We start from the raw sequence: 138088 nt of genomic DNA, 5'->3' as shown, positions 1-138088 counted from the left end.
GAGAGACGGTGTGAATGATGTAGAGGCAGGGACGAGGCAGAGAGATGAGTGATGGCGCTGTGCAGCACACAGAGAGAGAGAGAGATGAGAGGGTTTAATAAGCAGCCATACGTAGCTCAATGCCATCTGTAGGTTCCTGCCTCCAGGGCTGTGTGCAGTCTGTGTGTGGGTGGATGGGTTTATATTCTCATCTCGCTCTCTGTGTCTTTCCTCTCTCCCTGCCTTCCCCTCGCTCTTTTTTTTTTCCCCTCTTCTCCCCCCTGCTATGTCCTCATCCCACCCTGGTTTTTATTTTTCTCTTCCCCTCACACATATGCCACCTCCTCCTCCTCCTCCTTACACCCTTCTCTTCTCCTCCTTCCTCCCTCCATCCCATCCAGGCTCCATGGTGCCGTTCTCCATGAGGCTGCTGCACGCCGAGCTCCCTCAGTACCTGGCCAAGCCCCAGGAGGCACTGGACCGCCTGCACATCCTCAAAACCGTCTGCCTCACCGTTAGTAGCACACATACCTGCGCACACGCCTCTGGACAAACATAAAGATATGCACACTCGGTAGTATTCGCACAGTAAAAGCCTCCACACCCAGGGAAAAGCACATTAGCCATACAAATCCTTAAGCCCACCTGTGTAAACAGCCAAATATGGTTGGATTTTAGAGATATTGAATATGCAGATTGCTAATACACACACGCGAAGGATTTCAGTGCTGGCAGTGCACCAACATTACCCCGGTGAAGTTTGAATCCATGCACTCCCCCTCCCCTCCTCCCTCATCAGATTCTGGAGAACTTGGAGAAAGGCTTGGCTGAAGATGGCAGTATGATTACCTTAACGCAAGAGAACCAGCAAGGTAAGCACACACAGGTTTCATTTTCTTTTAAGGACATTTAATTGACTTCTACCTCCAAACTCAACTGTGGCTACTGCCTACCAAACCTCATCACGGTCATTTCCTTCAGTGTGTCCTCCATTATTCTCCCCATGGGTTAGTATGCGATCGGGTGTTGGTCCTCACAAGAATATGAAAACAAGGAAAAACACTTACATGTGATGTATGAATATATGTCCTAATGGCAGGGGGTGCCCAAACACAAAAGAACATACGGAGACCCAGGTTCAAGTGCATCAGCATGTTAAATACAGGACATAAAAATCCGCCATTTTCACAGAGGCTGGTTATGTGAACGGTTCACATGAAAGAATAATAATAATAATAATGAGCACTTCTTTCTGAACGTAATCGTAGTCTCGTCTTAAAAATGTAGTATTTTCCCTCTTAGGGACATCTTTTTTTGTCTCCTAGTGAGATACAGTAAGTCTCCATGGGTTAATGAGCAATCATGTGTATGTCCTCACCAGCATATAAAACCAAGGACACGCATTATATTTCTATTCTTGATGGCAGCATCACATTGACTTATTTCCTGCATACTTTTTCCCAACCTGAGCTGTAACTACTACTTGTCTCACCTTTGAGTCCCCATGGTGATACGAGTCCCCGCGGGTTAGTGTGCAGTCAGGTGTTGGTCTCCACAAGGATATATAAACAAGGACGCGCACACACACACACACACACACACACACACACAAGCCCGCATGCACACAGGCATTTGGCGACAGACCTGGCCGCAGTCCCAGACTGCATCGCACTGTGGGAGGAGAGAGTGAGGTCACGGGCCCCAGTGGGCAATACACAACACAAGGCACACCTGGTGCAGGACTGCAGCACACTTTGGCCACACATCCACACACACACACACACACACACACACACACACACACACACACACACACACACACACACACACACACACACACACACACAGTGGAGCGCATACACCAGTGCGGTGTTGTGAAAGTGTTTAGCACCTCACTGCTTCGGTACTCTCGCTGAATATCAAATGGTCTCTCCAGCCCTTCACGCCAAGCAGATCAATACAGATCAATCCCGTCCAATCCACTCACATCTGCACAAGTGTGCGAGGGAAATAGGCCGGCACCTGCTCCTGAAATTCACCAGGCTTCACCTCGAAGACGCGCCGCCGCGCAATCTGCTCCCCTTCCCCTCCATCCTCTCTCCTCCTCGTTTCCTCTCCTTCGCCCTCCTCCCCCCTTCCAGTCCTCCTCTCCACCTGCTTCGTCTTTTTTTCTTCGACTCCTCTCCTTATTCACTCCCCTTATTCCTATTCTCTCATCTTCCTCCTTCCTCCTTTTCTCTCCTCTGTCCTCCTCCCCATTACCCTGTGTTTCCTCTTTCTTCCCGTCTTCTCTCGCTTCTCTTCGCATCACTCTTCATACTTCCTTCTCACCTCACTCTCCAAACTTCAGTCCTTTTCCCTCCATTTCTCTCCTCTTATCTTTCCCGCTCTGCCTTCATGTCTTCCCTCTTTCTCCACCCATCACAGTCCCCTTGCCCCCTTCTTCTTTATCCTCAAAACTTCAATCCCTCCTTCTCATCCTGTATTCTTTTCTTTCCTCTTCTCTTTTCCTTCATCCTCGCTCCTCTTCTTGTTTACATCGACCCTCATCTTGCCTCCTTCCCTTCTTTTTTTCTAAATTCTCCTCCCTTTAGTCTCCTTTTCTTTTTCCTCCTCTATCTGGTTCTCCTTTCCTGCCCCCTTCTTTCCCTCCCCTGCTCCGCTCTTTTTCTCCTCCTCCTCCTCCTCCTCCTCTTCTCCAGACTTTCACCAACTTTCCCACCGTCCCTCCGAGTCGCTCGGTGTAGTTGAGCTGAACCCACTCAGACGCTTGCATCTAATTGGTAAAATTGGCAGGGTGACGCATGCACTAATGTGTGTGTGTCTGCACGTCCAACCCACCCCACCCCCCACCCCCAAGTGTAAAGACTGTAATAGCTGTGTCCTCTGTCTCTCCCTCCCTCCCTCCCTCTACCCACGCAGACAGTCGACAGTCAAGTCAATAACGCTGGGCCTTGCCGTCACACATCAGACCCCTACTGAGTGATTAGCTGTTCTCCCCAGCACACACACACACACACACACACACACACACACACACACACACACGTGCGCGCGCGCAGCCGTGAATAGCAATAGGCAGCGCGCACAGACTCCTCCACTGTCTGAGAGGAGAGCCGGGCGTATGCCGCAGTGTCTTCCTCACCACCTCGCCTTTAAATAAACCCTGGTGGCAGGTTGGGGGGGGGTGGGGGGGGGGGGGGGGGGGGGTAATGAGAAGGATTGTGTGGTAAAAATATATTTCTTTAGGGGGGGGGTTACAGGGAGGCCTGAGAGAAAAGCAGGTGGAATGAAATCCAAAATCCAAAATAAATAAATAAATAAGTAAATAACGCTCCCCCCAATCCCCCTGTCTTCTTCTTCTCCTGTTCGCAGCGTCTTTAAAGCTGTGGAGGTCTCGTCTCAGCCGGGTCATGTACTCCATGGCCAACTGCCTGCTGCTGATGAAGGTAGGTGTGTGTGTGTGTGTGTGTGTGTGTGTGTGTGTGTGTGTGTGTGTGTGTGTGTGTGTGTGTGTGTGTGTGTGTGTGTGTGTGTGTGTGTGTGTGAGACTCAGAGATCTCTGATGCCAGGCTGGTGGAGGATTCACAGTGAAATCCCCCCAGACTGACCACTAATTGGATTCTTGGTCAGAGAGAGAGAGAGAGAGAAAGCACGAGGAGGAGAGGACAAGGTGTGTGTGTGTGTGTGTGTGTGTGTGTGTGTGTGTGTGTGTGTGTGTGTGTGTGTGTGTGTGTGTGTGTGTGTGTGTGTGTGTGTGTGTGTGTGTGTGTGTGTGTGTGTGTGTGTGTGTGTGTGTGTGTGTGTGTGTGTGTGTGTGTGTGCGGTTCACGTTGAGGCTGGAGAGAGACCCACAGTGCCATCTAGTGGTTAAAACTTAAAATCCAATGTTTTCAAAGCTCATTTTTCTCTCAGTTTTATCGCTCCGATATGACAAAGTCTCACTTTTAATGAATGAAAACAGTCTTTTTGTGTGTATAGCACACTTTTCAACAACATCACAAGTTTCCACATGGACTATATTTCACTTTCATCCATTGTTTACCTTTTATTACGATATACACATAATGCGTTTTTTTTAAGCCTGATATTGAAGCTTTTCTCACCCCAGTCTACCTGGAGGATCAAATTAACAAAGTAAGAGTTACAATTCTATCTTTAAAGATTTGAGAAAAAGTGAATACATATGTACATTTCTTCTTTGTTGTAATCAATGAGCTGAGGCCAGTGGTGGCGTAGAGGCTGGACAAGCGGACTAAAGTTTGATTAATTTATTCTTATTCTATCTTGGCTTTGGCCTTGTAAGCATCATATTTACATCTTATTAACATTTTAACTTTCACTTTGAATTCCCGTCAGCATTCTGAGGTCATCACTCTTTACATGATGATATTTCGTCCCCGTTTATTTAGTTGATTTGGTCCTAATATACTGCCTTGAATAATAAAAGTAAAAATTATTATTAGTCTATTAGCAAAAATGGTCCCCCCCCCCCCCCCCCCCTAATTCATTTTCTGTCTGAGTGATGAATTAATCATGTGATTATTGCAGCTCCGCTCTGAGCAAATGTCAGGTAAAATAGCAGATTGCAGTCTAAACAATTACAATAACGGCGAATACAAAGTGCAGCATTTCATAGTTGTGTTCATCGTATCACGAGGACGCGATATTAAAGCACACACACACACACGCACACGCACACACACACACACACACACACACACACACACACACACACACACACCCTCTCTGGCCTCTCTGTCGCCCCGCTCAGCATTCCAGTCACCATGTGAGCGATGCGGAGGTGGGACAAGGGTCACATCGCCCCACTAATGCTCCATATGTTTGATTAATGCTCTCCCCCCTCTCTCTCTCTCCATCTCTGTCTCTCTCCATGTCCAAACTCTGCTCTCTCTCTTTTTTTTTTTTAATCCCCCCCTCCTTCCCCCGCTTGCCCTCCACCTGTCTCTGCCCTCCCACTGTTTACCTCGCTTCACCTCTCTCGCCATCCATTCTTCACCCCCTCCCTCTCCTTCATCCCGACCCGTCTCCTCCTCCGTCCTCAGGACTACGTTCTGGCCGTGGAGACCTATCACTCCATCATCCAGTATGAACCCCAGCAGAGAGTGCAGCTGCTCAGCGGTATCGGACGGATCTTCTTGCAGGTCTGCACATTAACGGCTGGATGGATTAGATAGAAGACGTTCGGTGTGCCTTGCTCGGCTTATTGATCTGAAGAGGGGAGCGATAAGATGGTTCTCAAATTAGACAGATTTTAGAAAAGTAACGTGCACAATATTTCCCGGGTACGCTCTGGTTTGTACGTGAGAAGTTCATTATTCGCGGAGTTAAATCCTTGAGATGTCGGATTGTTCAATAAGTTAAAAAAAATCAGCCGAAATGCTTCTTAAAGCTCAAGGCGGCTGTGTGGACGCAGCCGATGGTCGATGGACCAGAGCTCCTGCTCCTTTCTCCACCGCGCCGCCAAAACCACCGGGCTGTGATACGCGTTATTAATATTGACTGCGTCTCCATTGGATGTGGAGCCGTGGATCACGGGAGCTCGAGCTTTAAACAAAAGCAAGGCGCGGCGGGAGGCGCTGCTCGGTGTGGATGCTCCTCTGTGCTTTGAATTCTCATTTCAGAGTTTTCTTTGACTTAAAAAAAAAAATTCCTCCGCCGTCGCTAATTTAGAAGCACTACAGGACATTTTAACGTCGTCTTATCGACTCGTGAGATCGTCGGTTGTTTTACCTGCACTGCCGAGTCTCGGTTCGGTTTGGTGGAAGACTATGAATACTTTAAATAATACTACCCATGAGCCTCTCGGGGTAAAGCAATCCGAGTTATTAGTGTGTCATTTGCAGTAGATGATCGCATTACATCTTTTTTAATACACAATCTCGTTCCTTATTTTGTAGATTTTTTTTTTTTGTTTGTTTTTTTTGGTTCGTTTCATTCATTATCCCATTTGTTTGCTCTCGCCCCGAGAACTCATGTTCCGCTCGCCGCTTTTGTTCTTTGCCAGATCGGGGACGTGAAAACGGCGGAGAGGTACTTCCAGGATGTGGAGAGCGCCTGCCAGATGAAAGGCGGCCAGCTCGGTCACACCACGTGCGTGCTAATGAACAGGTACGTCTCGCGCCTCCGTGCAGCGCGCGAACTCGGCGCTGCACGGGATTCTGCTTTTTTTTTTTTTTCTTTCTTCCGGGGCTTTTCGCAGATTCATGTTTCCTCGTGGCGTGTGATGTAGCACAGGAGGTCACACCTCGGCGGCTTTTTGCCTGAGGTGACGTCAAGGATGAGGCACAATCGCAACAGGCGAGTCGATGCTCATTCCAAAAGGCCTCGCTTACAACAGCTGGATACGGCTGTTTTTATTTGTTCTACTTTAAGTACAAAATGGTACAGATGGCAGCAATAAATGTAAACGCACGTCGCCGTGGGAGCCATTACAACTGGACGTGTGTATAGATTATAAACTGAGAAAAGAAATTACAAAATGGCTCAAAACGCCATTTACAAAATAAAAGCTTGTTTATTTTGTAGCTTCGCAAGAAGAGGCATTGACAGCACAGATGATTGCAGTTAAGTCATGTACCTGGTTTTCCGTCGTTGTGGACGTTGTGCTCTGTCGCACTTCCTGCGTCGGTGTCGCATCAAAACAGAGAAGCAGTTCGAACACAATCGCAAGTGGAAGAGACAAAGCGACACAAGTCAGACTCCTGATGTGTTTTGGGTCGTTTATCCTTGATTTTTTTGAGCTTTTTCACTTCTGACTTCTTTTGCGATGGCGTGCATTAAACATGGACATCACACAATAGAAATACATTTGCAATACATTTTTTTGCAGGCTCACCAGAAATATTAGTGTTTTAATCCTGTGCATATAACATGACTGCCTAAAGGGGTCATGTTATATAACTTTTCAACACTTTCACATGGTCCCGAAACCTTCAGTATTCAATGTTTATTGCTTTGTCTTGATTTTCCTCCGTTTGAATATTGGATCATAGGAGCTGCATTCAGAATCTGCTGTGTCTGTGTGAGCTGGACTGGCTCCGCCCACACATGCCCATCTATGGGAAGAGGAGGAAGTACTTCCTCTCGTGGTGCCATGTGCCAGAGCAGAGCTGCCTAATTGTGGGAGGAGTCAAAGGGAGGAGCCTACCTTGATTGGGATTGGCTAAACCCCCGATGACACGATATAGGGTTTGATTTCTGATTGGCTGGTTGGAGCAACACACTTTTTAAAACCTGAAACAAGCCAGGGAGAGAGAGGACAGACTGTCTTCACTTCTGGGGCGTCAGTCCAGGTATGGAGACGATTATTAATATTGGAAAACCTTTAGAAAGGGAATTTTTCATAATATGACCTCTTTAAACAATTTATTCCTTATGAATGAAACATGTCCACAATGTGACCAGAACACAGAGATTTTTTTATTTGAATTTTTTTTTTTAATTGTTCGTGTTTCTCAGGCCAGTAAATCCAGCTTGTGTGTGATGTTTTCCTGTTCCAACGTGAAGCTTCCTGCATGCAAATGGCCTTCTGCATGAATCAATGGCCGCCCGCCCCAGGTCTGCGCGGACAAACCTGACTGGCCTTCAAAAGGTCTCGGCCTCAATCTCATCCCGAAACCTTTTTGGCAGGAATTGGAATCCCGCCTGTGAGGCCGACCTTCACACTGAAGAGGAGCGGGCTGACCTCGGCAATACTGCTGTGGACGGACGGGAGGGAAACTCCTGCACAGAGCCAAAAACTAAAAAGAGAGAGAATTTGATGCTGTTAGAGCTGCAGATTAATTTTAAGTTTAGATTAATAAGCAAAGTTACGCGACATTCAAATTTCCCAGACTTGATTGGTGCATTTATACAAAATTGGCTGTAACCGTGAAGCTCTTTGTCCCGACAAAACTCAGAACTCAGAACCCTGCATCTTTACCAGAATGTGTCTGTGTTCCAGGGCCTTCGTCTACCTCAGTCAGAACAACTACGCCGACGCGCACACGTCCTTCGTCGAGGTGTTGAAAATCGACCCGAAAAACCCCGTCGTGAGTATTACATCCACTGCGCCGTCCTGCTGTTGAGATTATTCATTCCGGACTCACTCCGGCTTTCAAGTATTCACAGAGAGACTGTAAAGTATATCTATATTCCCCAACATGTTGGAAAACTCCATTTTATTCATAAACAACAGTAATCTCATCAAAAGGTTTCCCCTCACTCTAACTTGACCTACAACCGTGTTTCCAGGTTTATTTTTTATCCTCGTCTTTACTTTGGCGCCACACTAGCAATGCGTGTTCTCCTAAACCTTCATACGATCCGCCGTATCGAGATGTAGCAGCAGATGGTTAGTAATGATGCTGGGGTCAAATTACGTGCATCTGCGGCGACACGTCACGAGTTAAGGGAAGCGTTCCGGCTTAAGGATTTATTTGAGCTTTCCTATTATGGTCGTCCGTTCTTCATGCAGGGGGTGAAATTAGGACGAGGCAGGTGTCAAATTACAAGCACCGGAACGCTGCATTGGGAAGGGTTTTCTAGGAGATGGTAAAATGCTGAGCCGTTTTGAAAAGCTTGTATTCATTAAGCCTCTGCGCCCGCTCACTCCCTGTGTGCATCGCCAGGCCAACAACAACGCGGCCGTGTGCCTGCTCTACTTGGGGCGCCTGAAGGAGTCCCTGGGCCAGCTGGAGGGCCTGGTGCAGCAGGACCCCACGCTGTACCTCCACGAGAGCGTCCTCTTCAACCTCACAACCATGTACGAGCTGGAGTCGTCCCGCAGCACGCAGAAGAAGCAGGCGCTGCTGGAGGCCGTGGCCTGTCGGGAGGGCGACAGCTTCAACACGCAGTGCCTCAAACTGGTCTGAGGGGGAGGGGGGGCAGGCAGGCGGTGGGGGGGAGGGGCTGCAGGGAAAAACTACTCAGTGAAGCGAATCTGTGGAGGGAATTAAAACTGTTGAAAGAAAAAGTGAAGGTTAATGGTTAGTTGTCAGAGTGCAGGTTCTTCTGAAGAGTGATCTCCACATTAACAGCTCACACACACACACACACACACACACACACACACACACACACACACACACACACACACACACACACACACACACACGTTTCTATTTAGATTACGAAATTCTTGAAAGAAACTCTCTAGAAAAAAAAAAAAGAGAATTCCAGGTTATCCACACCACTCACAGGCCCAGCTCAGCTTAGCATGACTACTGGAAACACGATGTCTTATTTCAATTCCACCAGGAAAAAACCAAAGTGTGGAGAGTTCCAGTTTCACCGGGGGGGGGGGGGTCACGCCCGCAAAGCTATTTCCTGACCGGGCCCTTCGGTTGTTGCTAGGCAACAAGCAAGGAATCCTCTGAGTCGCTGAACAGAGCCGAGAAAAAAAAAAAGAAATTGAAGAGGCCGAGGGACCTCTGTGACCTGCGGGGCAAAGGTGGTACGATCCAGCGAGAACCACTGCTGCAGAGCTGATCACCTCCAGTGTTCTAATCCAGCGGCGAACCGCCCCGATCACGTGCAGCAGCTCCTCCGATCTCAATCTGAACGGCTCGATGCACTTCCTGTTGCCCCGTGGCACCTTTCCTCTTCATTCTCCCAGATACCTGGGAAGTCTTATAGGATTACAAAACTGTCCAACGGTCAGAAACAAATTGTGAATCGATGATTTGCTCCTTCTTCGGCGTAGAAAACAAAATAAAAAAAAGCTTCACTGCTTCAGTCCACCACGGGGGGGGGAGAGACATTTCTACATATTTTTACTAAATTACAACAGTTTCCTGTTTCTATTGGGGGGGGGGGACCCAGCTCAATATAGTAGAAGATATTTAATGACATATGATGGTAAGATGTTTTTAAAACGGTTCTTTCAGAAAGGTTGTTTTTTTTCTCTCAACATAACAAAAACAAATGCAAGTTTCAAAATAAACCCCTAAAAACTGGATTCTGCCACATCTCGTTTTCAGTATTTGTGCCAAGCTGAGCGAAGCGTTTGTGCTCAAGCTTGCACGAGGACTAGTTTGCGGGCCGCACCACTACTGAGGAATCCAGCCATCCTGGACGTGGGCATTACCCTCTGCGTCAGTGTGCTTAAAGACTTAACAAACCTCCGTCGAGGCACTTTTGTTTTTTTTTTTAAAACTTCCTCCTTCGCAGACCCCGATAATACTGGATTAACTCGTCCAAGACCACTTCGGTCCGCAGGGTTAAAACCGAACGAGCTCAGATCCACTGAACAAAAGCTGTAAAATATTAGTGATCCAAAATTGTACATATCGTTGATTTGTTTTATTTCTTTATGATTAGAAAAAGAATAATAGTCTTTTTATTGATTTGTGTTCTGTTTACATTTTGTTGCTGATCATATTTATGTATCTTCAAGGAAATTGTGTTATATCCTAAATAAAACTGTTCTTTTAAATCAGCCTGTGTGACTCGGTGGTACGTCGTATTTAAAAAAAAACACACACAAGTGAGAGGAGCAGCGGCTTTATTGTCCCAACAGAAATCTGATTCTTTCACACATCAGCAGACGAAGAACGTTTTGCCTACAGATTTATTAAAAACCTATTCAAAACTTAACTGGGCAATGCATCACATCTCAGGAATGGGCACTAGGTGGCAGCAGTGAGTCATTGCAGGACCCAGTTTGCCGCCTAATTTCAGAAGTTAAAAGACAGAGTACATGAACCCCTGAATTTAAAAGGTTTTGGCTTCTTTGTTTTTTTAATAAACAATATTTGCATTTTTCAAGCCACACACATTTTGTTAAATTCAAACGTCTTCAAGCCTCCGCATGTCAAAAATAAAAACTTCAGGCTTCTGTGAGGGTTTGCAGGATCTTAGCAGCAGAACCTTTAAGTCCTGGAAGTTTACCTGGTACAGATACTGAACGCCTCGTAAAAACTTGCTCAAATCCAGACAATTCTCATCTTTCAGCTCCCGACACACCGACCTTCGGGACACTGCTGCAGATCCGTCCCGCACACACTTTAAAAAAAAAAAAAAAAGAAGAAATAGAGAATTTCGATTGGAAGCAACTGCTGCTCGTCTACGTTGATGCTAAAATGCACCAGTGAGTGTCGTTCCAATAAACCGGGTTCTAAACATTAGAGGTGTGAGCAGGCGCCCTCCGGGGGCCGTTAGGACCCCTGCAGTGACGCCACGTACTTCTGGCGGATGTCGTACTCGTCGGCGGGTCTGTTGTGCGCCTTCCACACGGGCTCACCGACAAACAGCCTCATGGCCTTGGTGTAGTTCTGGGAAACAAAAGGGATGAGACTGCACTTCAGATGAAAGACAAAAAAAAAAAAAAAACAGCAGCCTGGAGGTCAAATGAAAATCTAAGTACATTTCCAATCACAGGTTTCATCTGGGAGCGTGAGCAGCGAGCCCTCTGCGGCGACCCGCCGCGTCTCCGGTGCAGAATTTAAGAAGATTTAACTTTTAAACGCGAGAATGTTTTTTTTTTTTTTTTTTAAATCACCGTTTCTTTGCTCCTCTATTATGTAATCAAGTCTGGCATCCAGGGAGCCGGCTGCAGTGTGACGTCGCACGGAATGGAAAATTATGCAATCCCTCTGCAGATTATATAAAGTGTTCTCTTTTTTTGGGGGTTTATTGAAATTTCACAGGTAAAATTGTACGGTTGTACTGGTCAGTTGTAATGGTCTATGGTAAAAAAAAATGTTAAGAACAAAAACAAGGAAAACAAACAAAGCATAAACAAACAAGATTTACAAAAAGATTGAAGAGTAAATAAGTAAAATAAAAAGATCAAAATCCATCGTGAAGACAAACATCACACATATAAATTGTTCTGCCTTTTCAGCATGACTCAGATTTTTTTTATTGATTTTTATGATGCGCTGACGGGTTGGCACTTTTTAATCTCGTTGTACTGGTGACAAAGTTTCTACTCTATTAAAGGATGATTGAATGACGTGTGATAAACCCATGACAGGGTTTCTGAAGCAGTTTCTTAACTTTGTTGTTTTTCATTGATTTCCATGCTTCTTTTTTTTTTTTTTTTTGCATCCGTCTTCTTCTGCACATATTGATGTCACAACAATAATAAATAAATTTGTGACGTATTGTGCAGCCCTACCGTTTGGCACTTTAATCTCTCGTTTTCTAGGAATGCAATAAACTACGGGTGCTTCCTAATAGTACCTCCCACCTCCTTTCCTCTCCACGCTTCCTTCTGTGGATGACGTCACGGGGGTTAAGGAGAGGCGTTGGGAGGCTTCCTCGAGGTGATCGCGTTGTTTTTACAATCACACATACCGTCTCGTCCAGGGTGAAGCGGTGGTAGATGCCGGCTGGCAGGGTGATGAGGTCCCCCTTGGACATGGCGATTCTGATCCAGCGGTCCTTCTTGTCCCGGACGTCAAAGTAGGCCTGGCCGTCCAGGATGTAGCGGATCTCGTCGTCTAAGTGCAGATGCTCCTGAAAGAACATCTTCAGCTGGAGAACACAGAGCAGTTTAATGTCAACAGACGGCGATCTTAATCTTGTTGTGTCTTCGTCTGGAACAGCCGGGTAATAAATGCTTTCTCGTTGCTGTCAAAACTGTGAAAATAAATTGTAATCTGAGCGACAATTCCGGGACGCTGTTCGATCTGTGACTGGATTTGACAGTAAAGTAATAACAGGGAGACGCTGTTTTCATGCAGCTCACCTTGTCCTCGTAGTTTGGCAGCGTGTCCTCCCGAATAGTGATGATGTCCATGTAGGAGTAGCCCTGGTCTTTGCGGATCTTCTCCAGCTCTGGATCGTTCTCATAGACATCGGCATTCAGCTGCAAAAACAAGAACACAAAATAAGCAGTTAAAACGTGAAAAAAAGGCTGGTTTTTTTTTTAAACACTGAGATATCAACAATGCGGAGGAACAGATTTTTTGGCTTAAAATCTCAAAAGTGTAAAGTAAATTAAAGAGGACCCAAATGTGAGCCTTGTGGAACCCCGCGGAGTTTCCAAAGGTGTGCTTTATTTTTTAAAAAAAAAATTTCGGGAGGGGGGGGGGGGGACTTTAAATACACAAAGTAGGACGCACTTGTTTCCAGATTGGCATAAACACCATTGGGATTTCTGTGGAGAAAATTTATCTAATAGTGCCAAAGCACGGTTCTTTCATTCTTTTGTCACTCAATGCACAGGTTATTATTATATACTTATTTTGTAGTTTCCAACACACAGAGTCACTGAGCCGCCCAGTGGAACATGCCCCCCCCTACCTTCCAGTAACAGACCCCGAGCTGCTTCAGCTCCTCCAGGGACGCGGCCTGGTTCGGCTCCAGCCGGTGGGGCTTCCTCTGGTCCTCCTCGGAACTGTCCATGTACCAGGCCTCGATACCCATGGCGGAGATCAACCTTGTTTATTCACTTTATTCAGTTCACACGGTCAGGCTGGTGAGCGCTTTAAGTTTGTTGTCGGTCACGTGGGAGCAGCATGACTTCCTGTGTGATGCCTTCAGGGACCAACAGAAAAGTGGGAGAGAATCGTTTTCTGCTTAATGGCGTTACTAAAACGAACAGTAACTATTCGTATGACCTGGTTGTGAATTTGAACTTAAAAAATCTTAGTCGTGCTTCTTTTTGCTCCTTTTCCAAACGTATCTTGTTAATTTTGTGTCGCTTCATGGTCAACTTCTTCAGTAAGCCTCTGTTATTGTTCTGTTGTTTTAATTTGTAATACACGAGTTGCTGTTTTATATATTTGCTCTAATTTTCTCTTATGATTTAGGGTCAGTGTGCGTCCATTTGTTTTGTGTTTTTTTTAATTGTTCTCTGAATTGTTATTCTCTTTTCATCAAATTGTGTCCAACAATGGGGTGATTTTTACTCTTGTATTTCACTTTCCTTTATCAAAAATGCTTAAATAAACGTGTTCCTGCTCAGGTTTGAGTATAAAGAAGAGTTAAAGAAAAATGTATCACACGAGGTTGGAATTTGAACTCACGCCTGCAGAGCTCAAAGGAAAAACAACAACCCTCCAGGTGAATCTTTCACACATGCACCGCTTAACATATTCAATAAATCACCTGCCATACTTCAGACATATCTCAATAACTTCTTTGAAACTATAAAAATGATTATTTGCATGGAAAATAACAAATTCAATTAACATTTTGTACCAAAATTCAAGTCATTTCACTCAGTTGAAGTGAGAAATTCTTTTAGCAGATAAATAACTATAGTCTCACCGCTTATTTGGAAGGTAATGTGCGTTTTCATGATATCAGTTTATATGTGAAACGGTACATTCGATATGCAGTGATTATATTTCACAGTTATTAATATCATTTTATTAAAAGAGCATTCGTGGATTATCCTCTACAGAATTATTTTGATTCTGTTATTTCACATTAGGTGGTGTCTGGTCTTTTTTTTTTTTTTTTTTTTTAACCCTGTATGGTTGGATAGGTTTGTGTTGCTACTTTCATTGATGTTGTCCTTCATTTTTTTTATCCCTGGAATTAAGACATAAGGTTAAAATGCTCATATCACAGTATCAGTTAAGACTTGAATGTGTCACAAGTGTTTTGAAGTCGATTGAGGATCATTTGTGAGGAAAATGCAGTAAATAAATGACTGGAAATGAGGATTTGAAGTTACATTTATATTCTTTCTTCTTTTTTTTTTTAACAGACAATGTCTTTGACAGTGGACGGCGGTGGGCAGAGAAACCGTCCAGCTTCCTGGTCTAGTGTTTACTGTGGACTGGCTGTTTTGCATGCAGGTACCGTGGATTCCCAACCACTCATAGGAAATGACTGATGTGTATCTGTGAGTCGTGTAAAGTAGAAACGTTTTCAAAGTGCAGACATTTCTTGTCTTTTTTTTTTTTTTTTTCTTCTTTAATCAAATACGCTACAATCTGAATCCCAAGTAATCTGAAGATGTTTGTTGTTGCTTCCTTTCCATATGGACACTGGTTTTCCAGTGAGTTATGTGCCATTCCACCAACATTTCTCCGACTCCGCCACTGTCACCCAACTGCGCTGATTGGATCTTTTGACCCTCCGTTCCCATTTGTTAGGTCTTGAAGGGAATCATTTTCACCTCCACTGTTTTGTTGATTGGACAGGGTCGACCCATGACTCCGTCTTTCATAGCTCCTCACGTCAAATTCACTCTTGTGAAGACGTTTTTAACGGCAAGTCCACCGAATCTCATGCTCATTTCACCTAACGTGAAACCACAATGCTCAAACTAAACAACTGGACACAAAACCTCTTTCAGACATAATATTAATAATAATAATAATAAAGGAGTTAACACTTATCATTGTCTGTATTTCACAAGCGCTAAAGGCACAAAGCCTCAACATAGATGGAACATTATTCTACACTTCTTAATCATAATTTATGAGTTCAATCTGTTTCTGAGATTTCAAAGTGAGACTTGATGGACATAATTTTGATAATAGAGTGCCGACGAGGATGGGATTCGAACCCACGCGTGCAGAGCACAATGGATTAGCAGTCCATCGCCTTAACCACTCGGCCACCTCGTCCACTTATAGCCTGTTGTCACTTTAAATTCTAACTACGAATGGAGAAACACCACTTTTATTTGACTTTTGTGCTGTACAGATTAAGCAAAGTTTTTATACCACAGTCGTCAAGGTTCAAAGGACATGTTTCGTGGGATTGCACAAGAGTTCACTTGTTTGTTGAGTCATCACAGAGACGGTTTGTGTTGCTTTGACTGCCAAGATCAGCCACCATTAGCTTTGCCTTGATTTCTACAACTGTGGAAGTGAAGATCAGGAAAAGAGGCCACTTTATTAAAAAAACAAACAAAAAAAAAACATATCTCATTATTAACAACCAAGATTGTTTAATCAAGTATTTTAACATTTTTACAAAACTGAAAAACACAAACATATAATATGCATTTGTCACATCTGTCCACCAGATGACGCCAAATACCAACAAATATAGAGAGCAAACCATATAAAAAGGATTAAGGTAATATAAAATATGGTGTGTTGATATCCTGATGGTTTAATAATGATTTTACAACCTTAAAGATTCAGTTTTGAACTAGACCTAGACTCTTTGAACTACAGCCAGTCCAGTGGTGGCAGACAGCTTGTTATGTCAGAGGTGTGATGTCATAGAAAACACATATCAGTCAGTGTCACTCACACTTCCCTGCAGGTGACTTTACTCTAAACGGCTCCCAGCGTGCGGTCCCGTTGCTGATTGCAGCCAGTGAATCCTTTCTCCATGTGAGATTTAACCACGAGCAGGACGGTGCAGCGACTAACAAGATGGCCACGGATGGAGTCATGGGTGACATCCACTGCAGCATTCTGCGGCAACAAATTCTGCATGGAAATGAACGCAGACAAAGGATGAACAGTCTGGATCAGACCAAAGAACAGAGGGAAATTCTTTTGGTGGAAAGGTTTGACAAAGTCACAAAGGAGACTGAGGAACTGACCCAGCTTACCCAAGAGGAACCCCAGGAGCTCCAAGAGAAGCACCAACTTCTCAAAACTTTGGAGGTCAAGAAAGAGGCCCTTGTCCAGGAGAATGTCTGCTGCTTTGCAGCAGGAGATGAAACGAATATCCAGACAGGTTGGAGATGCAATGACATGCAGAAAGACGACAGCCGAACTGGTCACTGCCACAGACGCCATGGAACGTCAAACCAAGGCCCCGAGGAAAGAGCCCCGGCTTCTCACCAACCAATATGAGAAGGAACGTGCTTAGCAGGCCATGGGTGAGGAAAGACATTACCAAGAATTCATACGCTGAACTGGTGTTTGACTATAATATCCTCCAGGAAAAGGAGGAATCCTTCAGTAAAACCTACAGCAAGCTCTTCAAACAACTCCTGAAAGAAGAGGACTGGTCAGAAAAGTGTGATTCACTTCAAAAGGAAATTAATGACCTCAAACCAAAACAGAACAACTTGACAGAAGAAATTGTTGCTTGTCACCAGACTCCTCACAGACGTAAACAAGAACAAAGAAGAGTACAAGTCACTGGCAAAATAAAAAAAACGTCTCTGGTCAAACAAATGGCCTCTCTGGAGAAAGAGCTCAAAGTGCTGGAGACAAAGCAGTCAGAACAATAAGCTCTGGAGAAGGAGAACAAAGCAATGGAGGTGAAAAACGGAGCGCTCAGGCAATCTAGTTTCACTGAGAGATGGTAAACAACCTGCAACGATCTCTTGAAGGTGAAAAGGCTTTGAACTCAGGGCACAGTAGTCTGACAGTGGAGAGAGATGCACTCATCCGACAGCACGGCCTTCTACGGAAAGAATCTGGAAGGATGAAAAAGCAGATATCGAAAGAGGACGATCTGAAGAGGAACTGTGCAAATCTGAAATCAGCACGGCAACTTGGAAGAAGAAAGTGAAAACCTGCAACCTCGCTCATCCTGAGTGTATTTGATTCATTTTCTAAAGATATTATTCAATAAAAGAGAGGATTTCTTGATTTCTTGAAAGCCGCCCCGAGGAGGCATGGCTTAGTAGCAGTGTCGCCAATGAATGATTAACACTATGAGTGACTGACGTGACGTTAAACCAGTCAGAGACATTTCTAGTCCGAGATCTGGGGCGACTTTTAAATTTCCCCGAGCTCAGTGGTTGGCTTAAAGTCAGTTCTGGTTTGATCTTTGTTGAGATGAAGACAACAACTCTGTCACATCTCTTCTAATTTACCCGTTTCAGAAGAGAAATTTGGCTGAAATGCTGGAGGACAAGTTCAACTTTCACCTTCATTGTTATATATATATATATATATATATATATATATATATATAGGATATGGCCATCCACTATACCACTTTATTAAACTGAGGGTCATAAAGTCCTGCATGAATATAAGCAAAGCCCAAGTTCTCCCTGGACAAATCTATTTTTGGATTTTGAGAGGAATCTCATAATGAAACATTCTACCAGGAGTGGGGTTCGAACCCACGAGGACTGTTGTCCATTGGATCTTAAGTCCAACGCCTTAACCACTCGGCCATCCTGGTGCTTACATGAGGACTGATAGCGGCGACTTACCGTAGATAAAGATAGGAAGGGCGAGCGCAGGCCTGTTATGACAGCAGGTAATTCAGCAAACACATGACATAGATAAGATAGGATGATCATTTCAAGAAAATCTGATGTTTCATAGGTTCACAATTTAAGCTTTTGGTGCATTTTCTTGTTTAAAATCAACAACCTGTGAGCAACACATTGCTTTGAATCCACAAGATTAGGTTCACAATAAAAATTCAATAAACATAATTACATCATGGTTTAAAATTTACAGGGTGAAAGTCGCTTATGGGCCTCATGTGCATGTTTTTTTTTTGTTGTTGAGAAAGTTAGACCATTCCTGTGTGAATCCAGGCATGGATGCAGTGAATTCCCAACAGAATGACCGAGTGGTTAAGATTGTGGATCCAATGGACCCCGCCTGGAACCCCACTCCTGTTGGGAATGTTTATTGGTGACTTTTAATGTGTCTGCTCACGAGAAAGGCCATTAGACAAGCACCACTTTGAAGATGGAAATATCTTGGATTTTTACAGCTACTAATCCAAAGATAGGAAAAATGCCAAAAGGTGTTTTTGGTTTTATTTGGAAAGTCTGAACTTTGTACCAGAAGTAGAGCGCGATCGTCATCCTGGTGATCACACAAGCCTCAATAGACACTAGTTAAAAATAGAAGAGGTTACCACAAGCCTGTTGTGGCAGCGGGTAAACGAGTTCAAATGAAAAAAAAAACCCATCCGTTAATGCTGCTTGTAAAAACGTCCCCTACAAATCTCACGGTGCCGGTGAGGAAATGCAATCATTGCAACCCCCGAAAGCCGTTTCGACAACGAGGAGGGAGGCAGTCAAATCCTGAAAACGCCCACGACTGCAGAGTCTGACGGTCTGAGTCACTCCACCAGCTGGCGGCTGGGATTTCCCCAATGACTGATGGGTGCTCATATTTTTTTTATTTATTTTGTTTTAATTTAGGTAGAGATTGGTTTTCCGAGCAAACACAAAGCGGTCGGACGTGTTTGTTCTCCCATTCTCTCGTGTTGAGCGACTTTTGTATTGAAACCCGCTGCGTTATTGGCTTGTGCATCTCCGAGCGACACAAAGGGGAAGTCGTAGGCCCCCGAGGAGCACAGTCATGAGGCGAACACCTCAAAAGGGGGCCGGCCGTGGTATCGTTGCGCAATCCACAGAAAAACCTACTCGCCTCCTCAGCTCACCACAATCAGATGATGTGTTGCATTCAGCGTTTCCAAAGACCCGTTGAGCAACGCCTGCAGCAGGAACCCGGACACTCAAACCATCAAACACTGAGAAAATAGACCGTACTTTACTGATTTAAATACCCAATGTAAGACTTTACAAGGCTGTGGTTTTCATTTGAAATGTTTTTTTTTCTACAAATGTGAACATTCCTTTAAAGAAGAAAAAAAAAAAGTCAATAATAATAATTCTGACGTGAGATGTTGAAACGTAACGAGGATGAATCTTGTTAATGACTGAGCAACTTCCCCCACATACAGTAAATATCTACTCTCATGAAAGTGTAACCGTGCAACTCTGTTTATTCACAAAGTTTGTGGCAAGTAGCTCTTCAAATTACTCAGCACCCTTGAAGTAACGCTCAGTTTGAAAAAGGCCGAGGACGCCTGTTTCAGGGGAATCACAGAGAAGACGTTCCCCACAGACAATCTGGAAATGTAACTGCCATATTGTCTTCAAGTGCTTTGAAATGTCTCTGGAACCTTTTCTTAGACCGACGTGTGACATATGTCACACGCAGAAGCCTACTTATATTATAACTTATATTCATACAGAAACCAAGATGAGTGCACCAGAAGCAGATGTGAATCTAATCTTGATATTCTTGGTAAAAAAAAAAGAAAAATGCTGATCGTGCCTCAGTTGCAGCAAGGGAAGCAACAGCAAAACAGTTTCTTGCAGGGGTTGTTCTTCTTGTACCTCACGGCCTTCTTGATCTGAACCTCAGCCTTGGCGACGTAGTCCTCGGTGGCGTGCACGTTGGCCTCGATGTTGTCCAGCATGCAGCCCTGCTCCTCCACCAGCAGCGCCATCTGGCAGAAGAGCTCGTGAATGTCCCGGATGCGGCCCTCCAGCTCCAGCAGCTCCCTGTGCCGGTTCTCGATCTCGCTGAGAGCGGATTTGGCGGTCCTCCCCTCCGTCAGGATGTCGTCCGAGAAGACGTTCCACTTCCCCGTCTCGATCATCTGGTCGATCTGCTCCCTGGTCACCTCCCTGCCCACGATCTCCGCCTGCCTCTGGATGCGGGTCTTGCAGTTCTCCCTCTGGACCATCTCGGCTTCGTTGTACTCGGACATGGCCTGGTGGAAGGCGCCGGTCAGGGAGACGTACTGCGAGCGCACCATGCGAGCCACCGCCGAGGCGGGCCCGTTCTCCTCGTCCAGACGTTTGGACAGCCGCCCCAGCTTCTCCAGCCGGGCGTAAATGGCTTCCCCTCGGGCCTTTATGTCCCGTCCGAGCGCGTTGGAGTCCCGCTTGATGCTGCTGATCCTCCTGACGGACGTGAGGAACCTGGTGTTCTGCTTCCCCAGACGCTTCACGTCCAGCTTGAGCAGCAGCATCTCCTTCCTCATGGCGTGGCCCTCCTTGTAGATGTCGTCCATCACGTCCTCGCCCTGGAACACGACGGCGTGCTGCTCCAGGTGGACTCCATCGTCGTCTACGCCGTGGGCGTGGCTCTCCAACGGTCTGCGCTCATCCTCCGCCGGCTTGGAGACGAAGACCTGCAGATCGGACAGTCGGTCCTTCATCTCACCTGAGAGACAGTCAAAGGGGGTTTATTGACTTTCAAGAAAACCAGTTTGGGAAAAATGAAGAATTGTGGAAATGCACCTTACTTATGTGAAGCACTTTGGCTTCAGATGCAGTTGTTTTAAAGCGCTCTATACATAAACTTGAAAATTTAAGTAGTTTATTACCAAATCTGGGTAAAAATCTTTTTTGTCAGGTAAATATAAACTCCATGAACATTTTTTTTTATTACTATTTAGTTTAATGTTTTGGCCTTTATTAATACTATTTATTTTTTGTTTTCTCATTACATGGGGGCAGCATTTTTGTGTGTGAAGGATGCAATACAAGTAATGTAATTGTTTTTATAATTCTTTCCAATGTAACATTACTTACACACAACCTTAACATGCTATTAAATTTACATATATTCATAAATAATGTAGAGAAAGCGAATGACTCTGGATTTTAATTTTCTTTTTTTTTTGATGAACCGTTTTGCGTATGAGTGACATTTCATGACATTTGTTATCATAATGGTTTTCATAAACTCCATTTTTAAAGAAGTGACTTCACTTTCTGTACATTGATTCTTGAAGGGTGAGTGAGGACCGATACAAAGGAAGCTGATGAACTCCTTCCTCAGGTTACAACGTCTGAAAAGAAGTTATCCAAAGGTTCACTTCAGTTTTTTTCTGCTGTGTTCGCTTTAAAAAGTGTTGAAGTAAACTCGTCGGGAGAATCAAAAGCTTATTGTGAAAGGATGAGAGAGGGAGACAGCTTGCAAGCAGCAACAGAAATGACAGCATAAAGGTAATTAAACAATTATTATCAGCATGGAGGGATAAAACAGTGATTGTACCCACCTCTGTGCGTTATGCTGCGACGTTACACCATTAAAGTCTCCGGAGCAGAAGAGGTGAGTGCTGAGAGAGTCATTTCCTCTTTTCTTCTCTCGGTTATAAATGTGAATTTCGACATGGACCAGGGTGTGAAGCAGGAACGCGCTTTATCTCTCAGACGCACAATAACACTGAGCGGCAGACTAGAGGCTCTGAAAGCGGAAGATCACGCCTCTCTCTCTCTCTCTCTCTCTCTCTCTCTCTCTCTTCCTCTCTCTCTCTCTCATTCTCACCTCTTTCCTCCCCTGCAAACGTCGCACACTTCACAGCTTTTTCTCTCTTGGTTTCAGTCCAGGAAGCAGAAGGTGCAACACATTAATTAATAAGCGGAGCGACTTTGCGCATTTTGCGCGCAAAAGAAAAAAGGAAAGAAATCGTGCTATTCGTTCAGTTCACATTTGAATCAATGCATCGTGGTTTGAAATAATACTTTAGTCTGGAATTATCTCTTTTAATACATAAAACACTACTTCAACTTGAACTTAACACATTATTTAAGTATTTTCTCCTTCCAGTGGCGCGCTCATTGACTTGGCGTTAATAATAAGGGACATTTTCATCGTGGAGAAATTCACATACAAGTTGAAAATACAAGAATTCATCTTCACAAGAAGCCAGGATAAATGGTTCATTTACATGGATAAAAACAGCAACAAAGAAAATAAACTTAATTACCTCAAATTAACAGGACTTAACTTCTCCACATTCCACAACTTTTGTTGAATCAATGGGTTTTTTTTATGGGAAGTTTCGTGTTTAATGTAACAACATATGAGTTGAAAACTAAGATAAGAAGATATAATGGAAGATGCGTACTTGAGTAATATGCTTAATGAACAGCAAAGTTAAATAATAGGGAAGTACAAAAAGCTAAATGTTTTCTGAATCCTTTTATGGGACAAGTTACGAGTCACTTCTTGTTTCCTTAACTCTGACAATAACCACAGAGATAGCACGTTTGTCTTTGCAAGGCACCAAGTCTTCATCCTGATGAGATATAATGTTTGTGAAAACCTTCTGAAGACATCCATGGAGAATTTTAGCCTTTTTTTTTAAACTGTCAGTTGTGAAATACAATGCAATTTTGATCCGTTTTACTGCTTCTCCTCCAACCACAGACCAATTAGGCCTTGACTGGGCCGATGGCATCAATCGTGTTTTTAACCTTCCAGCTGAAGTTTTCAACAATGTGCTTTCATCAGTGTGGTGTTTTCTGATCAACTGTTTTACTTCTGCTGCAGTCAGCTGAGGCCGGGACTTTAAATGACCCAAAGTAACGATAAGAAACTGAATTTTTAGACTTTTGAATATAACATTTCAAAAGTTTGTGTGGGGTTGTTTGGAACAGGAGAGCTCAACAGTTTGGAGAAATGTGAGTTGCATTATGAGAGAGAAAGTTACGGTGTATCTGAACTTGACTGTGTTTATGTAGATTAATCTGTCGCGTAACAGCATATTTTATTATGTATGCGTGTTTGTCATCCCCCCATTCCTCAGCCTGGAAATCAGTTCAAGCTTGTTCCAGTCATGTTGCAGTGGCAGGCATTAAACATTAAACTCAGTTGTAATAACATGGAAAGCAGCTACAAAACAGCTTCTTGAGTGGGTTGTTTTTATCGGACGTCTTGGCTCTGTCCAGCTTAAAAAGCCCATCTTGAATGGTCCCTTCGGCGTTTTGGACGTTTTTCTGGATGTTCTCGATGGCCGTGCCCTGCTCCTCCACCAGCACGGCCACATCCAGAAACAGCTCCTGGATCCCCTGGATCCTCTTCTCCAGGTCACGGAGCTCGTCGTGCCGGCTCTTGAGCTGCTGGAGGGCGGAGCGGGCAGTCCTCCCCTCCGAGTGGACGCTGAACACAGTTATTTCCTCCTCCTTCTCCATCATCTCCTCCAGCTCCTGCCTGCTGACGTCCCTGCCCACCACCTCCATCTGCCTCTGGATCTGCCGCGTGCAGGCTTCCCTGTGGCTCATCTCCGCGTCGCTGTAGCCGACCATCACCTCGCGGAGAGCGCCGCTGAGGCACTGAAACTGCGTTCTAGCGATGCGCGCCGCAGGGTCAGAGCCGCCATGCTGCGACTCCAGTTCCCCCTTCAGGTCGTTCAAGGCGTGCAGCCGGTGCAGCACGGCCTCCGCCCTGCGCTTGATGTCCGTCCCGATGGCATTGGAGTCCCGCTTGGTCACGTCGTCATGCGAGGTCTTGTTCAAAGCCTGGTAGTTAACGTCCCTCAGCTCGCCGATGTCGTTCTGGATCTGCTGGATTTGCAGGCGTATCTGCTGGGCCTCCTGGAGGACTCCATCCAGATGTGGCTCGGGACCTGATGCTGCTGCTTCTGCTGCTGCTGCTGCTGCTGCTTCGGATCCAGCTGCTCCACGCCCCGTCATATTGTCCAGCTCCACCATGCTGAAACCATCAGTGTCAATCTGCACCTGCTGCAGGTGACTCAGCCTGTCCCTCATGTCTGAAAACAAACAAGAAGGCAACACAGTCACATTTATACTTTAATTATACAGTTTATTCATCATGAGTATGAAATAAAGTCCAGGCTGGAAGTTGAGTGTCCAGCAAGTTATATATTTTTCAAAACAAGAGAAAAGTATCTCGCAAAACTAAGTTACGGGAAAATCCAGTGACTTCAGAAACCACAACACACTTGAACTGAGTTCAATACGATTCAGTTTTAGTCATTTCGTTGCACTTGAAATTCCAATAAATTGTAAAAATGATTTGAGAAAGACGGGAAAGAACAGGCTGTTCAGAACACAAACTAAAGATTCAGTTCTTGTTTCTTCAGACAAACATGCAGGAAAATACAGACGGTGATGGTAAAACACACAAACTACAAGATTTAGGCAACATATATTAGTAAGAATTTGAAATGCAGTTAATGTAATTATCTTTCAAACAAAGCCACGGAGGCTTTGAGGGCCAGAAGAGAGCAACATTTCAACTTTCACCTGATCAAAACTGTAAATTACAGCGTAAAAAAAACAATCAGTAACTTTTTTTGCTTCATATTTTGCACCAGAAATATTCTACTATAATCAATAACTGTGATGAATTGATCACACATGTTGGTTGGAGCCTTCAATGTAAAAATGAAGCTTTAACATCAAGCTGTCAGAGTATATTGTTGCACACTTTTATGTGATTAAACAGGGAAACTGGGCTGTTTTGGGTGTCTCAATAGTGTGTGTCTGCCTCAGAACAACCGCTTTTGTTGTGGCACCTATTCTCTAGTGACTCAATGCACCATCTGGTGGCGCAAACCGGTATTACATGACTTAACAAGACGCGCCACTTTGGATAACTGACCGACTTCAGAGGATATTCCACAACACAGAAATTTCTTGAGGATTGTTTGTCTCATTTAGCTGAATTTTTGTTTAAATATTATTATTAATGTCAAATTGTGGGAGAATTCTGCGTGGTATACTCATCAAAAACAAAAGAAAGTGAAATCAGAGGTAGAAATGGCACATGAAGGATAAGGTAAGTCATTTCTTTATAAACCCTGAGAAAAAAAAATTGCTTTTACTTAAATCTATTATGCAGTGACTGAAGGCAACAGGTCTTGACTACGCTAATTATATATTCTTTCACTAAGCCGGAGATTTTTAAATGCCTTTGTGCTGAAAATGTGGCGATGGTGCAAACATCTTCCAAGTCTCCAGTATCGAGTAATCTTATATGAATGCTGCTGATCCACATGGACATTTAATCTGGCTCAGGACTCGGCCGACAAGTTCCCAAAGAGTAAAGTGCAGAATGAAAGTGAGTGAGCTTGTAATTAAAGTAAGATGCTGTTTAAAAAAAAAAAAAGAAACAGTCGAATGATGCCCAATTTCTGTGAATGTTTTTAAAAAACAAACATGAACCAGGAAGAAATACTTGGTGTGGGTTGTGAGGAAGTTTGCACTGAAGTAGAAGTACTTACAAACTCACAAAAGAATAGAAAAACAAAAGCACGATGATAAATGAATGATGATGTAAAGCCGAAGTTTTTTTTTTTTATACATATATATATATTTTGAAGAACTTAATGGAATGGGAAGTTTGAATTCAGGTTCTCTACATTTGACTGCATATTATTCAGATTAATAATAGTATTACACAGCGGATGCCACTTTGCAGCTCCCAGGGAGCAACCAAGGGTTCCGGGGCCTTGCTCAAGAGCCTGAACCGTGTGCTGATCCTGGGATTTGAACCGGCAACCTCCCTGTCATAAACTCTCATGTCAGTCAAGAAGCAGAAACAGTGGACGTTAAAACTGAACCTATTAAAGAGGTTTCGCCGCCTATAATCTCACGTCTAACTTCAATCACGCGGCACAACAAGTTTAATCACAGGTATTGTTATTACCTTTAGATGTATTTCTTTTCTCTCCTTTAGCTCATCCAGCAAAATGTATCCGGGTCCCGTGAGCAGTGTGAGCGCTGAACGAGTTTCCAGACATGATATCTATCGTCTGACCTGTGAAAGAGGAGAGCTTCTCAGAAAACAAATATTTCTACATTCCTCTCGTGTCACATGAAGGTAAAAAACTGTGACATGCAGTAACAATGATTGTAGGACGACTCGTCCATGGACGAGATTTCAGAATTTGTTCTGAGAAAATAAATCCTGTACAATGTATTTTTACATATTGTTATTTCTAGTTGATATTTCACATATTTTTTCATATATGTAGTATATGTGCGTATATATTTAGTATAGTACAGCTTATCACACCTCCCTCAGACCTACACTGGCCTGGTCACGCCTCAGATCTAACCCTAAAGACTTCTTCATAATGAAATATATATCTTGTGTTTTTGTGCCAAATATACTTTATAATCCTTCAAAATGTGTCAAATATACTTTGAAACTCTACCGGTGAGTCAAACGGTGTTTTGAACAAGCGCACGCTTTCCCCGTGTTAAAACTGATTTCTGGGTTCCTCGCGGAGAAGCGTGATGGAGGATTGTGGAGGTCGTGTTGTGAGCGCTCGTCGAGATAAAAATCAAGAACAGAAGCGACGGACGCGCCACCAGAAACGAAAATAAAAAGGAAGTATCTCAGATATGCTATCTTCAAAACGGCATTTGACTGAAACATTCATACGTGATAAGAAATCAGAAAGACGAGTTTTAAAAAAAAAAAAAAAAAAAAAGTAAATCAGCTTTATCATCTTCACCCGGTGTCTCAACTCGACCGAGGTCATGCAAACGGAAACCAAGTGATCATTAGTCACGCAGCTAGAAGTATCTTTTGGATCAGCTGATGTTTACTTTCCAGAGTGGTTCATGATTAATCATTTCCATCAACGTCCTTGAGTTCTGAGTCACTGTGGCTTTGTTTCCTAAAGTGATTTTAATTGTCTGATGCCAGCAGATAGAGGCTCAAATACATTTTATTTAAGAGTACAATCGCAGTGTACATTGCAAGCTTGTTTACATTTACCAACTTCACCCAATCTCATGCTTCTCGATATAAATTTACAGCAAAGTGACTCAACACTGCCACCTACTGCCCAACAGATGTACAACTTCAATTTATCACATTGTCACTTTAAAGCTTGTTGCTTTTCTCTGATGTACTGTCGAGCTGGAATTCAGCCTTGAAATATTTAATATACCAGGGTGTTATATTACTATATAAATGCTTAAGCCTGTTTGATGGTGTAATAAAGGCACTGACGATATATAACGACAAATGTGACATATAAAGACCAAATCAACCACTATTGACCACCACGTTTCATCCAAACGTTCATTCTCACATTCAAGCAGTATTTTCATGAATTATTTATCTATTTCTGCCAAAATTCAAGAAAGTACTAGGAGAAACTGTAGTTATAAGAGTTGTTCCCTAAAACAAACATTCTGTACGGGGTCGTTTTGGTTTTCTGGGTTTTTTTTTTAGTTTCCTATACGAATAAATTCATCTACTAACGTGAAATGTTTATGGTCGTTGAGTTTGTGCTCAAAATAAATCAGAAAGCATAAGGAAATGTCACGTCAATTCAAGACCATCATGACGCAGTGATATATATATATATACATATATATATATATATATATATATATGTAACCACTATGTATGTAACATATATGTATATGTCATGTGATGGGCTTCCTGCAATGTTTTTTGTTTTTTTTCTGTAACTTGCTTGGTCTCTCTTGGCCTTAAATATCTCTGATAGTTTAGAAAGTAAAAGTCGTCTGCCACATGTCGGTGTTCCGACTCCTTTTATCTCTATAGTGGCTTTTTAATTATTTGGATCTCTTTTTACTAATCTTCTGTCAGATTCTGTGTAATTTGTTTTATTCATCTGGAACTGTTTATTTTTTTACTTTTTTTGGTTGCTATTATTGTTAATATTGCTAAACTGCATGTGTTTTTTGGTGCATTTGTATTCTGTTCGTTTTTCTTTCATTTTGATCGATCAGTTCGTTGAATGTTGTCGTTCCACACCCTTCAGTTTATCATTTATGTCTCTTTTGTTTCATTCTTTTCTTGATGTTTGACTTTCCAGCATTAGTAGTGGAGGTTATAATAGTACTGATGGTAGTAGTTGTAGTAGTAGTAGTAGTAGTAGTAGTCGTAATAATAGTGGTTGTAGTTATAGTAGTGGTAGAAGTAGATGTAGTGGTAGTAGTGATAGTAGTGGTAGATATAGTAGTGGAGGTAGTAATCATAGTAATAGTAGCGGTAGTAGTAATAGTAGTAGTAATAATAGCGGAGGCAGTAATCAGATGTGGTGAGTAGTGTGTTGGTGGTAGTAGTAGTAGTAGTAGTAGTAGTAATAGTTGTAGTCGTATTAGTGGAGGTAGTAATAGTAGTGATAGTAATTCTAGAAGTGATAGTAATATTAGTAGTGGTAATAGACGTCCTGGTAGTGGAAGTAGTCATAGTAGCAGTGGTTGTGGTGATGGTAATAGTAGTAGTAGTAGTAGTAGTAGTAGTAGTAGTAGTAGTAGTAGTAGTAGTAGTAGTAGTAGTAATATGTGGTAGTAATTCCAGAAGTGGGAGTGATATAAGTGGTAGTGGTTATAGACTTCCTGGTAGTGGAAGTAGTAGTTGTAGCAGTGGTAGTAGTGGTGGGAATAATCGTATGAGTAGTACTTTTAGTAGTAGTAGTAGTAGTAGTAGTGTTGGTAAAAAATAATACTGTAGTAGTTTATGTAGTGACTCTTTTATTTTGAATAGAAGAATCTTCGCATGTGATTGGTGCGCTTCACCGTGACGTCATACCGGAAGCAGCCACGCAAGCGACTGAAGTCACAACATTACGTCTAAAGTCTCTGAACTCTGCACCATGTCGCTCAATTGTACCCGCTCGCATTGAGTTTTCGTGACGGCGCCGGCTTCAAACCATCTCGGGGAGGCAGCAGTTGCAGGAAAGCCGAACTGGTTCTCGCGCGGTGCTTTAGAAACATGTCGTTTGTCGCTATGAGAGCTAACTACCAGCAGCTGCTAGCGTTAGCTGGCAAATGGCTGCTGGGCTGTGCTGCCTGTCACTGGACCAAGTGAGTGAAATGTTCCACTAAAGCTTTACTACACTGCCAACAAAATAAACCACGAGGTTCCTATTGGAGCAGAAAAGTAGGGACTTCTGCTTGATATTTACTCGTCACTTAAGAGAGTAAAGTGAAAGCGAAATACTTTCTTGAAGTGTTTGGGGTGTTTCATGTTTACTGTCTACTAGATGTATCTGCTATAAACGTATCGGTGCACTATAGTCATAATGATATAATAATTATTTTAATTATTCTACTTCTCTGTACTTCAGCTTTGAGTGAAATAATTGCTAAACCTGAAATCAAGGTCATTCTGCACCCAGAAAAACTCAAATGTGTGTCAAAAATGCATCCTTATAACATTTATCCTTTATATTTTATCTTCCAATATATATAGTTTTATATTTTTTGACTGTTAATCAGAGTAATTTGTTTTGAATGTGGATATTCTATACTTGCTATTGAAGCAATAACACACCCAGTTTTTAAAAACAAACCAAAACTGAGTAGTCTTGTCATGCTTTCATTCGTAAGTGAGTAACTCAACCAATGTATGGGCTGCGGTGATTAACCCATTCACTCGTGGATTGCTGATGCATTTCAGATGACAAGACGACGAGCATGGTGCTGAAGCTGCTGGGAACCCGAGAGCTGTGAAGTGACGCCATTTGCCACAACAGCATGCGACCCACAAGCTCCCTGTCGCTCTCGTTTTCATTTTGCCTACTGACCAAAACCTAAAGTCGCGATGCCTCGCCTGGAGGAGTTGGCCAACGTTGCCCTCAGGGTGCCAAACATACTGGTTCTGGACCTCCTCTATAAATGTGATATTGACGGTCTGACCGTGCATCTCAAGGCCAAAAACGAAGACATGCTCTTCAAATACAAGTATGTCCTCTGGAACATGTATTACCTTGGTAAGTCGACACGTCATGAAGAGTTACAGGGAAAAGTTGTGTCCATCATGTGAATGAATCATAACAAATTTACCAGAGCATCCCTGAGATATAAACTGCTCACAAAAACTAACAAAATCTGTGTTCAGTAGGTTTTTTACTTGTTGTAACAATGCTTTTTGGTGATAAATCTTATAAGATAGGAAAACCGGAGTTGGGAATCCACATGATCACCTCCGCTGCTCATCCAACAAATGCATTTTCCTGTCCAATGTATCATCATTTCCAATGGCGTACACATTGCTACAACAAAGAAATGTGATTTATTACTTTATGTGCTTAATTCCCTGCCTGCAAATTTTTAATTCCTTCACAAAAACTCCTGTGCATTTTGAAATTATTTCAATAAAATTCATAATTTGAAATCGAATGTGATGTAATCCATTATTCCAGGTGTACATCAGATTAGTTTGTGTATATATATTTATATATATATATAATTAATATGATCCTGTTTGGTGTTAATCTTTACAATTCAAGACATTAATAAACTAAAAAGGCACATTTTTCTTTCAGGTCATGTGATAAACTTGGTGGTGTTGGTCCTGCCGCTGAGACACATCGTGACGCTCTACCTCCACATCCTCGCCGCCCTCCTCCTTTACATGGGACATCAGATTTCCAAGTGAGACCCTCTAGTGTGATTTCTTCTGCCGCATATAGGGATCTATCAACCCTCCTCCTTTGTACCCAATATCTTGAAGATATTTCACTTTCGACGTGCTGCGTGGTGTGTTCACGAGATCACAATATTCTTGTGTTTACTGGCCGGGCTGAAGCATCTAAATTGGAAATATATGACTCGGTTACAAAACTGATAATAGATATCTGAATAATTAATGCTGTGTGATTAGAAGTTATTTTCCGAGATGTTTTCTGTGCTCCTCAACTCTCATGCCAAGTAGTCATTTTGGATTGAAAGCTGAGCTTCCTCAGATTATATTGTTGACTTCTATCATTTAAACAAAAGCATCATTTTAGATGCTTTTATTTTCAAATTCCTGGTGAAGTAGTTGCATGAAGTCTGCTGCGGTTGCATCTGCATTAAAGCTTATTTTAGCATTAGAATTCATCCACTTTAGACTTGTAATGTATTATTAGAAAATGATCATTATTGATGTTGCGTATTTCTTTTTATCTTGATTTAATCATCCAGGGGAAAGTATCCCACTGACTCAATCTCCCTCAGTTGGGCTCCCGATGAAGCCCCCTCCTCCAAATTTGAGACACATTTGTTGTTTTGCAGGAACTATGTACGAGAGGAGCTGCAATACGGGTATGAAGGAGCAGTGTACCGCGACTCTGTAGTTTTCAACAGATTAGTCTCCGCCATGACGAGTGAGTACCAAATCAAACCTGAACACATAATCACCTTTCAATTCTTATTGCAAACTATTTTTTTTTTTTTAAGTGACATTTTTGAATATAATGTAATCAAAGCTCTGCTGTGCATTTAAAAAGAAGAGAACAGCAGGTTTTTCCTCACTATCTCAATTCTGGGGCTGAAGATGTAATAAAATCCACCTCAAACGGTTGTTTGTGTACATCAATAGTTTCACAGTGTTGAAAAATCAATATTAATGTCTAATCAGGTTTCCTTTTTTAAACATCTTGATGATTGTTTGCACCACAGGTCAGATTATTCTCAGCACCCTGTGTGCCTTCCTGATGAAGACCAGAAAGGTGTGGCTGTTCTCGGTCCACCTGCTCCCCCTGCTGGCCCGACTCTGCGCTGCTCCTCACGCCACGCTGCTCACACTCAACACTTTCTCCATGGGCCTGACCGGAGCCGGCATCGGCCTCTTCCTCCTCTCGAATCTCTTTGTGCCATATCGACTCGCAAGGGCTGCCTACTCGGAGCTGCTCCACCTGGAGGTGCCCACACCTTTCCTCTCTGATTTCATTTATTACCATTTTGGGGGCAAAATAAAAGATTTGTGGAGCGAGTTTGATAAGGTTTTACAGTGTTTCTTCATGTTTTACTAAATTAGGTTTTATTATTATTGGTTTAAGATATTTAGAGAATACATTTTTTAAATTTTTTTTAATCACGTCAACAGTAAAATTGAAACATTACAATTTTTAACATTCAACTATTTAAAGGTATTTTCTCCCTCTGCAGAAATTACTTCAAAAACACAAACAGCTCCTGAAAATGAGCCCATAGAAACAAAATGCAGGTTTTATCAGGTCGTGTTTTTAATAAAAGTCACTTTGTGTGGCTCCCTACTTCTTCCTAAACCAACATTTGTTTTTAACACTTGAAGTTTTAATGTTGTAACTAATTGAGCTTTTATTCATAATTTCTCTAAATATTGGTGTAATCTTAAAAAAAAAAAAACACCCCAGATTCTTCCAATATTTTTACAGTTCTGACATATGAACTAAATGGCTTTTTAAGCTATATAATACTCTTAAGTATTTTAAATGTAATAATTCTGGCTAAAGTTTTTATTGTCAGTTACAAAAACTGATATTCAGTTCGACACTCTCCTTAGTAGCAGCATCAAAAGATAAATAATATAAAGTAAAGTTAAATACAGATTTAAAAAATCTGTACATCTGAAATATATCCAAAAAAAGAGATAATAGAAAATGATGTGATCATTATATAACCATGTAATATTGCAATTAAGCATAGAAAAAGTGAAAAAAAAAATCAGATGTTATGATATATTGTGATATTTTAATACTGTATTTTATGGCTTAAAAGATAAAAATATTTCAAACATCTTCTGGCCTGGTCCAGGTGATCGAGCTCTACAGGCTTCTGGCTGTGGGAATCTCTCTATGGAACCAGTTTGCCGTCCCAGTGCTCTTCAGCGTCTTCTGGTTCGTCCTGTTCGTGGTTCAACTGTGCTCAGACGCCATGTCAGCCGGCTCCTCCGCAGCCCATCAGGGAATCATGTTCTTCCTGCTCACAAGGTGCGGTGACCATATGGCTTTTTTTGGTTTTGTGTTTGGCGCCTGTTGCATCGTCTTCATAATGAGTCGTCTCATCTCTGCTTTAACTCCTGCAGTGTCTCTGAATGTTGCGCCACGCCGTACTCTCTTCTGGGCCTGACCTTCGTGGTCTCCTATCTCGCTCTGGGTCTGCTCAACCTATGCAAGTTCTACCTGGGAGGTTACGCCGCCGTTCAGAACGAGAACGTCATGCACAGGTGGGACGTCGGGTCTTATATAATTCACTTATTATTCATTCACGTAACAAAATTTGGCCCCGTCTCACAACTTGTCACCTAATCGCTAATCAAAGCTGCTCCAATGCTTTCGCGATTTCGGTGACCGTTTTATTACTTTACATTGAGATAAAGTTGTCGGACTTTGTGCCTCTCAAAACACAACGCATAACTCTGATTAATGGCCTGGCGGTTTAGATTTAACCTCAACCTTCCACCCTGTTTCCAGAGGGGTGACGGAGGGCGTCACTCTGCTGCTGCTCGCCCTTCAGACGGGCCTGTTGGACATGCAGGCGCTGCAGCGCACCTTCCTCCTCAGCATCATCCTCTTCATTGTGGTGACGTCAACCCTGCAGTCCATGATCGAGATAACAGATCCTATTATTCTGTCCCTGGGCGCGTCACGTAACAGGTACCGGCAGCAGCCGGGAATTTTGTTTTGAGATTAGATAGAGTTTGTGGTTGAAAAACAAAAACAAAAATCCTGAATTCATTTCTGTGTTCTTTCAGAAGTCTGTGGAAACATTTCCGAGGCCTCAGCATGTGTCTGCTTCTGCTGGTTTTCCCAGTTTTCATGGCTTATAAAATCTCCCAGTTCTTCCTCATGGACTTCTGGCTCCTTATATTGGTGTCCAGCTGCATGCTGACCTCTCTTCAGGTACAAACAGCCAAGTTTTTGTCTTGTATAATGTAGAAATAGAAAACTGGAGCTGGGCTCCTGTTTGTAGCTCAGCTTGAGTTTTGGAAGATGTTGGCTCCGCCTAGTGGAAGATGACGGTAAAACACGTTACAACACATCTCTCTACTACTGTCTCATTATTTCTTCATTTTGGATTCTAAAGAACACATGATAAAAAGGACTAGCAAATTTAAAAAAATTATCAAAAGTTTACTGGCAATTTACCAGGAAATAGAATTAAAAGCCAAGAGCTCACAAAAAATAATTTCACCATTAAATTGTACAATTACACTTTTTACATACAACCTGAGCTCTTCACTCTCGCTGGGGGGAAAATAAGGAATTTCCTCAAGGAGATTAATAAAGTATAATGTTTTTGTTTAGTTTGGATTTAACACAAAAACGCAAAGACAAGAAGCATCATTCTCATATTAGCAGATTATGAATGATACCGTTTAAATCATTGATAGAAATGAGTGTTTTTGTTTATTTAAATTACCAGGTGCTGAGTGTGAAAATGCAATTTTTCAATTAGAATCTATAGTGAAATTTAAACAACAAAAAATTATATTGAAAAAAAAACAAGTCATCGAAGTGGTAAAAGAAGAACATATTTATATGACTAAAACTTGTTGTTTCACCTGATTTTAAAATATTTTAAATGTAAAAATAAATTTTTAGAACTAAATGTGCATTCTTTTGTTGGCACTCCTGCCAGGTTACCGGCACCATGCTGATCTACTCCCTCTTCATGGTGGAGCTGTTCCGCAGCAACCCCATCGAGAGCCTGGACGAGATCATCTACTGGGTGAACGCCGTCAGCCGCGTGCTGGAGTTTGTGGTGGCGCTCTGCGTGGTGGCGTACGGCACGTGGGAGTCCCTGTTCGGGGAGTGGAGCTGGATGGGCGCCTCGGTCATCATCATCCACTCGTACTTCAACGTCTGGCTGCGGGCGCAGTCCGGCTGGAGGAGCTTCCTGCTCAGGCAGGAAGCGGCCAAGAAGATCAACTCGCTGCCCAGAGCCACGGCGCGGCAGCTGCAGGAACTCAACGACGTGTGCGCCATCTGTTTCCAGGTCGGTCGCTCTGACACGGGCTGAAATCAACAATACAAAAACACAATTTCAAGACCAACGTGGATACGACGCTTAATTTTCAGGTCAATTAACCAAAGGAGGGATCAGGATTTTAGCTTTTTGACCTAAATATAATATAGGCGTATGTTAGAAAAATATATATATTAAACATATTAACATTCAGGCACATGTTGGGTTAGTGGGTGTCCCTGGGCTTTTTACTAATGACTCACAGTTCAGTGTGACATTGTCCCCATTGTGATATTTTCCCCATCATTATCATATAGAGTTCCTAATAAATAATATTTCCAACTGTCAGGCGGAGACGATCCGCAAAGTGAGATATAATGTCACGAAATGTACTAAACGAACAATAGCTATGGAAAATGTAAATTTTTCCTTAATGTATAACAGTCTGCTTTACAGAAGAGGATGGTTATGGCACGTTCGGGTTAATAAATCTATACAAACTGACCTCTGTAGTAACAAACTAAAATGCACTGGTGAAAGAAACCCTGCTAAAAACAATGAAGACAACAGGCCAGTTTTGTGATCGTATTGCAGCTAGACTGTCTCTAAATCTCTTTGTTTTGTAAAGTGTTACTGGTGGAGAGTATAGAAATAATTAGCTGCGACACACGTACAAGGCCACAGGTAAAAGTGGAGAACAGCAGCACCTGTAGCAGGTGGTGAGGATGACAAATACATCATGAACCGACCTCTCGCGACCTTATTGGCTTCAGTTCTTGACGGAGAAGTGTGGCGTGACTGTGGAGTTACCCTGCTGTGTGTATTTCCAATACATGACATAGTTTCTACCTTTTAAAGCCTGTTTTTCCCGTATCTCCAGTTTGGCCCAACCCCTTTCTGTGCTGGTCTTACGCATTTCTTTGGCTTTGAGCCATGTTTTGTTTTGGGGTTTTTTAACCTTCAGTACAATGTCCCTCTTTTATTGTCAAGGAAGCAGCGAGAGAAATTCTTGTAATTCTAATGGGGAGAGCAGATAAAGACGAGATAGTTACAAGGAAATCTCCTGGTGAGAAGTTGTAAAAGTGTAGATGAAATCCAAGCTGAGAGTCGGTGACACACGGTGGAGCCGCTTTGAAAAATAGACGAGAAGTTCAGTCTGTTTTATTCTTGACCTATTCACAAAACTTGAAATACACAGTGTCAGAATATTTAAATATGGTCTTAGTTTTTAGATGGTTTTTCTATTTTTTATTTTCAGGATATATTTATAACATTCGGGGGGGGAAAAACACTTGAAACAATTAATTTTGAAGTAATGTGTGTCGACTTAACTGACAAAATAATGATATTATTCAATACCAATGGATTTGTCAAGATGCGCCGATATAGAATAGAAGTGACTACTCTGATCACTAAAGATTAATACATTTACACTGGTAATTGAAGGTAATAGCATTGAAAACAGCATTATACCTATTTTTATAAAAAAAAAAAACATATTGTCACTTTTAATTCAATTAAATATGTTTTTCTTGTCATGGCTGGAGGCTGAAATTGAACAAAACCCACTGTTCATAACTTTAAAATGGATGCAAGTTAGAATATAAGTAGAAACATTCCAAAACGTTTATAAAGATTATACATTTCCTCTGAATGGCTGTATAATAAAGTATTTGTATAGTTTATGCGGCTGACTGTATGTTGACCAAACAATAAAAACTAATCAGAATTTTTAAAACTGTAATAACTTTATAGTCTTTCAAGGGTTTGAATTGATGAACATTAATAAATCATGTAAAACTTTATTATTTGTCATAACCACCAAACTACACAGAGAGCTGCTTGAATTTTAACCAGATGTCGTTCCTCCCGTCACAGGAAATGAGCGCTGCTGTCATCACCTACTGTGGGCATTTCTTCCACGGTAACTGTCTCCGCAAGTGGCTGTACGTCCAGGAAACCTGTCCCATGTGTCACCAAACGGTCCGGCCCACTCCGCCGGGCCAACGCCACGCGTCGGGCGACGACCATGACGACACGCCTCCTCCACCCCCTCAGAGAGACGCCGGGCGAGATCCGGCAGCAGGAGAGGGAGACCTCAACCCGGACAACCCGGACAACGGTGGAAATCAGGAGATGCAACGTGAGGATGTAACTCCTGATCCCACCGAGCAGCAGGAAGAAGAGGTGGAGGTGGAGGTGGAGGTGGAGGAGGTGGAGGAGGAGGAGGAGGAGGAGGAGGGGGGAAGGTTCCAGAGAGGTGACGGTAGCGGCGAGCCGGCTGAACCTCGCAGTGATGCTGTTCGAGGTCTTCGTTTTAGCTCCAGTGGAGACTTTGTTGGATTTGTCAGGCCAGTGCTGCCAGGGGACCTTTCAAGTCCTTCACTTCCAACCCACACTCTTAACAGACTCTCCCGATGTCGGGATCGCGACAGAGACTCGCCACTGCCGTCGACTTTTAAACCCGTGAATGACGATACGTTACAGGGCCGAACTGAATCAACGGGACCTGAAGACTTTGCGGCTCCCCGGCCGAGTTCTGACGGGATGGCGGACTCGCGCAACAACTTTGATCCACTGGAGGTAAACGATACTGGGAACTATAAAGGGAGTGTCGAAATCCAAACCGTCGTCAAATCATGCAGTCAAAACTCTCAACTGTTGGAGGGAAGCGAACGTTTTCAAAACCACCAAGGTAACGGTACGTCCTCGGACTCGGACTCGGACGCGCCCGGAGGGGCCGCGGCGGTCCGACAGATCTGCCGGTCGACCTCCTCTTGCACAACCACGGACGTCAACGACTGACCGACCGACCAACAGACCGACCTGCATCAGTGCCTTGAAAGGATGTGAAGGACTTGTTCTCTGTTAGCAGGGAAGAATCAAAACACATTTGCCTTTTATATGTGAATCATTGGGGGGGGGGGGGGGGGGGGGGATGCCTCACGCAGCGCTGCCTGTTGGGACGAGAGCGTCCTCAGACAACGAACAACAAGGTACGTTCTCAGTGAGAGGGGTTGAGAGGTTTCCATCTGCTTGTGTCGAAGCACAATTACGAACCGTCAAAGACGTGGTGTGGTTTAACGGGAAGCGCGTATAGAAGATATCTGGTGCGCGGGGAGACATTGCATGTTTACCTCACAGGATGGCGTTGTGTTACAACCCGCAGCAACGTGACATTTATAGTGTGGAAATACAATCAGACGGTGAGGTTAGGAGTGAGCGTCTCCAAGTCCTTCCCTCACACTCTTAATGTAGCTGGACGAGGTTCAAGCTCCTTCTGAACCTAAACAAAGCCAATATGGAAGGTATGTGTGCTGCGAGGAGCTCGGGGGAGAGTTTGTTATGTAATCTCGTCTTCGCTCTCCTCCGAATTTCATCGTGTGTTTTGAGTGATTTTTGTGTGTGTGCTACCACTGCGACGGAGCTCGAACCTCTCCAGGATGTGTCCTGCTGCCCCCCACCCACCCTCAGCTGGGACGTCCGCGACCTTAATGTGGATAAATATTTTTTGGTATACGAGGTGATCGTTGTCCTCGGATGACGGCGTCCTCGTTACAACATGCAGCAGCGTGATGTCAGCGCCACCTTTTCTCCACTGGGAGGGAAATAACAAAACAACAACAAACAACAACAAAAAAAAAAAGGATAGAAATTTATCTTTAACCAGACAGTGTAACGAATGTGCTTCGGTTTAGCAATTAATTTGTCTGGGCTGAATATGACCGTGACATTATGTTGGGCTTTTGTGTAAATGTAAAGAAGATTATGATGAGTAATTATGAAGAATAAAATGAAAATGTGTGTAACGACAAAGCGATGATCTTTCTTCAGTGTTTACCGAATGCTAGCGGGTGATGTTTACTTTTACTTTTTATTTAATTTTGCTTTCCTCATAGTTTAGGGCATTTGTGTGGCAGCGGAGTGACTGAAATACTTCATTTATTTTCAGTCAGCCATTTGTACGGCGGTCCCTCTCCTCCTCCCAAGACTTTATCTTATGTTGTGACTGTTTTCTGTAATAAATAAATTATGACAGGCGCACAATGTTGTGGCTTGGCCCAACAAAGTCGTCCGTACATCCATCTTCTATCAACCATTATCCAGTGGTTTAAAGCTACCCACTGCCACACCGGGCAGCTGGATACACTGTGGATCAAATAAATAATTGACAGCATGATTCATATCTTAGCAGTAGTTTGCTTTCCTTTGTCTCCTTTTGTTCCATTTCTACCACATCATCTCTATTTCCCTTTCAATAGCTTTTTCTTCTCTCTGAGGTCATCTTTCACCTCTTAATGTGTGTTTTGCCATTATGGACGCCCGAATCTGTCCTTGCACTGCAAATGACTTGGCAGGTGTCAAGATTTAAAATCCTACTTTTAGACACTAGAGATAATTTGGCTTCTTTCAAAAGTTATTTACTCATTTTTAGTCCTTGATTCTACAGTATAATCTTGCATCTAGATTTAATAATCTTATTTCAAGGTTTTTTACCAAGTGAAGTAATATGTACTTGCTGCATAGACGTACAAGTTCTCTAGTAACTTTCTTCTCAAATTCAATATTGCAATAAAAATCTCTTTGCATAATAATTGAACTTAAGTATTTTTGATTTCAACCAGTTTTTAAAACCCCAATGATATGTTTTGTTTTATCACGCTATGTAATTGTGACACATTGTTATGCAATGATTTTAAAACTGCAATCGTCATTGGTGTCGGTCATTTAACATTACACACCCTGCACACACGAGCCAAACGATCTTTTATCTCCCTGGCGTTCTTGAAAAAAAAAACGAATCCATCCACATGCCACTATGAACATGACTCAACACAATGCCTAAAGGCCTGTAGTACATATGCCAGGCTTTTGGGGGCACTGTGACTCACCAGACACACCAAAAACGCAGAAGACACAGAAAACAGAAACATAGAAGTTCAGTTTCAGTAGCGTTTTACAATTTCACCACTCTGGGGCAATGTTTACACGTACACAGGTATTTGAAAAAAAATGTTTATATTTCTCTGGGTTTGAGCATTTACATATAAACGCAGCTACGATTCACCACAAACGATGATTCTTGAAAACTCTAGCCACAGTGCAGATCTGGATAATCCTCGCGTCTCCGGTTGCATCTAAAGTGGGGTAGGCGGATATTTACATCACAATTCGTGACATCGTGGGTTTTTTTCCAGGAATCTGATTGGCTATCATGACTTCATGCTTCTCATTACACTGCCCCCTACAGGTTTGGCTGCTCATAGCAGCTCTGAACCAGGTGTATAAACAGTGGGTGTCAATGAAGACTTTTTTTTTTTTTTGTAAATGTACAGGGGGAAATATCCGTTTTTGTAAAAAACTCAGATACGTGTAAACATGGCCCCGGGACTCATATTTTAAATAAAAAAAAAAAAAACACCACGATGATTGGCCAAAAATGGTGCGTTTACGTGAAATGGCGTTTTCTTGTGGTTGGCCTCTAAAATAAAAATAAAATGAATTTAAAAAAACTGGACTTGAGGTTGGGGTTGGGTTTTGGGGGGCTTGTAACTCAAATGTTTGACACCCAAAACATGGTATATTTGAAGTTCATAGCATTTCAAAGATTATCTGATGCTCAAAAAGAAAGAAAAAGTAAATTAAATGTGGGTCACGGGTGCTCAAAAGGCTGACAAGTCTCGACTGGTTAGTCATACATTTTTTTTCCTATTTCTCTAACAGGCTTGTAACCAATCTGCCATCACATCCGGCCCGGCGTCACTCACTGCGCAGCCGGCTGCACCGCCTGCCCACAGCCATAAAGCCTCCGTACGAGCTCCGCGGCCGCGAGTTGGATAACAGCAACGACCCGAGCCGAGACAAGAGTAGCTCCGCAAGAACCGGCTTTCTTCGCCCGGCTCTCACGCTTTACCCCACCTCCGCCGAACGGAATACAGATAAAAGTGTCACACGCCGGTGAAATTTACCGGGACAAAAGAGAGGAGTTATCGACGTCGTGTGTGAAACCCGGTCTCGCGCATACGTAGTAGTTTTTTTCTTTTTAGCTCGCTTGCTTTAGCCGGCTAGCCCGAAGAGAAAAAAAAAAAAAAGAGAGGCCGTCGAGTTGACGCGGCGTCAATTTGATTTAACAAGGGAAGCGGAGAATCCTGGCACATCACGGTTGCCCCCCTCGCGCTTCGGATCGGGAAAGCTAAACATTGACGAGCGGAAGACAGAGAGAGGATGGCCCTAAAAAGGATCCACAAGGTAAGAAGACGGCGTTCGTGTCGGCGAGCCGCGTTAGCTCGCCGCGCTAGCCTCCCACAATGCTGCTAACGCGAGCCCGCGAAGTTCGCCTCCGATTCGATAGTTCCGAATGAACCGAACTCATTTTGTTTTTGTTTTATTTAAATACTCGTTGTCCTGAAGTCACTGTATAAGCTTTAAAGACGACTAAAACACAAATTTGAGTCGTTTAAAATATTGGGTGTGCTTGAAAAATGTTAGATTTTTCCATGTTGACCTCGATTTTATCTTGACTATAGGATAGTAAAAGTTATGTAAACTGCACAAGATTGAAAGTGAAATTAAAATATCTATTATGAAACTGACTTTAGCTTGTCAAATTATTTAACTTGTGGATGTCTGTTTAAAATAAAAAAAATAAAAACTTTATCTCAACTTTATGTCGAGATAAAATAAATGTTAGTACTATAGATTCTTAAATATACATATTTAATGAGACTTTTACGTCTACCACCATGAAGTTGAGGCTTCCCACTGAAGTGTGTTGAATGTTTTCAACCTTTTTGTAGTAATCCAGTCTGGATTAGTCGCGTTGAAAGTTCAAAGCTTTTGATCTTGTTGCGGTTGAGACGCAAGTTATCTCATATTTTGCTTTCCCACTAATAAATCGTTGGTGTGACTGATGTTAAACTATTTGATTATTTAATTTAACTATATTTTAGCTTATTTTTGAAAGATTTTTTTTGAGTTCTGGTTCTTCGACGGACTGTAATTCCAGGTTCCCCTTCGCCCGTCGAATGTGAGGCTTGCTTCACGCTTCTCAGTCACCGCTCGCGATGCTCCTTTTTCCGGTTAAAACGAGGCGGTCAAACGTCTTGTGTGTTTTGTTGGGTTATTTTTTGGTTTTGTTTTGGGTTTTTTTTTTTTATCCACGAATTGTTCAGTAAACCGATTACGTTACGCCCGAGTGAATGTCTTTTAGTTTTTTTTATATACATTTACGGGAGCCGGCGTTAACAGGTGATGTCCGCTTGGCAAACACGACGAGGCTAACATGCTATGTGGCTAGCCGCTACAGTGTGTTTGCCGCGGCGGTGGAAAAAAAAAAAAAAAAGAGGCCGCATGTGTTGCCCAAGTCTAAATACTTATACCCTGAAGACACGTACAGTTCGAATACTGTTGGTTGGGACTCGAAACGCCGAGTTTCACACGGATGTCGTATGTGTGAGTCAGTATCGAGTCGACGGGCGAAACCTCGTCAATAGGCTGTATAGTGAAGCAGAACTCATGACTCATGTCACTCAGTGCGTTTTAGCAGGCAGCGCCGCTGCTCCACGATACATTTCCCCTGGTATGTAGACGTGTTTGTTCCCGGGTCTGTGAACGGGACATCACGGGGTGTGTGTTTGTGAACTGCCCTCAGCCGGTTTCAATGGAGGAAATTGGCAGGGGGACCGGTTGAAGTGTCGACACTTCGGGGTTTCATTTCTTCACTCCGCTGTTGACGAGAATATTCCTTCAGGGAAATCCATAAACTTTCCTGTAAATTTAGTGTGTGTGTGTGTGTACACACACACACAGCCAGGGTGGGGCAGAGGCCTTCCAACTCGCCTTCTTTCTCTCTCTCAAATAGCTGTCGACCTAAAAATAAGGAGCTGTATAGTGTACAGTAAATGTCCTGGGGTGGACCATGTGGCTTCAAAATGGGATCGCCATATTTAAGTGGGTCTAAAGTTTCTTTAAAACCTCGAATGTCTTGTTTTTCCCTCAACAGATATATTTTGATTACAGTCCATCATCATAAAGAGTACAAAACCTCTAAATATTTTCAATTTAAGACATCACAATCACCTGAGTATCACCACAGCTTTTTCACAGGATTTTGTTTTTAATTCTTGAGATGGTATCAGTCGGTTGATCTTTTCAGTTTTTGGGGGAAAATACTGCTTCTGTGTCAAATTCTTCTGGTTTATATCATGCGCAAACCACATCCAGAATCATTTTATACAGTTTTATAAAGCAAGTTTCCCCCTGTTAAACTGGATCTTCAAGCAACATGCTCTTTGAGCTTTTGTAAAACATCCATCGTATTCTATGAATTTTCTAGCTGACCATTAAAACTGGGGGGGGGGTTTCTTTATATTTGTTCGACCTGCGCTCGGCGAATCCTCATAAAACCTTCAGTGTTTTGACATTTACGTGAATTCCCTGGCTGTCAGTGGGATTGGCTTCGATTATGGTTGTTATTGCTCTGGGGGTGATGTAACAGGCCACACCTTTTTATATTTCAAAATTAAGAAATGAGCATCATAAAACACAGTATAGTTAACACTTACTTTGCTTTCATAGTTTTGTTATCCATGGACACCTGTGGTTCAAGACTTCCCCCAAAATTCTCTGTTTAGAGCCTTTTGATCTGTTTTCTCCAAAACATGACAGTGAAGCTAAAAGCAGGTGAACTTAACCACTCTCAGGTCCCTCCTGGACGAAAACAAGGTGCCCCCAGACCTTTGGAAAGTGTTGGGAAATAAGTGGAGTACACAGTGTCTCACGTGTCCTGAAGTCATTTATACCCTGGATGTTAAGTGTCACAGTCGAGTTCATCTTCGCACTGTTCTGTCTCTAAAGATCACATGGGAGACTAACTGGTTATTGTTGAAATCCTCTTTTCATTACAGGAGCTTAATGACCTGGCCCGTGACCCTCCAGCACAGTGCTCAGCCGGCCCAGTGGGTGATGACAGTAAGTGCCCCAGAAAACACTCTGTGTTGTTTCTCCCTGACCAGGACGACACAAGACCAGCCTAAAGTACTAAGCTGCCAATTGGCTATGTTTCTTTCTTAAATACACTTAAATTACTGATTGATAGATAAGATGAATATTGGATGAACTCTCACCTAGAAGCTGCCAGGATTGTCTTTAAAATCTACTTCCTGTCAGATCACATACCTTTCTAACATTTTCTCTCTTCTCCTCTGCAGTGTTTCACTGGCAAGCCACAATCATGGGCCCTGTAAGTAGAGCTACTTAATGTTTTACACTCTACTATAAAGCAGCGTCTTGTTTTTAATTTGGCGTTGAGGGCGTTTGTTTTTGCTACCTCAGGTGTAATCTTGAGTTAAAGGTTGAAGCTTGATTATTTTTTTTTTTTTATTATTTTTTTTTTTATATAATAAGGTGTGGCCAGGAAGTGCTGATGATGTGTAAATATTGTTTTCAGAGTGACAGTCCATATCAGGGAGGCGTTTTCTTCTTGACAATTCATTTTCCAACAGACTACCCCTTCAAACCGCCAAAGGTAAGTCATTCTGGATGGTCACTATTATAATTATTTTTTTTTCTCTTCTTTGTTTCGCTGAGTTGAGGTGATTCAAGGTAACCCGTCATTCATCTGTCCAAACACCCACTTGCTGTATCTGTCATGCAGTAAAAGTGTAAATGTCAGACCCCGGAGGCTAATCTACAACAGTTAATTATGTTTCTGGTGAACCTCAACAAGCACTTCTTGTAAGTGAAACCAAAGCTGACAGGCACGCATTGCGAACATGTTGTTCAGTGCTTGGAGATTTGTTTTTGGAAAAAAACAAAACGGCAACAAAAAAAACCTGCCGGAGCAGAAGTGACGTCAAACGTCACGGCTTCGTGTGGAGGAATTTTAAGTTACGTAATGTTGAAGTGTTGTCCTTTTGTCTCGTCTAATTTGTCTTTTGTCTTTGTTTTGTTTCTCCCTCAGGTGGCATTTACAACAAGAATTTACCACCCAAATATTAACAGTAACGGCAGTATCTGTCTGGATATTCTCAGATCACAGTGGTCTCCAGCACTTACTATTTCTAAAGGTATGGACCTTATGGAAATCATCAGTTTTGAGTGTTTATTATACAGTCTTGTCGTCAACTGAAGTGTGTGCGTTAATATTTCCAGCTTGAAATGTGTGTAAAAGATAAATTTCTGCTTATTTCTTCCCTCAAAACAAATGGCTTTGAGCTTCTTTTTTAAGATAATCATGTTAATGATGGAATCCAGCTAAATGATTTAGAAATATCTAACTTTTTGTATTTTTGATTTTCATAAGATAAATAAATCACATAAAATACAATTAAATTATTGATGACACATTGAAGTCTTTTTTTTTTTTTTACTAGCAGTTGAATAATAAATGGTTTGTCTGTTTCTTGTAGTTCTTCTCTCCATTTGCTCACTCCTATGTGACCCGAACCCCGACGACCCGCTAGTGCCAGAGATTGCACGAATCTACAAAACAGATAGCCAGAAGTAAGTGTGTTTTCACCACAACAGATCTCGTCTTTCAAAAAGGAACAAGACTCCTGATCTGATGCTGCATATTATCCACAATAAGTGTGACTCTTTTTAACACTGTAGTGGACTGTATAGGATTTTAAAATTCCCGTGTAACCTGGTGTCATTCCGTCAGGTACAATAAACTAGCTCAGGAGTGGACGACGAAGTATGCCATGCTTTAGGGTAAGGCCGAGAGCCAGCGCTGCACCTTGGCTACGTGCTGTGGGATTGAATGTGTTGTGGTGCTCAGGCCTCTGTGGCTTCACTGGAAGTTTGGGGTCTGAGTGCAGTGTGGTGTGTATGTATAACTGATCTGTCTCTAGGTACCGAGTCCCATCAGGTCCCGTGTTCACCTTTTTGTTTTTCTTTGAAAGCAGCAAGACTCCCTGCTGACGGTGATCAAACCAGTAATGCTGGTCCAACCAGACTATTGTGATTCCGTTGTAATCGACCACAGTTTATGTTCTCTGAGCTGGGATTTTCATGGATCCAGTAGTTAGTCTTTATCTATCCGGATCTTTTCATCTCATATAATAAACTGCAACTCGGAGCTTTGCAAGTGATTGACAATGGATGTTTATCAGTCCTGTCAAACGATGCACATTTTTAATCACAGGGCTGCTGTGGATTAATTTCAATTAATTCTAGGGAATGAATATACAGTTGAAGTATTAAATATCTTTTTAATATCAGTTCATGGTAACAAACTTTTTTCAGAACATTAATCCACATTGTTTTCCTGCTGCTCCTTCAGCCAGCTACAAACTTATCTTATTGACCCAAACAACACAGCGGCTTAAATGCAAACTTTGTGTTTTATTACGAAAACAGTTCCGCAAAATATTTCTGAAATCATTTGAGGCGAGAAATAAGCTGTGCCTTTGCTCAATCTGTCGTCGTTTCACATGGACGATGAATAGGGTGGACTTTAAAAACATAATAAATAAAATTGGCGGATCCTGTGGACACATACCTTCATTCTGCACTGCAGATGGGGAAACTGCATTATGCTTTAATACATCGTAATGATTAATCTGAATTGGTGCGTCAGTTTTGACGGACCTAATATATAGCACATATGCATATATACACAGCATTAAAATTAAGTGGTGACTGATGCTGAATCAGAGATTGAAAAGTTGTCAACCAGGAAACTGCAGTTTAAAAAAAACAACAAAAAAAACACAAAACTGCAGAGTAAAATATGAATATATTTCCCAAACTTAGACGTGCTTATAAAATCATAGAACTAAAATGTTGGACGTAGGTTAGAGAATAACTGAATAAAAATGAGCCTTCTGAGATAATTAGAAATTACAAAGTGAGACTGAAGAAGTAAGTTTAGATTAAAAAATATTAATATTGTTGATTTTTGTCAAACTATAAGCATTTCATTCCTCTAATCTGGTTCATGAACATAAAGTGCTTTGTAAAATGATAAACATTTTTTTAAACAGAGTTCATTCATCCTCGGTTTTTGCCAAACTACCTTAAATCAAGGATATAACTCCTTTAGAAAATTTGAAGTTCAGGTATGTTTTATGTTCATAATTACCTTCTGTAGTTACTAACTTCATGAAACAAGATCCAAACACACTGATAAACAACAATTTAAGGGGGGAAAGGTGAAAATCTTTGTATTACTAGATCACGGTGATGAGGTATAAATTATTACATTGACTCATGACTTTATTTAATAGTAATAATGAAGACTAATGCCTTCGATCAATACGCAGCTCCTGTGCTCGCCCTGAAGGAATCATAAAGTATTTTTCCACGTTCCTTTAAAAGCACACGTCAGCTGTGATGACTGAGCATAAAGTCTAGCAGGCAATGCAGCAGTGGAGATAATGAGTGTGTTTGCTGTGTGAGCAGATTAACGGCACAATAGGCAACAGCTGACGATTCTGCAGCTCCGTAATCGTGAAACAATATGATTTAACTCATTTTACCTCTGCGCTCTATAAGATAAACAAATTAGTCGAGGTTGCAAAGATGAATAATAAAAATGGAGTTTAATGACCACAATGAAACTTGATACCAATTGTTAAACTGTTGGTGCGTGAAAGCTGCTCTATTGAACATGGACTAAATTGAATTTTCTTATAAATCACTTTTAGTTATAAAGCTTCAGTTTGTTCGCATGTGAGCGTGTAGCCACTAACTCAGCATGTAAACCTGGTCTGGGGGGGCTGAAACAGGAAGGTTTCTCCACACTGTTCAGCAATAGCTTGAGTTGCTAACTGGGGCTGCACAATATTCTGAAAGTTTCGAGCGTCGTCTTGCCGAGTACTGACTCAACTTTAAAGCTTAAGGGACGACGTACGTCAACAGATGGATTCTTCTCTGGTAGATACGAGTGGCTGGGACCGTCGAGGTATGGGGAGAGATTACCGAGCTTCCTCATTGCCCTCAGGGGCCCTTACTGCAGAACTAACTGCCCCTCCCGTGGAGGCGGGGGGCAGTTAGTTCTGCGGCTAGTAAGATAAAACCAAAACCATCTGTACGTGGGACGAAAAATAAAAGTCCTCTTACAAGACCGAAATGAGACGGACGGACAGAAGAAACTGGAGTCGGTGTAAACATGTGGTTCTGCTTTCTGTGCAGCTTGTGAAATAATTACATGGAAGTAAATTTGAAGCCACTGCCCACTTATGAATATTCACCTCTTTTAAAGGGGTAAATGATCAAATGCCAGGATCAGTTCCTAAGCGTGTTTTTTATGCAGGCTGCTTTTTGGCAAGAACTGTTGGACTTTTGTCTTTCGGAACATAAATCCAAGTTAAAAGATGGAAGAGAAAATGTGAGCAAAGCGATTATTTAAAAAATAATAATAAATTTCACATTAAAATTAGGGAGCTTCTGATTACTACATCAACTGATAGTTAATGTTTCAGAGAAATGGCACGTCTGATAATTGAAAGTACGTTTTCACACTGTGCTCAACATCCCAGCATGTTTTCCTCCGCGCTAACGTGGCCTGGCCTGATGGCATGAGCTTCAAGACCTCTTGAATTTACCGTCCAGGCGTTAAAACGTGTTTTCGTCTCCTCTGTCGACAGATACTCCAGAACGGCGAAAGAATGGACACAAAAGTACGCGATGTGATGGCGTCGTGTGGAAAGCTGGTGGAAAACGATGTCGCTGGTTCAGACTTAAAATTCCCGGGATTCTGCTCTTTTTTTCACTTTATTATTTTTATTTTTTTTTGGGGGGGGGGGGTTGATCGGAGCATTTTGCCCCCCTTCTGTTTTGTTTTTGTTTTTTTTCCCACCTGCGCGCTCATAAGAAGATAGTGTTTTTTTTCTCTCTCTCTCTCTCTCTAGGACATGTGCCAGTTTCTGTTGAGTTTCAACTTCCATTCTGTATGGAGCTTTAAAAAAAAAAAAAAAAAAGCGACAAAAAACTAACACAAATCATATTTCTGAACACTCGGCTCGAGCATGCACCAGTGAGAGGTTTTTGTTTTGGTTTTTTTTTTTTTTTTTTTTTTTCTTTCCTTCAACCTGAGATTGGTGATGTTAGTCATTTTTACTCTGCACACACTTGGTAGAATTTGATGCTTCCGGCGAGCGCCGCCGCCTCTGGGCGATCTGCGGGTTTCTCAACCGAGGTTGACGGTTCCCTCGCCGGGTTTCAAAGAGCACTTGTAGCAATGCCCGTGTTTCGCCGTCTTATGTGAATTCAGAAAAAAAACAAGTCTCAAATTGGCCTAAATCCCACTTGAAATCTGGTCCGTGATGTCAGTTTGTCCCTCTGATCAATAGTATAGGAACTCTTATTACCTGGGGGGGACAAAAGGTGTATCTTATTCCACTATTAAAGTGTGTGTACAGAGAAGCACAGCAGTTATATATCAATGTTAAGGAAATAAAATATAAAGAACTTCAATGTTGTATTTTATGCATGTTTATAAAGGTAGGCTGTTATATGTTTCTGCAAATTTAAATGGAGTGTAAGACTGAACAGTTGGACAAAATTTGGTTCCCCTCAAAAGCTTTCTATTCCTTCTTTGTTTTGGGTTTTTTGTTTTTTTTTTCTATTTTTTTTGTTATTTAGAAGCCAGTAGCTGAGCAGTTAGTTTTATGCCCACTTGAACACTGTCTTCTTGTAGCCCTAAAAATATTGACGCAAAGCTAATGGTTGATAATCAACTTGTGGCTCTGTTTCATTTTAGTTTTCCCAATAAAGTTACTTAAACAATAAAAATGGAGTGGTGTGTTTTCTTTAAAATGGGACTTTTTACACCAGCTGGTCATCGTTGACTTTAATGTGTTTCTTTGCCAGAAATATATTTCTGATGTGGCTTCAGTTTTTCATGAAGTGGTGTCATTGATCTTAAGATTTCACAGGTGAAAGGGTTAATTTTACTGCTTTATACATTAAATATCTTTGCTCAGATACAGGAAGTATGTTTTTTTGTTTTGATAAACTGTTTTCGCTTTAAACATTTCCAACAAGACTTTTTAGAGTATTTATTTTTGCATATTCTACAAGTTGTTTAAAGAAGTATCTATTGTTTGACAAAAGATGATAACTCTGTGTTTCAAAAAATAACTGAGCATTTAGAACTTGAGTCCAGATAAACATGGGCACCTGAATATTCAAATCAGAACTTCCCACTGGTCATCTGTAGACCAGCTCATGTGAGGATAAACTCAAACTTTCCCAACTTGTAAGTTTTCAGTTTCCAGATTTGTCAATGAAACATGATTACGTCCGTCTTCAATACGTTTAGAATTTATCCAACTTCAGGGGTCGGCAGGGAGCCCGCCGCAAACCTGACAATTCACCATGTCCAACATGGACAACCACACTCATTATTGGACTTTACGGGTTAAAATCAACATGCTGGTGTTTGAGCCCGGACTTGAACCGGGTTCCCTTCCTGTGAGGCAAAGTACTCCACTGTCCATCCCACACCGTTATGGAAGCGAATATGGCTCAAAACTCAATTTGAAATGTATTGACAGAAATGCTTTTTCATTTTCAGCTTAAATGGCATTTTTTGACAAAAAGGAATCATCCAAACTGCATTTAAATTTTCTTTGACAAGGCTGCTTATTCTGACTTAATGAAAAATAAAAAGTAAATTAAGATTTAATTTTCAAAAGACACGCCAGCAAATGGTGAACAAATATCTTTAGAATCGTCATATTTAAATGCATTTGCAGAAATGCTTTTTCATTTCACGGATACAGCTGCATTGTCTTACTCTTAAATTAAATAATAGTTAATCCAAACTGCATTTTCATTCCCTTATTCAGGTTGTACATTTTATGGCAGAACTCAAAAGAAAACCTCAAGAGGGAATTGCTTTTTCGTTTTCATGTCCGACCTGCAGAAAAAGGATCCAAATTAAATTCGAATTGGCGTTTCCAAGCGGCGCGGGAGAGTGACGTCAGAGGTCGCTTTACTTCTGATTGTGCTGCGCATCTAATCTAATAAGCCAGGAGGCGCTTGTGCATATTTGAGCTTGAGCAAGAGAAGAGACATAAGGGGCAAAGCAGCTCTTTACATGTTACTGAATGACTAGAATCACTTGTTTGTGTTCAACGCTTATCGGGAGGAGCCCCGACTGTGGACCACAGTCCGTTCAGCCGCCGCACTGCGTTTAGTGGCCGCGGTACGTCAGTGACGATCGTACGCTCAGCGACTGCAAAACCTCACAGTACGTGAGCAGATCACTGAACAAGCAGCGTTCCCTCGCTCAGTCAGAAGGAGAGCGGCTGCTGACGTCACTCATCTGCGCCGCTTGAAAATGCGAAGTAATTCCCTCTTTAGGTTTTCTTTTGAGTTCTGTTACAAAATATGCAGCCTGAATAAGAACATGAAAATACAGTTTGGATGATGCATTAATACTTTTATTTATGAGTCAAACTGTGCAGCCAGAACCCTGAAATGAAAAAGCATTTCTGCTAATGCATTTTAATTTTCAAATTTGACATTTCAAAATTAGTTTTGTTCACTATTTGCTGGGAAATCCTTTGAAATGTAGAACTTAAACGTCATTTTCTTTTTCATTTTAATCAGGGCACATAATAAGCAGTCTTGTATAAGAAAGTTAAAATTCAGTTGGGATGATTGATCATTAATTTTTATGAGTCGATATTCCACTCCATTGGTCAGCATGCTCGCGCGTCACGTTCGTCGCGTGACAAACCCGGAACTGAGCCACCTGCAAACGCGACGGTAGTAAACAAGAGTTTTTGCAACTTTTAAAGAAAGTTTCGTCTCTCAAAAAACGTGCCAACTATGAGAACGAGTGTGAACGTATATATTTTCGCGTTGTCGTGTTTGTTTGGGGGGGTCTTCGCGGAGTTTTCTTCGCGGCTGAGCTTAAATGAGAATTGGACGCTGAGGAACTCCAATGCGTCTCTGTCGCTACCTGGCCAGGTGCCCGGCTGTGTTCACTCCGCTCTGCAGGAGCACGGATACATCCAGGTGAGACTAAAACTAAAACTCAGTCCTGTCAAAAGTAGTTCTCCATCTGTGGTAGCCAAACGACTCCCAACTCTTTAGGCCTTCCTTATATATTCACCTCAAGACTGAGTGTTTATGCTTGTGACAAATAGTTTTTTGTTTTTTTCTATTGATGTGCAATTTGTTGTATTTTTATTCCTATTGACTGTATGTAAAGGTATCAATGGAGCCCTAGAGGAAGCTTTGGCCAGCTGTCACTGAAGATCAATACGATTAACATCCAAACTAATCAATGTCAGCACCTGATCGAGGTCCTCACTGGTCTCTCAGGACCCTTATTACAGGTTCAATGATGTTTCCTATCGGTGGATTTCACTGGACAACTGGACCTACACCTCCACGTTCACTGTTTCTGCCACGCTCAGGTCTGATGAATCACTTTCCAGGCCAGTCTTTCACGCCCCGTTTCTGACTTTAACGCTTATTTTCCTCCCGACCAGGCTGAAACAGAAGGTGCTGCTCGTCTTTGACGGCGTGGACACCGTGGCGACGGTTTCTCTCAATGGGATCGTCGTGGGAACGACGGACAACATGTTTCGTGGATATGTGAGTGCAGCTCTCTGTCTTTTTCGCTCTCTTTTTTTCGTGTCAGTGCATCATGTTTGACTTCATGTCTGTTTTTTGTTGTTGTTTTTTTTTTTTTTTTGGCCAAGTAGGATTTCTCAGTGAAAGATTTGCTGAAGGACGATGAAAATGTGCTGGAGGTCACTTTTCTCTCTCCGGTTCTTTACGCGTCCAAGCAGAGAAACGCTCATCCATACAGAGTTCCTCCCGAGTGTCCTCCAGAGGTCCAACAAGGCGAATGTCATGTTAATTTCATCAGGAAGGTTCGTTCGCCCTTCCAGGTTTCGCCTCTGCAAAATGAAACTTTTTTTAAATGTGAAACCAGTTTTGTTTTTGTTAAATAAGTGAAATAGTCGACTTTTTACACACCTTGTAGGAACCGACTGTCACTTACTTAGAGTTTATTTACTTATTTTATTTTACACTTACTTGCCATTAAGTTTGCCAAGTTTTTTATTTGGCCTTTATTTGACCAGAAAAACCTTGTAAATATAATTAATGTCTTTTTCAAGAGTGTCCTTGCCAAAACAGGCAGCAGTCGATGAGGTTCCAGACAAAACAGGAAGATAAAACATATGAGAAAAATGTCAATACATTAAAAAAAAAAAATGCAGATTTGCTTTAAAAAAAGAGTTGTTCCTGTTTTGTTTGAGTTTTTTTCAGACACAAACTTTCTCTCAGTAAAAGTTTCATTCGGAAACATTTCAGGTCATGAATAATATAAACACACCAGCAGAAGAGAAAATTGCCCGAGGACACAAACACAGGAAGAAATACTTTCTGTTTATTAAAACTCCGTGTTTATATGTTATTCGACGAGTTAAAGTGAAGCTCTCTCGTCTGTTCCGGTGAAGACGCAGAGCTCCTTCAGTTGGGACTGGGGCCCTTCGTTTCCCTCGATGGGGCTGTGGAGGGGCGTTCGACTGGAGGCGTTCGACGCTCTGCGGCTCGTCCGGGTTTCCTGTGTTCCTCTCTACGGTGAGTCTTCGCTCCTCTTCATCGCTGACGATCCGGCTGCCTGAAACAGCCGACGCTGTTTGGATTGATTGTGACGCCAAATGCAAACGGGGATTTTCACACGTCTTGATTCTGAGTGTGAGGGGCCCGTGTTTGAAATTAATTACGTCACGTTTCATTTGCATAATAGCAGCTGGGCATTTAAAGTCACATTAAATGTAGATTCTCTTACATCACCCTTGAAGTTTGTACTTAATTTTCTTCCTCCCTGCTCCTTAAGGTCCTCTCATGAGATTTATATGGAGGACTAAACATGCCACACATAAATAAATAAAAAAATATGTCATTAATTAATTAAAATATCAGTTAATTCTATTTATGTTTGTTCATTTAAAAAACAAAAACAAAAAAAACATAATTATTTCACTATTTCATTTATTATTTCATAGTTCGGTGTTGCACTGCTTCATGAATTTATTGAATCTAATGAATAATTTAATGACCGATTTATGTATTTAATTCCAATTTTGATTAATTAATGACAAATTTATTTATTTCTCGATTGATCTTTTTAATTTTGGCACGTTTAGTCCTCCATAGATTGCGTGTATTCGCATCATTACTGGCATGCTTCAATGATTACTCCTATTTATTGTTATTTTCACTGATGTCATTCGTCCAGATTTCATCAGCGTCGAGTGGCGTGTGCAGGTGGAGCTTCTCGTGGAGTCAATCCAGACGACCGAAGGCCAAATTACTGCCTCCATACCCGAGCTGGACTTGGCGCAAACCTTCCAGGCCAAGTTTCTCCCTGGAAGAACAAAAAACATCTTCATCTTAAATATAAACAGGGTGCTTTGAAACTGTCCTGTCCGGTGGTCGTGTATATATCAATATCTATCTAATGAAAAAGGCCTTTAATAAGCCAATCAGCTGCTGAGAATGGTTGCCATGGTAATTACATTAGGAGACAAGCAGACTCGGGTGAACAGCCTCAAACAAGCCGTGACCGATCAGTCACACTCACTGGAAGGAGACAAAAACACCTCAACCTTTGTCCCGAACGTGTGTTTCAAATCCTTTGTTTTTAAAAGGGTAAACATTTCAGTGGTTGCATTATTCCACTGTAAACACACACGTCTCGCGCTGTGCACCCAGAAGTGTCCCGAAGTCAGCGTCTTTTACAATAAACATGTCAAAATACAGATTTAGTGAAACGCAATTTCAACTTTTGTGATTCACTTAAACTTTGAATGACATTTCTGCTGCAAAGTAAAACCCGAGGCCTCCGACTCCAGAGAAGTTTTTCATTCATGTTTTAATAGACAATTTAAAGTCGGCGTTGTAAGTACAATCGTTAAAAAAACAAAAACAAACAAAAAAACTAACTTTTTTTTTTCCTTCTTCATCCAGAGGAAACAGGTGAAGCTTTGGTGGCCCAGGGGACACGGTGACCAACCATTTTACAATCTCACCATCGAAGGATTTCAGGATTTATTCCTGAACCCACACAAGGTCAGAGGTCAAACACATGTACACCTAGAAGTTTTACTATGAGACTGTCTCTACCTGTTTGACCTGTTTGACCTGCTGCCCTCGGGAAGGCGCTACAGGGTCATGAGATCAAAAACGAACAGATTCAAAAACAGTTTCTTCCCCAAAGCCATAACCACTGTGAACTCTTGTATGCACTGACTTCACTTTACTTTACTTACAGACTACCTCATAATGTGCAATATAATTTTTATCCTGTAAATACACTCTGTACCGTTCACAGGACTGGACCGTGCACCTTACCCCCTACACCCCCCACTCTCCTTCTTGCACTATATTCTGCCCTTTTTAACTGCTGCACTGTCACTGCAGTTGTTTTTAATCTCACTGTACCTGTACATGTGACAATAAAAGGCATTCTATTCTATTCTATTCTATTCTATATAAACATCTAATGCGATGAATGGAAGTATTAATACTCTGCGTTTCTGCCTCAGGTGTATTTCCGTAGAGTGGATCTCTACCAGGGGAAGATTGTTGGCACTCTGGGTTTGGGCTTTTTTTTCCTAATCAATGAGAAGCCAATTTTCCTGAAAGGCTCCAACTGGATCCCGGCCCACTCCTTCCAGGACCGAGTGACGTCCGCTGTGTGAGTTCAGGGTGGAAATCTGCGTATTAAAGGGATTTATTTGTTTATTACCTTAACTGACACCTTCACTCTGGGTGTTGGCAGTTTAAGAAACCTGTTGCAGTCTGCGGTGGACGCCAACATGAACGCTCTCAGGGTGTGGGGAGGAGGAGTGTACGAGCAGGACCAATTCTACGACATCTGTGACGAGATGGGCGTCATGGTAACGGCCTGGGTCTGCCGTTCAGACCAGATCACAACTTATACTAAGACTTTCACGTGCTTTCTGTGTATTCTGGAAAAAATTGGTTTAGTTTTGAGCCTTTATTTTGAAAGAGGAGCCAAATATGTTTTTTGTTTTGTTTTTTTAAATGCAGAAATAGCCGAGTCCTCGTTTCACAGAAAAGGTTTTTTGTGACCCTGATATTTGAGTGATTGATTGAAATGTTTATTTCGAATAGGAAAACAATAAGAAAAAAAGAAAAGAAAATTAACAACAAAGTTTTCCTCTCAAATAATAAATAAATGAATAACAGTAATAAAATAAAATAAATCAAGAAAAACATCGTCAGAGAGTATTCGAAAAGGAGTGAGAAGAAGTAAAAACTTATTTACTCTCACCCCTTGTCACAAATAAATAATATAATTACTTCCATCTCTTACACACACACACACACACACACACACGTCCTGTGCAGCACATAGAATATATATACATACACGTCCATTCATACATATCTACAGACAGACATGAACACCTGTACCCACACACAAGCCCACAGTGCAAGGAAAGAAACGAACAATATAAATAACCAAAAGAAATGACCAGACATTTGCCCCTAAAAATAGCCTAGTGATTCATCGACAGTTTTCTGTCATTTATTTAATAAATTATTGTTGCGATTCTCTCTACATACAAACTCGAATAATAAGGAAAGACGAGAGGAAAATAAAACAGAAATACATTTTTTCTATTTCAATTTAGTCTTTTTCTTCTTATTCTTTCCTGGTTTATTTTCTTCTATTTCATCCTCATTGTTTCCCTTTTTTTTTTTTACTTTTCAATTTTTTCCTCTTGCTCATGATCCTCATTATTACAGGATCAGATCATTTAAAAAAAAAAAAAAAAAAAGGTTCTTAATTGTCTTTTCGGTGCAGCAGCATCATTTCGGTGCAGCAGCATCATTTCGGTGCAGAGGACTGTATCGATGCACGGTTCTGGTTGTGTAACGGCGCCGTGACTCACCACCATATTGCAGAGCAGATGGCGCTTTAACGTGTTAAAACCTGTGTCTCCAGGTTTGGCAGGACTTTATGTTTGCCTGCGCTTTGTACCCCACCGATGCCGACTTCATACAGACGGTCAGAGAGGAAGTCGTGCAACAGGTGAGTTTCTTCACTGCCGCTGTTATACATCTTCTATCTGTACGTTTGAAATACTACATTTATACACATTAGAAAACGGCGTACAGAAGCAGGCTGCTTCAATATTTCCATGCAGCAGGTGAAGCGAGGCAGCGACTCTACACTATTAATATCATAGTACTGTCAATGCCGTCTTTTCTCCACCAGGTGTGGCGTCTGAAGTCTCACCCCTCCGTGATAATCTGGAGTGGAAACAACGAAAACGAAGCGGCTCTGGCGACGGACTGGTTCAACATCCCGGCTCCTCAGAGGCCCGAATACGTCAAAGACTACGTGACGCTTTACGTGATCAACATCAAGGAAATCGTACAGGAGGTGGGGCGTCTCAGTCTTTGTGTTTGGAAGCTTCTTACTTACCGCCACCATGATCCTGAACGCACAGAACCTTGTCTGATTTGCTATATTCGCTTGACAGCGGCGACACATTTGCCCCGAATATGACGTTTATTTATTTATCGTTTTTGACGCCGGCATCGTACAAATCAGCGGTCAATCCCATCTTAAATATTTGTAATCTTCATTTCCCCTAAATGCTGCAGGTAAGAACATTGGAAGCTGTCCAGAGTTCTTCTTATCACAATCACAGGTCATCTTCATTTAAAAAAAACGGTACAAAAAAAATGGTTTTCACCAAGTACAGGGACGAGGACGGTCTGTGACACTGCTGTAAAAATTATTTATTATTCATTTACTATTTTTCTTGTTAATTTGGACATTTTTTATATATATATGTATATTAATAACATCATCAGGTCACATACATATATATATATATATATATATATATATGTGACCTGATGATGTTGGCAGGAAATGAGCATAATCTTAATTTATTTTCTCATCATTAAACATGTATATGGATAAAGAACAAAATTTATTACATAATGCACCGAATTATTACATTTTCTTTAAAAAAAAAAAAGAAAAGAAAAGTGGAACACCCTTATTTTGTAGTAACCGTTGCAAAATGTAACAAGTTATTACAAAATGTGGTGTTATTACATAATGAGGTGAAAATGTCTTACATTATTACATATTGCGCCGTTATGACATAATGCTGCGCTGCACACGTTGTAGTAAAATCTACATTCTCCTTCAGGAGGACCCGAGTCGCCCTTTTCTCGCCTCCAGCCCCACAAACGGGGTCGAGTCGGAGCAGGAAGGGTGGGTGGCCCGCGACCCTTATGACCCCCTCTACGGGGACGTTCACTTCTACAGCTACCTCCTGGACTGCTGGGACTGGAGGACGTTCCCCCGGTCGCGCTTCACCTCCGAGTATGGCTTCCAGTCCTGGCCGTCCTTCTCCACCCTGCAGCCGGTGACTGAACGTCACAGTTTGTACGCCGTCGTTTCTTTTCACGACGTCTTTGCTGATGCGGGGGGTTTCTTCGTTTTGTTTTTACGCCACTCAAGATTTCCAGAGAGGAAGACTGGAGCTACGACAGCAGCTTCTCGTCTCACCGCCAGCATCACCAAGACGGAAACCGGCAGATGTTGCAGCAGGCGGCGCTGCACTTCCTCCTGCCGAACTCCACGCAGCCCCTGAAGAGATTCACAGACACTCTTTACATCACGCAGGTAAAGAAGGAAGGAGAAGCTCTGGATGTAGGAAAGAAATGAACGCGCGTGTGACTTGTCGTCGCGTCCGTGTGTTAAATGTGCAGGTCATGCAGGCGCAGTGCGTGAAGACTCAGACGGAGTTTTACCGCCGGAGTCGGAGCGAAGACGTCGAGGGCAGAGGTTACACGATGGGCGCCCTCTACTGGCAGCTCAATGATATTTGGCAGGCGCCGTCCTGGTCGTCCATCGGTCAGTGAAACTCTGCAGAACGTTCTAGGGGGCGAGTGTAAAACTCCAGTTCGGGTTCTTTTCTCTGGAGTTTACATGTTCTCCCTGTGCATCTCTTGGTAATTTGTTTTCCTCCCGCAGTCTACAGATTAATTGGTGACTTTAAAATTAGTATTTTTAATTAATTTTGTCAACTCTAAGGAGTTATTTAAGCATATTTTAAGACTTTTTTTTCCCATTTAAGACCAAATTCAACATCTTTTCAATGCAAGTCTATTGGAATGTGTGAAACTAATGATAATCATACTCATTTAATTATTTTTACCTAAAAGAAAATGTGATTGATTCTCACGAGATGCCTGTGAGCAACTTGTGGTACCTTTGGTTTTTAGAAAATAGTGAAGCAAGAGGTAATTTAGTCACATTCAAACACAATATCGGTTGCATTTATTCCTTAAATATATTCTTACAAAATGCCTTTTTATGTGAAAATGATCAAATGCATATATTTTAATTCTGCTATCTTATTTTCAAATCATTCTTTGCGCTTCAAGTTAAATAGGCAGCTTCAGTGGGTTTTTTTTATTTTTAATTGTTAAATAATTAGATACAGTTTGGTCTTCTGTGATAGAGGACAACATTTCTGGGACACAATAATCAAAGTTGTCCATCTCTGATCAATAATAGGATGTGTTATTCTCAACGACGGGATCTAATTATGACTTTAAGGATGCATCGGATGTAAAATGGAGAAAGCAGCTCATTATCACAGTGAAGGGTGAAAATGTTTTCACTCGATTTCAAAAAGAGCAAAAACAATATGATCATCTCTGGTTATCCCCGTGTAGTCTGGGAACTTTGTAGAGATTCGGCCACGAGTAAAAAAAAAAAAACACCAGTTATGATCCTAATAAATAGCCTGAAGTATAAATCAGCTGTTGCGAAATGCTCCTTTGCTGTTTCCTGTGTGCAGAGTTTGGTGGGAAGTGGAAAATGCTGCATTATTTTGCACAGAGCTTCTTCGCCGCCGTCCTCCCAGTCGGGTTCGAGGACGACGACACGATGTTCATCTACGCCGTCTCAGACCTGAGTCACAGGCAGAAACTGAGGACAGTGGTACGTTTTTACTGAATTCCTTTCAAATGTGTTTATTTCCATTATTTCAATAACAAACTGCATCCCGGGTCGTTCTCATCCTGTCTGTCGCCTCGTCCACCAGGTCACCGTGTATTCCTGGTCTGATCTGGATCCCGTCTGCAGCGTGACGTCAGACCTGTCGCTTGTGCCCCGCGGCAGCGCCGTGCCCGTTTTCAAGCGGCCCGTCGCCGCCCTGCTGGCGGGATGTGGACGCTGCACCCGCCTCACCTGCCTGCTGACCTTCCACCTGGAGGATGGCGGCGGCAGCCAGCAGGGTCCCACCAACCACCACTACCTGTGCTCCCCGAAAGACGCCCAGGGGCTCCAGAGAGCCAACATCACTGTGAGAGGCTTCTTTTTACACAGAAATTAAATAATGTTATAGTTTAGAGGAAAAACAACTACAGGCAACAGAGATCTCAATTTAAAAACGGCGCTATTTTTTTTTTCCCCTCTGCAGGCTCAGGTGCAGGAGGATCAGAGCGGCTTCACCGTCACCCTCCACTCTTCCTCCGTGGCGCCGTTCGTCTGGCTGGACGTGGGAAGCATCCCCGGACGGTTCAGCTCCAACGGCTTCCTGATGGTTTCCAGGAACGTGACGGTGGGTTTCACCTCGTGGCGCCCCACCTGCGTCTCGGAGCTCTCCGCCTCCCTCACCGTCACGTCCCTGACGGACGTGTACTGACCCCAGCGTCCGGGCCGAGTGAGTCCAGACGTACTGAACGATGCTGCCGAATGCAGATTGTCTCAGATTTTACATTCTTAAGACATTTGCAAACATAAGACTTAATTGTCCACAAAGTGGAAATTTGTTTGTTTCTCCAGTGACGTTGTGCCGAGGAAATTATAATCACATAAAAACCATAAAGAGTATTTTATCTTGTCCTAAATGATTTGCAATAAATATTTTTTATATTTTACTTCACATCTATAAGATATTTGTGTATTTGTACATCACACCTGCTCCTGCTTTCTTAGAATAAAGTCTGTTATTCCAATTCTATATGCAAACGAATCTAAAATGAAAAGAATTAAAAGTCATGACTAAAATCAATGAGAACATTGATTAACTGACTGATAGATGACTTAAAAAGAAATATGTATATATTAGTTATTACACTTTTTGTTGTTTCTGATTTGGGCTTTGAAGTCATTTTAGCCAGAGAATGATCACAATTGAATTTTCAGAATATCTGAATTCTTTTTTTTTTTGTGTTATCTAAAAAATAACCAATCTTTTTTGTGTGTAATTTACTTTTTATTTCTTTTTGGAACATTAACAACAATACAACATATAAATATTAAGAGAGAACAAAAATAAAATGAATTAATTGTGCCGGCCAAATAAACTAAAATACATATTTTAACCAGTACAAACATTCACAGAGTAAGCAGTGGCAGTGTCCATCATAACCAATTGATTCTGGTTTTCCACACTTTTCTTGGGTTGTTCACAAAGTGTCCAGCAGGTGGCGGCAGAAACATTTTAACTTAACTCACGTTTTGGATGTTTTTTTTTTTTTTTTTTACTTCCAGCTGTTTATCTCTTTCTCTTTTTTTAAAGTGAGCAAACGGACACGCAGCTGCTGCGCGCTGGGACTCACAGAGTTAAACATCCTGTGTGATCCCCCAGCCTTGCAATCTTAGCAAACATACACACACGCACTCCTGCACCCTGAACTGTGTGTGTGTGTGTGTGTGTGGGGGGGGGGGGGGGGGGGGGGGGTGCGTGTGTGTGTGCGTTTGTGTGTGTGCGTGGGGGCACGTTGCATACCAAGTGAGAAGTCAAGTCACAAAAGAAAGCATTGAATCCGTCAGCGCACACGCGGTCGGTCACCTCCATTTTTCCCCCCTACTCTCCAGGACTGATCTTTGAACCTCCTCCACCTCAGACTGTGTCCGTGGATCCCTGCCAGCTCACAGCTGCAGCTCCGAAGCCCCGAAGCGGTCAGTGTGACTGGAAAACTAAAGGCTGCGGAAAGTCACTAAACTCAGATTTTGCGCTGCGTCTCCGCCGTCATGGATCAGCGTTACGCACGGACTGCACGGATATCCCGATTCTTCTCTGAGGACTAAAATGCTCTCAGCGGTGCAGAAATAGATTTTTTTTTTTTTTTTTTTTTTTTTTTTTTTTTTAACTAAAACAAAAAAAAAAAAAACACCATTGAAATAGAAAATATAAAGGTTTTGGAGTAAATATGTTAAACCCGGGATGTTTGATCACGTGCGCTTTGTGTTTTATTACAACGTGCCAGAGCGTGAAAGTTTTTGGCAGAGATGGAGAGAGCTTTCTGGAGAATATCTTACACTTTTTTGGTGAAAATTCATCCATTACGACGGATCATCTGGAAGATTTACTGCATCTGATCTCAGCCAGAAGGTCTCGGTTAGTAATAGATGAGAATCTGGAAAGCCAAGAGGTGGGTCTTTCTATTCACACAATTTCAACCTATTGATTATTATTTAAGTCTTTCATTGTGATTCCACCAACTTAAACCAGGTGATTTTAGCGGTGTCACATACTTATACACATACAAGTGTGATTATTAATGCGTTATTGGGTTAAACATTCTGTGTCTATTACATTTTCATTTTTATAAAACAAGGTTTGTCAAATTGAAACTGAAAACAGGTAAAAAAAAAAAAAGACTTAAACATTTAGTTTTTTTGTTTATATGCAATGCACACAATAAAAATGTATATAAAACATAAAGTACATTATAAATCAATGACATGTTGCAGATCAAACCATATATTTCAACACATTCATGCAGAAAACGAGAATATTTCAATCTACTGAATAATTTAGACAAATTGAAAAAGCTCTTGTTGTTCTTGATTGTTAGTTTTTGTATAAATGTCACACTAATAGTTCTATAGTGATAAAACTTTATCTAGATTCAAGACTAACTGACTTTACTACTACTTAAATTATACTCAGTTACAAGTAAAAGTAGCCCCTCCTTTTAAAGATACTCAAGGAAATGTCTAAAGGACTAAAACAAACTGAAATTACTAGTTACTTTTTGATTGTATTGTCAAAATATTTATAAATGTCAGCTTAAAGGACATCGTCTCGAAAATATACAGTTTTGATTGATTAATGTAATTCCAGTCCAGACATGTGGTCTCTTAGTAATAATAAGAATGATATGACGTATTTATTTTGCAGCCTTCATGTTTATCTGCAGTTAAAAGTGCTTCAAATCAAACTTAAAGTTGTGGGTGACCAACACATTAAAAACAGGAATGAAGGGGTTACATTAAACAAGAAAAATCCAGAATGACACAACATATAGTACTCTAAACATACTAATAATCACAACTAACCCAAACTACTGCTTATTTACAGTATTTGGAAATACTTTCCAATTACACAGTAATACATAGTAGTAATAGATGCTTTAAGTGTTTCTGTGTTGCTCAATTCTAATTCAACATCTTATTTAGTTCTTGCTTTTATACTTTTCAGTTTAGTTTCTTTGTCTTTGTCCTTATTTGCTCAGTTTGCATTGATTTGTTCTCACTGTGTTTCGTGGTCGTTTCATCTCTTAAAAAAAGCTGCGTTGGGTTTTTAATTTCATCACTTCGTATCTATTTGAACCCATTCTGTGTGTCTGTTTCATCAGTTCTCTTCTTCCTCTGGTCTTTTCTAACCTTTGTTTTCATTTTGTCATTATTCTTTTTTTAAATCTGTTCATTCTGTGTCACACTTCTCTCTCTTTTTGATCATTTTATATCCTCTTCAACCCATTCTAAACCTCTTGTTACACAAAATGACCAATGTTTGCCTTTAAATTGTTTATCTTTAGTGTATTCTACTTGATTAGATCATTTTGTATTCGTTTGTTACCTCTTTGTTCTGATCTTTTGCATCATATGACTCATTAACACCAATTTGTGTCTCACTTTGGTCGATTAACTTTATTCTTCATGTTCAACAGCCAAAGTTCAATAATTGTTTTCACTTTCAACTCCAAACAATGCGATCAAAATGCTTTCTTAATGCTTTAAAGTTTAATTTCTTCACCCAAACAATAGTAGTAAAAATGTGTATGGTAAAATAAATGAGCGTTATCCTGTGTACCATGTACGTGTGCAGGGAAAAGGAACATGAATACCGGCAGAATGAACGTGATAAACGAGCGAAATGTTTAAAAGCGATGAAAGAAGACGATTCATTTTGCCCTCCTGCCCCTCAGTGTCCCTCTGCTGAGCAGATCTTGGGCCACTTTGGGTTCAGTAATGTCAGTCAGCTGACTGTGGGACATCTGGGGACGATCTGCCCCGCCGTGTTGACCCAGGTGCTGCTGCCCTCCTGCCCCTACACCGCCCCCAAAGCCCTGCTGCCTGTCGACTACTCTGGTGAGTTGCTTCATCCCGACGCCGGTTTATTTGTCCGGACCCCTGCAACGCAAATAATTTACAGTTCGTGGAGGTTTGTTGCTTTGAATTTGATCCGTGAGCTCTTTGGATCTTGGATTTTAAGAGTTATTTCAAGACAATGTGATGTGGTTGTGGGTTTTTTTGTTTCCAGCTCGTTGCGTGGCGTACACGGGCTGGATTTGAAGTTGTAGTTGCTGTTTGTTTAATTCCTCTGTGGTATTTTCATGATACAGTTGACATAACTGCAACAAATCTGCTCTCGGGCGAAGCACAAGTTGCATTTTTTTTGTTATTTTACAATACAAAAGTTACAGGAGGTGAGCAGCTTTTTGCACACACAGACATTTTCTTTAGGGACATACCAAGGCCTTATCGAGAGTTTAAACAATAGGGCACAATGAGAACAACGGGCATGGAAAATATTTATTATTTTAAAAGTCAGGAACTTTGATTCTCTTTTGCTCATTCCTTTAATTTGAAGGCCTCCGCAGCAACCTTTATTGGAGGCCACTAAAGGGGGACATGGACCCCACTTTGAAAACATGGGGATAAATCACTGCGCCCCCCCCCCCCCCCCCCCCCCCCCCCCTTTACACACCGGGGGTAATGGCTCAGTTGGCGGAGCAGGTTGTTTTCTGTTCAGTCCTCATCTCTGCCTGTTCATGTGTTCACTGTGAACACCAGTGGTTTGTGCACCTTGCAGGAATGGGTGGCCGTGACAGATTCCCTGGGCCAGGAATCGAACCTGCATCTTTCTTGCTGTCAGGCGAGGATTTTACCACGAAACGACCCTTGAAATACTTCAAGTGAGCTGCAATGACCGTCAACAAAAGTGTAAATGGAGACGAGGGAAATTGTTTAAAAAAGGTCGAAGATGTTCAGAAAACAGTCAAACTTTTGCGGAATTTTGAGTCGTCGAGACATTTTGTGATTTTTTTAAGTGATTTAGACATTATCCCTGAATATATTGTAAGTTGTAGGAGCCATGTTGGATTTCCCATGCTGCTGAAATGCACTTTGCGTCATTCATCCGGGCAGCGTTTATACTAAATGTGTTGTCTTAGCATATTTGATTTCATTTTTCCAGGTCGGAAGCTTGACCTTGGCCTGGTCATCGGTCCTGGAAGACATCTCAATCGTCTTCATCAGTTCATGCTCTTCCTTGACAAGACTAGTCAGCCTTGTTGTGTCTCGAAACCCATATTTTAATATTCAAGCATGAATATGTATGTTAAAAGTAAAGCATTTTACTCTTTCATGAAATATATCAGCTGGTTTTGATACTGACCCATCTTTTCCTTTGTGTTCTCGTAATATCGAGACTATCTGACACATGAACGTCACCCTGTTCTTATCTGATGTAGAACTAATTCATCTGACAAGAGGAGATGACCTTTCAATAATTGTTGTGCCTGCTCTGGTAACAAGGCACAAAGATTAACGTCCGAGGCAGCTGTTTTTTATTTTATTTATTTTTTTATTTTTTTATTTTTTTATTTTTCTGCCAGTTTTTTTTGTATGAATAACTAGACCCGCACTGTTGTGAGCACAGACACAAAAATCACATCAAAACATGCGAAATGTCTGGAAATAGGTTACTTCGACTTTTGATTACAATTCACCTAAGGATTTAAAAAAAAAAAAAAAAAAAAATGTGCCATACAAAGTGGATGAGGAGAGGCAGCCACACAAAATTTCCTCTGGAATTTTGTAGTTATTATTGTGCTTTATTATTATTATTATTATTATTATTATTATTATTATCGAGTAACTTGTCCCACATCATTGAAAGCAGGGACACAAAAAGCACATCAAAATTTTCAGAACATATGGGAAGAAGTTGCTACAACTTTTATTAATGATTCCACGAACCGTTTCCCAAAAAATTCCAAAGAACTGTGAAAGAAATTTCCCGTACAAAGCGGAAGGGAGAGGCACCTCATGGAGGAGATGATGGGAGAGGCACCTCATGGAGGAGATGATGGGAGAGGCACCTCACGGAGGAGATGAAGGGAGAGGCACCTCACGGAGGAGATGAAGGGAGAGGCAGGCAAAACATTTTCTCTGTGGAGAACACACAAAATAGATCCTCCCTATTCGCCAGGTGAAGAGGTCGTCGTTTGTGTAGGAGCCTTGTATGCGGTGCAGATAACCCATGTGCTCATGTGTGTTTACGTTTGTGGAGTTTGACACTTTATCACTTCACCAGTCCAGCCCGTTCAAGATGATCCTGGGTGTGAAAGTGTAAATGAATCCCTGTTTATCCTCCGTGCTTTCTGGCCTCACAGTCTGGGGTTATGGCTTCCTGGCCGTCACCGTCATCAACCTGGCGTCTCTGCTGGGCCTCCTGCTGATCCCCTTCACCAAGAAGTCGTATTTCCCCAAGGTGCTGACCTACTTCATCGCCCTGGCCATCGGGACGCTCTTCTCCAACGCCGTTCTCCAGCTCATACCCGAGGTTCGTAACTGCAAAGCGGCAGGAGTCGAGTGTCTGTCGGATGGAGCTTCTAACGCTGCCCCCGTCGCCCTGCAGGCCCTGGGCTTCGACCCGAAATCCGATAACTACGTGGCGAAGGCGGTGGGGATATTCGGAGGGTTTTACTTGCTGTTCTTCATGGAGAAGATACTGAAAATGGCTCTCCGCGTGGAGCACGAGGTGAGATAACCGAGCGGTTAGCAGGTCTATCGGCCACAAAGCAGTTTTCTTTTACTGCCCGTTGATGTCATGTTTTCCAGGTTTGTATCTGCACTTCAGTATCTCTGATTTATTGTGGCAAGTCGATGCTTAACCTAACTTTATCACATATTATAATCAGTATTGAGAGTGGCACGGGGACACTGGGAGTTCTGTAATCGTCATGTTAAGATGTGAATGACAGGCCTCTTGTGAGGATAATAAAAGAGGCACTAAAATATAGATTTTTAAATCAGTAGGGTATTATTTATCATGTGCACAAGGTTTAATCTATTCATCCAGGAGTTGTAACTGATACCAGCTGACTGTGTTCACTCATATAGGGGAAATTTACAACTTCAGATATCTGCTTTTGAACTGTGGGAGGAAGCCAGAGTACACGGAGAACGTGCAAACTTCACTACTGTCTACCAAACTACCTTCAGAAAATAGGTTAACAAACTTGCTGAATAATTATATCAAATATCCTTCATGCAAAAATAGCCATAAATTCCACATGAGTACCGTCTTACTACAATGACTGAAATGAGAACTTCTGGGGGGAGGTGCGGGTCAAATGTAAAGCTTTGCTCCCGAAAGCACAAAACATTATGTAAGATTACACTGATAAAGGAAAAACTCAGCTAAAAATAAAAATACATACAATTACAAAATACCAAAATATTTATTTATTAATTGTCAACCCCCCACTTCCACAGTTCAGATGAAATTCACTATCAGTTTTGACACCTAAATAATCCATATATGAGCAGAGGCATGAGGAGTAGGCCCGGCGTCGAAGGGTTAAATTGTACAGAAACATAGAACACTGGAGAAGTCGGTGCAGTTAGAACGACCGATGGTTTAGGGAAATACAGATTGAGCCTTTGACCTTTTTAACTGGAACTCTGAATTGTCCTCGTCGAGGTTAAACACTTTCACATGTCTCATTGGTCCAGAAACCTTCCGTATTCTAAGTTTCTAACTTCTCCTTGATTTTCCTCCGTTTGAATAATGGATCATAGGAGCTGCATTCAGAATCTGCTGTGTCTGTGTGAGCTGGACTGGCTCCGCCCACACATGCCCATCTTGGGAAGAGGAGGAAGTACTTCCTCTGGTGGTGCCATGTGCCAGAGCAGAGCTGCCTAATTGTGGGAGGAGTCAATGGGAGGGCCTACCTTGATTGTGATTGGCTGAACCCCCGATGACACTATATAGGGTTTGATTTCTGATTGGCTGGTCGGAGCAACACACTTTTTAAAACCTGAAACAAGCCGGGGAGAGAGAGGACAGACTGTCTTCACTTCTGGGGCGTCAGTCCAGGTATTGGGACGATTAGTACTGCTGGAAAACCTTTAGAAAGTGAAGTTTACATAATATGACCCCTTTTAAAACAAGTTTAAAGGATGTAAGAAAATAACAGACACACATTTGTCTTCCCTTCTAAGAAGTAAAAACAAACAGTCCACAGGAAGATAAGTACTCAAGTTTATCAGAAGAAAAAAAAACCTACTTAAGTGCAGTTACAAAGTACAAATGCTGTTATTTGCCACCTCTGTATTTAAAAGCTCTTTCATTGTACATGAACCATGTCTTTTTTCCCCCCTGTTACATCTAAATCAAAAGTTGCTTTACGAGACGTTTTTCCCATTTTCTTCAGCACGGCCACAGCCACTTCACTCCCGCAGAGCCGCCGTTAGAGAACTCGCTTCACAACGGGGACATACCGGAGAAGAAGGACTCCATTGTTCTGACCAACGTCTCCAGCGTCCAGAACTCGGAACACACCAACGCGACGGCCTCTCAGGTACGACTCGGGTCACCTGCAGCCCGACGATGGACTCGGGCTGAATCCGCAGGCTTTAGAAAACTAAAAGTACATCATTAAAGTATAAGGTCTCCGCTTCAATTCCACACAAAAAGTAAAAAAATTAATTTAATAAAAAATCTGTTGGGGGAAATTACAATTTTAGTTCCTCACACCTCATTTATTTCCCATATTTGCTCTATTAAGTGACGTCAGCGCACATGAAATATCATAAAACTGGTGATTCTACTCATTGTCGGTACTCACAACTTAAACACATTGATGGAATTGTTGAGGAAATCCAAGAAACTACCAATTTTACTTTAATACAAGTGTGTTAGAAACACGTCATTAAAAACAAATGCTTATTTGACACCACGTTTATCTAAAGTCACTATTGGGGATATAGTATATATATATATATATATATATATATATATATATATATATATATATAAAAACTTCCTATAGTTTTTAAAAAGCTCAGTAATTGAACGAAATGCATTGAAATGCTGTGAAAACTTGATTTGGTTCATTGGATATGAAATGTCAACAGTGTAAACACACAGCAGCTGCAGCAGAAATTCGATTCTATTACCTCTAAACCAGTGTGGTGGAAACTGTTAGTTATGGTCTTGTGTCATTAACCTACATAGCAGTCAACCTTGTACTGTTTGATCCTCAGGAGGAACTCAGTCTTGAGATAAGCTGGAAAAACAGAGTCTCTCCTTGCATCTTATCTGGGCTTGATAGAGATGTGCTGTTGACGACATTCCTCTATCGCACCCAGAAGGAATTAATCAGGCTTGTTCACTAATAGAAACCTTTTTTTTTATTTATTTTTTTTTAAAGCAGACTACAGAGGGATGGGGGATGTATGTGGTGGTGCTCAGACTGGATTCGAACCTTTTTTTCTAGTGTTACTCTCATGTTTAGTTTGTGCCTTGCAGTCGTTTGTGAGCTTTTTTTTTTATTTATTTTTTTTATCAGTGATTACGGAGCGATCCGTTAATATTTAACAGCGACGTCTCCTGAATTTATGCAGGAAAATGTGCTGTGGTACAGATCCGAGTGCCAAACAAAACACATGTGCCCGTGACACAAGAGGGATCAAGCAGTAAAACCAGGCACTGGGCAGCAAATCCTTCCCCTCCTGCTAAATGCTGCAATTGTCTGAATCCTGCACAAAGACTCCTTGTTTGTCAGTCGGTAGAAAGAAAAAAAAAAGAAAAGCCAGTTTTAGAATGTCTTCCCAAAGGTTGAGTTTGTGTCCACCTGATCTCAGGTTTCCTGTTAACATCACTTCATCTTCTTATTTGGGAGTGGAGACTTCTGCTCCGGAGGACGAACACACTTTATTGATTAAAGTCTGTTTGTAGCTGTAAAACCAACCCGGGTCGCTCTTTGTTCCACGGAGTAAAAACATTTACTCACTGTACTCTTATGCAGGTGTCATTGATTTACTTGAGAATGTACTTTTCTTACTTCTAACAAGAGTTACCTGTATTTTTTATATTTTCCAAACTTTGACGGGCATTTGGGCTGTTTTGTATTTTTACACTGTTTTTATTGTTTTTGAACCGACTTTAGTTTAGACCAGTCTCCCGAAATTTAAATAAATGATATTTATCTGACCTTTTCACCATCATTGACCAGTCTCCAGTGACTTTTTGGACTTTTTTCTTTTTTTTAACTAGTTGCTCGGACATTTCCGGTTTTGAATTCGTCTTTAATGGGATTTTCTTTTTTCAAGATCTTAGAACTTTTTGTTTTCAACGGGCCTGTTTGGTTTAGCTTTCGACTGATTTTTGATTAGTTTTGAAGAGTTAGAGGCCTTTTTTCCACAGACTTTCGGCTGTTTTTTGAATCGGTTCTCAGTTCACACTGCTGGTTGCATTTCCTGCTCCTGGAGCGCTCGTTTAGGTCAAACCACAGAAACAAACCAATTCTCTAAATGCAGTTTAAGGTCTGTGTTACTCATTTTAACTGAAGCAAAGACGTGCTTGTACATTCATTACTATCTCTACTTAGTAAAGGACAATGAAAAAAGTCACAATCATAAGAGAGAAAAACAAAAGTTCAACATCCCCCCCCCCCCTTCGGCCCGGCAGGACTTCGAGTCGTCCCCCGTGATGTGCCACTGGCTGCGAGGGCAGCGCATCAGCAGCATCAAGACCGTGGCGTGGATGATCACGCTGAGCGACGCGCTGCACAACTTCATCGACGGCCTGGCCATCGGGGCTTCGTTCACCGTGTCCGTGCTGACGGGGTTCAGCACGTCCACCGCCATCGTGTGCGAGGAGTTCCCCCACGAGTTGGGTGAGTGGCCGGCCGGAACGACGAAAAGTCAAACTGCTTTATTAGAGGGTCCATCCTCCCAGGAGGCAGATCTAATCATTTCATTCCTGTTGGACATCAGACTGAAGTCCGAAGCATTTCTTAAACATCTATAGATGATCTGCAGAGCTGCTCTAAGCTGATTGGTTCACAATAACTCCGTGATAGCGCCGTGAAGCGTCCTGCTGACATCGTCCTGCAGATTGAGCCGGTTGAACCAACCCTCAACTTGCAACTGGAGATAAACAAGTTTCCTCAGAGCTGGTTATCAACTGCTTTTGTTAACCCAAAGCGACGAGGCGGGGCGGCTCGTTAAATGCAACAGCATCTAGTGATTCTGAAGAAGTTTCCTACTCAGAAAGTAGGAGTCGGCCTTTAAAAAAACACAAAAAAAACCTTATAATGACACTTTTTTTGTGTTGAAGATTTTAAAAAACAAAAAAACAACTCACTTCTGATTCAGATTTTGTGAGTTTTTATTTGTTAAATCTAAATAAATGCAAGTCTGCCCATGACAAACTGAAAAATGAGCTAAAAAATGTGTGTAGATTTAAGAACAATTTAAAATATTTATATTTTTGAAACATACTTTTCAAAATATATACCTCGGTGCAACAAGTCAGGATTTTTACTAAAAATCGAATGTATTATTTTCATTGGTTCCCTTGTATATATGTTAATAGTTTTTATTCTTATATTCATAGATTTTATCTTTTTATTTTATTCTAGGTGAACCCGTGTGGCATGAGAGTTGTCTTTTAACTTTGTTGTACAATGACAAACTATTCTATTCTATTCTATTCGATCATTCATGTCTTTGTTTCGTCTTTGACAAAAAACTGTATGTTCCTCTGTGTGTTTTATTTATTTTAGTATACCATATATTGATTTATAGTTGTTGTATGCCTCTTCAGGAGTTTATACCTAGTTGTGCTCTGCTATTCATTCATTCTGTTTCAGACACTTTTCATAAATAAAAAAGCCAAACATGTAACAGTTTCATAAAGACCTGCAGCTGGTGGGGGAGGGTCTTACACAGAAAACTACTTTCTATCAAAAACTGCATTCAAACCTCAGAAGCTTCCAGCAACCATCACACACACGTCATGATTTTGGATTATTGAAAACAGGCTCCAAATACACTAAGAAGACCTCCTACCTGCCCCGAAGTGGACATGTTCGCCTCCTTTCATTTTGCATCGCCACCAGGAGGAGGTAAAACGCTGACATCCATCCATCACTGGAGACAGTATGGCTGCGGGTGAAGGCAGGATACACCCTGGACCTCTCGTGGTCCATCATAGAGAAACAGGCAGTCACAAGCCAGATAGAAAACCCATTCACACACAGGGAGGACATCCAAACACACACACAAACAAATCATCGAAAGAACCCTGGCTTATGGAGAAAACCTAACCACAACACGCCGCTTTTCTGCTTTGTGTTTTGCCTGCTGGCTTTAACGCCGTGTTGCTATTCCCTCTGCAGGAGACTTTGTAATCCTGCTGAATGCCGGCATGAGCATCCCACAAGCCATTTTCTTCAACCTGCTGTCAGCGGTGTCGTGTTACATCGGCCTGGTGTTCGGCATCCTGCTCGGCAGCAACTTTGCCCCCAACGCTATCTTTGCCATCGCCGGAGGAATGTTTCTCTACATCGCACTGGCAGACATGGTGAGCGGGTCACACTGGCCGCAAATGTCCCGAATGTTTCCGATTGTCAACGGGTATCACAAGTGTATGGCTGTGTTTGAGTCAAATCGGCTTCAATTTGACCACAATGACTGCATGAATGGAGCATTTGGGGATCTTCCAAATCAACACCTGACTTTCAGAACCCACAGCTTCACTTTCTTTTTTTTTTTTAAATTTAATTCACCACTGCTTTTGTGGTTTCTATTTTCAGTCTTTCACTTCCCACACAAAACTGGAGGCTGGAAATACATGCTGGGTACAAAACGGAGAGTGATTAAATGCTATATCTCAGTTTGAGTAATCGGTGTAAGCACAACTAGAGCAAAAAGTACCAAAAAGTATCCTAAAACAGGAATACATTGTTGGGTTTGCCAACAAGCTCCCTGCCACAACTTTACAGAAGTGACACTTTTAGCCTGGTGTTGCGTTTTCAGCTTCGTGTGCTGCCCCCAAGTGGTCAAAAAGTAAAACTGCAGGTTAAAAAATCAGCAAAATAAATCTCTTCATATATTTAACTTACTCGATGTATAATCATCCTCACGTAGCACAGATCCTAAAAAGTGTCATATTGTGGTTTCATTAAATAATCTCTGACCGTGTTTCCCCCTTTCAGTTTCCAGAGATGGACAGTATAGCACGGGAACAGCGGAAAACTTCCAGCAAGATCATTTTCTTCCTGATCCAGAACGCCGGGCTGCTCACCGGCTTCACCATCATCCTCCTCATCACCATGTTCGCCGGGGATATCAACCTGGGCTAGAAGACATATCCTGGAAACACGGATAGATTAATAATAATAATAGCTGCTTCTGTTTCTGCTCATGCAGCCGGGCAGGAAAGTGAATGTAAAGTGAATGTTTTGTACAAACAAAACCAAAAAGGGAAATATAGCTCTTTTATACCTCCGGACTATCAGTTTAGAGAAATATTTACTCAATAAAAAAAAGGGAAAAATCTTTGCAATCATGTATTAAATCTTCACCGATTCATCTTAAGGAGACAATAAATTATTTTTTTCAGTCTTCATATAGTGTGAAACACATTTTTCCATGTATCGTAGGCTGTGAGTACTGTTGGGGAGGAGTTATGTATTCACTGAAGAATTAAAACATTTCTGAATTAAACTATAATTTCAAAGATATTTTTGTGAGAAAAAGAAAATAAATCTCTTTATTTTAGAGAAAAGTATTTTTTCTCCCTTTAATAAATGCATTACTTTAAATAATGTCACATATTGTAGTATAAGTGAACAGATACTTTAAAAAGATGTTTTATTAAAGAAATGTTTGGAAAGTATTTTTCTAACTAAACCTTTCCAGAACTTATAAAGAAACTTGAATTTAACTGAAGTAGTATGGTTTTCAGTTGTGATAATTAGAACCTGTTGAAAAAGAACACCTACACTTTAGCTGATAATGAATAAAGTTGGCTTTATGTCATGAGAAATGTAAACTGTAACTGGATTAAAATCATATTTAGGCTGTATTTTTTATTTTTAGATAATCCCATTAAAACACATTTCAACCATTTCAATTCAAGCAAAAAATGTTCTGTAAGTTGAATAGAAACAGGTCAAATAAAAAATACAAGGAAGACGTAAAACTAATTGGTATATGCTTCTATATGCTTATACACAATCAAATGAAAAGTATTTAGCACTTATATCTTCTTGCAGGGTGATCCAGTGTTTAATAGACATTTGACAAAGTGATCCAATAAAACAAATACTTTACAAATAAAGGCAGACAATTGAAAAATAAGTAATTTCAGAGAATTCATTGAATCCCATTTAAATGATTTAGTTTTTATTCTCATGATTAGCATTATCGATTTGTATAATAGCTACTCTGCACTCTGCTTTTTAAAGTGCAGACATTGGGGGATTTACAGTGTGACTAAAGCAAATAGTTAAAATATATCCTTGGTTTATAATTAACAGACACGCATGATATTCTTTGTTATAGCTTGTATATGTGAAAATGTCCTTTGGCAACCATAGAGCATGAACAAAAGAAACAGAAATGAAAATAGAAAAGTAGAAATGATGAAAGGCCCATAAAAGGTACAAGAATTTGGTTTTTTTTTAATGTTTGTTAGTTGTTTTTTGTATCATGAAGATGAATTGACCTTCAGTCAGGGAACATCTGGGTCGTTTGAGTTTCTTGTTGTCTGGCTGCTCGAACAGTGGCAGCCAATCAGCGTTCAGGACGAAGGATGATGCGTTCCGACTCCATAATATAACCGGGAATTTTCAACTTAAGAATCAGAGAAATATTTCACGTGTAATTTGTGTGAATACCATTCGTCCAGTATATCATACAGTCGATGAGAACACCGGGTTCGGCAACCTTGAGTGACAATACGTGCACTTTCAACCAGCGAAATGTCATAATACCCAACGGTAACAACACATCGTGAACACGAGTTCTTAGCACGGTACCGGATTTTCTGAGCTGCCTGTGAATCTACCATGCGTCGAGCTAGGGAAGTGGGTGCCGCATGAAATGAGCCGATTGTGACTTCTGGAAACTTTTTAAAGACGTTTCCCCGAAGTACGGACACAAAACAAGTAAGCCGTGCCTTTGCGCTGTGTTGTTTTGAACTATTCCGTGAGAGGATCGAGCGTTAAGCGTCAATCCAAGCCGCTTCGTCTGCGCAGAGCTAACGCTAATGCTAGCTCGCGTTAGCTACTTTGGCTTCTAATTTTCTCGAAGGACGAGGCCAATTTGTGATATAAATACTTATTTTATTAACGTCTGAATGGCTTCCTGTTCAGACTGGCGTGTGTAGTTACCATTAATCCCCGTAACTTTATGTTAAAGCGGTCCAAACTATAACAATAGCTGTTTGTTTACGTATCATTGTGATCAGAGGTTAAACTGCTTTATTATTAATCCACTTTAGTTATAAAGGTTTAAAAAAAAAAAAAAAAACACCTGCTGTTTTTCTTAAGATTATACAAATGCATGAATCAGCAACCTCATATTTCTGACAACCATCAGTGTCAGAGGTTTGCCATTAAAATAGATTTTTTTTTTTCTGCAGATTTGTTTTTATATTTACAACAAGAGAGATTTTTTTCACGAGTCACAGTTAAAATATAATCCAGGAACATCGACTTAATCTATTAGTCGCCATTCATTAAAACACCATGTAACCCCAGAGACTAAAACAAGGTAAACAGGAGTTTGTGGATGGTTAAGAAACACAAACATTAAAATAAATGCATTACTTGTGACAATGGATGGACACTTAAAATACATAAAACAATGAGATTAGAAATAGACATAGTAAATAATTACTGAATAATGCTGAAAAATGATGGACTCCAGAAAGACAACACGTCATGATGTTAATTATTTTAAAGAGGGCACTGATTATATGATGCTTATTTCTTATTTTCATCGTTTATTCCATCTTCAAATCATTTTATAGAGCTCGTGTAATTCTAAGGCGCCCTCTGTCCACGTTCATGCATTCAATGCTTGTAATTTGACACCAGCGTCACCATCTTTTTACTCTTCATTGCTGCTCCATGCAGATGAGCCTTTTCCTCAATAGGAGTCACTGAAACAAGAAGTGAGCTGCGCTATTCAACACTCTGGTACCATTTAGAAGGACGACACAGAAGCTTTTCTATCTCAGGCCCGTCTCCGTCTCCCGCAGTGTACTGTAATGCTGAGCGTTTGTAATTTGACGTCAGCCTCACCGTGTTTTTAGCTCGCAGTTGCAGTCGAGCAAAGACACGACATATCTCTGGGCTGCTTCTCTTATACTGTCAGTGCCACAAAAGCTGCTTGTGATTGTCCTGCATCAACAACACTCACCTTCTCCACGGGATGACTGTCAACAAAACCTGATGTCATTTGAACCAGAGCCTGACGGAGCAGCGTGAAGGCGGTTTTCTCTATTTAACAGTAGTTTCAACTTATTTTTTTGACACTTTGTCCGTGTGTAAGTGCCCCTGAAATACAAATATGGAATCTCTTGAGTCTGCCCAGTTCAGACTCAACGTATTAGAGTCATCAAAGCTCATAAGGGAGAACATGCGTGGAATTATTAAACATTTTCAATAAAATGATCAACATATTTTCTACTCGTTTTGGTTGATACATGAGCACTTTTATCTGACTGACTGCAGACATCGAGTGTCTTCTGCAGTGAATTTAACATGTTGTGTTTACACTCTTATTACCGCGGTAAAATTCAGACTAAAAATCCAGTGATATTCCAAATCAGAGAGCTGAGTTAAGAAATCAGAGCTACTGCAGCAAAGCTTATGTAATGAACTCTATATTTATTTTTTTATGTAACAGTAAAAAAAAAAAACCAGCATGTCCTCCAGTGTAACAGGCTGGGATGATTCTCTCACTCTTTACACCCACAATCCGGATAAAACCGACTTACTTTATTTAGTCAAGCATTAGGACGTAATTTTGAAAGGAATTAAATGTCACTTTATCACATGAAATGTTTAATGAGATTTGTGCCAAACACCGATGTTTTACCTTAAATGTACAAGATGTAATGAATGAATGATACCAGTGTTACACATTGCGCCATTAATGACTTTTAATTAAAGTGCTTGTGATTACATGGCGACGTTTTGAAAACGATGTCCAACTATAAACATGCGAGTACGCGGACATTCGTATGGACGGACGACAAAGTTGGTGGTTTTATAGTTGAGAATCACATGTGACGGCAATTCCAGAGTTGTGGGAGAAAATGGACTGGGAGTCATGCCCCTCTGGAGGCCGCCATTGTTGTTATTGTCCTTCTACTGAGCATGTGCAGAAGAACTGTTTAGCAGCATTTCCATGGCGATAGAGTCAGAGCGTTTTCAAAATGTTGCATTTTCCACGTTTTAAAAAAAAATAAAAAATTCCACCTTGGGAACCGTTTTCAAAAGTGTACACAGACCCCCGTTTTCTTTATTTTATTTCCCGCTTTGTTTATTGTCTCGTGACGTTTCTGACCTCGCTTTCTAGAAAACCCGAGCGAGAGCCATGACCAACATTCAGATCCGGACGTACCGGGACGAGGACGGCGACATTGTGAGGGAGCTCTTCACCCTGGGCATGAGCGAGCACGTGCCGTCGTTCTTCATGCACATCCTGAAGCAGCCGCCGACGCAGATGCTCCTCATGTGCGTGTTCTGCTCCCTCATGGCCAGCTCCAAGTCCTTCCTCCTGCCCGTCCTGGCCGTCACGCTGCTCCTGGCCGGCGCCCGCCAGCTGGTCGTCCACATGTTCAACTCTTACATCGAGACATCCCTCAAGAAGGACCTGAACAACATCGGCGACGTCTACCTCAAGGAGAAGGACTCCTGCTTCTGGGTGGCGGAGATCGACGGCCGGGTGGTCGGCACCGTGGCCTGCCTCCCCGCGGAGACGTCGCCCGGCTGCCTGGAGCTGAAGCGCATGTCGGTGCGCCGCAGCTACCGCGGGATGGGCATCGCCAAGGACCTGTGCCGGACGGTGGCCGATTTCACCCGGGACCGGGGTTACCCGGCCGTCGTCCTCTACACCTCGGTGGTGCAGACGGACGCGCAGAAGCTGTACGAGCACATGGGCTACGAGAAGATACGAGAGTTCGTCATCCCCGAGCTGGTCGCCAAGATAGTGAACGTCACGCTGCTTGAGTACAAACTCGATTTACAGCGCGACGGGAGAAAGAACTGAGGTGGACGTGAGGCTTTACTTTTATGACACAACAGATTTACACATTTATGAACTCACCTGGTCATGTCACAGCGGTGGAGGGTCGGGATTGTTTTCACTTCATGCTTTCATTAGCTGCTGCTCCACCGGATGTTACGGTAAGAAATGAACAGCTATGGTGTTTGTTTGGTGTAACCTATCAAAAGACGTTTAATTTTGTGTGTTAACTTCGAATAAATCCAAACAAGTAAGCTTTGCTAATTTTGTAATATGTCCGTTTTCTTTTTCAGTTCCACGTTTTCCGGTGTGTTTATACTTGTCAGATTTCTTTGGACCTGGTGGGGTGACTGCAGCGTCCTCTTCTGGTTACTAGACCTGCTTTAGTGTAGATTCACGCCCTGATATGTCAACCTGTTCCAATGATTGTTTCAAGCCTTTAGCTGGTACTTTAGGCATCTTTTTCTTACTTCGTCGAGCGGGCTGTGACCGACATTTTGGGTTAATCCGACAACTGATACGTCAGTGAATCGATCTGGTGATCGAAGGTCTGTTTATGGTTTAGTGTAGCAGCTCCCTAAGTCTAACAAGTCAAAGTAACTCTACACGTTGCACTTTTCATTCATTCCACATGCAGTTGAACTCCTGATGACGTCGGGTGGCTCTTTTCAATAAAGACGTGAAACATTATGAGTGATTGTGTGGTGTTGTGATAAACATTGTGGTGGCCTAAACTTTTGATGAAAGATGCAGATCATGTGTTTTTTTTCTATTTTTTTTTTTACCAATTCATGCCAGAAAATGAGAAAATTCCAAAGCATCCACATATTTGTACTTCTAAGTCAAGTATTCTTGCAAATAGTTTTTTCAGTCTTATTGAGGGACGTGATGTTAGTTTGCTTGCAGATATTTCATGTGCCAATATTTGAAGGACGGCGGTTGGAACTGTTGTGTCCAGATGACTGATTTTCTATGTGGAGTTTGCAGTTTGCAGACCTTAAGGCGAGAACATGCAAACTCGATATGGAAAATCTGAGATATTCTTGATTGTGAGTGCAGGAGTGTTACGTACTACACTGTATACCCATAATTAATACCTGACAATAATACAAATTTAAAAAATGGCTATATTAAATAATTTAATAATAATAAAAAAAAAGATAAATTTCATTAAATATTCTTGACATTATCGTTCTAAAGTGTGAACTGAAGGTCCTCCGGAGCTCGGCGGGCTGCTCGTGGGGGGGGGGGCGTCAGGCGGGCAGAGTCAGGCAGAAGCTCGGCCACCTGCGGAGGCTCGAGCCCGTCCAGACTTCCATGGAGGGACGCGGCTGAGCGGCTAGCCCGGGATTTCCTCACACGACCCGGGTAAGATTTAAACCCGCGTTCCTCCCCCGAGGACACGGCGGCTTGGATTCACGAGCAAAGGACACGCGTCGGCCGTTGAAGCGCGAGCGCGTGTTTTTGCTGAAATAAAGTAAATTAATATTTTAAAGGGAAGAAATGGAGGCTAACGGCTGCGGCTGCTAGCAGCTGGTCAGGGAGTGTCTCACTGACAGCGGCTATTTTAATCCTATTTACACCTGCTAATTTACTCCGTTTTTACATTTAAACATCCAAATAATCCAACACACGAAGTCTCGACAGTTACTCATTTATTAAAAGGTTATTGTTATGTACATACAGGCGGTGTGAATCTGCTAGACTCCACACTAATATGGTTTTGAACATATCTTTTTTAATTCCCGTTTTGAATTACTGACATTGATATTGTGAGATTATTTATTTTTTATTAATTTATCTTTCAGATTAAGTGAATCTGTTGGGAGAAATGTCTCAGCAGACTGCAGCCACACCCATGCTGTTATTTTATTATTAAAGAGTCCCAACAGGATTTGAAAAGAATAGATGTATATCAGTTTAATATTAAATATATAATATTCTTTTTTTTTTTTCTTCATTTTCAACCAGGAAGACATTATTGTGTGTGTGGATGCTGCAGGTGCACTTGTTCACTGGGGTTTAAACTCACTAGATGGCACCAGATTAAAGATTTACTATTTCCTTGCCATATTTTGAAGCGTAATGTCACTGCTGTTATTGTTCTTTTTTTTGCATTTATGTGGACTTTAATGTTTATTTTATACACAGAGAGGAGGCGTACAGGCCTATCTTTGATTTCTATAGATGACCTATTTTCCCAGGATGCCTTCAGTCTGAATATCATTAGTATGCATGTAGTGCATCAGTTACCCAGTGATCCCAGCAGGGCCGTGCCTGAGGGGTGGGCATGAAGGGGGCCACCTCCACCACCTCCGTCAGGCCACTGAAAAATCATCATGGAAAAGCTAATTCTGGTTTAAACAAGCTGTTTATTTTTATTCCTTTCCCGCCATCGGCATGGCAGCTTATTAGTCTTTCTGTTTATTTTCCCTTGACTTTTGCACTTCTAACATCTTCAGGAGCTTTTAATTAGTTTCTTGCACAATTTCCTGTTCATTTTTCATGGCCGCTCTGTCGTCTTTTCACGACATGAAAATCTCACATGTTGATATCGCTATAAAGATAAATTTGCAATATATCAAATCAGCACAGTTTGGCAGAATGTTCACCTAGAAAAGAATATAAGGTAGCATGTAGGGCACGGGTGTCAAACGCAAGGCCCGCGGGCCACAACGGGCCCATCAGAGAATCCAATCTGGCCCGCGAGATGATACTTGCCTATTGTGAGAAATTCTGACATTCGCTGCAATATATTTATTTAACCACCAGGGGCAGACTTTATTTTGTATTAGGCTTTGTGTTGACAGTTCAGGTGATCAATATTAATACACAGATGCAGAAATGTGTTCATTTTAAAGATCATTTTGAGATTTTGACAACTTATTCTGATATCATAGTTAGAACATGAACTGGCCGACTATATTTTTGAGTTCCAGCTACATGTGACTTTAGGTTTCGTTCCTTTTAAGATGTAATTTGGTGTAATAAAGTATTTTTATATCGTCATTATCATCTGAGGAGGTAAAACAGCTCACTACGACAATGACCTTTCAAGATGTACTTCCAGTTTACTTTGTTGAAGGAAAGAGACTTAAGGAAGTTATAATATATTGAGCCCAGATACACTTGAGCTGTGACACAAAATAATAATAAGACAACCTGTCTTGTACTTTAGCCACATTTAGAATATGATATTGTTGAGGATTGTGATTAAAAGTTTTTGCCTTTTTTCTTTAGGGATAGTGTTTCAAATACTTGAAAATAAATTATTTGCTGTTTAGTTTATTTACTCTTCATTTTTTTCAGTTTAGTGTTTTCCTTGTTGTTAGCCATGGAGCCGAACAGCTTATCTCGAATTAAAGTATATGATTGATGGCCTTTTGAGTTTATAAACCCTGAGTTACTCTCCATATGTGAGAGTTGGCAGACTTGCTTGACTTGGATTTAAAATACATTTGTTTTATGTTTTTTTCTTATCCAGTCTGCTGGTGAAGTAGCTTTAATCACTGAAAGGGAGATTTCAAGCATTTGATTTATTGGTTTGTAACTGTTTTTTTCTGATCTACATCTATTTATAGTCAGGCTCGTCCAGTTTTTATTTTTTGTCATCTTCTGGGCTGTTCGTGTCTGATCTTTGCTGTTCTGCACCTCTTTGCAGCAGTTTCGTGTCACAGTCACAGCTGTCACCTCTCAGACTTAAATGAATATTAAAGAAACCTCAAATCAAATCGTTTCTCTGAACTGATTGATTCTATCTACTTTACAATACATATAATCTATTTTTGATATAAAGTGAGCAAATCATAGACATAAACAAGAGAAACTCAGTGATTATTAGGCGATGAAATTTATAGTTTACCTGAAATAAACTTGACCTCTGTGACTGCTGACACAGCGGTTTCTGCAATAATCCACATTTTAACACATCTGGACTCTTTTGCAATGCATTCTTCAGTGTCGTTGTCTGGGATCTGACAGACTGACCGGAGAGCCGTGCGGCCGTAACCGTTTCACCATAAACTCCCGGAGCGTCGCCTCTGTTCTCGTGGCCGTGTCGCCCTCTGGTTTAATCCGAGCCGGTGACGCCTCTTCCCCTCTCGCCGTCCTGGTCTCCTCGAAGGAGGCAGAGCTTTGATTTAGGCTGCCTCACTTCCTCCTGCTTCGTTTACCCTTAACTCCCCCTTTTTTTGACGCTGCCCTCATCATCTGCATAAAAGGGTGCAAAGAGACTGCAGAGGTTTGTTTTTCTGTCCTCAGGCGTCCCAAACTCCGCATTCCACCCCCGAAAAATCTGAGCTCACATACTGTTATAGATTAGTTTGTCGCTGAAAACCACAGATATTTATGTCTGAATAATAATGAATATGCTGTTTTGATGTGATAAATCCTGCCCCGCTGCTCAGTTGCTAAAGCTGCATGATTCAACAGAGGAACTATCGCCCCTCCTCTGAAAGCTGAGTCCCTTTTGTTGTGCTGCTGAAACGCAACATCTCTCTTCATCCTCTGAGCTGAAAGCTTTTACACAGAAACCCTGCAGCCGTTGCGTCCAATACAAAAAGATGACAACACAGAAATAGAGAGGACTGTGAGTTTAAAAAAAAAAAAAAAAGCTCCAGCCACACTGATAAAAGTGAGCTAATCCTCTCTCTGTGACTGCTCACAATATCTGGCAGCGCCTGAACGCAATCTGCTTACTTTCCCTTTGCTTACAGCGTGCTGCATTACAGAGCATCACCTGGGCCTTTTGTGCTCAGCCTCAGTGAAACGCCATCAAATTGAGCTGAACTGGTTCCCCCCCGTCCCCCCCGTCCCTCCCCACTCCACCCCCAGAGGAAAAGTGCTTACCGCCTGTGTTTCTAGATTTCTTCATTTCTGGATGGGACGCTCACACTTTAAAGGAAATTTAAAGAAACTTCACAGTTCATCATGCACCGCATTGCAGGGAGAGCGCAGAGAGAGTTCATGGTGTGAATTCACCTTTTTTTTTTTTGAAGTATCGTTGTGCTGCATTGACTGGGTTTTAAAGGTTCCTTTTCCGTTTGTCAGGTTCACCAAGCGTCGGTGAAAACTCACTGACTTCCTGGTACCGAAGTGGCATCAGCATCAAATCCATACTGCGAGGCTGAAATTGTGAAAACATGCTAAAAGCTGTTGAAATCATGAGTTCTGAGAAGCTTTTCCTGACATTGGTCTGAAAAGAGACAAAGGGATTAGTTTTTCTATTATTATTAACTAAATATATCACTAGTAATTAAGTCCATTAGCTAATTATAGCCTAATGATTAGCCCAATAACTTAATATAGCACATTCATTATCTCAAAGGGCTTCAAATAACAATAACCTGTAAAATATAACACATTTAATAACTAATTTAAGTCATTTTCACATTATAGTTTTAGCAGTCTTACCATTACAGATGAAATTAGGGATGTATTTATGTTTGGTTGCATATTATTTCTGAACTAATACACATCAAAATAAACCCTTGAAAATTTAGACAACAATAAAATATATGATTTTTATATAATTGTAGATAAATGTCGAGCCACGCATGACATTTATTTTTTTGTAAATTAAGTTTAAATTCACCCTGTAGGGCTGATAATGATAACAAGCTTGACTGAATAGATAATGAGTATAGTATTATAATGAACGCTAAAATATATTTTTGCATAATAATTTCGTATCCATACATTTGTGCCACATTTTATTATGTAAATTCCATGTACAACTTCTTGGTTGTATGAATAGGAAGAGTTTTGTCCAAGTTCCCTGGTTTCCTCCCACAGTCCAAAAAGCAGGTGCTTGAGGTGAATCGGTGATTCTAAATTGCCTGCAGGTGTAAACGAGTGTGTGTGAGACTGTCTGTCTCTCTGTGTTTGTCCTGTGATGGACTGGTGACGTGTTCCAGGGTGTAACCTGCCTCACCGTTAGTCAGCTGGGTTCGGCTCTGCCGTCGAATAACATGGTAGAGAAGATGCTTTGGTGTTTGGCTTTAGGGAGCAGGTAGCCTGGTACTAGTTCCTTATAATTATTAATCCGTCCATTTTCTATACTCACGCTATCCAGAGAGGGGCTGTGAGGTTCAGAGCTTTGGTGGAAAGCAAAGTGAGCCTTGCACAGGCCGCCAGACTGTTATAAACTGATAAAAAAAACCATCTTAAAGTCAAAACAGGAGCGTGAGGACCAGCATAAGGCCTTTAAATAGCTCTCATGGCCGCTGTCCCTGCAGCTGACATCTGACAGCAGATGAGGAGGATATGAATGAGAATATAAGCGAGTGTTCTATTTTGAGAAGCCCTTTGAGCACCGGTGTTGCAGGCTTTAGGACCCAGCGCCTGTGTCTGGGCCCGGCCTCCCTCCCTCCTGCAGACAGCAGCACAGTGCAGTGCTGCCGCTCAGCTGATGCGCTCACAGCAGACCAAGTCTGGCTGGTTGGTTTCTCCCCTCCTTCCCTCCGCTGTTTGCCTCGGACCTGCTCATCAGTGGAGGTGGATCTGAAACTTCCTGAAGGCTCCAGAAGCTCCCGCAGACTCTGGCCTCTGAGTGGCGGAGAGGAGAGGAGAGGAGGGAAGGGGAGGGAGCTGGGAGTTTTGGAGAGCTCAAGCTCGACCGTGAAGGACAGGAGAGGGATGTTTTTTTTAAATCTGTGAGGAGACGGCGAGGAAGAGGGAGACGCTCCTCTGGCAGCATCACTGTACCCCTCCCTCCGCTCCCCTCACCTAATCGACCCCTTTCTGTCTGGCCGACGCGCTCCTCAGTAGCACGCTTCTTCAGTCAAGACAGGCGTCTTAGCTGAGAGACCAGGGAACATGTCACTGACCAGGAGGACCACGTACACCCGGGTGAGTTTGTGCAGAGTGTTTGTACTGAGCTTCACAGGTAGCTGAATGAACCAGCAGACTGTGGTGCTTAAGTTGGTCCTGATGAGTGCGCCATTGTTTCTGTTGTGTCTGTTCGATTTGTTTCGCTCTGTCATCTCCTCCTGGTCGATTTCCGCCTTCAATAGAAGGGTTTCTAATCCATTCCAGCGCTGCGTCCCGTCCGTCTGGATTGTCGCCTCTTTGTTTGGCTCCCGTGCCCCTCCGGGCTCGATATTGCCATTTCAGTGTTACGATGCGAGACCTCCTCTGTGACTCGGGCCTTGTAAACTGGGAGTTATGACAGGCGGGTAATGGGCTCGTCAGGGCTTTTTTATCATCAGTAAACTATAGACCCACAATTCATAAGTTCTGGAGGACTTCCCTTTTGTCATCCTTCTCTGAGTCAGGCTCCTTCTCTCTTTCCAGGAAGGATGAAATCACAGCATGAGCTTATATTTATGGTGCTGTTTTACTCTCTCAGATCACGAAACATCCATTATATACAAAGATCTTTCATTCTGGAGTTTTCTGTTGCCAAGGCTCTCATTGAGTGTAAAATCATTCATTGGCTGCTCCCAATGTGTCTGCATTTATAAGACAATGGTTATGATTTTTAAGACACCAAATCAGACAATATGAAAGAAAAATTGCAATAATTAAAAGAGTAGTTGGTGTCGCAGCAAAATAATGTCCAAACCAAACTTATAAAATGTTAGTCTTCTTTTTTTATTATGTGTTTGTAGAGCTGGAAACTAAATATAATAATTTACGAGTCGGGAATATTCAGTATTTTCTATTGACATGAGTTTTCCACATGTGGTAATACTGCAGGATTCCGAACTAGAAGACTAGAAGCACCATTCACAATGCTTCCTCATAAGGTCTCTGCTCACGGTTCCCTTCTTTTCATATCCATCGAATTAACATCGTTTGAACTACAACACACAGTTTTTTGCTGTTTTTAGCCTCAATTTAAGTTTGGACGAGTCTCGTTCTCTTGGTAGAGGACCGCAGTAAAAACAGGTGATGTTCAGGGTGGGTGGTGTCCTCCCAAGTTAAAGCTGTCCTTCTGTAGTGTGAATGTCTCCGAGGGGAGTTAGTCATCTGTTCATGAGTTTCTCGCCACCCACCGCAGGTCCTTCCTGTTCTGAACAGCTGGAGAGTCACAGGGAGCAGCAGCAGGTTAGGAGGCTGTCTGGAGCTTCATAGCTTCATACCCATGATGGGTGATGTTTTCAAGAAGACCGAATTTGCCAACCAGAGAGCATCTATGACTCTACTCCAGTTGCACACTTCTTGAAGGATGCAACGAGACCATGAACGCATCCAAACTGTCCCTGAAGTAGCGAAGGAAGCCGCCTCGCTGGTTTTCGTAACCTCGTTGTCGTTAGCGTGAGCTTGCGTTTGTTGTAAGAGTCGAGTGGCACTAAATAATTCAACACGTCCTCCTCAGGGCCTCTGCCACCAGCACATGGCAAACGGGTCGGAGCGTGCAGCGCTACAGTAGCTGGAACCAGGCAAACCATTCAGAAACCTGTAGTTTCGTCATTACGTGGTGTTTTGGCATGAAGTAGACGTCTGATTGCAGTTTGTTGACGGGTGCATTAAATACTGCCTCTCCCACAGAAGCCATAAAAATCCCTGTTGCTGTTGAGACTCTAAAGTGATTTAATGGCTTCAAATAAAAGTTAAATAGAAGCTCTAGGGACTCGGCTATGATGTAGAAAGTGTAGAAACGGTATTCAAAGTAAGACTTCTCTTCTCTCATTGGTCATGAATTATGTGTGTTAATTAGACTTTGAGGCATCATGAGATATCTTTTGCTCCTGCCATCTGCAGGTGTTAAATAATAACTGACTTTACACAGTTGTTATTGTTCTTTCTTATATTAAAGATACATTAGAAAGACAGTGTCCCACTTCAAGGTTAAGGTGTTTTCTCGGTTTTCTTCTTTTCTCCAGCTTTTGCGAGGAAATTGTTGGGTACCTGTGAATCATTCATCTGCTAAGACGTCATGTGAGCTTCATGCCTAAATGTGTTTCATAATCGTTCAAATTCTTGGATTGATTTTAACAGCAGAAAAACACAGAAACAAAACGGCCTTTATTTGACCACATTCCAACGTATGTTTAACACTCTCTCTCGACGCTTGAGAATCTGGATGTCTAAGCTCAAAGGCATGCGGTTTAACCTTCAGATATTACATTGTTTAAGACATTGCTAATCAAGAATATGTTGGTAAAACCTCTGGCGTGATTCACAGAATCATTTTTCATGAATCGTAAAACTCATACCAGCAGGTTATTTGGTTTATCGAGCAAATAAATGCTCATTACGTCTGAATATTGTCTGGATCTTTGAGACTGAAGGTTATAACTAAATATCTTTTGGTTGTGAACTATGACCGGAGACCAAAGCAGCACATTTATAAGCCACATCTCAATGTCTGGGGATCTGTGGTCAGCATTTTTCTAGAGTAACTCAATAAGAAATAAACACAAAGGTCCCGATAAAAGCACAGATTCACGCACATATCACACAATGGAGTCAAAGCAGGTTCTTTTGAGTTTTGACACGTCGTATTTTTACCGTCATTAAATGAATGAACTTCCTCTTAAAGCCTGCCTGACTTTGTTTGCATACATAGTGGTTTCACAATCAGTCAGCATGTAAATAATTGGGCCAATCAGGTGGAGCCTGACTGACGCTTCACCCATATTAACACTTTATTAGCCAAGTGACCATTAGTAATCTAATGGTTGCTTCTAAACTGTACATCATCTGACTTTATACTGTGTATACCACCGTGATTCTACTCAGACTGACGTTGTCGACTCTTTGGCTGTGTGATTTCTGTTGCTTTAAGTTTTCTTGTTACCACAATTCTATTTATTAAGTGAGCATTGAGTTAAATTCATGGATTACTGTGGGTATTACTGCCATCTGAGTTGGAGTTAACCTCTTCTTTGTATAGTTTTACTATGAGGTAATATTGTGGACTGGTTTGGACCCACATGCCATATATTTGACATCACTATAAAACACGATCATTGACTTTATACATTTTAAGTTTTTATCATCTTATAACTTGATACTAAATTACTGCCTGAGAAGGAAGAATCACAATGTAATTAAAAAAAAAACTACTTAATTATCTGTTTTTCAAACATTGTTTTATACTTCTTTAAACTTTTTGAATGTTTTGAGTCACTACTTGATTTTATTCTACATTTATCCCAATGTTCTGTTCAGTGGATCAACAGCACTTGTTGATGAAATGTGTTTTCCAAATATAGCTGCTTGGCTTTATGTAATGTTTTACTATATTATTATATTTACCTTTTATTTATTTATCTAATTACCACGGAGATTCAGTGTGCACCACCAAAATGATCTCTTAGTAATCCAGCATATGGAAATGATAGAACATCTCATTTTCTTCTGGTATTGTATTAGAATAAAACATGTACAGGGTTAAAAAGTTTGGTTTTGTTGAATGAAACTTTCAGCCACTAACAGTGAGATCAACTTATCCATGCTTTTTTGTGACCAACACAACCATGTTGACTGATTTGTAAGGAATACTGGTTGGACAGTGGACTCCATCCCACAGCAGTGTGTCATCGGGTCAAAGCCGAAGCTACAGGCGTTCAATGGGGTTGAAATGGGAACAAACCCCGCTCTGTGGGCAGGTATTGTTATTGCGGAGGATAGAGTTCGGTCTCACACTGACGAGACATGGCATTGCCACAGTTTGCAGGATCGCGAGTCATTCAATCACCCGACTGCCGGCACATTTATTTCCAGAAGACAATATTAAATAGAAACATGAAAGAATTTAGTAAATTTTCCGCTTAGTTGATACAAAAAATATCAGCAGGAAAGAGAGCCGTGAGGGTTTTTGTCTGTTTTCTTTGTGCTGTTGTTACTGTGAATTTCTTCCTGTTTAACCCATCGATCACACAGCAGAGCATAAAGCGAGCATGTTTACAGTACGCTGACGGAGCGAACGGTGTCTGTTGGTCTCCGAGCTGTTCTGCTGAGTCACCGTCCCTTTGAGGACGCCACACTGTGAAATTGGGTTATGCAGGATTATTTGATTACAGAATACTGCAGCTCAAGTGAGTTTGCGTCTCAGAGCGTTTTGCTCACCTGCAGCAGGAAGTCTCAGGTGGTTGTCGGCCTGAAAGTATCACACCAGTTTATCCTGGACCGGAGAGGGAGAGACGGAGAGAGACGGAGAGAGACGGAGAGAGGGAGACGGAGAGAGGAGTTGTTTGAATGTCAACGTGTGCTTTCAGACGCCAGCATCAGGACAAAGCCTCAGTGTCACCTTTTGTGTGCTCCTTCATGCCTCAGTGCGTCACAATGAACTCTTAGAGTGTCTTTTTAAGATACCAGGAGAAACTATGAATCATGGCAGGAAAAACTGTTATTCTTATAAATATTCACGTGTGTTGGCGACGGAATAAAACCTCTCATACCCTCAGTCTGCTGCAGTGGAAATGCAAATCTTCCTCTCTGTGTTTCCTTCGTTGCCCCACCAGACCACCAGCAGCGGCAGCAGCAGGATGAGCTCGGACGGGGGCGGGCGGCCCGTCAAAGTGGGCTCCCTGGTGGAGGTGATAGGAAAGGGGCAGCGCGGCACGGTGGCCTACATCGGCACCACGCAGTTCGCCTCCGGGAAATGGGTCGGGGTCATCCTGGATGAGGCCAAGGGCAAGAACGACGGCACGGTTCAGGGCAAACGCTACTTCACCTGCGAGGAGAATCACGGGATATTTGTGAGACAGTCGCAGGTGAGACTTTGTCGTGCTCGTATGTGTCATGTTGGTTACTGACTTACTGCCTCTATGGAGAAGAAACTGTTCAAGGATTACAATTTGAATCAGTATTAAACAAAACTCAACAAGAATGACCTGACTGACGCTGGGCAGGAACAATGGCTTTTTTTTTTTTTTTTTTTTTAATTATAGTATGTCTATCAATGCATCCTCGAGTTGTGGGGTGCTGGTGCTAATCCCGCCCTGACTATGGGTGAGGCCAGGTTACACCCCAGACCAGATCAAACACAGAGAAACGTACAGTCACACACACACATTCACACTGACAGGCATGTAAGAATGACCTGTTAACCTCAAATAAAGATTTTTGGAAAGTAGAGCGCCTGGAGAAAACCCCCACAGTGAGAACATGCAAACTCCTCCGCACAAAAAGGCCTCCAAGCCCACACCGGACTCAATCCTCCAACCACACACACACCCACACACCCACACACACACACACACACACACACACACACACACACACACACACACACACACACACACACACACACACACACACACACACACACACACACACACACACACACACACACACACACACACACACACACAACACAGTCATTGATTAGGTGTTAGATTACTCATCCTCTTCATTATGTCTCTCACTTGACAGAATGAACTGACCGTCCCTGCAGTGCCGTGTTTTGATTTTGTGACGTTTGTGGTTTCACCTTTTCAAATACAGAGAAGTTAATCGTTCCTTTTAAGAAAAGACTATAAAGAGAGGACGAAGGAAGAATTTTCCTTTTTTTTTTTTTTTTTTGAATGTGTACTCTCAAAAACATATAAGGGCCCAAAATAAAACACCTTACACACAGTTCTTGGCATTTATACTTTAAATCTTGAATTGCAATATGAAGACATCTCCCTGCTTTTCGCTTCATGTTCTGTGATGATGTAAAAAAAATCAACCTTGGTCGTAAAAGCCTGCTGTGTTAATAAAGACAATAACTGAGTGACGAGTGACTGAGTCTCTTTCTGCTTCAGATTCAGCTGGTTGATGATGGCGCCGACACCACATCTCCAGAAACACCCGAGCCCGGCTCCGGAAAGGTCCTCAAACGAGGTGAACTCACACGCAAGCTGTTATCGATATGTTTAATACAAATGTGATGGGAGACAGTTTTTAATGCAATAACAGGCTAACTTTGCTGAACTTCTCAGATCCATCCATCCATCCATCCATCTTCTCCCGCTTATCTGTTTCCGGGTCGCGGGCGTGGCAGTCTGAGTACTGTCACCCAGATCACATTGCATCGATTAAGAACTTTCCTGCAGGAAGCCCACGGGAAGGTGACGCCCGGCGTGGGACACGAACCCTCCACCTTGAGATTGAGAGTCTTGTGCTCTACCAACTGATGCAGAAATCAGCATAACAGCAATACTTCAATATTAAACCACTTTCAAACCTTCTTAAATTAAAGAAAATAAAAAAACAAACATTTGGTTCTGATCAATTTGATAATTGTTTAATGGACCCATCAGTGATTAAAATATTTTTAATTGTCTATTAATATATTTTTCCTTACTTTTGGAGCCTCACAACAAGATTATACAATATGCCTTTAAGAGGGACCTCAACAACACATATTTCTCTAATAAAGTGAAAAACAACGTTTCCTTTCACTGCTTTCTGACAGTTTTGTTTATTTGGAACATCCATGAGGAACCGTCCTCAATTTATTGATCTCACTGTTGTTTTGAAATGTTCCCGCACACATGTGAAAGGTCAATTTTCACAAATAGATGGTGTTTAGTAGGTGTTCTTCCAGTTTTCTGCTCCCACAAAGAGAAACATACTCGACCACACACAAGAGCTTTGATTTAAAAAAAAAGTTTTTTAAATGACCAAAAGCAATTATATTTTGCTGTTTAATTTTCTCTGGATGTAATATCTGGCGATACTGATTCATCCCAGCCGCAGATTTCTCTCTCACTCTTTCAGGCTTTCTTTTGGCTGAGGGTGATGCGGAACATGGTGGCTGAGGTTTGAGAGATCACTTTTAGTGGCGTTTTTAACACTTTTCTCCAGCTCACAGTCCTGAATCAGTCGCGTTGACCATCTGTTGGCGGTATCCTGTCTGGACCAGGATCAGTGGCCGGGACTTTACACCCTGCGACAAATAACCATCAAGTACTGACGTGAGAAAGTGTCTCATTGTCAGTTTCTCTCTTTTTTATCTCCTCAGAGATCCTGGAGACGCCCAAGTCCAATAAACTGGTGAGTGAGACAACATTGTAACCAGGAAGCGATAAGGCAGCTCACACCTTGTCATGTTTTTCAATTCTACACACACGTACACACACACACGCACACACATGCTGGTGACTGCAGGATAAACTCTGCCCCAACAGTTCTGCTGTTTCAGGGTGATCCAGTCCTCAGATATTTCTTTCATGTAGAACTGCAGCTGTCAGGATTCTACCTTAGTGTGTGTGTGGAAGTGATGCTCAGGAGGTGGGTCGTCACTGAAGATGTCTATTGTAAAGTTTAAAATGTGCAGATTAGACAACATTGTTAATCAAACATCGCATTCAGACGGAGGCAAACATCTGAAGTTCATATAAATCTAAAAAGTGTTTTGTGTTGCTTTGTTCCTTAGTTTTCTCATTTCAAAATGTTGTTGATTCAGATTACCGTGTGTGAAAAAAAAATGTTCCGCACTGTTAAATAATGTCTGAAAGTATGAGGGGTGGAAGTAATTAATTAAAGACAAATTGTGTGTTTAAGTACAAGTACCAGATTTTATTTTATTTTTACTTAACAACTTCCTTTTTCTACCAGAGAAATTAAAATGTCATCTTTATACCTACATTTGTCAGATATATTATACAGACAATTTTAATGGAAGGCCTGTTGCAGTTTAAAGCAGATTTTACTTGTAATTAAGTACAATTCAAGGAAGTAGCTGTGGTTGTGCTTGAATACATATTTTAATTTCTCTTTCGACCTCTGCAGGTTAGACAAGGCAGTAATCACCCCTGTACCTGTGATAAATTACCTTTTACAGGCTATAAGGAAGGATGATTATCTGAAGCATATTTGAACCCAATCATTTTAGCAATTACTCTGTAAATATTATATTTCCAATTGCATTTTGTTTAAACGTATCACATGCATAAATATTGTATTGATAAACTTGACCTATAGATATATGCTTGATTAGTTTCAATTATTATATATTTTGCACAAACTATTTGTGGCCTCTACCATGGTCAAAGTCCCCCCTCTCTGGACCAAATGCACAAGGGAGTGTTTCCAGATGTGATCAACAGGGGGCGCTGCACACCAACAATTAAACCACTGGCACAATCTTTGATCTTTAATCAAACTTAGAACAAATCATTAGATGATTTGAACAGAGAATCCACATTGTATACTTTTAATTATTACAGTTGAATAACAGCTTTATTACCAGGACTTAGAAATAAGCCAAATATAACCAACAACATTTCAAAAAATGTTTTCTATTTTCTCTTTTTGATCATCTTAAGGTTATCATGGAGTTCTTATTTGACATTGAAATATGTTACAGCTACTCTGTGTTACAATTATTACTTTGAATATCTTTTTCAATCATGAAACACAATGGAGCAAACAATTAACCTGAAATGTTTGTTAGAGGATGTGAAATGAGACAAATATGTAAATTGTTGAGCTTTGAGAGGGCATGACCTTTAAATCTTAAAATTTGGAAAGGTCCAAAACAAAATCCCCTTCAACCTCAGCGGTTGATTGACTCTGATGGCAAGAGATTTTCTTTTCTTTTAGTGCTTACATGATGAAATAAAGGGGGAAAAAATGCTGAGTCACAACAGTCCAGCCTGATTCATATCCCTCTAGCAGCTAATAAATATTGCAAATAAATGTAAATTGTTGAATTAAAGTTACGTTTTGACAAGAATATTGTTAGAGGTGCTTCTGTCAACAAATTTTTTATTGTTTTCTTGTGCCTCAGGTCAATAATTTTAAGCATTGAATGACAGAAGATAAACACAGATAGACATTTAAATCTATCTGATGAAAAGTAAATTTTCTTTAAGTGTATTCTGATTAAAATAAAAAAAACAACTCATTGGCTTTCGCAGAGTTTGCATATAGTACTTGATGAAGGTGATACTGGATTCGTAAACCAGCCTGTAAAGATGCTTTAAAACTGACTGAATTAATAATAGTGAATAAAAAGACATTCATTGGAGTTTTCAATGTGAAAATGTTTATTCCGGGTTTTTCCAGACAAAAGTGTCAGCAGGAGCAGGATAGAAATATACAATTTTATATTTTCACAAAATCTGGTGACGGATTATAAGTAAAAGATGTCTGACATGGACCGATTCTTAATATTTTGAAGAAAGTGATGTGAATAGACGAGAGTAAAAATACAAAAGTTAATTTAATTACATTTCCAGGTTTTACTGTGCGTCCAGGTAGAGGACGTGAAGGTGAATGAAGAGTGTGTGAAAGAGAAATGAATGTTGTTCCACTGAAGAGCACCAAGTCACCACAGACCCCTTTACCTCAGGCATGCTCTTGACCTTTAACCTTCACCTTCACCCCCCCCCACTTCCTTCCTTCCTTCCTTCCTTCCTTCCTTCCTTCATCCACGCAGCGAGGAGTGAAGCCTAAAAAGGTGCTGCATGTTTCTCTAACCTCGGTACAGTGGTAATGTTATGATGGTGGTCTTGGTAACCGTGGTAACCGTGGCTCTGAAGGGCCTTGCTGCTGCTGCATGGCAACAGAGCCTCGCCCCACATTTTCCCATGAATCCTCGCCGCTCACCTGGCCGCCATCCCTGGTCTTTTTGTGTGCAGAAGCTGAGTGTCTGTGTGTGTGAATGAAAGAAAAGGATGAAGATGGTGGTGATGATGATGATGATGATGATGCCCATGCTTATGCCCATGTCGTCATGTATTCGCCTGTCTGCTCCTGTCTGTTTGCGTCGGTCCAGCTCTGTGCCTCACCTCGCCTTTGTCGTCTGTTCGCCTTTCTGTGCTTATTGAAGCATGTTCAAAAGTAAATAAAAAAAAAATCTAAATGAATGACAATTCAAAACAAATCACTCCTTTGACAATACTAAATGACAGGAATGGCTTGTACAAGTGTAGGGGTCTGCAACTTTTTGGAACACGAGAGCCATCTTTGTCCTCTATCTATCAAATCTAACTTTCATATATAGTTTTTCTATGTAAGCTAAAACTGGAATTTACGTTGCCTCTATTGAATTATAGAAAAGTCTGTTGATATCAAATCAAACTCTCTTCATCAGAGGTCACAGGAAGACAATTTTACAATTTACAATTTTTTGGGACGTCTACAGGATCCCAGTATTTGTATATTCACCCTGATGGGTTTAGCTCATATTTTAGTCAATTCCACAGAAAACTGCACTTTTTGTGGGTATTTCATATTGTGATTATGTGAGATTTGCCTCCTTTAACTTGATTTAATGCAGATTCAGATTTGCACTCCTAAATGCGTTGCATCTTTCAAGCTGAATGGATTAATTTGAATTAGAATTTTATTTTATTTTTTCCAGTCATTACTTTGTAGAAAAAAAAAAGAAAAGAAAAATACTGTTGATTGATTGAGAGCAGGGGAGCCAAACATGCAGCTCCCGGGCCAAATCCATCCTGCAGAGCGAGTGTGCAGATTGTAAAAATAAAAAAAAGACAATTAAAGCAACTGCTGTTCTCAATTTGTTTCAGATTTTCATGAATAGTAGTGAGCATAAGTCAGCAGTGAGACCTGGAGCTAAACAGCAGATGGCAGCAATACTTCAAACCCAGAAATCAGTGATGCAGCGATGAACACGGGCGACATCACTGCCAGCAAACAAGCAATAGCAAAGTTGTACCATTTGTGAAAACGTGCCTCCAAAATGCTGCAGAAAGAAACCGACCCTGGAATGACGGATTTCAGGTCGCAGTTTTACCCGAAGAATACTTTAGCTTGTCGAGAAGCTGCAGAAAGAATTTGCCTCATAGTTGATGGTTCTGATCCTAAAGCGCTCGGATCTGTGTGCACAGTAACGTGTGAAGGATATGATATCCTTCGCTCTGCCGCCCGCGGATCCATGATGGAATCCATGCTGGCAGTCCGGTGCTCTTTAACAATCCTCCCCGGCTGACTCATACACGAAGGCGCTCCTCTGATGCACTGTCTACAGAATGTCAGTATGTGACCGAGGTGAGATGGCCGGGCCTCCCTCCCCCGGAGACCTGCAGGGTAAAGATTTCCTGTCGGCTCATCTCTACTTTATCATCTCTCATTTGGACCAAGAGGCATAACTGCTCAGTCACGGTGTCGATGCGGCTGCAGATCTGCAGATCGTGCGTTCATGCCAACCACAGAATGCCACAGTCATGTGAAGTATCCGAGTATCTCGGTGTTCTCAATGCTTCCTGAGCAGAAATGTAACCCTGGTTTGTCCTCCGGAGGCCGCGGCGCTCCCAGTGTGTGCTGGGAAAGCAGAAACCTGATACACCCCCACCCATCCCATCATCCTCTCGGTGTGTCTGTGGCTCTCAGAGCAGCACTCATTCAGGCGCTTACAGAGGAGGATGCTTAATATTTTAAAAGGACAGATTTCCCTCGGCTGCTCTGTAATGGATACGCACAAAGAGATTTGTTCTCACTCCTCAGCTGCTCCCGGTCCTGTCGCCTCGAATTTCCCACCGTAATAAATCTTTTTAATCACTTTCATGCTCACGATGAGACGTTCCAGCACATCGGCTCTTTACCCTGTCGAGGTTCATCACTGCCGCCCTGAACGTCGCCTGTTGTCATTTGTGGCGTGACGGTATTGTGAGTTTTGTGGTAACAGCTAATCGGAGTATCCTCGCTGAATTAATCCTCTTACATCTCTCTCGGTTCCTGCTGAGCTGTTGGTGCCGAGAAGGAGATTAGTGTAGCCGAGAGCGATATTAAGATAACTACCCAAATGGCTCTTGGCTGTTTGGAAGGGAATTGACCTATTAAATCACTCCTCACATTGCTAAAGGGCACGGTTCATTGATCCCAGTTCTTTTATTATTTTGTTTCCGTGGTTTTCAGTACGAGCACCCACAGATATTTCACTCAGAGTGAAGAATATCAGAGAGGACGACATCGCAGAGAAGCTATTGAACAATCGTTTGAGATGTGGAGCAACTAATTCAACATAAGGAATCAACCTTAACAGCTGCAAATTAACCCAACTGAATCAAAATGCATGCTTTTATGAATTTCCACCTTAAAATACATTTAGTTTTACAATATGTGAGAAATGTTTGCTCTTGATATGAGCTTCAAATGTCATTAATTGACTTAAAGTGAAGCAGAATGTGAAGGTGGCTTGGCTGAAAGGGCCTGCCAGCACAGAGGAAAGAGGTGGCGATGTTGTTGAATCTTCAGACGGCGTCTCATGCTGGCACTTTCCAGTCTGAGTGCCAGAAGCATCAGAAAACACTGCGTGACGACGTCACTGTCCTTCATTATATTAAACTGGCTTGATTTAATATGAAAAACCGTATGAAAGGTGAAACGTCTCTCAGAAAACTTTGTGGCAGCACTTGAAGAAGCAGATGAGGTGTGTATCCTGCTTTTATTGTTGTCCGCCTCATGTTAATGAGGATGAGGATCCGCCTCCGTTGCTAGGAGACAAGGGAGGCTTGCATCAGTGTCGCTGCTCATTTTCCCCTCTCACCTCCGTTTACAGCCCCGCCCTCCTCCGTCTCGCATCATTTTTCTTCCTCCTCTTGTCTGTGGTCGGCGAGGAGGAGGAGCAGAAGGGGGAGGGGGGGTACACAGTGATGTAATGCGGGAGAAGGGCATTGGTTGGACTGACAAATCACAATAAGCAGAGCGAGAATAGGGGGGCAAATGAGATGGAAGGGGAGAAGGAGGGAGGAGGAGGGAGAAGGGGAGGTAAGGGGGGGAGAGGCGTCTCCTGAGTCGCAGGCGGCAGCAGCAGGCTGGAGACTCGCGGCAGCAGGATGCCAGAGTCCTAACCAGAGCAGAGTAGGGAGGCACGGACCGACGGCTCCGGCGTTCGGATTATGAGAGGAGCTGAGAGGAGGACGACAGCCGGAGACGGAGGATTGAGGGCGGGAGGGGGAGTCCGGGAATAAACCGCCGCCGCGGCCATTTGCACCACTGCAGCTTCCCCTGGCCTGAGCCGCCGCCGCCTGTCTGACTGTTCAGCTTCAGTGTCTGTGGACCTGTGACTGTGATACCGCCTTCCTGAGTGTGTCTGTGTCTCTCTGTGACTCTGGTGTGTGTGTGTGTGTGTGTGTGTGTGTGTGTGTGTGTGTGTGTGTGTGTGTGTGTGTGTGTCCTCTACTCTTGCAATTATGATGAGGCAGACTCCTGCACCCCGGAAGGTACAGAACTCCACACAATCCTCTTCATCTGTTGGGATGTTACTGTTGTTATCATCATCATCATCATCATCATCATCCTTTATGTTAGCAGAGCTGCTGTAAAGGTCGAGCCTCAGAAGTTTTCTCTTTTCTGTTGAGCAGGGAATCACCTTTTTCTTCCTCTCCAGACATGTTCGATATTCTCCCAGCATGAAAGCAGAAGTGCGCCGGCAGCTCAGCTGTGCCATTTATTTATTTCGTCATTTTGTTTATGCTTTGCGTCACCGTTGGTGGTATTTTTTGCAGAATCATGTCATGCTCACAGACGCGTCTGCAGCAGTTGAGTTCAGCTGTTTCATATTTTTCCCACCGTGGCAGCTTGCATCTTTGATTTGACCTCTTCATGCAGACACTCCTGGGGGTAGATGCTTTCAGCACAGCTCGTTCCCGTAGGCAGAGTGCAGCACGGTGGGTTGGGAGGGCTGTCGGCTCTTCATTTGGTACAGCTGTTAGCCCGGGCTAATTTCTCCTCAATGCCACATTTTAATCCAATAAAGAGCGATAAGTGGCTCAGCGATGGCCGAGCCGAAGCAGAGAGTGGAGCTGGAGAGCAGAAAGTGAAAGGTGGAAGACGGACGTGCAGGATGCATGTGTTGGAAAGAGTATCTGAATGAATCTGCTTTTATTGGAGGGATTGAAATGTGGTTAATGTGCGCTATGCTGCTTTTGGCTGTATATAATGATATTTCTAATTGTGCTGGTGCATCTAAAAAAAAATGTAACGTGATCTTCTGAAGTATTCTAATATTTTGAGATAGTGTATTTCTTTGTTCACGACTTACAAGCTTACATTATAAGGACTTAAACAAAGAACTCTAGAAATATTTCAGCTCTTGTGTAATAAATCTAAATTATATGAAAGTTTCATTGAGGTGAAGAAGAATAGTTTCACCTGTAACTTCACATTAAAAAATGAAATATAAAAAAATACCTTATATTTCACCACATCATCCCAGATTGAAATACTTATATGAAATACTGTCTTAATCACATGCAAAACACAGTAGTTAGTAGTTATTTGTCAAATTTGCATGATTTGTTTATTTATCAAATTCTATCCTTATGGGTTTTTTTAAAACTGAAAATACATGCTCTATGTTTACATGGCAGTATATATAAGGAACATAGTTTTCATACATGAATGTATATTAAATCATATTCATGTTTACTTTTTGCTATTTTCCAAATAATGAAATACTTAGTGAAACGTAGCAAAGCAGAAAAACTGAAGATGCAACATTATTTATCATTGTTAAACACCGTCACCATGGCAACTGTCACATAAATAATAAAGAGTAAAATCAACAGTTTTGAGTTAACCACGTCGTAACTTGTTAAACGTCAGTATGATGGGATCCATTTCAGCAGGAACTGATTGAATGTGGCTGATAAGAGCCTGCTGCGGATATTTCAGGGTTAAAGTGAAGAGCAACTTCACCTAACGTTATAATTTGAAGAAAGGAAAGTGTAATGAAGGTGCAAGTCTTTAAAATGAGAAGTTACCTGACATTTAATGTGTTATGACCTACATACAAAAAACAACCCGCACTAAAATACAGTGAATACTTTGAGTTGTACTCGAGTTATTAGTGATAAAAATCTCTCCTTCACTGTTTCAATCATTTTTCCGTTGATATTAGGAAGTAAAACCTGCGTATTTGAATGTCGGTGGTCTGTAAATCCTCTTATCGCACCTGTTCTGCAGCAGCACGCCATCACTCAGGATAATAGAGCTTCTTCATCTGTCCGGTTTGAACGCAGGACAGCAGGACGAGGCTGCGATGAGCTGGACAGAACAGTCATTGAGGTCCACCGCGGCAGCGCCAGCCACAGAGTCCATATTGTTGTTGAGGTTTTGGTCATATGGTTGTTGGAGACGAGTCTCTGTAGGGCAGCGAGGACAAAGAGAGATTGTTACAGAAACAATGAGTGGAGAAGTTTAACAGAGGAAGAGTTTCAGCTTTGTCATCCAAAGTCGGCTTCATTCTCTCATTTTGTCCTTTTGTCTGTGATTTCCTGTTAAATATGACCTCGATAGCTTCTAATACTAACCCCGACTGTTTGTCTCCTTCCCTCCTCCTCCTCCTCCTCTTCCTCTCCTCCCTCTGCTCCTCAGACCACGGCCAGAAGGCCCAAGGTGAGCCCATTCTAAAGCTTCTTTGGGGCTTCTGGTTTTTATCGTATCAAATTTCTTTCATTTCCTCTTCCAGCAGTTTGGTATTTACTATATTGACTTAATGCTTGTACACATCTATAGTAAATCAGTATCAGGTATCTAATGTGTGGCACGTGCTTTCCTTCAAATAGCCCCGATCGGTGTGATTACATATCAACGATTTTTGCATTTTGCTAATAGGTTCAACAGAATTTCTCAATTTGAAAGCTGAACAGTTAAAAAGGAAATAAAGTAGAACCCTCACTATGTGAAATGTCAAAATTGCATTCCTTCATACTGACAAATTTAGAGGAAATTCATCTGCAATGTGATCAGATAAATTGTATTTATACAGTAGTGTTAGTTATTTTTTAGTAGTTTTGTTGAGTTCATTTTAAGCTGCTGCGACGATTCAGTCGATACAGAAATCTGTAGTTCTGAGAACCATGGATAAATGGATTTATCTTCACTGTGATCAAATCCAGGAAGGATTAAACATATTGTCCTTTTTACCCTCATGAAGCAGTGAGCTCCTGGTATGGTCCGGACTTCCTGCTTTTTTTCCTTTATTTTTTTTTATTGAATTAAGTAATTACATCACTTTTCTCCCCCTTGGTTTCCTCAGCAGCCCAGCAGACCTGCGGGCGCCGGAGGGAAGGGGGCTGCGTCCGGCTCGGCCTCCGCCTCCGCCGGAGAGATGAGCAGCAGCGAGCCCAGCACGCCGGCTCAGACACCGTTAGCCGCGCCGGTCATCCCCACGCTGCACTCGCCGGGAAACCCCCCGGTCGCCGTCCCCAGCAAGGTCGGTTCCAAAGGTCACGTTCAGAGAGCAGAAATGGAAGCACTCCCTTGAAAATATTTAAACCCCCAGAGCTGAAAGTGATGAGTTACCAGGACGGCAGCGTCACATGAGCGGAAAACAGCGGGATGTAATCAGATGTGACGTGTTCTGGCTCCTGATCCTCTAAATATACATGTTTTTGACACAGCTGTCACTTCGTATCTGTGTCATCCAGCCAAGTCGTCTGATCAGAAACAATCCAAAGGTCTTTAGCTGCATGCGGAGGGAACACTGAGTCGCCTCGCAGAGATTCACGTAGAAATAAAACGGTGAATGTTTGGTGGAAAAGTTTCTCTGATTCGTTGATTCATTCAGGCAGTAAAGGAGAAGAAACATCGGAAGTGACTAAAGAAAAGTTAGAAAAGATAACATTTTATGGAGTTGTGTTATATGTAAGACTCAGATTTAGTGTTTGATTTAATGTCAGAATATTGGAAAAAAAGAAACTGCAGACACTACACATGCAGTGATAAATTAGAAAATACTATTATCTTTGGTGCGATTTAGAAGCTCAGATGCTCTCACAGGCATCTTATTAAACATTTTTCACAAATTAATCATCAAGTTGATTACAGAATGATTTTCTGGCAATGAATAAATTCATTTGTTGATTTTTATTTTGTTTTTTTGCTCCTGTCCTGTTTATCATTACATTTTACACTTGATCATATAATATACAATATCATCAGCATAAAGTGATTATCTTCTGACAGAGAAACTAAAATATAAAAGTGTTTTATTTGGATGAAGTTATATGTTGTTTCTTTGAATACTTTCAAAAAGCAACAATATGAAAATTTCTGGGCTTTTCTTCACGACAACATGGAACAGAGGAAGTGATTAGTTCTCCATTACAATAAAGTTAGAAGTATTTAAAACCCAGTGTTTGTCTAGATGTCATCAGTCGTGTGTCATTCAAGCATTAGTTTGTTTTTACGCGTCAGGGATCATCTCTTTTTTGTGAAAATGCATCTTAGGCGTGGTCCACGGGTCTCACGGGTATTTTACCCCCTCAGGTGGACGTCGCTATGGAAACGCAGGTGCAGCCGCTTGGCGTGATTTCTCTGTGCTCGATTCTGACGTGCTGTTTTTTCATCTCACTAACTTTCTAACAAGCTGTCAGAAGTGTGACTTCTTTAATTGGCGCGTGAGGCGCCCTCTCTCCAGCTTTACACATTTGGTGTAAATTTATGCATGCAGACGCGTACGCTTCTGGATGAAACTACTGGAAGACCCGATTCTACAGCAAAGATTACGAATGTCTCCACAAATCCCCGCAATCGCCCTGTCCATGTGTTGAAGTCCCCGTTGCTCCTCGTGGTGTCGCTTGTAGTTGAAGGTTACTACTTTGAGTGTGAGGATTTCATGTGCATGAAAACCTGATTTCAGTCAAGCTAACATGGTTAAAGTCCAGTTTTAGGCAGATTAACATCATAACATCCCCACAAAGATGTGCAATATAGGCCAACTGAGATACATATTTTTCTATTCATGGTGTATATTTATTTTACTGTTTTTAAACTGTTCATACGTTGGTACGACACTAAGTTCTTGTAGTGTCTTTGTATTCTAGGAATCTTACTGCGAGTGAAATAGCATTATTATCATTGTGACTTTGTGAAAACGAGCATGCGAAAGGCTGCAGAGGGCTTTTGTTGTGAGAAGTGGCATTAGTCTGAAATCCCACATAAACACGAGAGCTGCCGGTAATTCGAAGCAGCAGTTTCTAGAAAGCATGACAAAGCCTTCGCTTCTTCACGGGTGAATCGTCTGCATGGCGGGTTGAATTAAACCTTTTCCCTGCACATAAAAAGATGAAAGTGCTTGAAATCGCAACGACAGCCTTTAAAGGACAAAAATACAGGAATTGTGAAGGAAGTTTTTGTTAAAAAAAAAAAAAAAAAAAAAAGCACTTTCATTTATTTTTTTTAAACGTTTGGCTTTTTCAGCATTTTTGCTGAAGTCAGTGTGTCGCCCTGCAGGAGGAGGAGGCGCTGCGTGCTCAGGTGAAGGACCTGGAGGAGAAGCTGGAGACTTTGAAGATGAAGCGGACGGAGGACAAAGCCAAACTGAAGGAGCTGGAGAAGCACAAGATCCAACTGGAGCAGCTGCAGGAGTGGAAGACCAAGATGCAGGAGCAGCAGGCCGAGCTGCAGAAGCAGCTCAAGGAGGCCAAGAGGGTGAGGAGCTGTGCAGGGCAGGAGAAGAGCAGGACTCATGAACACATCAGCAGTCAGCTCCCAGAAAGAGTCATGCAGCCACTGTGGATACAAGATGAAGTTGATGCTTCTTCCAGATGCACGTTTCTGTAACGTGGACTGAGTTAGTTCAGGATTATTGAGGAGCTTCTCCTCCAGACAACAGGAGTTTAAAGAAATGGTAACAGAGCTGCCCCTTGCTAGAAACAACAGCTTTGGATACTATAAACTTCCGTACCTGTGTTCATCAGTATTTAGTCACTGAGACAAACTGAACACTGTATATGTATATAGAAACACATACTAGTATTTTACTGCCTTTAACTCCTTTTAAACAAGTGAGTCATTGGGTGAAGAAACGTCAACGTTAACCACAGGACTTGTGTTTGTGTGCAGGAGGCCAAAGAGGCTTTGGAGGCGAAGGAGCACTACATGGAGGAGATGTCGGACACGGCAGACGCCATCGAGATGGCGACGCTGGATAAAGAGATGGCGGAGGAGCGAGCCGAGTCCCTGCAGCTGGAGGTGGATTCCCTCAAGGAGAAAGTGGACGAGCTCACCATGGACCTGGAGATCCTGAAGCACGAGATCGAGGAGAAAGGTGCTGATCACACCGTTTGAATCAATTTCTCAAAATTCATTTCCAAGTAAAATTTAGTATTCCAAATCAGTTTCATGATTGTCTTTAAGTGGCATCATGCTGTGGAATCAGTGATCCTGAAGAGTGATGTAAAGATCTTGTGCTTCTCTCAGGTTCGGATGGTGCCGCGTCCAGTTATCACGTGAAGCAGCTGGAAGAGCAGAACGGCCGGCTGAAGGAAGCTCTGGTCAGGTACGTTTGTCGACATTGATTGTGTGATAATGGGACAGACATACAACACCTTTTTGGGCAACTAATTTCTCTTAATTCTAATTTAACTATAGGCTTTGTGCACTTTTAAGGAAGTCATTGTTAACCTCAGTCCTCTCATTGGAGGGTTTTGTTCCTTCAGCTCACAGACTGCAGTGACTGAACATCTGTAACAGAAGAAATACAAACATTTTGTCCTCATGTTGAACAATAAACCTCAGTGTTTGATGGAAGTCGAGGTTTTCTCACAGTATCTTTGAATAGGAGCAATAAGAGAAGTTTAAAAGTGGTAAAAGTGGTTTATAGTTTTGTGGTAAAGCTATTTTAATTCACAGACTAATTGAAACAATAAAAATCTGCTTCAGACTAAAAATTTACAGGATATATAAAATTATAAGCATCTCACTAGAACGCCAGCTTTTTTTTTACTGTCTATAAATCGAAACAGCTCTGAACAATAATCTGCTATGATAACAAAGACATGAAGTTGAGCATCCAGCTGAAAGCCTCCTTCTGATTTCTGCTCGGCGGCAGGATGCGGGACCTGTCGGCCTCGGAGAAGCAGGAACATGTGAAGCTGCAGAAGCAGATGGAGAAGAAGAACGTGGAGCTGGACTCGCTGAGGAGCCAGAAAGAGAAGCAGCAGGAGGAGACGACGGTGGCCGAGAAGACCATAGACGAGCTGAAGGAGCAGGTCAGACCCCCGCCGTTAAGAATCAGACCTCCTCCATCACGCGGCGGCGTCACCGATTGTGTGATTGGCTTCAGGTGGACGCAGCATTGGGGGCGGAGGAGATGGTGGAGACCCTGACGGAGAGGAACCTGGACCTGGAGGAGAAAGTCCGGGAGCTGAGAGAGACGGTCACCGACCTGGTGAGTTCAGCTGCTGCCCTGCGAGTATTTATAGTCCTCAGGTTGGAGAAAATGAAAGTGCCACTGATTGCTGACTCATTTCACCATCAGTTTTGGCTGAAGTCATTATTACCATGCAGGTAGCGCCCCCTGGTGTCCATTTTTTGTTTAAAGCTCACCTCTATGAAAGAGAGTCCCAATAATCCCTCACACTTGTTTAAAATGTTTAACAGCATCATTATTATTACTTTCTTTCATGTTTAGTTTAATTCTCTCATAGATCATAATTGATTACCTCCGGGAGTTAATCAATCGTTCCATTTCCAACTCAGAAGTTTGTTTGCTGATGAGTGAGGGACACGTAAATAAAAGTGTTGCTGCAAACGTTCATATTTAATCTGCTGAATCAGAAAATCTGATGGTGCAGAAATGTGACCGCAGATGTTTCCTCTGCAAAACCCGTAAAGTCGTTTCAGCGAGTTTGAGAAACATTAGTTGCTGTAAAAGAAACAGTTGGGGAGCTGCTGTCTCCCTCCCCTCTGTTACTGTCTCATCAGACTCCTGTTTAGTGCAGCTGAAGCAGAGGATTTCCTCTTTTGTTAACAACAGTTGGTATTGGATCCATGTCTGACTCTCTTGGAGAAAACTCAAAAGCCTAAATCTTGAGCAACAATAATGTCAATGTTGCTTGTTGTTTGTATCCTGCAGGAAGCTATAAACGAGATGAACGACGAGCTGCAGGAGAATGCCAGAGAGACGGAGCTGGAGCTGAGAGAGATGCTGGATCTCGGCGCAGCGAGAGTCCGAGAGGCGGAGAAGCGAGTGGAGGCCGCGCAGGAAACCGTCGCCGACTACCAGCAGACCATCAAGAAGTACCGCGAGCTCACGGCTCACCTGCAGGTACAGACGCATCACAGGTCGCAGGTTTGTTTCTCCTGACGGCCTCTTGACTGTTGTTCGGCGCTCGCTGCAGGAGGTGAACAGAGAGCTGACCAGCCAGCAGGAAGCCTCCGCCGAGCTGCAGCAGCAGGCGCCGGCTGAGATGTTTGACTTCAAGATTAAGTTTGCAGAGACGAAGGCCTACGCCAAGGTCAGAACCACACCGGCTTTTAAAAAGCTTTATTTCTACCTTGAAACCGTTAAATGATCTCTCAGTCTGTGGTTCTGCGTTCAGGCTATTGAGATGGAGCTGAGGAAGATGGAGGTGGGTCAAGCCAACAGGCATGTTTCTCTTCTCACCTCCTTCATGCCCGAGTCCTTCCTCCGTCACGGCGGCGACCACGACTGCATCCTGGTGCTGCTGCTCATCCCCAGACTCATCTGCAAGGTGAGCACAACACACGCTCCCTCTCCTTGCCGGAGCAGCTTTACGTCCGAGGTTTAACCTTCTGTCTGCGTGCGCCCGAAGGCCGAGCTGGTCAGCAAACAGGCGCAGGAGAAGTTCGACCTGAACGAAACCTGCGTGGAGCGAGCCGGCCTGAAGGGCGGCGTGGGAGAGCAGCTGAGCTTCGCCGGCGGCCTGGTCTACTCGCTGAGTCTGCTGCAGGCCACGCTTCACAAATACGAGCAGTACGTCTCACCTGAAGGCTCTGATATCTACCAAACTACCTAATATCTGAAATTAAAAGTGGAAGTGTCATTTTCTCCTGTGCTTCAGGACAGTTCTTCAATAGTACGATAAATCTTTCCCTTTAGAGTTTAAACAAGTTACTCCACTGTGTGTGTGTGTGTGTGTGTGTGTGTGTGTGTGTGTGTGTGTGTGTGTGTGTGTGTGTGTGTGTGTGTGTGTGTGTGTGTCAGGGCTCTGGCTCAGTGCGGTGTGGAGGTCTATAAGAAGATCGGCTCTCTGTACCAGGAGATGACCGTCCACGAACGTTCTCTAGATTTCCTCATCGACCTGCTGCACAAAGACCAGCTGGACGAGACGGTCAACGTGGAGCCGCTCACCAAGGCTATTAAATACTATCAGGTAACACACACACACACACACACACACACACACACACACACACACACACACACACACACACACACACACACACACACACACACACACACACACACACACACACACACACACACACACACACACACACACACACACACACACACACACACACGATACTGCTGATAGTTACAATCTAATGTAAGTTCACATTTCTATGTATCGGCATTCTGTTTTGTTTCTAATACATTTTCTGAAAATGAGTGAATATTTCCAGCAGTTGAACATTTCAATGAAAGATTCCACAAGACGGTGAGAATTCATGACCTAAATATCAGTAAACTCAACAATATCTGAATATCCCAGACCGAGTCTTTTTTGTTTTTTAACTGCAGATGTAGGAAACATCAAACCTCTTATGTGAAATGACGTCGATGTTCGTAGTTCAAACTGATTCGGCCAAAAATCACAATAATGTCCAGAAACACCAGAATGTTGCAGTGAACAAGAAAAAATGTACTCAGATTGGTGCAAAGTGAAAAAGTTTGATGTTTGTCCCTCCTCAGCACCTGTACAGCATCCACCTGGCGGACCAGAGTGAGGACTGCACCATGCAGCTGGCCGATCACATCAGAGTGAGTCGCAACCTGAAAAAAGGGTTTAATGGTGGAACAAAACAAACAAACGGTGTGAACTGTCACTGTTCTGTTAATTCACACATCAGTGTTGTCGTGCAGTTTACCCAGAGTGCCTTGGACTGCATGGCGGTGGAGGTGGGTCGTCTGCGGGCGTTCCTGCACGCCGGCCAGGAGAAGGCCGATCTGGCCGTCCTGCTGAAGGACCTGGAGACGTCCTGCAGCGACATCAGGCAGTTCTGCAAGAAGATCCGCCGCAGGATGCCGGGAACGGACGCGCCAGGCATTCCGGCGGCGCTCAACTTTGGACAACAGGTGACCTCAGATCTCTGAACGTCTGCTTGACCAACACAACTGTGCCTTATTGAAGCAGACAGGAGGTTCGTTCTGATCTTTGGACTGTGCGCCCCCTGCTGGCAGGTGTCCGACACGCTCTCAGACTGCAGGAAACACCTCACCTGGGTGGTGGCGGTGCTGCAGGAGGTGGCGGCGGCCGGTGCTCAGATGATGTCTCCCCTCGGCGAACAGGAGGGGCTGTCGGCCGTCAAGCTGGAGGACGTGGCCTTCAAGGCTGGAGAACAGGTACCGTTACCGCCGCCCGTCTCAAAGAATGGAAAATAAATGAAATCCATAAAGAGAGAGAGAGAGAGAGAGAGAGAGAGAGAGAGAGAGAGAGAGAGAGAGAGAGAGAGAGAGAGAGAGAGAGAGAGAGAGAGAGAGAGCAGTGATATTCATTCATTATTATGACAGGAAGGATTGTAGCCTGAAGAATGAAACAAATGCAAAAATCAAATTTATCAGTCCTTTAAGCTTGTTTTCTATTAAAACTACTGTTTTAGTAATGAATTGTGAAAGTCCTTGTCTCTAATATTCCTCATTTAAATTTCAATTTATTACAAAATCATTGCACATTTCTCACACAACAATAAATATCTGTTAAGCCTTTATCAGGTAAGTGACCATATTAACTTTCACAATTTTTTTTATGCTTTAAAATGCTGATTAATGTTTTGAGTTTATTCTCACTTTAAAGTCTTGAAATATCCTTTATTGACACTGTGGGGATAAAATGAGGAATTTCCCAGTATGTTGATCAGCGCTGTTAAAAGAATAAACTTTCCAGCTGCGAGGTTTGGATCTAAATTTCAGTTTTGTTCATAACTCACACAATATTTATCATTTATAAAAGTAGTGACATTGATACTCTGTCACACTTTTAATGAAATACTTTGAAATACTGTTCATTTCTTTGTATAGCTTCATTTGCCGTACTTCTACAAACGATCCCCAAAGTGTTTTAATTGACGCCGACCTCGTCATTTTCAGATCTACGGATCGCAGGGCACCAACCCCTACGAGTCTCTTCGACAGTCCTGCAGCATCGTCATAGCAACCATGAACAAGATGGCGACCGCCATGCAGGAAGGAGAGTACGATTCAGAGAAGCCTCAGAGCAAGGTAAACGTTTCTGTATGGGAGCGGCTGCCGGTTTGGATCCGGAATATGATTTTGATTGGTGCGTCTCCCAGAATCCTCCGCCTGTGGACGTGCGGGCGGCGGCTCTCAGAGCGGAGATCACCGACGCAGAAGGTCTCGGCATGAAGCTGGAGGACAGAGAGACGGTCATCAAGGAGCTGAAGAAGTCCCTGAAGATCAAGGTAGGGAAACATTGGAAGGCAGGACTGAAGCGTGAATGTAGTTAAATACGCTGACTCTGCATTCTGGATCGTCAGGGAGAAGAGCTGAGCGAGGCCAACGTCCGTCTCAGTCTGCTGGAGAAGAAGCTGGACAGTTCGTCCAGAGACGCAGACGAGCGCGTTGAGAAGATCCAGACTCGGCTGGACGAGGCTCAGACGCTGCTGAAGAAGAAGGAGAAGTGAGTCCCGACTCCACACGGTAGAAGCGTTTTTATCCAAAGCTGCCGCCGTGCGGCGTGTGACGCCTCGCCGCTGCCCTCCGCAGGGAGTTCGAGGAGACGATGGACGCGCTGCAGGCCGACATCGACCAGCTGGAGGCGGAGAAGGCCGAGCTGAAGCAGAGAATCAACAGCCAGTCCAAGATGACCGCGGACGGGCTGAGAGCGTCGGGAATCGCCTCCATCGTCACGGGAGCAGCCGGAGGTGAGAAACAGCTGCTCTGCAGGTTTAACTCATTAAAGTTAATCCTCCGACTTGATGCTTCGCTCAACTAAAAAAATCTACATGGAGCAGCTTTTTTTTTTAAAAAGCTTCAACATCGCTGACGTCTCTCCCTCTGTAACCTTTTGCTCTTTCAATCCTTCCTAATCTTCCGACTTCCCCTGCAGATGAACAAAAAGGTATTCTCCTGCTTGAACTCCTGTGATGCTGCATGTGGGTGTTTTTCTAAACTGCATGTTTCCTCCCGGGTGTCTGCAGGTCGGCAATCAAATACCTTTCACATTGAAGCGTTTATCCTTCCTGTTGAGTTTCTCTGCAGGACACACGGCTGCTTCTCACTCAATTTTAAGGCTTAAAATGAGCAATATATGAAATCAGTCATATCGTCACAGATTATTTTAGATTCTGCTGGAAAGTGCAGAAACAGTTTTGTGTTTGTCCTGAACACGTTTTTTTTTTTAATCATTTTTACCTTTTTTAAATATATTGCAGTTTATTTTTGTCTTAAAGCTCTAAAGAACCCTGCAGAAATCCAGCTATAATGAATCTATAATCTAGAATGTTTCCCCTCACACACCTGCTCTTTTTCTACGCCACTAGATTGTTTTTGTTTTCCTGCAGTGAAGCATGAGAGTTCAAATTTTCATTTTGAACAGATTTTTAATTTTCACCACGTTCAGTTTGTTGTAATTTGATGAAGTCGTCATTGTTTTTACATGTGAAGTTTTAGCAATAAGTGACATTTAAAATATAATCCTTCATTTCAGAGGTCTTTTGTTTTTTTTTTGGACTGAAGTTGAATGTGCAGCTTCGTCTCTGGTCCGGTTGTGTTTCTAACACCTTCCCGCTCTCGCCCTGCAGCCGCCCTGATGCCCGGACTGGACTCGGGTTCGGGCGTCCAGGTGATCGACTCCCCGCTGCTGACTCAGCAGATCGAAGCTCAAAGACTTTGCATCAAACAACTGAAGAACGACAACAACAGGCTGAGGGTACACAACAACAACAACACAGCAACAACAACCTTGGAGCCCTCAGCACAGACAGAAATTAATATATATATATATATATATATATAGCCTTTTGTTTCCAATTGGAGAAGAAAAGCACAGTAAAGGGGATAAAAGATTCGTGCGGCCATATCAGAAAGACATCAAAGATGTAGAAATATCATTAACATGTGAATATAACCACATGAAACATTTAGGAAATAAGTTTCCATGTTGACAATCATTTACTTTGGATTAATATTGAATAATATCTTCGCTGCTCCTCACGTTCACATTCATGACCTCTGATGTCCTGATGTGTGTCGATGTTCCTGGTCGCAGGCGGAGAGGATGCGCGCTCAGCTGGCCTCCCTGCCGCCGCTCCACGTCACCAAGCTGCCGTCCAGAGATGGAGGCCGGCCCGAGGTGCTCTCCGGCGCCCTCTACCGCAAGACCGACCAGCTGCTAGAGACGCTGCTGCAGATGAGCGCCAACGTCAAGGTGGTGGACATCACCGGGAAATCTCCAGGTGTGTACCCTGTGAGGGCGAGGCAGCCCAGCTGAGACTCAGGATGTACGAGAGATGAAAAATGTATTGAATGTTTGGGTTTTTTTTTTCTCATCTGTAAATAAAATTCATCATCATCATCCTCATCATCATCAGGGCCTAATGTGGTTAAAACTCCTCCTTCTGTCCCACAGTGACACCTAGTGCTCAGCTGCTGGAACAGACGGCGCGGCTCCAGTCGCTGAGCGACACTCTGGACAGACTGAAGGTACGAACGAGCTGGAGGATGAAAGGATGAAAAAAAGAAAAGACAACACACACTCCTTCACTCACCTGACGGTCTGTGTCTCCACTCAGGGCGAGGTGGCGGAGCACGTAGTGAACCAGCACCCGGGCGCTCGGGTCACGTCGGACTTCGCCACGTTTCCTTCCGTCTCATTTGTTAAGGTAACGACTTCCGACACCAGACGAGTCGAGTGCTGCTCTGCGACGTCCGACTGAAACCCGAGTCTGTTTGTTTCCAGGCGAAGGAGGAGAAGCAGGGCGACACGGTGCTGGTGGGCCGGGTCATGGTGCCGTGCCTCCGCGGTCAGGAGCAGGTCCACCGCCTCGTCCTGTCACAGTGTCAGCTCCAGAGAGTCCACAGTCTGCTGCGGACCTGAAGCCTCACCTGCCTGCGCCCCCGATCCTGATCCTGATCCTGGTCCCGATCCAGGTCCTACCTGCTGCACCAATGTACAACCATCTCCACTCCAGCAGAGTCCAACCAGGACGATTTACAACCTGCAGGACTTCATGTTCAGTCAGCACCACTGAGGGTTTTTACATTTGTAGCAGCCGAGATGTTTTTATTTAAATCTAAAAATTTATCAGCAACGATTTGTCGTTTTAGACGATCGATCGTCGTCATTCCTTCTCGTTAAAGATGCAGTATGAACCGATGCAACGTCTCTCTGATTTTACGTCTATCAGATCAATCCCATAATGCTTTGCACCAATTCCATTCAGATAGTGTTTACGCAGCAGGACTGTAATCAGATTACTTCGTCGTGTAACTGCAGCTGCTGTCGTACAGTTTCTCATGTTTCCTAAGTACTCAATAACACCTGCAGCACAATAGTGTTTTATCAGCGTATCAAAAAAACATCTCATTTAAAAAAAATAATGCGTACTGCACCTTTAAATATGAGGGCTTGCTGCTTAAGTAAAACGAAAGGATGAAGACAAATAGTTATGAACATCAGTGTTTTGTTTTGACAGTTATCAAGTCAATGTGGTGTTTTTAACAGCTGTCCTGCAGATTGTAGATTCCACAGCGGATGTTGAAGGAGATATTTTCACCTGCACTGCTGCATGCTGCCCAGATCCACCTGAACCCGGTACCTAGTAGCCAGTACCCGGTACCCGGTACCCGGTGTGGAAGCTGCTCGCTGGATTCTATCAGGCCCAAACTATAGACTCCGCTTCGTGTTTCTCTGAGCCAGACGTGAAAAACCATGAGCTCCTTACCGTCGCTCCATTGTCACACGCTGACCATCTCGAAGGAAAAGAAGGGTGAAGAAGAAATCCTGAATCTGTATTTTTAACGAGAGCGGGCATTTTTAAATCAAGTAGTTGTTGTTTTGTTTTTTTAAATGAAATTTTTTGCACATTGAACACACGTTCAGTGATAGAAGAAGCCAGAGGAGAACAAACACATGCACATTTGGATTTAACTTGATTTTAAAACTGAGGATTTTTACTCCTCCTGTCATTTTGGTTTCACCTCGGTAAAATAAAATGTTTGAATATGAACTTTACTGCACTTTAATCAGACGAAGCGTTATACACACACACCGGTGGAGTCTAATCCACATCCTGCAATGTTTTCATCAGATCTTTAATTCAATTTAATCTCAGTAACATGCCATGAACTCCAGAGTGATCCCAGTAAACTCGCAGACTGCGGTTGGACTCCAACGGTTTAAACTATTTAATATTTATTACTGTCCTGGTGTGAGTAAAATAAGTACTGTGAACTTTTACATGCTTGGTGTAACTGGTCAGATTAACGTCCGTCGACTGTAATCCTGTAGACTTTGTCCGAGCCTTAAACCTGTAGAGCTTCGTGGTGAAACATCAGTCGCCTGCCTCATTTTTTTTGTTTCAAAGCAAAACTGCATCTTTGCCAAAGAACCTTTTGTTTCTCTTCACATCTGCTGATTTTTATTGGATTAATCCAGGATAACTAGAGTTTATTGATTTTGAGTTCATGTCACGATAATCTTAGCATTTCTTTTATTTTTTCATTCATTTGTTACCTCGTGGTGTTTTTCTGTGAGCAGCTGATGTTCTGAACCTGCAGCGTGTCGTCGCTTCTCCTCCCGTGGCTTCCTGCTCTCACGCAAACTGATCGAATAAAGACTTTGAAAACTTCCCGTTTGCCGTCGCTGCTTTGGAATGAAACGTTCTTGAACGATCTGCAAAAATCTGGTTTATTTGAAACATTAACACACTTAAAAAGGATTGAATTTACACCGAGAGGATTTTAAAAAAGAGTCCGTGATGCTGCTACTGTTCTATGTTTAAAACACAAAACAAGGTTCAAATGTATAAAATGTGTAAAAGCGGGTGTTTGCTTAAAAAAGGTAGTTTAGTTGTTTCTGATTGTGACGGATTTTCTTCACAGTGGAGCGCCGGCTCACTGCCACGCTGATCGCCTGCCCAGCACGTGGTTCCTGATTCTCTGAAAGATACAAAACATCCGTCTTTTGACCTGAACAAACCATCTTTAGATTTGAAACGAAGCGATCAAGACGTTCTGGAGGATTCAAAGAGTTTTTACTCATCATAGGAGCCAAACTTTCAAAAAGTCGCACACCAATAACTTATTTTAGCCTCAGTTTGTGGGGAGTATTTACAGGTGCACAGTGGAGGAATTACCGCAGTATTCATCATACTTCATCAGACTGTATTTGAAGAAAAGCTGCTGCCGGTCGTTGTACCTGGTTGTAAAGTTGAGCGTTCTGTCGATACGATCGATACTCGACTTTCCGTCTCTCCTCCTCTCGTCTCCGCTGCACCTCGGGCAGAGATTGGTATATCCTGAGAGACAAATGGTTACCGGTGAAACTGATAAACTTGCTCAGTTATTCCTCCAATCAACTGTCGCATTTTGTCACATTAAGAGTTCAGTAGCTGAAGATGGAAGATGAAAAAGAAAGAAAAATGATGCGTAGAACTTACAGTTTGGATCTTTGGATCATCTCCTTCCTGGGAACGGCTCTCAGCAGCGCAGTGCCTTCATAGAGAAAAGACAGAGGACTTTATAATCCCAAGACTAATAAACTCATTCTTGAACACACGTTAATACAATCATCATCATCATCATCCTCCTCCTCCTCCTCCTCACCTGCGGGCCTCTGCAGCCTCTCTGCTCTTCCCAGCGGGTTAAACAGCTCGTCTCTGCTGAAAGCCGCCTGGAGCTTCCTCTCCTCCGCCTGCTGGGCCAGACACTTCACCCTCTGCCTGGACTGGTAGATGAAGTCGGGACGGCGGATTTCCAGCGCCTCCTGCAGGAAGAGAGGTGAAATGACGAGTGAAACTAGAGAAGGACAACGAGAGGTTCCAACCTGGCAGGATGACCGTCGTCACAGTGAGACACTCTCAAGCTTCAAGGTTCACTTTTCTGTGTTAAACGTCACAATAATTCACATGTGATGGGAAATAAACCCAAACGATCACGTCCATGATGATACATTATCCCCGCAGCGTTTGAGGAAATCGCAATTATGCAATTGAGCGAGCGAAAGAAGAAACCTGAATCATCGAACCCCTTTTATGCTGCTTGGCCATTTTTCATCTTTTCTAAGCACTGATCTGTTTTTAACTTGAGAGAAGAAACACCAGCCTGCAGAGAGATTCGCCTCCGGCCAGACGACAAGGTTTTGCTCCTTGGATTCGGCTCTTCCACCGCGTGACGCCAGAATCTGGGCTCCTCGTTTCCTTCCTCCTGCACGAGTTGGAGCGGCCGCCGCCACGGCTTCGCTCGGCTGTACGGTTGAAACCAGGAGACGCTGGGCCTCCAGGCTGCAGAGTCCTCCCCCTCCTCCGGCTGGTTCTCCTTCCTGGCTGTCGACTTCAGGCTGCTGGCGGGGATGAACCACGACACGGCTGAAACAGCAACAAGAAAACAAACCTGAGATTATATTTTTTAAAAATCTTCACACAAATGTTTTAAAAATCAGACAAATAATATAAAGTAAATTATGTAATGAAGGTAAAAACGTTCTGTACCTGCAGGAATCGGCTTCGATGGGCTCGTCCTGCTCTTCCTCTGCTTATAGAGACTGTGACCTCTGGGGGAGCTCCTCGGTCCTCCTCTTCCTCGCCTGTCGCCTGGCGGAGGAAACATGGTTCCAACATCCCTGGTGTTCTGGCAAGTCGCGTTTGGAATGATCTCAATGTCACCTGAAGAAACAAACACAAACAAAAATCTGATTTGTTTCACCTTATTATCATCGTCAAATCATCAAATAGCTGAAGGAAGAGGAGCGGAGCAGGGAACTTGGACTAAGTACTAAAAAAAGGTGTAAAATGAAGAAGCAGGAAACATTTCACAGTTCAAAGTGCACGTACTCGGTTCTATAAACGAATCAGAGGCGTAACATCACACACCTGCTTGGATGCCCTTGTTGATCATTTTAACAGTTTTCTTTGCTGCTAACATCCTGGAAGGGCCGCAGGGCGACGGGACGCTGTGAGCGCTGGTGGACGAAGTGGAATCGCCGACAAGCTGAAAAAAACATGTTTTATTAAAATTTGGATCCCAGCGAGCGATCAGTCTGTATCTTTGAATTCCTGTTCTCTCTGCTGTATTGGTTGATTGGAAAGTATAGAGATCTACATACGGATTCCTCTGTCCAGGCGGTAACTGGTGGCCTGATGCGAGAAGAACGGCTGCTCCTCTTTCTCCTGTGATCTCCTTCTTCTCGTTGCCTGTTGATGGCGCTGTACAGTTTACTGAGGCTGGAGTTGCTTTTCAGCTGCTGGACTTTGTTTTCTCCAAACACTCGGACCAGGCGAGCCGTGTCCACGGTGGACATGGAGCCGGACGAGGCGTCTGCTGTGGAGACGCGTCGACTGTCCGGGGAGCTGTGAGGGAGATCGGCGGAGACGGAGGAGCGGCTGTCGTCTGGGGGTGATGAACTTTCCTCCTCGTGATGGATCGGGGATTCGGCTCGTCTGTCTCCGTGCACGCTCCTCCTGACCTCTCGAAAGTCCTCTCTTCTTTCTCTCCTCCTCAGTGCCAGCTCTTCTCTCCTTCGACCCTTCTCCTCCCACGCTTCGGGAACATGGACAGACCTCCTGCTGTGAGTGAGGCGAGACAGTGGAGACTCTCCTTCACTGCGCTGGTGTTGCTGCTCCTCCGTCCACTGGTGGCAGAACCTCTTCCACAGCTGGTCCAGAGAACTCTGCTGCAGCAGCTCAGCGTCGGCCGCCAGCTGCTTTCGATCTCTTCCTGTGTGACGAACCGGCGACTGGACGACACCAGTGGGCTTGAATCTGTCCCGGCTCAGCCCTGCTTGTTCATCACTGAGGGACGGGATGGGACTCGTCCCCCGGTCTCTCTTCAGGGCGTCTCTGTCTCTCAGTAACGACACCTGGGTAGACGGCTTTGGACTCGGGTCTGTTGGAGAGCTCTTATCTGATGCTTCAGGAGCATCTGTTGAGGGAAAAGGAGCGTTAGGAATGATTCATATATATTTATTATTATATATTAACTAGATATATACACACGGCACACTGCAGCCTAAAGAAATGCTATTAAACTCTAAATTGGGGCAGTTTGAATCACAACTAACTACAAGGAGTATCTTTTGCTAATGAGTAATATAATACGTATCATCACTCTCTGAATCCAATAGCATTTATTCATGTTTTTCCAAAAGAAAACTCTATTGGATTCAGCTCACCTCTGTGTTTGAGGTCTTGCATTTTGAAAGTGGCCGTCTTGAGCCTCTTGCTGTAGATTCCCTCAGTGTGCCGGATGGTGACTCCTCGGTCCACCCCCGGCTCCTGCTGCCCCAGGACCTCGATGCTGAAGCGGGGAGGCACGGCGTCATCCGAGCCTGCTCACAATTCAATGGCGCTTTGTTAGCGAGTGACAGCAGGGAATAAAACGGAGCTTTCTTTGGTTAAAAAAAAAAAAAACTCTCCAGAGCGAGTGATCGAGAGGTTTTCTGCCAGTGATAAACACACTTTCATCGTCCCCCTCTTCTTCTGATTCTCCACTGGGCCCCAGCTCTGCCTTTGTCTCACTCAGCCCCTGAACATGAATAATGAATGCTCTGCCTGGTGTCTGTTACAAAGGACCAGCTGCTGCCCGAGAGGAGGGGAGAGGAGGAAGAGGAGGAGAGGAGAGGAGGGGAGAGGAGGAGAGAGGAGAGGAGAGGAGGAGAGGACCGAGGCTCAAAGGTTCAAATGACAGTTCAATCTTTCAGCTACTCTCAACTTTTTAAATTCTGACACCCTGAACATTTATTCTGAGGCTCACATAGAGAACCACTTTGTAGACGTTATTTTCACAAATCAATTTCTTAATGAAAATAAAAAATTTTAAACAATAGATAATAGATGAAAAGTCTAAAGTGACAAATCGTTGTTATACAATATGAAAGATATTTAATATTCAAATCAAAATTAGAAGCCATGACATAAATTAAATCTACAAAATATCTTGTTTCAAATTTTTTTTACTTTCTTTAAAAAAAATAAAAATAAAATAAAATAAAATAAATTTACAAGAAACACAAACCAACAGTGTGCATGCTGAGATACAACAGTCCTTCAGGTACAGGTTGACCACATTTGATCAACAGAGTGACATGACATGGTATATTAGCTATTGGCTTGTGTCACAATAAGAGAAAAGACAGAATGCAAAACAAGGCTCTTATTTTGTTGGCCTGTCACACAGTAATTCAGAAATAGTAAGACTGATGTACCTGGGTGGGAGCTCTCCATGGTGGTGTCAGACGGCTCTGCAGAGGAGCGATCAGCTTCGACCTGAGGGACGTAGAAGAGCTCCTCGCTGCCGTGAGGTTTGTACGGCAGCAGGACGGGCGCTGCGAGAGAACGAAGAATAAAATCCTCCTTTAAACAAAACAACCTTGACGGCACCACAAGCTCCAGTTAGTAACCGTGTCCAGTAGGAGGACCGTGAATCATGAAACTCCTCTTCAGGGGCCACATGCCGCCCAAATGAATGGGAATGAGTCAGAGCACTGAACTTAACCAACATTTGTTTTAGTGTAGCACGATCCCGGGTTACTTCTATTGACAGTGGAGTTGGACTGAACCATCTCTGACGTGGGGAGGGTGAGAAAAGTCTTTAGAGTTCGTAAAAAAAAACAAAAAAACAACCTACCACGGGTTTCAGCGGGAAGGCGTCTTGATGAGATTTCAGTTCTGTGCCGGGCTGTGAAGAACTCTGTGGGTGTGTCTGTTGCTTTAAGGAGAGTGGAGGTGTTGGATCTCCCTGGCGCTCGCTGCCTCGCCGGATCTCTGCTGTCACACCACTCCAGTGGACTGCTCAACCCGACACCCTCGTCTGGACTGCTGGCAGGTGGAGAAGACTGTCTGAGGGGGACAAACTCTTCATGTGGACGCCGTGAGGTAGCGGGAGGGTGACTGGAGTGGGCGGCGGCGGCGGCGGGGGTGTGATCGGGAACTTTGGGGGACAGAGTGAGGCGGACATGTGAGATGTGGTCTTTGCTGGAGGATTCGACAGACGGATTTCCTTCGTTCTGTTGCTGTGATCCGTCAAGCTGGACGGTCACTTCTAAAGGCTGCGATGGACGGGGAGCCTCTTCAAATCGAGCGCCCATGGTGTACCCTCTCCTCTGAGAAGTCGTGGAGTTTAAACTGTCTGATTCACACTCTGGCTGTTCTCTAGTTTCTGCCTGTGCTGACGCGACTCGATCCTTTTCACCCGAGTCAAGCTGCCTACCGGCTGCGACGTGTCTGTCTGTTCCTGTTGAAAGGTGCAGGAGGTGGAGGGGCTCGGGGGCGGGGCTGCGGGGAGGTGCTGGGGAAGAGGAAGGTGAGGGGGATGTGGAGCGCCTGCGGGTGGCGATGGTGATGGATGTGAGGGCCCGGGGCTTTCTGGAAGGAAGGATGACTCCTTCTCTGGCAGCGATTTCACATACTTGAGCCTCGAGGTCTGGTTGAGTGGAAGGTTGCGTCTGTGCAGTGGAGTCAGCTGGGTTTGTCCTCGGACCTTGCAGCGACCGCGTTGGCTGGGTGCTGGCATCACTAAGAGCAGCAAGCTGAACTATATTGGGCTGCTTCGATTCTCCAGCACTGGACGTTGAACTGCTCTCCACATCTGAGCTCTCTTGGCTCTGAAGGAAGGCAAAACAAATCTGTGTTAAGCTTTCTCATACAAACCTTTTTGTTTTGGTTTTTGGAGCACCGCAAACTGTACAGTACTGAAAACAGAGTTATTAACTTTTCCTTGCATCTGTTGACACACCATGCCTGCAGCACACCAGTTACCTGAAGCATGAGAGCTGTGCTGCCCAGCGAGGGGAAGCAAACGTCAAAATGAGAAACACATTTACACTTTTTAAGGTCAATCCGTAACCAAATAGACACAACCACTGATTTCCAATATTTTGGTGTAAATGTAAGTAAGCGTCTACAAATAAAGTTTGGATCATTGCAGATATCTGCAATTCAAAGCGTAAAACTGTCAAAAGAATTACCGGCATCTGGTTTTTCAAGTCCAGCTCTCTCTTGAAGAGTTCGATCCATGTTATATCTTCTTTGTTGAGCTCCAGAGGCTCACACGGCCGACCCGAGATCCTCAACTTGATCCATTCTGTATCAAAAACACATTTCAATCGAATGATAAAGCAAAGATGTACTACGGTCACCTGGATTTATTTGGATCTTAAAGCAGCACAATTGTCCCAAACAGCTCCAGCCTCTTTTTAAAGGTAGTTTCAGATCCTAAACCTGGCAGTTCCTCGATAAGAGAAAGTTCTAGAGGAAATTTTGTGTGCCTGCCTCCCACCCCGTGGTCTCTCCCTGACAACGGTCCATCTTGTTGTTATGGCAACCTTTCTCTCCTCTATGAGGTGCCTCTCCCATACATTTTGAATGGGAGATTTTTTTGCTTTTTTTTTTTTTGCTTTATTTTTTTGCTTTATTTTTTTGCGATTTCTTCAGAAACGGTTTACCTAATCGTTAACAAAAGTGGCAGCACACTATTCCCACACTTTACGCACATTTTAATGTGCTTTTTAGGTCCGTAATCTCAACTTTACGTGCCAAAAAAAAAGTCAGTGAAGTAATAATCAAATTAAACAGGCTCCCAGGATAGTAATCTTTGCACCTTGCCACTGAGTCAGGCACAAGAATTCCTGTATGTATTTGATGATACTTAGAAGTTCATGTTACACACCTGTGGACAGAAAACTGTCTCTTCTTTCTGGTGTTTTTTCTTTTTAATAATCTAGATGTCATAACTTCTCTAGGAGTTATACTTATCAGACTTATGCATGCCAGATCCTGTCAGCAATGACAAATTAGGAACAAAAGGGTAATTTCATGTTGAATCCTCTCACCTCTGGCTTTGTGTTCCTCATGGTCTGTGGTGCTCTGTTTACTGGACATCATGGTGGACGGAGATTCACGCTGCAGTAGCTTTGCCACTCGGACTGCCAGTGAGCTCTCGCTGCTCTCGTCACTCATCCCGTAATGATCAGCGCCCTCGAGGACGGGCGAGGAAGAGCTGCTCTGAGCTGGACTTGGTGGCGTCGCCTCTTCTACCTCTGCCACCTCGGCGGTGTCTGCAGGAGGCGAGGTGGGCTGTTGCACACTCACGTCTGGTGGAGGCTTGATGACCAGCGGCTGTGGCGGAGCGTTGTCGGGAGGCGCAGCGCTGCAGCCCTCAGGCTCTGTGCGCCTGAATGATTTGGAGAGGACACTGGTACCTGCATCAGCACTGGCAGCGCAGTCCTGTGGCGTTTTGTGTACAGCGATGGCGGGTGCTGTAACTGGAGTTTGTGTGGATGTATAATCAAGCTGCCATGAGGAGGACGTTCTGTCCTCACCAACAGAAAGTAGCCTCAGTTTGTCAGATGAAAGCAACGATTCTGACGAGGACCTGGTCCACTGCAGGGAGGAAGGGGTTCTGGGGTCTCCTGACGTGAAAGCGGAGGAGAATGAACAGTCCTGAAGTCTGCTGCTTTTATTCTTATGAGATAAAGTTGAGCCTTCATCTGGAAGAAGCTGGTGTGCTGTAGGAGGTGCCGAGGAAGACGCAGATGAACCAGTAGACCTCATGTTCTCTGCGTGAGAGAGGAGTTCACGGATCTCCGAGCAGGCCTTGGTGCTGACAAAAGAATATTCTGCGGCTTCGTCTGTGCTGCGGCTCGTTTGTAAAAGTGACTCTAAGTTTGTTTCCCCACAGCTCACCTTGATACCTACAGAGAAAGGAGCGTCTACCCTTTCTCCCGGGAGATGAACAGTCTGGCTGCTCTGCGCCTGCTGGCCGGGTCGCCGGAGAGACAAACAAGAATCTTTATCGGGCTTTGAGCCGGGCCTTGAGCCGGGCGTAAGCCTGCGATCACTGTGGAGAGCGTCGGTCTCTGGTGGGGGAGACGCCCGTCTGGCCTGCTCTGGCAGAGATACAGCTGCACCAAGACTGTCCATGCTGAGCGGAATCGATACGCTCGAGTCAACTGAATGAATGCTGGTCCGAGAAAACTCTCCTTTTTGGGGACTGCCAACTAAAAAGAAAAGAAAAAAAGATTTACATTACGTATTTTAACCAGTCATTCGTTACAGATAAATGACAGATGTTCATTTAATTGTAATTAAATGCATCAATACATGTAAAAAAAAATTTTTTTAATTCTATGTTTTAATTTTGAAAAATAAGTAAATAAACACACAATAATGTAATTATAAAATATCCTGACACTTTTGCCCTCTGTAGGATTTCATATATTTCTATTTGAAAGTTAGAACGGGATAAAATGGTTTAAATAGTTTTTACTGGGCCCAGAGAAATGTGTACTGTGAAGCTCTATAGGTCAGTTATTGGTTTATTTATTATTTATTTACCTTCAGAGGCCTGAATGCTCCGTGCTGGTGTTCCAGTTGATCCTTTAAGTGTGCAGAGATCAGTGGGAGAGAATTCAGCCTCTCTTATTGGTCCTCGAAGTGCAAATGGATTTAATATTGCTGAGGGGGACTGGTCAATACCCAGGTTATGGAGGTACAACTGCAATGAAAAGAAACGCACAGCGTGAGGTCAGTGATTTTAATGGCGACTGAAAAAGAAGGATTTTCAGTTTTTGACTCACCGGAATACGTTCGTCAATGTTGAGCTCTCGAGGCTTGGGAAGCAGTGGGGGTGTTGATCGTTTTGAATTCCAGTAGGGGGCATAGTTATCAATCTCTAGGCTGACGACAGAAGAAGCCCCGATAGAAGTGTGTTTTTTGACACCACTGTAACTACCTTGAGAACTTGAGAGGGTCCAATCTTGATCAAGCGACACATCGCTGAAGTGACCGAGGCTCGAGAGAGTCGAGGGTCGAAGGAAGCTCCCAGTGGAATCATGACCAGCGTTCTCTTCAGTGCGTCTCTTCTGCTGTTCCGTCTGCTGCTCTTCGTTGGCCGACTTGACCGTGTTAAGAGATGACTGGGACTGCGACCTGCCGAACGGTGAGCTTGAGGGCGGTGCTGCAGACGCAGAGGTCGTGTCTTTCTCACTGGGAGCGCTGCCCACAGTCTCACCTCGTCTTGGAGAAGACGAGCCAGAGGGCGCTGTGGAGGAGCTCTGTGGCACACTCTGGGTAGGCGCACTTGTTGAAAAGGGTTGTTGTAAACTCTTTGCCTGCTGACTAAGGATACGATTCAGACTGTCAGATACGGCATCGTAAGCTTTCTTTTTAGGAGAGATGCCAGAAAAGCCCTGCAGGGCCAGACTGTCAAACAGTGACGTCTTGGCTGAACTCTGATTGGCCCGCCAGGCATCTACTTTCTCCATGTAGTTGAGACTCGGGAGGGACTGGACTTCTGCAGCGCTCGCGGTCTTTTGTTGATGATTTGAAGTGTCTGGGTGACGGGGTTCAGAGGAGGGAACAACTGGCTGTCGACAAATACCTAAGCTTGACTGGTATGAGTTATCTTTACTGGACTCTATGGCTGAAAGTTTCCCAATTTTAGTCTTGACACTGGATTTTGGTGGCGCCTTGAAAATCCCTGGAGTGGACTGAGAGTGTGGAAGAAAACCCAGATAGGATCCATCGATTCCAGTCTGGTTTCCTGAGGACCAGAGGTCGTGCTCTCTCGGAATCCTTCCAACACCTGCTGAAAATTGCCCGTTAGACGGCAATCCACCCACATTTATTTGAACCCCAGGTGTCTTGTCGTTAGTCGATTCATTGAGACTCGGTGTAACAGCCTGAAAAGGTGCTTTAGAAGCGTTTTGAGATTTAGCTTTAGAGCGATTGCATTGCTCCACTTCGGAGAGAAGCTCTCTATGTAATATTTCACTGTGCTCGTCAGGCTGCGTGCCGCGGGAGCCTGTGGTGATGTTACACACCTCAGATGACAGAGCTTCAGATTGTCCAGGGTTTGAAACTCTGTCTGATTGTTGTGTTTGCTGCGGTGGAGAACAAGCTTTACCTGAAGGACCTTCTCTTTTAACGCTTTTATATTCCTCTGTGAAAGATGCTCTGCTCTTGATAGACATCACGGAGACAGAAGAAACTGCACTACAGGTGCTACTTTGCAGACCAATATCTTTCGGTAGGATGTCCAGAAGACGCTTTGCAGAAACATCCTTGCTCAGAAAGAAAGTGTCATCTTTTGCGGCCTCCAACCGGATGTCTTGACAAGCCTCTGGGTTCGCCTCACTGCGACCTGCATTATCTTTTGAGGATATCGCTGGAGTAAGACTTTTCTCGCCCCGTTTGCTTTGGTCTCCAGGTGAAGAACTGTGCTGAGAGAGAGAGCAGCTGCTGGCACCTTCTTCAGTGAGGAGGGTCGCCTGGGCCAGAGGGTGCTGGGACAAGGACTCCTGCTCAGAGGCTTGAGTGGTGTGAAATCTCTCTGTTGCCATGGAAACATCCGGATATGGCCTTGAAAGAGTAAAACACACAATCATCCAACCAATATTTACAAGCTTCTTACAGTTCAGATGTTTCAAAAGAAGTTGAGACAGCAAATGTTTTACCACGTTCCTTACCTTAAAGGGGCAAACTCTGTGTCGGTGTGTTGGAAAAACGAAAGCTCAGTGACAGTGTGTTCAGGTCTGGAGTTTACAGGCAACAAGGAAAGCGCTGGAGACAGGTTGCTGTCCTGAAAAGCTGATGGTACAAAAAAAGTTGCACATTATTGACATGAACAGAAGTCAGGAATATATCAAACTCAATGTGTCCAAACCATTAGTGTCCTCAAACTAAAATGAATCATACCAAGATGCAAATACTGCCCCCCGTGCTGACCAAGCTCGCTGCTGTCTGTTTCGAGCCCGGGCTGCATTTGGTCCCGGGTGCCATCGCGATGACTTTGGGATCTCAGCGGGTTTATCAGTGTTTCTCCAACAGAGTGGCTCACATCAGCATCTGCAGGCAACTGGGGAGACGTCATCACCCCCTATGCAAGGAGGCAAACACCAAAGTGACTCTCTCACTCCTATTATCCAGACCAGGGAGGGTCAACTTTGACCAGTGTGAGTAACACAAGAAATTTCTCCCACCAACAGACAGAAAAACAGAGTAGTTGTGAAAGAGCACCTCAACCAGGGTGTTGAAAAATTGTGCCTTTTAATGAGAAAGAGTAACAGTATGCCTGCATATCAATTTAAAGTTTGAACATAACACAGTGAGTCAACAGAGTCTTTAAATTACTCTTTGTTTCAATGAAAAATGTTACCTGATATCCATTGGTTAGTATCATTGATGCACCTAGTAAGAGAGTTGTATGTCACTTGGATGATTGGGTGAGAGAGACATGTATAGGTGGAAGCGATGGGCATAGTCGAGGTGGTTTTGTATGTTATGAGTGAGTAGCATTAAACTGTGTTCTAGGTTGAGGCATGACCACATAAAAAAGGACATGACAGAGAAGGTGGCATTGATTTTAATAGTTTAGTTTGCAATTAATGATTAGTATGAGTTAATCCGCACATGTTAACGTTCAGTGTCAAGATGCTTACAGCAAATGTGTGACATTAAGTTATATACAGGCAATAAAAGCTATTTCATCAATGCGTTCTGGAGAGTAAAAGACAATGCAAGAGTGCAAACATTATTGTGCAGCATCTGGTTAACGATGGTTGTCATGTTTATCGAGAAATCAGGCCGTTTTCTACAATTCTGAGAGTTGTTTGGACTCAGGAGCTCAGTTTGTTGTCAAAGTGAGACACAGCCGATTCACTGTCAAGCATAAATACTGTGTGCAACAAGTCAACTTGGTGAGAGATGGTGTTTATATGCATTTCACTTGGTAAGTTATAACCGAGTTTATCCCAGTCTAACAGCAGTATAACTACTGAAGACACAGCCTGTGAGGAGGATCGTATTTTAAATGGAGTCACGAGAAGCTTTAACTTCAAAACCTGGCAAAGCGGTTAGCAGTTAGCCAGTTAGCTCCCGACGTATTTTTTCGGCGAATCCTCCTTTGACCAGATTATCTAGTTTGATGCGAACTGTGTGAAACTGTCCGAGGTGCAACGGAAGGCATTTTGTAATATCTGGGGATAGGTTAAAGTGGCAAAACTTACCTCTGGGGGCTCCATGACGCTTTTATTGACAGTCCGTTGCAGAGCGCGCCCGCTCCGCCCGCCGCGTATCCACGGAGCGTTGCTAGGAAATTAAACATAATCTCGCGAGACTTCTTTTTTTTTTTTTTTTTTTTTTAAAGAGGAACTTTATCTGACTGTAACTCTTCATACGTCCAAGTTTCGACATTGATTTTCAACAAAAAATCAATCAATGATATTCGACTTTTTTTGAGGCCACGAAGGTTTTTTTTTTTTCTTTTTAGCCTCCGAATTTTTTCTTTTCTTCAGTGGCCCTAATACTCTTCCGTAGAATTTTGACCTTTTTTTCTCTCTGAAAAATAAAAAAATCGCGACTTTGATTTCAGACTTTTTTTCTGAAGCGCATGAGGGTTTTTTTTTATTTTATTTTTTTTTACATACGTCGGATTTTTTTTTCTTCAGTGGCCCCAATACTATTCCAAACTAATAATCTTCCTTATTCTTGAACAACAATTTATTTTGTCACCTATAAAAACACTATTGATTCTCTGTTCTTTCGCTTACGGCCATACCACCCTGAACACGCCCGATCTCGTCTGATCTCGGAAGCTAAGCAGGGTCGGGCCTGGTTAGTACTTGGATGGGAGACCGCCTGGGAATACCCGGTGCTGTAAGCTTTTCCTCCCCTCACTAGAGGGCGATCTTCTCATTTATTTTCAGCTCATCTTTTCATAAACACACCAACTAACAACTGGCCACAATCTCTCCTGCTCAACTACTGACAAACAGCAAAATTTAACCACTCTATGAGTCAGTCACTCAAATACTTCAAATATAACATTTCAAGCCCTACGAAGCATATGGCATTCACATGAAAAGATATAAACTCTGTTTTTCTGAACTAATGACATGATTATCTTATAATTCTGAGAAAAAAATGTATTACAAAAAAAATTGGCTCTATTTGTCTGAATTTTAGAGATAATGTTTTCTGAAAAAAAGAAATAAAATGGCTCTGTTTTTCTGCATTGATTGGACAGTGGTGTGTGTTATTCCAAGTAGAAGCTCCACTAGATCGTTGTAGGAAACAGGCATGCCACAGCTCTCAAGTTTAATTCAGTTTTATTTGCATTTGGTTTGAGACATTGGGAGATACTCTTGTGTTTAAGTATTGTTGATGGTATTGTTATCAGTTGTCAACTTTGCCACAAAGAGTTTGGGCCTGGATTCTGATACAAACCTCTCTGATTCCAATGCCTAAATAAGATTAAAATAATAAAATAATAAAATGAAAATTAAAAAAGTTTATTACAAAACGTGTCATGCAAGACTTCTTTTCATAGTTTAAAAATTATATTCGTGGCAAGAAAATCATGAGAGGATCCAGCACAGACATCTACACCAGCAGATACAGGAAGAGGACAAGCTGCATCCTGAAGGACTGTACTCACGCTCACACTCTCACTCTTTGCCTCAGACAGGAGGATGCGGGAGCATCAAGAGCAGGACCACCAGGCGGAGGAACAGCTTCTTTCGAGAAGCTGTTAGTCTGTTTTTTAACATCTTCTTTCAAAATGTATAAATTGATATCAAAATGAGCATAACAATTCTTTTTTCCTGAGATGAATTTGAAAATTAATGTATCAGTGACTGAATAATTAAAAACATTCATGCCAGACAAAACTTCTGAGGAAGAGGAGTGATTATTTAATACATAAATAAATGTGATAAATGAACAACACATAAGTTTTGTCCATCCATCTTCCATGCTGCATCACACACTTCACACATACAGATTGTTTAGAGTCACCAATTAAGTTTATTGAGAAGCAACAGAATAACCAGAACATAAATAGAGATAAAGACAGTTAAACATTCCCCTGATCCAATACATGGAGTTTAAGTCAAGCTAAAACTCGACCACCAGACTCCACTGTGTTTTCATGTACAAATATGAAATAAACTTGAACAATAGATTAATTTAAGTATCTCAGTCATAGGAGGGACCTGAGAAATCCAAAGACTTATCATGAGGGAGCCAGTTTTTGTATTTTTTTAGAATCGGTAGGGTGTAAAGGTAAAAGACTAAAGGTCGTCTGAAGAAGACGCCTTTGAATCCTCCTTCAACCAGATTATCTTCGATGCAAACTACATGGAACTGTGTCACTCTCTGGGTCTGTCCTCAACCAACGATAAAACAATAAATATTCATATTAATAACATCAATACTTTAAATTCAATTCAATTCAATTCAATTCAACATTATTTATATAGCACCAAACAACACAGTCATTTCTAGGTGCTTTTAACAGAGAAAGGAGAAAAACCCAACAAATCCACATGAGCAAGCAGATTTATTTGCGACTGTGGAAAGGAAAAACTCCCTCTAACAGGAAGAAACCTTTGCAGAAACCAGACTCAGAGGTGGCAGCTTTCTGCTGGAAGGCTGGGTGAAGGGATAGAGGAGAGGAAAGGATAGAATAGAGAGATAGATTGGGGGGTTACAAACCTTGGAAACACACCCTGGTTCGGGTAGGGGAGGGAGAGAGAGAGAGAGGGAGAGAGAGAGGCGGGGGATTTGAAGCAGCCCTAACTCTAGCTTTAGTAAATAGAAAAGTCTTAAGTCTAGCCTTGAATGTAGAGACTGAAATATGATCGGTACCAATTTAGTGCTGTACCTTTAAGCCCGATGATGTGTTCTAGCCTATGTAATAGGATGTTATGATCAATAGTATCAATGCAGCACTGAGATCTAACAGGACCAGAACAGAGACCAGTCCTTTGTCTAAGGCTATGAGAAGCTTATTAGTAACTTTGACCAGAGCTGTCTCTGTGCTATGATGAGCTCCAAAACCTGACTGGAAAGACTCAAATAAGTAATTTTTGCTTATTATTGATGTAGTAATCATAGCGAAAATATCTTTAAACAGTTTGACTTTCTGTCAGCCTGGCTATAGTACTGAAGAGAAATCTAGGATTGTTCTTGTTTTCTTCTATTAAGGAGGAATAGTAGGCATTTTGGGGTTTTGTGAAGGGATTTGCAAAGGGGTTTCACAAACTATTTCTCCAGGCTGTTCCAAATATCCATCCATCCATCTATTTTCTTCCTCTTATCCGGGGCCGGGTCCCGGGGACAGCAGTCTAAGCAAAGATGCCCAGACTTCCCTTGCCCCAGACAGTTCCTCCAGCTCTTCCGGTGGGACCCCAAGTGTTCCCAGGCCAGGCGAGAGACATAGTCCCTCCAGCGTGTCCTAGGTCTGCCCCGAGGCCTCCTACCGGAGGGACATGCCCGGAAAACCTCCCTAGGGAGGTGTCCGGGGGGCATCTGTTCCAGATGCCCAAGCCACCTCAGCTGGCTCCTGTCGATGTGGAGGAGCAGCGGCTCTACTCTGAGCTCCTCCCTGGAGACTGAGCTCCTCACCCTATCTCTAAGGGAGCACCCAGCCACCCTACGAAGGAAACTCATTTCAGACGCTTGTATCCAGGATCTCGTTCTTTCGGTCATGACCCAAAGCTCATGATCATAGGTGAGGGTAGGAACGAAGATCGACCGTTTAATCGAGAGCCTCGCCTATTGGCTTAGCTCCTTCTTCACCATGATGGACCGATACAGTGACCGCATAACTGCAGACGCTGCACCGATCCGCCTGTCGATCTCACGTTCCATCTTCCCCCCACTCGTGAACAAGACCCCGAGATACTTGAACTCCTCCATTCGGGACAAGGGCTCTCAACTGACCTGAAGGGGGCAAGCCACCTTTTTCCAGTCGAGAACCATGGCCTCGGATTTAGAGGTGCTGATCCTCATCCCAGTTGCATCACACTCGGCTGCGAATCGTGCCAGTGCACGCTGAAGGTCCAGGTTTGATGAAGCCACTAGGACCACATTGTCTGCAAAAAGCAGAGACGAGATCCTGTGGTCCCCAAACCGGACTCCCTCTGGTCCCTGGCTGTGCCTAGAAATTCTGTCCATAAAAGTTATGAACAGAACCGGTGACAAAGGACAGCCCTGCCGGAGGCCAACGTGCACTGGTAACAGGTCCGACTTACTGCCGGCAATGTGAACCAAACTCCTACTCAGGGCGTACAGGGACCGGACAGCCCTTAGCAAAGGGCACTGGACTCCATACTCCCAGAGCACCCTCCACAGGACATCCCGAGGGACACGGTCGAACGCCTTCTCCAGGTCTACAAAACACATGTGGACTGATTGGGCGAACTCCCATGAGCCCTCGAGCACCTGGTGGAGAGTATAGAGCTGGTCCAGTGTTCCGCGACCTGGACGAAAACCGCATTGTAATGTGTACTAATGTTCCAAATACTTCTGAGTTAAGTCCCATTTCTTCTCTGATTTTCGTGCTGACTTCTTTAAAGTTCGCAAATTATCATCTATCATCTATCTATCACTATCCTCTAAGTTGTTGTTTTTGCTTTTGCTACTTCATTGTGTTTGTTTGCTATAATGAAACCATCAAGCCAAAACAGTCATGTGTCACCTGACACTTGAAAGGCTGGATCAATTGGTATTTAAGGTTGCAAGGCAACCGTACCTGTTTTTGCTTGATGGTTTTCATTATAGCAAACAATGAAGTATTGATGTTATTAATATGAATATTGTTGATATTTACTGACGTCATCAGCTTTAACACAGTGAAACTTTCATGGAATGTGACTCTGAAAAATAAAACTGTAAATGCAATTGAAATAAACTAACTATCTACGACAAAATAACCGGCTGAAGATGTTTCTCTTCTTTTGTGGTAACGCCCGTGAGCCCGTCAAACAGGAGACGACATGCTTTGTTACCACAGGTTTCTTCAAAGTCATAGCATTAATGACACTGTCTAAACTTCCTAACTCATCACAGAGAACGTTCAGAATGCCCTTGACAAAATTCTCAACATCCTTGGACTCGATGATAATGCCAGCAGTCATGACCTCTGGCCATATTTCTCCATATAGCCAATTCTGTATGGACTCTTGCACGTCTGCAAACTGTTGTGAAGATAAGCCTGCCTTCATGAATGTTCGATTCACTAGAGCATTAACGGTTAATAGGATCCGTGCTCTCATTCCACCAGGCGCTGTTTCCTGTGGCAAAGGTTCAACACAGGTCTCCGCCACTACCTTGGGAGGCACTGCTATTGGAGCCTCTACCGCTCTAAATGGAAAAGCCTGTAAAACCCGTTGGGTGTGACGCTTATTCTGGACACCAAACCACCATCTCATTAGTGCCAGAAAGTTTAGAATCTTGTCATCAATAACAGCATCTACTCTCGCACGTGTAGGGCCTTTCCTTCTCTGGACCGGCTTCCCCACACTATCTGAAATTATCTCTCTTAATGCATCAACGAATACAATGTTCTTGCCTTGTGAAACATCTTTCAGTCTCTTAAAGTCATTGGCATCATATCTGCAAATTTCTGTTTCAATTAGAGTGTCTACACGTTCAGTAATCTCCTTCATCGTCTGGTTGCGTTTGTTGGTGCGGTATTTGGCCCTGAGCTGGGTAACAATGCGAAGAATTAAAGTCCTTGCATACTGCCTTCCAAAGAAAGCCCTAATCTTGCGTCTAATTTCCTGCATTGACACTCTGCGCTTCGCCGTCAATTTGCGACCCTTCATTTGACCAGTCAGGTCTGTGACAATGTCACGTACAACTGCCTCCGTCTCCGCTCCCATGACAGTTGCTATTGGTTCTCTGTGAACTTCTGCAATGTCCTCCAACATGGGCATTGCAAACTCATTGACAGCCTTGGTCATGACATTGTGCACAGCCTTAGCTATATCCTGTCTCCCACTGACATCCAGCTTTACGTAAATCACATCAGAGGTATCAGTCTCTGATAATGAGGAGTATGAGACCGAAATAGTTTCCCATGAGCTATCATCATCATCTGTCTCTATTGTGACTTCAAAAGAACTCACAGGTGACTCATCTGTGAAGCGCTCGTTATCTGAATCTGTCAGCCTGATACTTATTGTCTCTACAGGAGTTTCAGAATTTTCTCTCTGCGTCTGCCGCCTCAATCTACCCACACATCCTATCTTATCAATCAAAACTTTTAGCATTTTTGCTGCATGCTTGATCATTCTACTTAGACCTTTTGGGGGAGAAGTGTCCTGAGCAGATGGCGCCCTACCAGAGAGCTTGGAATTAACAACCCGAGTTGCTTCGTCATCAATAAGGTCCTTCAGGTGAGCTGAATTGTCACTGGAAACCTTGTCAACACCCAGCACCTCCTCAAAAGCTTCAGGGATCGAGTCGCCGGTAATATCTGAAACAGTCTGTTTTTCCACCAAAGTGTCCATGCCACTAAATATACATAAAATAAATGTGGACACCTTTGTAATGATGTCCACAAGTAGTTCTGCCAGTATTGTTGTTGTGGCGAAATCTGGGCTACTATCGCGCAGCGATTTCCATCTTTCGTCAGTCATCCTTTCAACAAAGGACCTGATCAACGGACGAATAACGTCCACAATTTCTTCCTTATTCATCTTGGTTTTTGACAGGAGACTATCTGAAATTATTGAGTTTCTGTCTGTAAAAGTGCCTCGTATTGGGTCCAATGTAAGTAAAGTTAAACTGAACTTATTTCTCTGCTCAACAATAGTTAACTTTCCACTTCAACTCTTAACAGCAGTGTTTGAATTGTGCTCTGTAAATAAATTTTCCTTGCTTAAAGGACCCTCTTCAAGTCAAATTCCTTTGAAGTTGATGACATCACAGCAGACATCACGTGCCACTTAAAAGGCTGGATGATTGGAAACTTTTCCTTTGTGATGTCACATGTCACATGTCACATGCCACTTGAAAGGCTGGTCCAATTGGTATTTAAGGTTGCTAGGCAACTGTACCTGTTTTGGCTTGGTGGTTTTCATTATAGCACACAATTAAGTATTGATGTCATTAATATTAATACTTATTGTCAATATTTACTTTGATGTCATCAGCTTTAACACATTGAAACTTTCATTGAATGTGACTCTGAAAAAAAAAAACCACCTATCTGTTGCTAGGCAACGGTACCTGCTTTGTGTTGTGTTGTTCATGAGACGCACTTACAATATCTCAAATAATAAAGAACAATTTAAAACAGATAAACTGAATGAAGTGTTATTACATACATGTGCATGTGTATATAGGAATATATTCAGCTTGTATTTATCCGTATTATTTCATATAATGCCTTATATTTAATCAGACACTGTACACAAATACAAGAACCCAACAATTAATCACAGGTTTGTTAATGGCTGCCCTCATGGTTTATGTCAACAATTAATCCCCTGGTCGGGTTAACTGATGATTTTGAATGAGAAGAACTTGCCTGAAGATAGAAGGGACAGTAACTCATGAAAACCATGTAACATTATGCTTTTTATTAGGAGTGATGTCACTCAAACCATGCAGAGACTCTGCAGGTGCTCAAAAAAAGAAAAGAAAAAGGCAGCATTCTACCGGGGCGTATCACAGCGTATTGGCCACTTTATCATATATAACAGAAGTAGTAGACATGGAAATTGAAAGTGTTTTTAATTCAAGAAAATACATAAAGCAAACCACTTTCAGCAGATATTCTAAGCAAACTGTTTTTATTCAACAAGGATTGAGAGCTGCTCATTTGATTGGGTTTTTCATGGCTACAAATGTGACTGCTGCTTGGCTGAGGACGGGATTGGGGAAAGATTGTAAATACAAACATTGAGCCTGTTGGACAAACACACGAGTTGAAAATGACTGACTAAAACCAAACCATCATCTTATTCAAGTTTCGATTACAGAGGCAGGATCATCAGAATTTTTATATTCCAAACTTCTCCCTGAGAACTCAATCTAACTTTGCACTGGTCGAGCCTGTCACCGAGGTCACGTGACGACACGGTCAAAATACGTTACACTATTTATTTTTTATAGTGTTTATTACATATGAGGAGCAAAGAAGAGAACATAAATTAATTATTAATTTAGAAAACAACTTGACAGAAAGGGCACTTGCATATGCCTGGTTCTATGTATAAAGGCTTGGAATCCCATGATTGTGGCGGGTTATTAGTTAGTGTGGTTGTGAAAAGATGAGTTGAAAAGAAGTGAGAAGAGCGCCCTCTGGTGAGAGAAGGAAAAGCTTACAGCACCTGGTATTCCCAGGCAGTCTCCCATCAAATCACTAACCTTCTTATCTTCTGAGAACAAAACAAAATCAGGTGTGTTCGAGGTGGAATGAAGAGAAGTGAGGAGAAGAAATCGTCTTTTTATTGGTCTAAATACATTGACCAAATGTTTTTATATTTATTCATTTATTGTAGCATTTGCTGCCAATCAGGCACTTCTCAATTCAGACTGGAATAAAGGAGCTGGTCGCTTTGGCTCTGGTGAGCTTTGTCCTGCTTGTTGAAGGAAAAAGCATAAAGAGTTCTGTGAGCGAGGGTCTCCCAGGTTTTGTTCCTGGAGAAAAACCAGAGTGGGTCCTTCTCTGAACGATGACAGATCCGATGCTGGGTGCCGGCCTCTGGTTGTAGTGGAGCTCTGACCCTCTTGCTAGGGTTGGGGGAGGATTTGAGGCCTTCCTGGGCTTCAGGCCGTGAGCAGGCCGAGCTCACAGGCCGAGCTCACAGGCTGTGCTGCTGGGAGCAGCCTGCTTCCTGCAAAGTCCACAGGGCAAGGAGGGCATGATGAATACTCCCAAGGCTTTTTGCTAAGGTCTGGGACATTCAAAGGTGTCCGGAAGCTGTTATACTGAATTATTGGAGATAAATCTGAAATTAAATACATCAATAACTGAATAATTAAAAACCTTCATTCCATATAAAATGTCTGATGAATAGGAGTGCAACCAGGACTCAACAAAATAACCAGAACATGGGAATGAAGACAGTTAAATATTCCATGATCAAATACTTGGATTTTGATCCAAACCCAAACTCAACCAACTTTTAACAGACTCCACTGGGTTTTCGTGTACAAATATGAAATAAACTTTAAAGGTGGAGGAGTTTAGGTACCTCAAGTTTGAGAGAGATAAGACATGAGAAGAGAGGCTCTATGTCAACGGCCAGCTGTTCCGAGACCCCGCTGTCACTCCCTGGCTCTACTGATGGTCCTCACAAGCTGAGTATGACCACTCTAACACACACACATCACAGGTTTACTCAGGTCCAGGTAAGAGTTTAACTGTAACATCAGTAAACATCATGAACAACGTATATTAAAGCGAAGCTAATTAGTATTACATCATTAATGTACACGATGTTTGCTATATTGCGGTAGTAATAATTATTATGGACTTGCACTGTCAGCACTGGGATATTAAAAAAAAAAAAAAAAAAAAAAAAAAAAAGCACTGGGATATAATTTAAAAAAAAAAAAAAAAAAAAAAAAAAAGCACTCGTTACGTCACCGCTAAATGTCACCTATGGGTTTGAATTGGTTCTTTTTCTGTTTTTGGTTTCTCACTTTTCTTTTCTATTTCCACCCCCCCTCCCTTGTTTTGATAACAATACACTTCCACTGTTTTCACCACATTAAAACCTCAACATCACAATCCAACTGTCACCATATCACACACTCATATACTGACAGACACACACTACTACGTTTGAATAGCCAGTCAGACTTAGGGATCCTAAGTACACACGCACAGATATATGCATCCACACACACTCACACACACACACACATGCAGACAGACACATACAAAGATGCACGCATGCACACACGCACACAAACGCATGCACCTAATCAAACACACATGCGGACACATATACACGCACACACTCACGCATGCACACACACACACACACACAAACACACCCGTACACGCACGCGGACACACAGACACACACACACCCACATATACAGCATTAGAGAACCCACCTAGAAGATGAGTGTAGCTAGAAACACGCTCAGGTTTGTCACCTGGAATGTACGAGGAATGGGCACGCAAATAAAAAGACAAAAAGTTTTTGAACACTTAAACAAACTACAGGCAGACATTGTCTTGTTACAAGAGACACACACACCTACAACAGGACATCACAAATTGATATCACCACAATTCCCTCACACATACTCAGCTTGTTTTAACTCCAAGCAGAGAGGCGTAGCTATATTAATCAACAATAAAATACAATTCTCGTGTAAAGACACAATCACAGATCCAGAGGGAAGATTTATAATTATTCACATCTCTCTTCAGAACATAGAGATGTGTATCGCAAACATCTATGGCCCAAATGTTGATGACCCCTCCTTCTATCATAATTTCTTCACCACCCTCTCAACACACTCTGACAAAACACTGATAGTGGGAGGAGACCTCAACATCGCCTTCAATCAACAAGTAGACAGAGCTAGTAAAGCAGCAAACACCCGACACTGGGAATCTACAGACATAGTCCAGCAGTACATGAGTGACTATGGTCTTTGCGACGCCTGGCGCACCTCTCATCCCACTCTTAAAGAGTACACCTTCTACTCAGCAGTGCACCAATCTTATTCGCGCTTAGATTACCTTCTGGTGAGTAAATCAGTGATTAAAGACATCTTGGACACACAGATTCACCCCATTACTATCAGTGACCATGCACCTGTCACTATGACAGTTACTAATAGAACAATCACCCCTCCTATTAGACAGTGGAGATTTAACACGTCACTGCTTAAGGATCCAGATTTCCTCACATTCTTTAAAAAACAATGGACAATCTTTTTAGAAACAAATGACCTGCCTGGTGTCTCTCCCTGCGTCCTCTGGGAGACGGCTAAAGTTGTCATGAGAGGTAAAATCATTTCTTACTCCTCATACAAGACCAAAAGAGAAAAAAAAAAGGAGAAAGAACTGGAAGATAAAATCAAAACCATGGAAACAGCTCATGCTGCCTGCAAAGACGACAGCCTATTAATGGAACTAAGAAAATTTAAAATAGAGTTGAACAAAATAATTGAACATAAAACACAATTTCAACTGCAGAGACTACGCTGGGAGAACTTTGAACATGGTAATAAATCCAGCAAACTTTTAGCCAATCAGTTAAAACGAAATAAAGAAAAATGTACAATCCCCTCAGTCCAAACTCAAAATGGTAAAATCACTTTTAACCCACAAGAAATAAACAATACTTTCAGAGAATTCTACAAAAAACTTTACTCTTCACAAATTGATCCTTCACAATCTGAAATAGAGAGCTTTCTGAGCACAGTCAACCTCCCAAAATTAAAAGAAGAACAGATCCAAGGTCTAGAAGCTTCCATCTCAGTAGAAGAACTGCAGGAAGCTCTCCAGCACATGCCTGATGGTAAAGCTCCAGGACCTGATGGATACCCCACTGAATTTTACAAAGAATTATGGTCTTTACTCTCACCTATTTTTTTCAGAATAATTGAGGAAATTAAAGAATCTTCAACTCTCCCCCAACATATGAATTGTGCAAATATCAGTCTTCTTCTAAAACCGGATAAAGATCCCACACTACCATCTAGCTATCGGCCGATATCACTAA

General features: G+C 42.5%; 11 protein-coding genes across 16 annotated transcripts in view; 7 read left to right on the top strand and 4 right to left on the bottom strand.

The window, feature by feature from the left end:
* Positions 1-10423, top strand: part of trappc12 (trafficking protein particle complex subunit 12) — a 38826-nt gene extending 28403 nt beyond the window's left edge. The window contains exons 6-12 of the mRNA XM_080479788.1: positions 381-493; positions 779-851; positions 3355-3428; positions 5046-5144; positions 6008-6111; positions 7946-8033; positions 8613-10423. Of these exons, the coding sequence (XP_080335914.1) occupies positions 381-493; positions 779-851; positions 3355-3428; positions 5046-5144; positions 6008-6111; positions 7946-8033; positions 8613-8855 (794 nt within the window). The 3' untranslated portion in view covers positions 8856-10423. The remainder of the gene's footprint in view (positions 1-380; positions 494-778; positions 852-3354; positions 3429-5045; positions 5145-6007; positions 6112-7945; positions 8034-8612) is intronic.
* On the bottom strand, positions 9861-13462 carry adi1 (acireductone dioxygenase 1). Of its 2 annotated transcripts, XM_080479789.1 has the most exons (5): positions 13234-13462; positions 12677-12796; positions 12283-12462; positions 11167-11255; positions 9861-10986 (listed from the first exon to the last, which is right to left on the bottom strand). In XM_080479789.1, the coding sequence occupies exons 1-5, from the start codon at positions 13354-13356 to the stop codon at positions 10932-10934; spliced, it is 567 nt and encodes a 188-aa protein (XP_080335915.1). In that variant the 5' UTR covers positions 13357-13462; the 3' UTR covers positions 9861-10931. The 2 variants fall into 2 exon arrangements, with proteins under 2 accessions (XP_080335915.1, XP_080335916.1); XM_080479790.1 differs by lacking the exon at positions 9861-10986 and having other exon boundaries at positions 10994-11255.
* A 4867-nt stretch (positions 13463-18329) lies between these two features.
* stx11a (syntaxin 11a) lies at positions 18330-21812 on the bottom strand. Its single transcript, XM_080480451.1, has 2 exons — positions 21640-21812; positions 18330-20798 (listed from the first exon to the last, which is right to left on the bottom strand). Exon 2 carries the CDS (start codon positions 20791-20793, stop codon positions 19903-19905), a length of 891 nt encoding a protein of 296 aa, XP_080336577.1. The 5' UTR covers positions 20794-20798; positions 21640-21812; the 3' UTR covers positions 18330-19902.
* A 278-nt stretch (positions 21813-22090) lies between these two features.
* Positions 22091-26151, bottom strand: LOC308120062 (syntaxin-11-like). The gene is made up of 2 exons (XM_080480450.1): positions 26037-26151; positions 22091-24135 (listed from the first exon to the last, which is right to left on the bottom strand). Exon 2 carries the CDS (start codon positions 24131-24133, stop codon positions 23234-23236), a length of 900 nt encoding a protein of 299 aa, XP_080336576.1. The 5' UTR covers positions 24134-24135; positions 26037-26151; the 3' UTR covers positions 22091-23233.
* A 2755-nt stretch (positions 26152-28906) lies between these two features.
* On the top strand, positions 28907-39092 carry LOC308119590 (RING finger protein 145). Its single transcript, XM_080479695.1, has 11 exons — positions 28907-29185; positions 29781-30093; positions 30649-30757; positions 31379-31470; positions 31766-32007; positions 32882-33057; positions 33153-33293; positions 33541-33723; positions 33822-33969; positions 34709-35065; positions 36914-39092. The coding sequence occupies exons 2-11, from the start codon at positions 29925-29927 to the stop codon at positions 37838-37840; spliced, it is 2544 nt and encodes an 847-aa protein (XP_080335821.1). The 5' UTR covers positions 28907-29185; positions 29781-29924; the 3' UTR covers positions 37841-39092.
* A 1688-nt stretch (positions 39093-40780) lies between these two features.
* LOC308119878 (ubiquitin-conjugating enzyme E2 D2-like) lies at positions 40781-48990 on the top strand. 2 transcript variants are annotated; one of them, XM_080480144.1, is made up of 8 exons: positions 40781-41284; positions 43942-44005; positions 44245-44276; positions 44484-44561; positions 44997-45102; positions 45445-45538; positions 45699-45748; positions 48628-48990. In XM_080480144.1, exons 1-7 carry the CDS (start codon positions 41261-41263, stop codon positions 45745-45747), a joined length of 447 nt encoding a protein of 148 aa, XP_080336270.1. In that variant the 5' UTR covers positions 40781-41260; the 3' UTR covers position 45748; positions 48628-48990. The 2 variants fall into 2 exon arrangements, with proteins under 2 accessions (XP_080336270.1, XP_080336271.1); XM_080480145.1 differs by lacking the exon at positions 45699-45748.
* A 2711-nt stretch (positions 48991-51701) lies between these two features.
* Positions 51702-61106, top strand: manba (mannosidase, beta A, lysosomal). Its single transcript, XM_080480446.1, has 17 exons — positions 51702-52009; positions 52319-52413; positions 52489-52594; positions 52705-52875; positions 53467-53590; positions 54252-54421; positions 54983-55084; positions 55561-55712; positions 55797-55914; positions 56991-57077; positions 57264-57431; positions 58216-58434; positions 58530-58694; positions 58781-58925; positions 59878-60020; positions 60124-60384; positions 60502-61106. The coding sequence occupies exons 1-17, from the start codon at positions 51821-51823 to the stop codon at positions 60724-60726; spliced, it is 2640 nt and encodes an 879-aa protein (XP_080336572.1). The 5' UTR covers positions 51702-51820; the 3' UTR covers positions 60727-61106.
* A 650-nt stretch (positions 61107-61756) lies between these two features.
* On the top strand, positions 61757-74691 carry slc39a8 (solute carrier family 39 member 8). The gene is made up of 8 exons (XM_080479706.1): positions 61757-62461; positions 64244-64406; positions 66716-66885; positions 66961-67083; positions 68762-68908; positions 71020-71227; positions 72734-72918; positions 73553-74691. Exons 1-8 carry the CDS (start codon positions 62240-62242, stop codon positions 73697-73699), a joined length of 1365 nt encoding a protein of 454 aa, XP_080335832.1. The 5' UTR covers positions 61757-62239; the 3' UTR covers positions 73700-74691.
* Positions 74692-75204: 513 nt separating this feature from the next.
* On the top strand, positions 75205-79341 carry LOC308119882 (putative N-acetyltransferase camello). Of its 2 annotated transcripts, XR_013935997.1 has the most exons (3): positions 75395-75508; positions 77931-78760; positions 78893-79288. XR_013935997.1 is itself a non-coding variant. In XM_080480150.1 (2 exons), exon 2 carries the CDS (start codon positions 77949-77951, stop codon positions 78621-78623), a length of 675 nt encoding a protein of 224 aa, XP_080336276.1. In that variant the 5' UTR covers positions 75205-75508; positions 77931-77948; the 3' UTR covers positions 78624-79341. The 2 variants fall into 2 exon arrangements, 1 of the variants encoding a protein (XP_080336276.1); XM_080480150.1 differs by having other exon boundaries at positions 75205-75508; positions 77931-79341.
* A 537-nt stretch (positions 79342-79878) lies between these two features.
* dctn1b (dynactin 1b) lies at positions 79879-114238 on the top strand. Of its 3 annotated transcripts, XM_080480148.1 has the most exons (27): positions 79879-79967; positions 90014-90265; positions 91301-91379; positions 92503-92534; positions 101494-101670; positions 103692-103889; positions 104304-104508; positions 104661-104739; positions 105292-105451; positions 105526-105630; positions 106318-106509; positions 106583-106699; positions 106784-106936; positions 107018-107178; positions 107410-107578; positions 108121-108189; positions 108292-108504; positions 108610-108771; positions 109516-109647; positions 109719-109847; positions 109923-110065; positions 110152-110309; positions 111189-111316; positions 111656-111842; positions 112016-112089; positions 112179-112268; positions 112346-114237. In XM_080480148.1, exons 2-27 carry the CDS (start codon positions 90038-90040, stop codon positions 112481-112483), a joined length of 3678 nt encoding a protein of 1225 aa, XP_080336274.1. In that variant the 5' UTR covers positions 79879-79967; positions 90014-90037; the 3' UTR covers positions 112484-114237. The 3 variants fall into 3 exon arrangements, 2 of the variants coding, with proteins under 2 accessions (XP_080336274.1, XP_080336275.1); XM_080480149.1 differs by lacking the exons at positions 79879-79967; positions 90014-90265; positions 91301-91379; positions 92503-92534 and adding exons at positions 98154-98674; positions 100830-100850; XR_013935996.1 differs by lacking the exons at positions 79879-79967; positions 90014-90265; positions 91301-91379; positions 92503-92534 and adding exons at positions 98177-98674; positions 100830-100850 and having other exon boundaries at positions 110152-110322; positions 112346-114238.
* Positions 114239-114274: 36 nt separating this feature from the next.
* alms1 (ALMS1 centrosome and basal body associated protein) lies at positions 114275-126681 on the bottom strand. The gene is made up of 18 exons (XM_080480147.1): positions 126608-126681; positions 125298-125478; positions 125069-125189; positions 123179-124961; positions 122937-123096; positions 121433-122599; positions 120569-120684; positions 119230-120205; positions 118808-118927; positions 117776-117931; positions 116711-117525; positions 116478-116595; positions 116097-116270; positions 115711-115973; positions 115213-115372; positions 115047-115101; positions 114806-114905; positions 114275-114546 (listed from the first exon to the last, which is right to left on the bottom strand). Exons 1-18 carry the CDS (start codon positions 126620-126622, stop codon positions 114502-114504), a joined length of 6525 nt encoding a protein of 2174 aa, XP_080336273.1. The 5' UTR covers positions 126623-126681; the 3' UTR covers positions 114275-114501.
* Between the last annotated feature and the right edge of the window lie 11407 nt (positions 126682-138088).

Source organism: Lipophrys pholis, assembly GCF_963383615.2.
Source record: "Lipophrys pholis genome assembly, chromosome: 14".
NCBI classification, from domain to species: Eukaryota; Metazoa; Chordata; class Actinopteri; order Blenniiformes; family Blenniidae; genus Lipophrys; species Lipophrys pholis.
The sequence above is the reverse complement of the archived record's forward strand: the minus strand, read 5'-3'. Positions and strand labels throughout refer to the sequence as shown.

Coding starts and splice junctions, on each gene's coding strand:
- slc39a8 (XM_080479706.1), top strand. CDS start 62,240: ATGTTAAACCCGGGATGTTTGATCACGTGCGCTTTGTGTTTTATTACA. Junction 64,407..66,715: donor GCTGCCTGTCGACTACTCTG/GTGAGTTGCTTC, acceptor CTGGCCTCACAG/TCTGGGGTTATGGCTTCCTG. Junction 67,084..68,761: donor CTCTCCGCGTGGAGCACGAG/GTGAGATAACCG, acceptor CATTTTCTTCAG/CACGGCCACAGCCACTTCAC.
- manba (XM_080480446.1), top strand. CDS start 51,821: ATGAGAACGAGTGTGAACGTATATATTTTCGCGTTGTCGTGTTTGTTT. Junction 54,422..54,982: donor TCATCTTAAATATAAACAGG/GTGCTTTGAAAC, acceptor TTCTTCATCCAG/AGGAAACAGGTGAAGCTTTG. Junction 58,435..58,529: donor CCTTCTCCACCCTGCAGCCG/GTGACTGAACGT, acceptor ACGCCACTCAAG/ATTTCCAGAGAGGAAGACTG.
- LOC308120062 (XM_080480450.1), bottom strand. CDS start 24,133: ATGAGGGACAGGCTGAGTCACCTGCAGCAGGTGCAGATTGACACTGAT.
- alms1 (XM_080480147.1), bottom strand. Junction 118,928..119,229: donor CCTTCCCGCTGAAACCCGTG/GTAGGTTGTTTT, acceptor GTTCTCTCGCAG/CGCCCGTCCTGCTGCCGTAC. Junction 114,906..115,046: donor ATGATCCAAAGATCCAAACT/GTAAGTTCTACG, acceptor TTTGTCTCTCAG/GATATACCAATCTCTGCCCG.
- dctn1b (XM_080480148.1), top strand. CDS start 90,038: ATGAGCTCGGACGGGGGCGGGCGGCCCGTCAAAGTGGGCTCCCTGGTG. Junction 106,510..106,582: donor AGCTCACGGCTCACCTGCAG/GTACAGACGCAT, acceptor CGCTCGCTGCAG/GAGGTGAACAGAGAGCTGAC. Junction 108,190..108,291: donor AGCTGGCCGATCACATCAGA/GTGAGTCGCAAC, acceptor GTTGTCGTGCAG/TTTACCCAGAGTGCCTTGGA.
- adi1 (XM_080479789.1), bottom strand. CDS start 13,356: ATGGGTATCGAGGCCTGGTACATGGACAGTTCCGAGGAGGACCAGAGG. Junction 12,797..13,233: donor TCGGGGTCTGTTACTGGAAG/GTAGGGGGGGGC, acceptor TTGTTTTTGCAG/CTGAATGCCGATGTCTATGA. Junction 12,463..12,676: donor TGCCAAACTACGAGGACAAG/GTGAGCTGCATG, acceptor TGTGTTCTCCAG/CTGAAGATGTTCTTTCAGGA.
- LOC308119882 (XM_080480150.1), top strand. CDS start 77,949: ATGACCAACATTCAGATCCGGACGTACCGGGACGAGGACGGCGACATT.
- LOC308119878 (XM_080480144.1), top strand. CDS start 41,261: ATGGCCCTAAAAAGGATCCACAAG. Junction 44,006..44,244: donor CGGCCCAGTGGGTGATGACA/GTAAGTGCCCCA, acceptor TCTCCTCTGCAG/TGTTTCACTGGCAAGCCACA. Junction 44,562..44,996: donor ACCCCTTCAAACCGCCAAAG/GTAAGTCATTCT, acceptor TTTCTCCCTCAG/GTGGCATTTACAACAAGAAT.
- LOC308119590 (XM_080479695.1), top strand. CDS start 29,925: ATGCCTCGCCTGGAGGAGTTGGCCAACGTTGCCCTCAGGGTGCCAAAC. Junction 33,970..34,708: donor GCATGCTGACCTCTCTTCAG/GTACAAACAGCC, acceptor CACTCCTGCCAG/GTTACCGGCACCATGCTGAT. Junction 35,066..36,913: donor TGTGCGCCATCTGTTTCCAG/GTCGGTCGCTCT, acceptor CTCCCGTCACAG/GAAATGAGCGCTGCTGTCAT.
- stx11a (XM_080480451.1), bottom strand. CDS start 20,793: ATGAAGGACCGACTGTCCGATCTGCAGGTCTTCGTCTCCAAGCCGGCG.